General features: G+C 37.2%; 5 protein-coding genes and 1 non-coding gene across 12 annotated transcripts; 2 read left to right on the top strand and 4 right to left on the bottom strand.

Moving 5' to 3' along the window:
- The first annotated feature begins 5,783 nt into the window (after window positions 1–5,783).
- On the top strand, window positions 5,784–7,033 carry LOC141899956 (cytochrome c oxidase subunit 6A, mitochondrial-like). Of its 2 annotated transcripts, none has more exons than XM_074786600.1 (3): window positions 5,784–5,940; window positions 6,090–6,244; window positions 6,789–7,033. In XM_074786600.1, the coding sequence occupies exons 1-3, from the start codon at window positions 5,841–5,843 to the stop codon at window positions 6,867–6,869; spliced, it is 336 nt and encodes a 111-aa protein (XP_074642701.1). In that variant the 5' UTR covers window positions 5,784–5,840; the 3' UTR covers window positions 6,870–7,033. The 2 variants fall into 2 exon arrangements, with proteins under 2 accessions (XP_074642701.1, XP_074642702.1); XM_074786601.1 differs by having other exon boundaries at window positions 5,826–5,931.
- A 172-nt stretch (window positions 7,034–7,205) lies between these two features.
- LOC141899296 (D-beta-hydroxybutyrate dehydrogenase, mitochondrial-like) lies at window positions 7,206–14,576 on the bottom strand. 3 transcript variants are annotated; one of them, XM_074785509.1, is made up of 7 exons: window positions 14,490–14,576; window positions 12,867–13,062; window positions 11,029–11,226; window positions 10,505–10,657; window positions 9,222–9,406; window positions 8,578–8,817; window positions 7,206–8,052 (listed from the first exon to the last, which is right to left on the bottom strand). In XM_074785509.1, the coding sequence occupies exons 2-7, from the start codon at window positions 13,060–13,062 to the stop codon at window positions 7,945–7,947; spliced, it is 1,080 nt and encodes a 359-aa protein (XP_074641610.1). In that variant the 5' UTR covers window positions 14,490–14,576; the 3' UTR covers window positions 7,206–7,944. The 3 variants fall into 3 exon arrangements, with proteins under 3 accessions (XP_074641610.1, XP_074641611.1, XP_074641612.1); XM_074785510.1 differs by lacking the exon at window positions 14,490–14,576 and adding an exon at window positions 14,367–14,480; XM_074785511.1 differs by lacking the exon at window positions 14,490–14,576 and adding an exon at window positions 14,040–14,070.
- Window positions 14,577–14,813: 237 nt separating this feature from the next.
- On the bottom strand, window positions 14,814–26,940 carry LOC141899321 (tyrosine-protein kinase JAK2-like). Its single transcript, XM_074785564.1, has 17 exons — window positions 26,780–26,940; window positions 25,286–26,162; window positions 24,693–24,785; window positions 24,219–24,388; window positions 23,381–23,604; window positions 22,285–22,440; window positions 21,754–21,890; window positions 20,887–21,096; window positions 20,400–20,542; window positions 19,904–20,027; window positions 19,409–19,559; window positions 18,446–18,964; window positions 18,092–18,180; window positions 17,820–17,988; window positions 17,618–17,739; window positions 16,699–16,868; window positions 14,814–16,443 (listed from the first exon to the last, which is right to left on the bottom strand). The coding sequence occupies exons 2-17, from the start codon at window positions 26,138–26,140 to the stop codon at window positions 16,113–16,115; spliced, it is 3,663 nt and encodes a 1,220-aa protein (XP_074641665.1). The 5' UTR covers window positions 26,141–26,162; window positions 26,780–26,940; the 3' UTR covers window positions 14,814–16,112.
- Window positions 26,881–72,755, top strand: LOC141899320 (dynactin subunit 1-like). 4 transcript variants are annotated; one of them, XM_074785560.1, is made up of 30 exons: window positions 26,881–26,938; window positions 27,906–28,012; window positions 28,132–28,247; window positions 28,739–28,898; window positions 29,617–29,649; window positions 52,822–53,045; window positions 54,522–54,713; window positions 55,400–55,579; window positions 56,055–56,151; window positions 56,225–56,303; window positions 57,336–57,600; window positions 58,253–58,354; window positions 58,455–58,544; window positions 58,763–58,879; window positions 59,368–59,681; window positions 60,283–60,451; window positions 60,966–61,247; window positions 61,684–61,786; window positions 62,164–62,184; window positions 63,731–63,830; window positions 64,154–64,247; window positions 64,527–64,655; window positions 65,329–65,471; window positions 65,869–66,020; window positions 66,450–66,532; window positions 66,881–66,952; window positions 67,038–67,193; window positions 67,495–67,644; window positions 68,194–68,289; window positions 68,638–72,755. In XM_074785560.1, exons 2-30 carry the CDS (start codon window positions 27,913–27,915, stop codon window positions 68,770–68,772), a joined length of 3,954 nt encoding a protein of 1,317 aa, XP_074641661.1. In that variant the 5' UTR covers window positions 26,881–26,938; window positions 27,906–27,912; the 3' UTR covers window positions 68,773–72,755. The 4 variants fall into 4 exon arrangements, with proteins under 4 accessions (XP_074641661.1, XP_074641660.1, XP_074641662.1 ...); XM_074785559.1 differs by lacking the exon at window positions 26,881–26,938 and adding an exon at window positions 27,002–27,089; XM_074785561.1 differs by lacking the exons at window positions 26,881–26,938; window positions 62,164–62,184 and adding an exon at window positions 27,002–27,089.
- On the bottom strand, window positions 35,091–44,818 carry LOC141899322 (perlucin-like). Its single transcript, XM_074785565.1, has 3 exons — window positions 44,703–44,818; window positions 37,560–37,751; window positions 35,091–36,618 (listed from the first exon to the last, which is right to left on the bottom strand). The coding sequence occupies exons 1-3, from the start codon at window positions 44,794–44,796 to the stop codon at window positions 36,368–36,370; spliced, it is 537 nt and encodes a 178-aa protein (XP_074641666.1). The 5' UTR covers window positions 44,797–44,818; the 3' UTR covers window positions 35,091–36,367.
- A 25,270-nt stretch (window positions 72,756–98,025) lies between the features above and the next one.
- Window positions 98,026–98,097, bottom strand: Trnaq-uug (transfer RNA glutamine (anticodon UUG)). The gene has a single exon. It is a non-coding gene; the product is annotated as a tRNA-Gln (tRNA).
- Between the last annotated feature and the right edge of the window lie 10,549 nt (window positions 98,098–108,646).

Raw genomic sequence — 108,646 nt, forward strand, 5'->3', positions numbered from 1 at the left:
TATAGATTTCTTGAAAAAATAATTCAATATACAAAAATCGCAATAATAAACTTTGTATTGAGTGGATCTTTTCAGCTGAATAAATTCTAAAGTTGAAAAATAATTAAATCAAGTCTCTTACAACTGATACTGTCGTCTGATTGGTCAATATTCATGTGGTTAGTACAGTTTGTGAGGCAGATTACGCTTAATTTCTATCATTTCAATTTCTGTGGCCGAACTGATGTGAGATTTTGCTCACTACCCGATAGGAGACCTTTGAATTTCAGCCTCATGTAAATATTTTATCAACAACTCGACTGTGACTGCAACTTCTTCAGACCCCGTCGTCAATCATGGCACAAAATTTGAGCAAAGCCGACAGGGATTATTATCTATCCGTTTTTTATGCAACTTATACCATTAACAATGATCTGGAACACGTTGTGAACTTTTTGGATCCTATATTTGCCGGCTTGAATTTCACTACTATTGTCACGCTAATTCGGTGTCGTAAATCTCGTTCAGTTCGCGCTACGTTCATTTATCTGATTTCTCTAGCGATATCTGATCAGATATACATTCTTGATAAACTAGGTGGTTTTGCTCATTCAGTCCATTACGTTGTATCGCGTTTAAAGAATCTTCTTTCAGCACAGAAATGTAGGATGTCCTCATTGTGTTCAGGTCTTGCACTATTCACGTCATATTTTAACAGGTTAAACTCATGGCGATATGTGCATTCTTGTATGAAAATACTCACAGGTCTAATAAATGATTTGCCGATGTCTTTTTCTAATTGGATTGTTGTTACGATGGCAGCTGAAAGGTTATTAGCGATAAAAAACCCGTTTTTTCACAAACAATACGTCACAAACCGCAAGAGGATGCTAGCAACGTTATTTACTTTGCCGCTATCTTTATTTCACAACAAAGGTTTTTATACCGTTATTAAAACTTGTGGAAATGGAACTTGTTGTTATGGGTTAGACAAAGAAATAGCCAAACGAAGTGGTGATTACTATGGTGTTATGGGTGGATTGTCTGCACTAAGCGTTGCATTAAAAGGTACAATTCCATGTATAATAATTTTATGTTTATCAGTGTTAACTGCTAAAATAAGCTGCCTCTCAAACAAACACGTGACTAACAGGGGTAACAAAACCATGCTTTATATAACAATGTCCTATGTATTCTTAGTTTCCCCCTATGAGATTGGTTATTTTCTCGATAGAGCTTTGAGAACATTGGCTTTACGTGTACCTATTGGTTTCTATATGTCCTATTATTTAACATATCAGATATTTATCAATCCACGTCAATTAGTTTATCGCACTAATTTTTTCATATATTTACACACAATTTTCAGAGAAAAAATTTTCATAAAGAATCGATGTAAACGTCACCGAAATTAGAATTATAGTCTTTTATAGCAAGAAACACCAACATTGATTTCACTGCACACCAAAATCGTGGGATTTAACTACTGGAGAAATTATGATTAAAACATTCTTTCATTGATCAAGAATTAGGTATTAATTCTAAAATAGTGCAAATAAAATCATCATCAATGTCGCAGTCATTTCTTCAAAATTATAAAGAATGCGATTCTCACTTCATTTTTTTATTTGAATGCAGAATGAACTGTCAATAGAATGCCAAAATTATTATTAGGTGCGCAGGGGCGGATCCAGGGGCATGTTGTGACCATGTCGACCAATAAAAAGGGCATATATTCTTAATGTAGGGTGGAAAGCATATCAGCAAAATTTTTGAAATTTAACTATCATTTTAGAGCTTTCTGAGCATCTCTGAGAGGCTTTTAGTCAAGAAACAAAGGTTATATATATTTAGAAAAAATATCTATTGTGTATCTCAGGTGGTTCCAACGGCAAATTTTGATACAGAGAAAAAATAAAAAGGCACTTTAAAATTCCGACCGTGTCGGGCGACACGGTCTATAAATCCGCCCCTGTTGCGTACCGTACGCAGAGCCACGTACCCCCTCCCTCCCTTGTACGCATTTGTATGCATTTCACAGACCCCTCCTCTTATCGTGCGTACGTACTAAATGGATGGTCCCTGACGAGGATCTCTAGCAGAGGAGTTCGAAATGTAGTTTATTTTGTTTCTTGATACGATTGTAATGAAGTTCTCCTAGGGGTTTAAACGTATTATCTTTTGTCCATCAGAGTGTACCGGGCCTATTCTGCCATGTACTTCAAAAACTATCCAAATGGCAAATCATGCCATGGAATGAGTTTTTAATCAAAGACATTGCGATCTGAGTTTAGAATCATGGAAATGATCCTGCACTGGCACCACCACTGGAGAATGAGCTACACGGACGTGAAATGAACAACGCTTATCTCATCAGAACTATCCCAACGTATGCAAATTAATTGACATCACATTCTGGAAACTATCTCTATATAGTTTTCCACGGTCGCTTTTAACTGTCCAGAAATATATAAGAAATTCCAACACTTTTTTATCGTTTTGCCGTGCCCTAGCCCGGGCTGTCAGCCGCGTTTTCAGTCTGGTCCATTAAAAAGACTGGTTGGCGGTTACCTGTCCCGACTAACTCCGATAACTGAAGTTGGTCCTGTTTATTAGTCAACTAAATGAAACCGAATGCCAGGGTGAACTCTAGTTCGTTTATCTATCAGAATATAGAAAAAAATGCGACTGATCCGGATCCATGCCGGACAATTTTGGTGGACGAGTGTGAAATCCTGAAGTTTGTCAGTGATGGACCATTGCTTGGTTATCAAACCAATGTGTCATACGAGTTTAGATATTGGGAATATAACTTATCTAGATTTCCATTATATACATGCACTTTATTTCACACTATTACAGTCTACCGACAAAAGACGTGAAACTGGGGCCCCTGATTTTAAAATGCGATATAGAATAAACTTCCTAATTCTCTACAACTTCTCTCTCGTTTCTGATATATTTGTCTTTATCCAGGGTTATTTCGAAATTCAGGACAAAATTACATAGTTTCTGGTTAGAATTTGGGTTTCAAGGATGGTTTTATCAGTGGTTTTAGTGTTTATTATTTGTGAAGGTTTCGGTTTTTTCGACTGTTTGCGAGATTTAGGTCACATCTGGTTTAATCACTTTGGCATTTTCAATCATTGATTCTCAGCAAATTTCATTGTATATTGTGCGACAAATGACAAATTTAGAAAGACATCCCATCATAAAACGTAAAACTAAATGAGGTTTGTGATAAATTGCTGATTGTTTGAGATTGAGATAATACTTATTTTATTTAGTCATATTTACTCATTAGGTCTATATAGAAATATTTATCATAAACCCTTCATGTTACGTAAACATGTGGTCCTGATGCTGATGAACAGGGCTATCCAGAGACCAGAAAGGATGCACAGTCAATAAACAGTGAATTTCAGTATAAAGCCTCAATCGAAACGTACGCTAGGCGACGTTGAGCAATTCTCGAACAACCGCCCGATTTGCTCGGCGTCGAACACGCTCGTCTGTGGCAACGGGAGACAGCGATGAGCTCAGACCACTATTCCAAAATCTTCTATATCCTATAGTAAAAACAAGAAATTCGAGAGTTTAGTTCATATATAAGCGCGTAAATTCAGGGGAAATCCTGCTTATGGCTCATAGGCCAGCATCTTAGCTACGCATTGAAGTGGTTTTCGCCCCACGTACCCAACCTAACTTTTGAAATAATCAAACCTTTAGAAAGGAGGGGTATCCCAGTACAGGTATGCCAGTACATCCGAGCCAAATATCTAAGGGAATCCCCCACCGTGTTTGGTACCCTTACTCCAAGCAAAAAAAGTCCAGGGAATCCCTTATTTCATCATCGATCTGTCTCTCAGGATCAATGGATTTCATACATATAACCGAAATTCGTTACCTATCCCATTTGCAGAAATTATGGCAACATTTATGGGGGACCTCTTCTTCACTCTAGGTACTATTTTTGGGGTCTGGCCCTACGCATCTTCGAGCTACTAACCTAATTGTGGTCTGATGCCCGATTGCTCGTTGTAGAAAGACTGAAAATATCTCGGCTTCCGTCGCCGAGAAATTGTTTACCGATCACTCGGAGTTGCCCGTTGGCGAGAGACGCCAACGAGCAACTCATCAACTCTAGCCAATGAGTAAGCGAATAATTACCATGCGGTACTTCAAATACGGCATCACCCGAGGTACGTAGGAGGGTGGCCATCTTGACGGCGTCAGGCACATGATACAAGTGGCGGGAAAGATCAATCCGCTCAGCCAGTCTCTCCGTCGCACGTTGCATCCTCGCTTGAGGGATCCGAACTCGCTTCCAGTTCGTGTACGAATCCCTTGACGGGTGAAGATGTGTGCGTTATTTTTTCCCTTACTCACTGAACGTCGGTGCACATCGACACTGCGATTGGAGACAACTAGTTGCAAGGCAGTTTTCGGCGCATGAGAGGAACTGGCTGGATACGATCAGTTGCTTGAATGTGTCGATGTGAGCGAGCTTACGATTGGTAAGCGTCGATCTATCTCCAGTTCCAGCCAGTTGCCCATGTTCTACTTTTGAGCAACTGGTTGTACTCAATCGCAGTGATATCCGTCGATGTGCGCGCTCTGGATCTCGACGATCGACACGCGCCATGCAGTTGCTGCAACTGACCGGTTTTAACTAAAGTCTATCCCAGTGGTTATGATCGCGGTGCATCAAACAGTTCATATCATCGCAGATCTGGAACCCTGTGGTTTCTATGTGCTCAACCCTGCAAGTAACTGAGGTCAGGCAACTACTACATTCAAGAGTGAATAATACTAAAGTTTTCACATCCTGGTCATTCACTTCTCTTTATTCCTCTAGATTTGGTTTCTTCTTGTATATTCTCAAAGAACACCGATTACTTAAAATGTATTTAAGCATGGAATTTCGAGGATTAATTTCTTATTTTGTGCACTTAACAAAGCTAGACATGCGCAAATATGTTAACAAATGACTATTTGTGGATTTGATTATCATCTCATGAGTCGTACGTTCTGTGTTGCTATTTTGCTTACACACCGTCCAAATATAATGTTTCAACTTGAAAATTAGTTCTGACACTTTCTAATGTAAACATTGACTTTGGTATCCTCGGAAAATATTCACTCTTGAATGCAACAAGACTTCAAACTAATTTTTCCTTGCTAATTTCTCCATTTTCTTAGTGTAAGCTTCGAAAAGTTTTGCTCTTTATTCACTCTTGCCTGTAACTATAGTAACAAGCAGCTGGGGTCCGGCGAGTCAGCGATGCTCATGGTGAGTTTGACCACTTACAGCTGTCAGTATCAATTAAATTGTTGTTGATACTGGCTCTTTGAGAGTGGAAATGCCGCGATCATAACCACTGGGATAGACTGCGCGGGGAAATCGTTCGGTAGCAACTAGTTGTCTCCAATCGCAGTGTCGATGTGCGCTAGGCTTTACGGCCATCATGCGGCACATAATTGAACAGGCAACCAGTCTAGGTAGAGGCCAGTCTACATTCGTAGACTGGTTACCTGTCCAATTCAATATCTAATTGAACACGATGTTGTAACACGATGATAATTTTCATCTACACTTCGATAATAATTCGGCCAAGTTCCCACTTAACATTACATAAGTTACAGAGATTTTGCAAGGAGACCCTATGGTGCTGCCATCAAAGCAAGACTCAATCAATTCAATACGATTTCTTTACGTTGTATCAATTTTTTTTTTCAAATCTAAAATAAATCTTTGAGAATATTTGACTGAAATGTCAATTATCTCAGAAATCTCAGTTTCCGGAGGCCGAGAGGGGAGGTCAACGGTGAAGGTCGTTGTGAGGGATTGTGAATCCAAGATGGCGTCTCAATTCTTACGGCTCGCTGGAACTCGTACTAATAGCGCAGTTAGAAATTACGCATCCGCACATGGCCCCTCAGCTACTGCTGGTCATGATGGTATTTATCTCTTTAATCTGCTGTCGCTTTATTTAAACGGTTTAAATCCCTGAGGTCATAGCTAAATTAATGCAATCTGATCAATACAATCAAAATTAAGCTGTTTTATTGATTTGACTGGTTTTGCACTTCACTTTTTTCTCTACTAGGTGGTGGTAAACGATGGAAGATGTTATCACTTCTCGTAGCCATTCCCGGCGTTGTTTTATGTTGGATTAATTCCTATCAGAAAGAGAAGGAACACCATGAACATCACGTTCGACCCGAGTTTGTAGCATATTCTCATCTCCGCTTACGATCGAAGGTAAGCATACGAGAAAACAAGGCATCTAAGACTCAGTTCTGGAGATTTTTCAATGACTGAATATTTAGACTGATATTGAACATGAACTAATTTCAACTGTAGTTTCGACTTTGCTGATTGATAGGCCTAAATTACTAATTGTATCTAGTAATTTTGCTGCAGGGTTTCAGATCTGATTAGGGCAGTTGCTCTAAGTTAGTTTCTTTAGTAATGTTATTTTCTTAGCTGTCCACTGGCTTTTAACTTAAACCAACTGGCTTTTCCCAATCATAGTTTTTTGGTGAAATTTACCTCAGCGATTATAAAACAATCTGATTGGTGCCGCAAGTTTTCATGCGGCAAAGCTGCGCATGTACCTGCGCACACGGTCTAGTGTGGCCAGGTTTCGTGTCGTGGTTTAGTGTAGTGATGCCATCAGGTTCGAATCCCTGTTGAGGGAAGCTGGGCCGACAGCAGTCCATTGCCGTCTGTCAGCAGTATCCCATCAGTCTGTCCACCAGCATTATGTCATTTTCGCCATGTAACTGTGTGATTATATTTTCAGGCGTTCCCGTGGGGTGATGGTAATCATACTCTGTTCCACAATAAAGCCGTTAATGCACTCCCTGAAGGATATGAAGACTAACTCTAGTGAGGGGAACCGTGTGTTCATTTAGTTTATCGCGTGATTTATAGATAAGATCAGATCAGATTCAGTTTCAATGTTTGTGATTTATATATTAAATAGAGGTTCAGTCCAAAAGGTCGTGTTGTTTAACTAATAAATTAACTACAAATCATTTCCATTTATTCTTATTTCTTGTTTCCTTATTTTTTAAAGAAAAGTTGAAGCTTCATTGGTTTCGATTGGTAGAAAAGTGCTGAACTAGAGGATTCAGAGAGACAGCCGAGGAGAGAGAGACTCCTCTGACTGTGATAAAAACATTAAAACTTTCGAATGCACATTTTAAGGAAGACTCATTTTATTACCATAATTAAATTCAGCATTGTATAATCAATATGAGACAGATCATTGTGACTCGTAGGGGACAAGGGGAATGGCTACTAATTCAAACAACTGGACCTAGGTCGATGAGAGTTACATCTGGATCCAGTATGATGAGATGTACCAGAATCCAGTTTATGATTTCTTTAGACCAGGATCCGGCTTATGAGACTATTCGTTGAATGCAGTTCTATGTGACCTAGGTTAAATCTAGACCTGTTCAACAGTTGTGAGTTATAAGTGTATACAGTGGAACCTCATTATTGGAACTTCATGGGAGCAGAAAATTTGTTTGTTATATCCATCCTCGCATGCCAGGGTTTGGTTGCCGCACGTCAAAGCACATGTTTGAATAAACCCTGGCCGCAAACCCTTCATTGGTCTAATACAGGCAGCAGTAGCCATCAGTCTATGTATTATCGGTAAGCCAATCAGATGCGTTGTTTTTCACCAACAGTTTCGCTCAATCAATACAACGCATCTGATTGGCTTAATACATAGATTGATGGCTGTAGCGGCAATCTGTCCGCCAAATCTTGGGTAATGTAATAGACAAATGAAGGGTTAGTGGCCAGGGTTTATGTTTGCATGTGCTTCGGCGGGTGTCAACCAAACCCTGGCAAGCGTGGATGGTTAGGCCTATATCCGGTATGAAATCATTGAAACTTTCCTATTCTTGAGGTTCCACTGTGTCTTGATAATCAGCAGTCGGTTTTTATTGCGTAGGACGTAATGCTTGAGGTAATGGAATGCCCATAAACCATCTAGCAGCTAACCAATCATTCATCCATACCGGTAAATACAGAGAACCATACACGGACGCCTACAAAATACAGAGAAGCATAAACTTAAACCTACAAAATACTGAGAACCATAAACTGAAACCTACAAAATACTGAGAACCATAAACTGAAACCTACAAAATATAGAAAACCATAAACTGAAACCTACAAAACATACAATATATATATGCTTTACTGTATGTACTCAGTACATACAGTAAAGCATAAGGATTGATTAAGGCCAGGTTAACTACGATATATCATAATACTCTTGGCCAAGTTCCACAGTTGTGAGTTAAAGTTAACTCTGAGTTAAAATCAATTTATTTCCAATGAGAGAATCAAATTTAACCCACAAGTTCTGTGGAACCGGATCCTAAAAATTATGAGACTAAAAATATGACATGACTTAAAAGTACCTTGTTGGATGATGACTGACTAACTACATCTAACGAGTTAACTGTTTAATGTAGCATTTATTATGTTATTTATCCTTCAATTAAACGAAAATTAGGATGAAGGCATCAGAGTGAGTATCGCATTGACAGGTACAGGTATAATCTTACCTTACAGAAATCATAGATAGGATGATTGCCACCTCCGATTAGATAATGATGTTCAGGTTCCTCACTGAATAAACCCTCGATGTAAGCATCTATGACGGGTTGAGTCGTTGGAGCTTTGATTTTTAGAAATGGTTCCGATCCTTTAATTTGACTATCGATATAGCCTCGTCCGTATACAAGCTTCTGTTCTTGGGACATACTCTCCCAAATTGTATTCATGCATTTATTCACGTTTTCCATCTGTGAAAATAGACAACATTGAAAACTTCAATATTTTGCATGTTTATGTGCAAGGAGGCTCAAGCAGTAGAGCTCTAGTCTACAGCAGACTCCACTTGTCTTAAATCTTCTGTTTCGCCTCTTATCTCGCAGGACTGCAAGTGAATTCCAGGGAGCGTAAAATTTTGAATATTTTGTCACGCAAGGCAAATTAATCAGAGGCAATCAGCTCTGTAGCAGTCTAGGAGTCTTCTGTACAGCGGTAGCTTCTTTATACAGGTAAACTTTAAATTACAGACAACATCTTGAAATTACAGTCGAATTTATAAAGTCATATTTTCATTAGAATTCGTTAGAATTATAAAAGGGGCAACCATGAAAAAATGTGGATAATAGATACGGTAGTAGATTGCATGTAGTCATACGTTATGAATTCCGGTTGTCGCTCCATAGTTTCCCGGTTCAACGATAACGACTTCGATTCCCCATCGTTTCATTTCAATACGTAAACAAGTTGAATAAGCTTCTAAACCCCATTTACTGACGCAGTACGCGCTCTGTAGAGGCCACGCACTTCTTCCTTTTACGCTAGTTACATTCACTATACGCCCTACAACACAACAATTATATCACCGTTAATTCATCTGTACAGTTTCCCCTCTTTCATGCTCTCGCACACGAGCGAATTTTGCGTACGCATTTAGCCCTGCGCAAAATGATGCGTACTCATTTAGCGCAGAATATAGGGCCGCGCAGAATGTAGGGCCGCGCAGAATATAGGGCCCCACACACGAGCCGAACACTGCGCTCAGCAAAGGGAGCTATGGCAAGCACGTATGCATTATACAACCATATTTACTGCATATCTGCACCATTTACTCGCGACTTTTGATTGCCCTTGTCAAATCTATTTGAATATGAAGAAATTTTTCTGTTCTTATCATATCTACATCGGGATTAAAAGTCTTGCCCGGGGAAAATTATGATTTTGATAATTTAAGTAATCCCATATCAACATTAAGTTATATTCATGTCATAAATCAGTGTTTTTCTAATCTAAAGTCAATATACTAGCCGCTATCATCAGTTTTTAGTAATGACACATGCACATTGATGATGAATGAAACGCAAATAGCCCTGAGTTGCCCGCACACGAGAGCGCAGTTGGCGCTGCGTCAAAAAATATCAAACATGGTAGATATTTGGCGAACGACAAAATGCGCCCGCACATGAGCCGAAAACAGCGCTGCGCCATTTGCGTACGCAGTTTTCGGCTTGTGTGCGGGGGCCTTTACAATGCCTATATACCTCACACCTCGAGTAATAGGCCTAATAGATTTTTCTACTCAAGATAAACTAAAGAGCATCACAAAATATCACAGTTATTACTGGTAGTTGAATCTAATGACAACCTATACACAAGCGAAGCTTTCATAACAGAACACCTAAAGCTTCCCGTTCTTTTTTAGGTAACTTCAAAATATGACCATAACATGAATCACATTTACTATTCGTACTGTTCGTGTGCTTCTCGTTGTACATTATTTTCAACAAGAAAAAAACTTTCAGCTTTTCTCGAATGAGAAAGCTTCGGTTCTTAACAATTATTCTTCACATACTGTAGTACCCTCCCTCTCCGTCTCCATCTCCTTCTCCCCATACCTATCCCTCTCTCTATCATATTTCCTCTCTCTTTTTAATTTCTCACCTTGCTGTTTTCGTATTAGTGGTATAGCCGCGTTTGTCACTCGAATGGCTCCGAATAAATTCACATCACTTACTTTCTGATATTCACTGATAGAAGTGAGTTCGGCATCTCCAGAATAATTCACACCGGCATTGTTTAATACTGCCCACAAACCTACAACAAATCATCATACAGAATAGAGAAATAGAGACTTCAACCCACAACAGCAAGCGGTTAATCATCAGGGCGGCCACTTTTATTTGACTTGCTTTTCCCCCAACTTTAACTTAACTCAAATTTCCTTGACTTTTCCCTGATCTTTAGCTTTTGCAAAATTCCCTCACTATTCCCCGTCTTTTTTTAAGAAAAGAAATTCCCTGATTTCCCGATCATGAATATTGACAATTTCATTAACACAACGCCTTATCCAAATGACGACTTATACTTAGTAAATTGAATTAGAACAAATTGTGACTAAAAAATAGAGACAACTTCAGTAATGTGTAGACTCATCAGATGATGACTTCAAATGTATTCGTACTCACCATCAGGTTCATTCAGTTTGATACACTCAATAGCCGATTTAACGCTTTCATCGCTAGTGACATCTAATGGCATAACACGTAAACGTTTTGAGCAGGTCGAGCTCAGCTCCGTGGCACCCTTTCCTTCAGGGAATAAGCACCCCGCGTAGACTATACAACCGAGTTTATCTAACTCTATAGCGATATCGTGTCCAAATCCTAAAAATACCAGCAGAAAATCCTAGATTTTTTATGCCAGCAGAATCTATACAATTACAGCCTCATCAAACGTTGTATTGATTTTGAAATATTTTTCGTGTACAAACTATTTTCACTGATTCAAGTTTGTCGAATAATAATAATCTAATAATAATAATAATAATTTATTGAGCCTAAAATCCATATAAAATATGCTCATTGGCTTTACAATATAAAAACACAATTTAAACATAAAGATAGAAAAAACAATTTACATCATCAGTTAAAAGCTTCAGTGAACAAATGGGTTTTAAGTTGCGATTTAAAAACATCAGTAGAAGGACTGGATTTAATTGCATCTGGTAAGGAGTTCCAAAGTAGTGGGGCGGAGTAAGAAAAGGCCCTGTGACCCGCAGAGACTAGATTGACACGAGGGATGACTAGAAGTGATTGACTGTTTGATCTTAACACTCTAGAGGATGCCTTGTATTGCACTAATGATTTCAAATATTGTGGGGCCTGACAGTTCAAGGATTTATAAGTAAGAATCAAGATTTTAAATTGGATGCGGTATTTGATTGGAAGCCAATGCAGATCGTATAGAATTGGTGTTATGTGACAAAATTTTGAGTTTCGAGTCAGGATCCGGGCAGAATTTTGAACACGTTGTAATTTATCTAAAATGTTGTCAGGGAGGCCAAAGAGTAAAGAGTTGCAATAGTCAAGAGTTGTCACAAAAGCGTGAATAAGGCGTACAGCAATTCCTTGATTCAAAAACTGTCTGATCTTAATAATGTTTCTAAGGTGATAGAAAGCTACAGAGCATAAGTGGTTTACATGTTTTACCATGGACATGTTCTGATCAAAAATGACGCCGAGATTACGTAAGGAGTGAGATGAAGTAATTACAGCATCATCAAGATTGAGATCAAATGTGCGAAGCTTAGTAAGCTGTGATGGAGAGCCAATAAGGGAGAACTCAGTTTTGTCACCGTTTGCCTGAAGAAAGTTTAAATCCATCCAATATTTAAGTTCAGTTCGAATCTTCATTTGAAATGATTACTCCAAGGTCGAATTCAGTATGTCCCTAAACCTGGACCCAGTTTATAGGATTCATTTCAACCTCTATAGGAATGAATCTATCTTGGATCTGTATCACAGCTGTGATTTACGTCCAAAAAAAAATCATTGGTCTTTAATTTGAAGACTGGTCATAGATTGTTAGATTGACGTGAGAAATGATTTCAACTAAGCTCAGAGGTGGACCCAGCCTACCGCTACAAACTTGGTAGTAGAGCTCTTCTATTTAAAAATTTCTAGTTCTGGTAGATGTAATTTAAAATGGCCAATTAATTGGTAAACTTCTTTTTTTATTAATGATTTTTCTTAAACATGTCAAAATGTCATATATTGTGGATGCAGAGAAGGATTTGATGCCCCAATTTGACTCGTTGCATCTCAGAGCCCTGAAATTTTCTATAATATAGGTGCCCTTGCATAGCTGAGCAGTACTCAAAAACCTAGGCTAGATCCGTCCCTAAAGCGCGCAACAGGACCCAGGTTTTACATGAAAGTTATCCTCTTTCTGGCCAGGCTTGAATTTGTGGGTATTCCAGGAAGAGTGATGCTCACTAGAGGAGTCCGGTCCTAGGCTAGCTCACCTGTATCGCAGCCTGTTATTAAAACAGTTTTATCAGTTTTAGGTAAATGTTCTGGTTGATATTTGACCATGCACGAAACGCCGAGTAGAAATAGCATACTCCCGATAAACATCATCATCTTGTCATCATCATTCAACACGTAAATTATACCAGATATCATCAATAAAACAACCCCTAAAATCCTCGCTGACGCCATCTGCAAATAGATACAAAAATTACATCAGCGGATGAGGTAGGGGTAAGGGCCAACCCTCAAATTCTTCTAAAGCACTCAGGCCAGGCCATGGTGACCTGTCTGTGGTTTAGTTTCACAATCGAATATCTTCACAAACCACATTAGTATAGGGAGTGATTTTGAATCCGTAGACCCTGATAATTAGTAAGCAGATTCGGGGGGGGGGGGCGGATCTAGGATTTTTCAAAGGGGGGTGGCTGACAAAATGTAATGAAGACACTGCGACTAGCGAGCCGCTCCACATTTAGAAAATTTTGAAAAATCCTCGGGAAAATGGTGCAATTTGACAGCATTTGTGCGGTGGTTTCAGTGAAAATCATGACATCCTGTTCCGTGGCCAGGATGAGGTGTTGATAATTTTAATGAGATGATTGGGGGAAGCTTAGCAGGTCATTTTTCAAACATTTGTCATCATAATTTACAATTTGTCATGGTACTGGTTTTGGAAATTTTTTGACACAGATTGGGAAAAAGTCAAATAGTTTTGGTTGGGAAAATGACCGTTTAGCGGATACATATACGGCCTAGCAGAATGGCTGGAGATACACTAACTTATCTACAAGCAATCATCTCGATGATTGCTCGTAGCATAGGGCGTCATACAATAGGTATATAATACGAAGTCACAACGCTACTGTTCAAGCCCCTTATAAAATTCTTTGGAAGGCATTTGAGGGGGTGGCTAGCCACCCTATTCACCCCCCCTAGATCCGCCCCTGGCCAGTACGAAAGTGCAATTTAGTGGCTAGGGTAAATAGATCTTAATTTTTGCCTTTGATGAAAGAGACGAAAATGCCACAGCAAGGGCTCGTACCGAAAGAGACGAAAATGCCACAGCAAGGGCCCGTACCGAAAGAGACGAAAATGCCACAGCAAGGGCAACTAACTAACTAACTAACTAACTAACTAACTAACTAACTAACTAACTAACTAACTACCTGGGCGGGGTCAAAAACTTTTATTTGTGTGTCACTCTCAGCAGGCCCCTGTGTAGTCAGTAACCTGTCTGTGGTTTAGTTTCACGATCGGATATTTTCACAAACCACATGTTGGTATAAGCCCATCCGATTATAAAAAGCTTACCACCAACGATTAGGTAACTAACTAGCCCCTGTGTAGTCAGTAACCTGACTGTGGTTTAGTTTCACGATCCGATCGGATATTTTCACAAACCACATGTTGGTATAAGCCCATCTGATTATAAAAAGCTTACCACCAACGATTAGGTAACTAACTAACTAACGACTAACTAACTAACTAACTACCTGGGGCGGGCGGGGTCAAAAACTTTTATTTGCGTGTCACTCTCAGGTCCCTGTGGTGTTATCCAAAGATTGACAGCTCACAATAAATCAATCAATTCAAACGTTAACTATAGTTTATCTCACCTTAATCGTTCTTTTTGTTATGGTGACCTTAGTACTTTCACAATACGACTTTTTAAAGACGAATTTAAATTTCGCATGTGTAGTGTGACATGCGCCTGTAGAATTGCTACATGCGCCTGTGAACTGTTACATGTCCGGTTAGCGGTGGCAGCCACGTACGGTTTAATACTCGGGAACCCTGGGCATTTCGGGATTAACCCACCAAGATCCGTATCCACGCTGCATTTCCCAGTTAATCCGCCAATCCTCCCTGGTCCAAGTTCATCCATCTTCACTGCTCCAGTAAACAAGAAGTCAAATAAATAGCAAAAATCTAAGCTCCAGTTAATATTTTTATTGACAATTAAACATGATCACATATAATCATAAACCATCCAACATCTTCCTCTTTCATAAATATTCTTGTCTTAAATACTATTTAATTCTTAACAAGTGTCTTAAAATCTTTTTTCTAAATCTATTCTAAAACAACATCACTCATTTCTTGGGTAGATGGACTATCGGTAGCTATTTAGAGCTGGCTCTGAAGTGTGGGGTCACTACCATTAGACCGGTAGGCTATCCTAATTACCCCCCCCCCCAGATCTCTGGGCCACTATACCCCTCTAATATGACTTCTAGTTCTAAAATCAGTTTTCAAACTTAAACCGGAGTCAATTTCTGTCATTGATACCGTACGACTGGTGGATAGCAAATTACGACACCACGCATATTGTGACCTATCTGTAAAACTTTTACAAGAAAAAATATCCTTTCATAAACTTAAGGCTATAAATAAAATACGCTTAGCCAAAATATTTTACATTCAATTCAATTCAATTCAAATGCTTTAAAGCTAAAAAATCGGCAACTTATAAAATAATTCATATGTTTTAACATAATTTTTTTTTCACATTTACACAACATTTAGAACTACACAAAACATACATCAATAAATTAATTTGCTGCATTATTTTTATACCCAATCCAAGGGGAATCTAGAAACTGCTAACTCCATGAATTGAGTTTAAGACTCAGCTAGGGCCTAGTTGCATGGACCTGGTCTTCAATTTTAATGGTTAGATTGATTTGAGAACCGGAACTATAAATGGGCTTAGAATGGCTAGAACAAAGATGACTACAAAATGAGTTAATGCCGGTCTTTACTAAGCCTTTAAACAATGCAACCAGGTCCTGGATCCAGCTGCACAGTTCTGGACCTAAATGTGTGGAAATGGGTCCAGAACTGTAAAACAGGATCCCGAGTTAGATTTTATTCTAAAGTATCTAAATAATTAGAATAATTGTACCCGGTTTTTACCATCTTCTATACTTTGTATGACACATAGCTCGACAATACAAACAAACATTGTATAAATATCTACAATACTGATAGAGAGAACGAGGCCATGAACATCGAATGAGGCCATGAACCTCAAAGAAAAATGAATAGTTCGTAGAAAAATCACCGGGGGGCGCAACACGCGTTGTATATTAGAATATGAAATAAATCATTTACAGAATCGGTTAACAACAATACACCCAGGGACTGTATATACCAGTACTTCAAACAACAAGGCACTTAATCCAATCAGATCATCCGTCACTTGAATCCACTGAGTTTATCCAATATAATCCACTGAGTTAATGCACTGAGTTAATCTCACAGCCATTGTTATCCTGATTTTCAACAATAGTGTTTAAAATGTCGACGATTTCACTAAAACACGGCCGCTTTTGATATTCGTATTCCCAACAACGTTTAATCAGCGGCTCCACCTGGCGAGGAACATTATCCGGTATTTTCAATCTGATTCCTGCTTTAAGCGTAGACGTCACCTCTTCGGGGACATGTTTTGGAGTCAGTTCATTCGGGTGTTTACCTTTAGTGAATATCTCCCAGGCAACGATTCCATAACTCCAAACATCACCTTCGGACGTGAATTTATGATTCAGTAAACCTTCAGGAGCCGTCCTTAAAATAGAAACATTTAAAACCTTCAGGAGCCGTCCTTAAAATAAATGCATTCAAAACCTTCAGGAGCACTCCTTAAAATAGAAACATTTAAACATTCAGGAGCATTCTTTAGAAAAGATACACTTAAAACCTTCAGGAGCAGTCCTTTCAATACGAAGAAACATTCCTTGAAATAGAAACATTTAAAGCAATGACCCTGAGTCGCATAAACTATTTTTCATCTTTGATATTGAACCGTGTCTTATCACTTACCAGAAAGCTGGTATTTCTGATTTTTCACTGCGGTAATAATCCCGTTCCGGGTCGAGGAATCGGGCCAGTCCAAAGTCTGATATTTTAGCGCAGAGTTTTTCATCAATGAGAACATTACGAGCGGCTAAATCACGATGTATGATCTTCTGTGAGTTCAAATACAACATTCCCTGTATCAATACAAACCATAAACTGTATGAGTTCAAATACAACATTCCCTGTATAAATACAAACCATAAACTGTATGAGTTCCCATACACTGTATGAGTTCAAATACAACACTCCTTGTATCAAAACAATCAATACACTGTATGAGTAGTTCAAATTTAACATTCTCTGTATCGATACAAACCATAAACTGTATGAGTTCAAATACAACACTCCTTGTATCAAAACAATCAATACACTGTATGAGTAGTTCAAATTTAACATTCTCTGTATCGATACAAACCTTAAACTGTATGAGTTCAAATACAACACTCCTTGTATCAAAACAATCAATACACTGTATGAGTAGTTCAAATTTAACATTCTCTGTATCGATACAAACCATAAACTGTATGAGTTCAAATACAACACTCCTTGTATCAAAACAATCAATACACTGTATGAGTAGTACAAATTTAACATTCTCTGTATCGATACAAATCATACACTGTATGAGTCCAAATACAACATTCACTGTATCGATACAAACAATACACTGTATGAGTTCAAATTCAACATTTCCTGTATCAATACAAATGATACATTGTATCAGTTCAAAATCAATATTCCCTTAAATACAATACATCACAGGTGTACAGGAAAATGACATAGTGACAATAGAATTTGCATCATTACTATGGTAATTTGTCCATTGGGTAACCAACTATTGAGCAACTGCAGCCTCTGAACTGTATATTTGCTGCATACGTACCTGCGCTATTTCATAACACCATCTTAACTGTGATTCACTAGTGATTGTGTCCTTATTCTTTTTGAGGTAGGTTTCTAAACTTCCATTAGCCACATATTCCATCACTAAGGCAGTCGTTTTATCTGTCAACAACAATAAGTTTATTTATTAGAAACCAAAACAGCTCCCTTGTTGCCATATTTGATTCCATCCATGTACATACCTTTCACCGACATTCCCAGAAATCTGACGATGTTTTTATGAACTAATTGTGCCATTAATTCAATCTCTTTTATCAAATCTTTCTCCAATATTTTTCTTCTTTGTCGGAGAGTTTTAATCGCTACATCCTTTCCTTCGTATTTGCCTTTATAAACTACACCGTAATGACCCTAAAATATACATTTTATCCTTATAACTGCCCTCTATATTTGCCATTATAAACTAACCCATAGCGACCTAGAAATATACATCAAATTCCCCAGAAGTACGTACTTGTCCCAGTAGGAGGCAAGTCTCGTCAAACTGTACATTATTCAAGATATTTGGATGTTTTTCTCCAGATGGTTTCCTCACTTTATAAGCTGAAATCATAGACAAGTTCTGCAGTTAAATCTAATTGTACAGCTAAGATTAATTCGATCATTTTCAATGTTTTCACTCGAACAGTCAAACAGCGGTAACTAGAACAGCGGAACCAGGTCCAGAGATTTATCAAGGTGTATCTAAAGTCAAGGTGAATCTCAAAACATACAAACTACAAAATTTAACTAGATAAACCATATGTCTCGGTTAAAAGATTCAAGAGCACTTTTAAAACATTTTAAATTTGTAAAAAATGATACATACATTGAGGTGTTTTAGTAGTCAGTAAAGGTTGGCCGCTATGAGTGCCAGTGGCAAAACTCTCCTCCGAGTCCGGAGACGAGACACCCGTCTGCTGATCCGACCCTCTCCTCGTCGGCGAGGATATTACTCCGTGATTCACTCTACTCCACGATGACAACGCCCCCGATTGTTTCAATAGGGGGCGCTGACTGTCCGTACTATCGGTAACCGTACTGAAACTATCCGACGGTTGAATATTCGCGTGAGCTCGAATCCAGTCTTGCACGTGATCGAACCCTACGCCTCCGCTCGGCGGGATACAACCAGCGATATCGCGCGACATCGTTGTCGCCGGTAGAAACGGTTGTATTGTCGGATGTATTTTAACGTTATTCGGTCGTTTAATTGTTGTCTGAGACGATGTGGCTTCCTTAACGATGAAATCTCCAGAACTTGGTGATAATAAACCCATGTTAATCGGGTAATAGTATTCGTGTTCATCAGATGCCGGTGAATTGATATTCGTGTGATACTGATACACTGCAAATATACAGAGATACATCTTTGATTGATACAGTAAACTCTCTCAGCCTTAGACACTATTATCCCCTGAAAACTGCTTAGTCTGGCTCCTGTCACCGAAAGCCTTAACCCTGCACCTTCAAAGTGCCAGGCTTCAGATTGATAATATAAGAATGCAGAATATCTGAAGGAGTGGGGTGGTTCCAGCATGCAGGCTACAGATTGTCTCAGGGATGGGTGGTTCCAGGCTACAGATTGTCTCAGGAATGGGTGGTTCCAGATTGCAGATTATCTAAGGGATAGGTGGTTCCAGGCTACAGATTGTCTAAGGGATGGGCGGTTCCAGGCTACAGATTGTCTAAGGGATCGGCTACAGATGTTTATTATAAGGGTGGCTCCAGGCTTGATACATGTTTTTAACACAATCCCTGAGGTCATATGGAACGTGTTTCAAGTGTTTACCTCTAAGAATCTCCTGCCATATGTCCCTCATTACGACCTGCGTGGATGTCCTCTCTTGCCACGGTTTCCAACACCCTAACATTATATCAAACATACGCGTTTGTTTCTCTTCGTTACAGCATAAATCAGGCTTCGTCAGCGGAGGTACGTGCTGCAAATATACATACATCAACATGTACGTGAAACATTGCAACTGGACTGCATGTAATGTACTACCACCATTATTTTTTTTAGTCACAATCTTCGTACGATTACTTTACTGAATAAAGGCGGGCGTAGGTCGGCCTCGCGACGACTTGCGCCTCACTGCGGCGATTGCGTCGCAACGACCCTCTGACCTACGCTACCTTGCGACTGCCAGCGACGCGCACCGTCGCTGACAATCGCGTCGCCACCAACTTACTCGACCTACACCTGTCTTAATTTTGAATTGAATTTTAACCTAGCTGTTGATAGTGGGGTCTCTAATCATGGATTGGGAGGGGGTATATTTACCGGTGGTGTCTGTGCTAATGAAAACAGCTCCCATAGAAACGTCCCGTACGAAAAGATATCGACAGCTGTCGTGTAAACCGGTATTACACCCGGAGATTGAACTTCAGGTGATAACCACGGTAACCTGCAACAACAATACATACAGTTACACATCGATCCAGTTTCAAACTGTTTACAGTAATGTTTGGTTATCAATACCAGGCTTAATAGACTACAGAATCATCATCTAGTCAGTTGCTCCTAAATTGGTGGAAACATATACTCAACCAACTCAATTTTTAGCCACTGGTTTCAGTAGAATCTGTCAAGCATTTTAACGCAGTTAGAGACTCAAGAAAAAGTCAGGGGCCAGTTGCTCAAAGGTTGGTTAAAGACAACCGGCGGATAAATACCATAGTAATAATGATCTTCTAATTGTCACTATGTCGACTATTCACTGGTTAATTCTTTCCAACTTTAGAGCAACTGGGCCCAGCACCATGAATAAAACGGATACCTTTCTTTATAGAGATCATGCTGATGCGGTAGAGTACTATAAACCGATGCTAGTCCGGGGTCTGCTAGTTTACAATACATCTTCTCTTCCATCACTAACACGTTACGACATCGAACATTGCCATGAACTATACGCAACTTCTCCTACACAGACAGAAAATATCGTTTTGAATCTACTTTTTAAGAAATTTGAAAACTTAAAAGCGACCAAACCCCAGGATCCAGTTCTACAGTTTCCAGTTAAGTTTTGTTCATAGCGTTAAAACATCGGAACTCAACTAATTTTACTCTCATAGAGTCCAACTTAACAGAGAACTGCAGAACTGAGTCCCAGGGGCCAGTTGCATAGTCATGGCTTAGACTTAAGACCAACTCAGCCATTCTATAGCCAATCTAACAACTTAAGACCAGTCTTAAGAATTAAGACCACTTTTAGACTTAAGTCATGACTGTGCAACTGGCCCCAGAAGGTTTAAGTACGTACTTACCAAATGTTCAATAGCACTGATAATGTTATACGAAGCCCAGAATAAATGACTAAACATAATATCAAAACGGTTTTCGACTAGATATTCGGACAGTAACCCGAGAGGTGCGAATTCTATCAACGCTTGAAAGGGCACCAGACAAACGCCGAATACTTTCTGTATGTGATTGTGTTTGACGTGCATCAATTGTTGAATCCCTCGTTGTAAACCCTGACAGAAAACAAAACCACAGATTATTATAACGCGCAAGAAGAAATATTGACTGCTTTCTCTCAATGTAAGAAATTGTCTAGTGACTTTTATAACCAGTAATAAAAACTAGAATTAATGAAATATCCAGAAAACAACAGCAGTCACCCTCATGAACAGCTCAATTTTAACATGAGTAGCTCAGTTCTAACATAAACAGCTCAGTTCTAACATGAGCAGCTCAGTTCTAACATATACAGCTCAGTTAACATGAGCAGCTCAGTTCTAACATAAACAGCTCAGGTCTAACATGAGCAACTCAGTTCTAACACAAACAGCTCAGTTCTAACAGCTCAGTTTTATGATAATTGATAATTGTCATTTTATCTAGTGTAGGTATCTTGACCAGAGTCTGTTCAAATGCGCTCCAAATTTGGTATTATTCTCCCCAGCCTCCCCCAGTCTATAACTCTATTCCATGTATCAGTCATCTATCCCTGGGAAGAAGTAACATCCGAGCAGCTACTAGGTGCTCAGGAGTCATCTATGTTTAAGCCTAAAAAGCTCAGTTTAAACTAAACCAACTTAATATAAACTAGCTCAATTCAAGTTAGAATTAAAGTTAAAGAACTCCACCCCTCAAACAGATCAGACGTTCCCGCACTATGCTTAACTCACCTCTAATAAATCAATTTCACGGAGGTATTGTTTTTTAAGCCGTTTGACGACCATTCCAGCCGGACAGAGATTGCTTAACGATGTATTCACAGCATCTTTAAAATCAGCTCTGTAAACATCAGTAGCCGCACCAGTACCTACATACGATATACATATACCGGTCGAAATCAGCTCTGTACCAGACTTTTTCATATGCTGGGATTTTACAGGGGTTGCATTCATTGTTAAGTGTATAAGATCATGGCTGCTGAAGTAGCAAGGCTTTTGATGTCAGAAAATAGAGCTTAATTTTGGTGCAATCTTCTATTTTTCATTGCATCAGCTCATAGTTTACTAAACACTTATCAGTATTGATAGAACTTTGACGTCAACTCATGATGAGGAGCAGCAGATATATACCATGTACAGCAGGTAGGCTGATTTTTAGATGGGCGGATGTAAAATTGAAAGGTGTGCCAGTCCATCCCTCGAAATCCTCTACTGGAGAACACTGATGTACACATCAATAAGTCTAACAATGAAGTAACTAACCTAGAAGTTGGTTTTCATGAACATCGATATAATTGTTTGGAATGCAGTTTACTGTCGCTTCAATCAGCGTAAAATAATTCTCACTCTCCTCACTTTCAGCTTCATCCTCCTCTAGAATTCTCTTCTTCAATTTACACAATAACAAACTTTCCTCATCTACAATTACGAAACAAACACTCCCTCTGCAGTGGGTTAAATATAAATACCGTAAAATACAAAATACCAGACTATCTTCTGACAAACACCAAACACTGCCCAAAATTAAATTCAATCCCCTAGAACGCCTCCCCCCAGACCTGACACATTGAACAGTCTTTCAACCAAAGCAGGAAGAACAAACTTGTACTTTAAATCTGAATATGAAAATCAAATTAATGTCATGCCAGATGTAACAAGCTGTTGGTTTTAAGGTACAGATTTTTCGGTGTTCAGTGGTTCAAAAGTCTTCAAAAGTCGTCAAAGTTCAAAACCTTTAAGCAGAAGAAATGATCCGGTGGAGTTTGTTGTAAACCAGATATTAATTCAGGTCCGTGATCCGGTGCAAATTTATGAACATTATTTTAGGTTATCATTTGTTGTAAAATGTTAACAAAAATAAATCTACAAACTGTATTTTGAATCGTTCTTTTTCTTTTATTTCTAGGAGATGCCTGTCATGGACTAGTTTTACGAAAAATTTAACTCAAAATGTTTGATATAATTGCTACCATCGGTTACTACTTTTCAATAAGACAACAATTCAAATTAACCCTTTCAGTGCGTCTACACCGCAGTGCGGTGTATAAATCAGTGATAGATTTTGCAAGTACATCGCACTGCGGTGTATTGATGTAATTAGTAATTATCTCTCTTGAAAGATGGCAGCACGTGTCAAACATAGTGAAATACTAGTAACTAAAGATACACCGCGCCGCAGTGTAGACGCACTAATAGTGGTATTCCCGTTGTTCGACACACTATGGTGGAATTTTTTAGAATTTTCAAATTATCTCCAGCACTATAGGGTATTAATTAGTCAGCACTGAAAGGGTTAACAGTTTTGAGCTTTAAATTATTCGTGAAACCGCACTCTCGATCTGTAGGCGCTATGATTTACCTTGCGAAGGGCTGATCCTTGAAACCAACTCGAACCTCTCGCTCTCCTGATATTCCTTCAATAGTTTATCCAAATCTAAATTCGGCATCATTTCGAATTTATGTTTGTGAAGTTTTCCGCGGTTCATCGCCATGACGACTAGAAATCGATATAGTTTGATATCGGTTTGAATTAGATACGACCCGACCGCTGCTGGCAGTAACTTAGACTTCACCGTTAGTTCACTGTAAAAAATACAAGAAATATATACACTCAACGCTGAATTCATACACAGAATCATCATTTTTCAAAAATAATTTCAAGTGACAGTTATAAAACAGGGGCTGCAGTTGCTCAAAAGTTCGTTTGAGTTAACCCATGGATAGTTGACATAATGTCAATCAAAAGTTCATTGTTACTATGGTGTTTTCTGCCGTTATCGTTACCCAACTTCTGAGCAACTGCAGCACCTGTTTTTTTCAGTAATTTTATTCTTTCAATCAGTTCCTGGATTTCGACCCTAAATCTCATCCTTCAATAAATTTGACTACACCGGTGAAACAAAGTCTAAATTATAACTCGTCACTGGATGCAGAACTGTGGAAATGGGTTCAGAAGTGTGGAACTGGATGCAAAACTGTGGAACTGGATTCAAAGCTGTAGAAACAAGTTCAGGAGTGTGGAACTGGATGCAGATGGAACTGGATGGGATTTAGGCAAAATCCAGAATCCGTTGGAAGATGATTCAGACAAAATCCAGAATCGGTTGGAAGATGAACAAGATATCTCCTCAGATTGTGGTACCGGTTAATGTTTTTTCATCTAGTACATTTGGGTTTTTAGCATGCGCTGTACGTACGTTATGGGACCATGACATCGCAGTCTCTTCAACCGCGACAGCGACGGTGGTCCGATGATGCCGTGTCTAGTAGAACACGGTTGTGTATAGTAATCACTTATCAACCGGTAATACCCGTCCAGACACGACAGAAACGTCTCAGCTTGTTCAACTTTAAGGAATTTAAACAGCTGAAATTTACGAAAAAGAAACTCGTCAATTTTTTCAAGTCACGCGTCAGCATGGATACTTATATATGTTATAAATCAGTTATTGGCCCACAGAATTGGGCCCTAATGTCATATGTCATTTAGTTTTTCTTAATTGTGGCTTTCATATTTCGAACATTTTTTTAGATGCTAGAATGCCCAGTTGAAATGCGACTGAAGAGTTTTGGTTCATTTGGAATCAACTAATTTCAACTCTCTCAAATTGGTCAAAATGAACCATTAGAACCGTTAGCAACAGGTCGACATTTTAAGATGAATGAATTACCTTTGGAGGTCGAGGTGTTTTAGTGTTTATCAATACGGTCATTTCATCTTCCATCGAGTTACAGTTCATTAAATCATCTATTGTACAAACCATCTACAAACCAAAAAAAAAACAATCAATCAAGTAGGCCTATGTTTCAATGCAGTGAGTTAATTCAACAGTTGTCAGGGTTTAATTTGACAGTGAAACTGATTTCATAGCATCTTAAGTATTATCACAGGCCTGGTAATCTTCACAACAGCCAAAGTCCGTTATAACGCCTCATCCATTTTAATGCCACTGCTCAATTAAAATAAAAAATTCTGTCAGTGAAAAAATTTTCTCGATTGAACTCAAATTCAATGAAAACTTCATTCTTTATAACGCTGCCAATTTCATTATAACCCTACGTTTTTCACTGGTTCTAACAGTGACATTATAAACGACTTTTACTGTAGCTTGGATTTGTCGATGTTAGTAGTTCAGGATCCAGTTTTACAGTCGGATTTGACGACCGATAATCTTTAGTAGCATCAAATTGAACCGATAACCAGTGGCGCTACCTAGTGACTCGTTTCTGAACCGCGAGTCGAGCAGATACTTAAAATACAAACCTGAGTTTGGCCGTTCTGATATTCGAATACGCCTTCGTACGAAACTCTCAAAATTTTCTCATCGGACAAAACGAATTCCTCGGTCAAATAATCCGACGCGTCTTTCAAAAATCCTTTCATGAACCGGCGTCTGGTGACGGACGTCGTCTGCCCGAAATTCTGCTTCAAAATCTCGTAATAATTCGCTTTCATTTTAATCAACGAAATGTGCTCGAAATTCTTGCGCGTTTTCAGCGGTATGAACGTCAATGATTTTTTCTTCAATTGTTCGTATGTTTTATTTTCGGACGACGCGTAACAAACGGCGCAGAGAACCGACAGACCTAACGCTTTCTCGACCTCGATCTGTTGATTGTACAAATCGATCAGGCGATCGCTTATGAAGTCGTCCTGCATCTGATAGAATATGTAACTCAACGCCGCCTGATCCGTTCGTTCGATCTTATCCTGTAGATTATCCGTCGGAAAACGATAGCGCCACCTATATATAAACTTGATATCCGTAGCGTCGTTCTCGTCGTTGCTCGCGGTGACGGCCGACGGTATCGTTATGCGTTTGTTCGACGGGATCCACGTTTTCATGTCTAGATTCACGAGGCCGAACAGATTAACGACCGCTGGACTGATATTGATAAACTCGGCAGCTCGCACGATCAGTTCCTCGATCGTGAACTCTTTTTTCTCCGGGTCGGTTTGTTCGTTTATCACGAGGTAATCGGGTTCTTTATTCGGTTCGCTCGCGTGATAAAATATGACTATAGAGGGCGCTGTTAGGTCTAGTTTACGCTGGATGAATTTTTGAGCCAACGGCTTTTTGGTTTGACCCATTTTCAAACCAGATTTCGACGTCGACATTTCGATAACTACGATTTTCCTTCTGAAAAAAAATTAATAACTCAAATTTGAATTCATGACTAAATCTGTTTGTTTTTGCTTTACTTGCTTCTGATCTTGGATTCTCAAGTTTAAACGTATTGGAGGATTTTTTGTGTGAAGATCAAATCTTTCTCATCCTTCAGATCTTTTCCTTCTTACGCTAGCAAAAGTTTAAGATCTTTATCTATCTTTAACGCTAGGCCTAGGAGGGATATGGATAAACCCTAGATAAACCCAGGCTGGATGCTTCTCTGTCTTGCCCTTTTTGGCGTCATGTAGGCTACTGATTGGATCGTTTAGGGGCAGGACCCAATGAGAGAGGAGATTGTTAATCAGTTTTGGGGTAGACTAAGGGTGCGAGGGGAGCTGTGTTGGATCTATTGGCCTGAGGCCACTTGACGAGCTGATGATGAGGATGATGGAGGGTGATTTGATTGATGCACGGTAATGTAAACCACAGGGGCTTGTCACAATTTGATGGAGGATGGATGACACCAGTATCCCTACTATATAAAAATATATAGGGATACTGGTGTCATCCATCCTCCATCAATTTAAAATAGTGACAAGCCCGTGAGTGATGCAAACAACATAACATTTCAAAAACAGAAATCTTACCAACAATAAATAATGATTTGATGACACTGATAGTTTGTTGCATGTTGTGGGTTAGGTGTACAGCTCTGAGTCAGTTAGCTTTAGGAGTGTTTCAGTATTTACATCGTCGGCCCCGGTACAGCAGCAGCAGCAGCACACCTGTAGATGTGTCAATACTAGGTGAGTGTCGGGGTGAGCTACGTGTGAAACGCTTCTCTTCTGTTTAACCCTTTTACCTTTACTGAGAATAAACTGAACTGATTGATATTTGTGTAGTGGACGAACGAGGTATATTTAGCCAGATTTAAAGGCATGTCAGCTAGCTGAACGGGTAAATATGAACATTTATTACAACTAGGCAAACACAGCGTGAAATACAACACAGAAATCGTGAATAAAACAGCGAGAAAAATAAGAAAATAGACATTTAATTTATTATCAATACAATTCAATTATGAGTTTATTGAGACAAATCTGTCAAATTGACGCGTTATTGTTGTAATTAGTTATGTGTGAGCAGTAATATGTTATGATAGACACACACATCATTATCCATTCGTCCTTGGACCTTGTAATAGTAAGAAGTTGGTTGGTGAGGAGGCAGAGGATGGATATCAAGAACGGTTGACTGAATCATCATCCACTCCTCGAGCCTCCACCCTTCCCTGTCTGTGTCGTGAAAAGGAACCCACTCCATTGGTGAGGAGAAAATGGATATGAAGGGAGCAGAGGAGAGAGTTCTGCTGGGGAGGATGCGAGACATCCACTACAGTAGTATGGGCCTACTTGATAGGGCCTAGGAGATACCCGGTACCAAACATTGGCTCCCTTGGCCTTGCGAATTTTTTCCCGTGTGCTTACCACCTGGTTATCAACTGCTCAATACCAATAGACCTTTAAGCTCAATACCAATAGACCTTTAAGCCCAGTAGCCCTGCAGACCAGCATCACTACAGCACTATTTTTACAAATGAATAAGTAATCAAGGGTTGACTCCATCATCCACTCCCTTCTCCATTCCTTCCTTCCCCGCTGCCACTCCCTCCTCCCTTCCCTCCCCCACTCCTCTGAATTAAAGATTATCCTAAAGGCCTAGGCCTAATTAGATCTAACTGCTTTTGTGAACGTTTTATGGTTATTTTTTCAGGTTAAAAATGAGTGAGAAACCATTGAAGACTGGAACTCGAGTTGAGGTTGCTGGGAAAGGTGTTGTCGGTACAGTAGCATACGTCGGTACTACGCAGTTCTCTAGCGGTAAATATTACATCCTTCCAGCTTTCCCTCTCCCCCTTCTCTTCCTCTCTAGCTCCCTGTCCCAATCATTTCCCCTCCATGATCTCCCTGTCACTTCTCTTATCATTTTGTTTTTTCAGGTAAATGGATCGGTGTTGTTTTGGATGAAGCCAAAGGCAAAAATAACGGTACCGTTCAAAGCAAGAAATATTTCAATTGTGACGACAATCATGGAATATTTGTCAGACAGTCGCAGGTCAGTGTGAAAAACTAGCTTAATCCAGATTGTTTATTGGCCTACCCGGCTATGAACTTCAGAAATCAGAATCAGAAATCAAATCTTTATACATTCAATATGCGCAGTTCACTGTTGATAACAGATCACATCGCTTTTCTCTTTTGAGGGACCTGTTTTATATAAACTATTTCTTATTTTCTACTGACCCCTCCAAGTCTAATAAAGGCCTACTGTATTTTGTATTATGCTTATTGTACACTATGCTGTTAATTTTATTTGAAAATAAAGCGTTAATTCACATTCAAACGCGGTTCTGCAGCTGTGAGTTTACTGTCAGTTACAATCCGATGATTTTGAATCAGTTCATAACTCGTGTCAACTCCTAACTCATATCTGTGAAACTGGGTCCAGAAATTTTTCTCCACTATGAAAAGAAATTGGAAGAAAATTTAGTTTTTGAGTTGTCAAAATCAATGTAGCAGCCTAAAGGCCATTTCAATCTTTTACAGTTGATAATTCTATCGGAGCCATCCTCCGATGCTGGAGCTACCCCGGCAAGGACTAACCTACCGGTGCTGCGCACACCGGCCCCAGTTAGCGGTGATCCGGAACAACAACGTAAAAAACAAAACCGTCTATCAGGAATACGACCGCCATCTGGTGTTAAGAGTGAGTACTAATTCATTGCATTGATTGTTAATGTGTGTCAGTGAACTAACAACACTCACTCACCAGTGCCTGCTACTGTCTCTTCAATGTATGAATGGTGTGTTATGTGCAGGGTCCTCGATCCCTTATTGACCATTACCCTAAAAACAATCTCCCCTCTACAAATCCAAATGTACGCACTGTACATATTGACGCCATTTTAGTTAATATGGAATCTCTTATTTTGGTTGGTCAATTTCTGGGGGAGGGGGGCTGGTTCATTACAGAACATCAAATTAAACCACTGTAGACTCCGTCCGCTCAAGTCGGATTTTTGGGACTGTAGTAAAAATGTGTCTGACTTCAGTGATAGTTGGAGGTTATGTATTTCGTAAATAGTTTCACAAAAAATATTCCTACAAATATTCAAGTTGATTGGATCTGACTCGAGCGGAGTCTACTGTAGGCCTAACATAAAGCCTGGTTTTAAGAGTAAAACCTGTTATTAGCCTCTACCACAGGATCCAGTTCCAACCACAGTTGTAAGTTTAGAGTTTAAATAGGCCTATCATAGTTCATTCTATGAGATTAAGTCAAATCCTAACTCCTAACTCAAAACTGTGGAACTGGATTCTAAACTGTCTCTGTATCTGTCCACTGTGTTGATGTTGTTTTTGTATGTGGGATTTTTCGTTCATCAATAATTATTTCTATTGATGAAAAAATCGAATGTTTGTAGAGAAGGAATCGAAATGGGATCGAAAATTCAGAAGTAAGTTTTTACAAGCACCGAACATTTTAGCTTCGCACTATGTCTCTTACAGTCCCGTCAAGCTGTGGTTCTTATTGAACAGTGTCACTGCTTGTAAACAAGTGACATCTACTGGTTCAATAATGAACTACTCTGTTCAGTAAAAACCACGTTGCGCGTTGTGTTTACACAGCAGCAAATGATTAGAAAAAAAAACGAATCAATTTTTTCACTCGATTTTTTATCAGCATTAATCAATTGTTTATGATTAAATTTGCACATTTTGATTTTAAACGATTTTTAAATCTGCTTCATCCATAGCAAATTTATACTCAATCTTATTGATTTATTATACGTAAAAAGCTATATCAAAAATATTGTATGCAAAAATAAGTTACGTTTTATATATAAGATATTTATAGGTATTTTTAAAGCTATTAAAGCATGTAATTGCTGACTAGTCAGTATTGTCATTGAGGTCTTGAGTTACAAATTTGGAATTCAAAGGTTATAAATTTTCCTCATATTACCTATATGAAGTTATGACCAGTGAGTGTAGTACTCTGATTGACCCGTCCCTGCCCTGCCCTGTATTATAGCATGGATTCCAGCTGCTGCACGGCATGCGATGTGTGATATTGAAACTGCTCCAGGGCTCCTCACACCGGTCTGTGTTCCATGTTTAAACAATGCCACAGCACGAAATTTACTGATGATATTGAAACTGAGATGAGACTTTTATTTCTTCCACTGATATCTGAAAATGTGGAATTTGATTGAAGTAATGTTTGATGATATGAGGCGCTGGGGAGTGGGAGGGGAAGGGGGGTTGAAGGGGGGTCATGTTTACTGTGATAGTGTTATATACTAACATCAATACCTCAGTGTTTATCGTACCCTGAAGTGAGATAAACCATGTCACCTCACCTTCCACAGGTCACTTCTATCTGAACTTCTAGCTGAATTCTTCAATCATTGATGCTTATATTTGATATCATTTAATGTTTTTGATATAAGTCGCCCTAGTCAAAGTAGGATCTAGGATTACTTTACTTTTATTTTACAAAATTTTGATCGTGAATCATGAAACAGAATAAGCGTGATTTCCAAAAAGTTTTGACGGGGTATCCTAGATATTCTAGGTTGGGAGGTCGAACGCGCCCTTGCCAATAAACCAGCTAACTGAGGACCTGGTTTCACAGTTCAAAGTGAAATCTTAGCAAACATTTGAAGAAACCTTATTTCAGAAAAGAAAAATTCCATAAAACTTTTGTTGTCATAAGTATGTTTTCGATAAATGAGATATATTTCTAGGAAACTGCTATGAGTTAAACACGTGTTTCATAATGCGAGCATCCATTGATGTATAGTTTTATAGTTTTTATGAGTTCATGTTAAGATATTAGCTACATGTTAATACTGTTTGTTAACTGTCTGTATTTGATGTTGTGACTTGGTGATGTTCAGTAGGGAGTTAGTAGGTTGAGACACGCTTTTCCCTTTCATTTGTATTCTCAGAATCTTTCCGATTTTATGCTAAACAGTGCTCCAGTATAGGCCTATGTTTTTCAGGTATAGCGATACAAGACAAGTCGCGATCAAAGAGTTGATTCGCAAAGTATAAAATTTGGAAATGTTGCACTTTTGAACGATTTAAGACTGAAAATCAGGGTGGCTGTTTGCCTGGAAATCTGGGAAAAGTCAGGGAATTTGTTTTTATTTCAAATAATCAGGGAATAGTTAGGGAATTTTGTAATTATGGAAAAAATCAGTGAAAAATCAAGAAATTTGTCGAGATTGCTAGATCGCGCGTTGAGACTCAAACAGTTTCCGTCTATGTTGTGCGTATTTGACTGGGTTTTATTGATTGGATTCTTAGCAGATCAAGTCAGGGAAAACGACGTACGTACATGTCAGGGAATAGTCAGGGAAATGCCAGGGGTGAAGCAGGTCGAATGAAAGTGGCCACCCCGAAAATATCTTTGTCAGGACTTAGATTTAAGACTGATTTGCAGGACAGGGTTGGTTGATTATTTGTGTATATTCCTCTCCAAATTCTGGTTTTGTCTATAATTCAGTATGGTTGGGGCTCTTCATTGGGGCGAACTCTGAATGAAAAGTTTACACTAAGTTTCAATTAGATGAGGATCCAGTTCCACAGTTCTGAGTTAAGATTTGACTCTTAGAGTCAACTCATTGAAAATTTACTGATTTTCATTCTAGAGTTAACTCTTACTCACAACTGTGGAACCGGGTCCATGTTGATCGATCGCTTATCGATATCAGGATATATTCGGGCTTCTTGTCTTGTCAGGATTACTTTTTACAATATGGCTATGTAAAACTAGAAAGGCAAATTCAGTCAAAAATTTAAACTTATTTGATATTCAAGCTGCCCGCATTTTACACTTGCTCAGGGTTACTTACACTATTAGAAAAAATCTTGTAAATTTACTAAAAAATCCTGGCAGCAAAGTTGACTAGCAAAAGTTGTAAAATTACATGCACTTGTAACCAGTACAATAACTTGTAATACTACAAGATTCAATTGTAGAAATACAACTTTTCCCAGTCAACTTTGCTGCCAGGAATTTTCAGTAAATTTACAAGATTTCATTTCATTTCACAAGACAAATATGTAAAAACAATAACAACAGATTTTACATGTAACAATATAACATAGATGATTTATTCTTAGAAAATACTCCTAAAGTTTAAATTTGAATTAATTCTTCTACGAAACCAAAAAAGCTGTCATACATACTCAATGTATAAACAAACAAGTAACATTTCATGGTAGAACTTCAAATATTTACATGTCCGTATTTCAGATTCTTGTTAGACATCAATGTCCCAAATTGGTTACTTTTAACACATGTACAGTGTAACCACGTCACAACCTTGTATGATTACCCAATGTTTTAAGAAACACTGGTATAATGAACACTAGAAAATCCTGACAATCCTGCCTGACCAAAGAGAAAATTCACAAACCGCATATGAACTATTAAATTCATTGTTCTGGGAGGTTTCGTTGCAACAAGATTTTCATTTAACAAGTTCTCATTACATTCAAAGATATTAAAAATCTTTGTCATGATTTTAAAAAAATAATTGTTTTGCCACTCTCTCAAATTATTTTAGCTTGCACAAAGGAAAGACAAATTGAAAAACAGTTAACAAGTTCACTGCTGCCCAAAACGACTTAGTTAGACCAGCTTTCATCTATGTGACACAACTTAGTTTAGATTACTTGTACATGAACTTAATCTATATGTCCTTACATGTAATCATAGTTATAATCAATCGAAAATGATACGAATTAAGATCTACTTCACATGAATTAATGAAAAACGAGTGACTAAATTTAAGTCAAAACTTTTGACGCACTCATATCCACATTTTCAAAGAAAATTGTCAAAAATTTGAGCAGATGAATGTTTTGAACAATGATGTCAAAACATAATACAATCAAAAGAGATTTTATGAGAAAATAAAACTCTTTAACAGAGAAGAACAAGTTCAAAATTATCTAATACACATCATAGAATTTTAACCTGACTTAACTTAAAGCTCCTCTGGCATGGTTCTCACACTTACAAGAATTAAAAATTCCCAAGTTTTTCCCTGTACTGTGGGAACCATGCTCTAGTGGAGTGTCAAGCGTCAGACGCGACGAAATCTAATATAAGAAATGAAAATCACATTCCACATAAAACATTTCATAAACTTTTGAAACTCTTAACACCATATATAATAAAAGTTAATATTTGATATTAAAACAAAAATCTTTAAACTTTAAAATCAAAAGATTATGAATTCACTTGAATTCCGACCATACAAGTGCATCAATTAATGGATGAGACCAGTTTCCTGCCATATTTTATATGCTTATATAAATGTACTATTAATTAATTATGCAAGGTTTACAAGTGGTTACTCTAAATGCCCCAATCTGAATCCATTTCCTTCAAGTCGTTCACGAGTCTAATTATCCTTGGGTCCACTGAATACTTGCGTTTCTTCAACGATTTTGAACCTTTGTCAGGGTTTATATTCATGACACACCTGTAAGAAAAAAAGGGTAAGTATCAACCTTTAATCTTTCTAAAAAATTGTCTCACCTAGGAGATTACAAGTCTGCAACTAATGCATAATAGCTTCATCGGGATAATGAGTCTCATAACTAAAGTGCTTGTAATCATATGAAATCAATTTACTTATAAATATTTAGTACTTCTCATCTTAACACTTTTGACTTGAATTTTGGTCCTTTATAGTTCTGATATCGCATGGGAAAACTGAAAAAATTAATCAAAACTTAGTAAGATTCTCCACTAAGGCACTAGATAAAATATGATCGTCTTCATAAGCTAGGGGTCCAGGGACACCATGTCCACTCGGGAAGTGGTTTGAAATGCCGAACAAACAGAAAATTTCAATATTCAACGCCCCATGATGGTTGGACCATGACATATGCCTACAAGTTCTAAAAGGACTAATGACCTTGAAACTCAACATATACAACATGTCATAAGCTACAACTTTGTAATTGATTGTGGTTAGAAAATATTCATAGGTACCAATATAAATAGGCAAATTGTATATAATTCAATATTCAACGCCCCCTGGTGTGGTGGCGAGAGAGTAGAGTTGGTGGTAGCCACGGCAATTTTTTGGGCCTCATTCTTTAACAAGAACTGTTTTATCAAATATATAGAGAATTCAACTAAACTTGTTATCACAACATAGGCCTACATCATATACTTACACTGAGGTTGCTCGATCTATCCTTATTTAATCCAAACGAATGCTAATTCGATCCACTTCACGTTTCCACTTCCACGCTTACCACGCTTTCCAACAGGTGTTTATTCAACGACAGTAGCGAGAGTAAGGTTACTCACTGTGATGTTCGAGTCCCGTAAATAGACGTTCAATATCATTACGTTCGAATCCCAAAATTCATTCAGTATCGTTGTGAGGTTCGAATCCCATGATTAATTCACAGATGTATATTAATCAATTACACTACAATCTTTTTTAAAAACCCTCTGTGGCTTTGTATCAAACCATTAAAAATTATTTCTTAAGTAATGGCTCATGGTACCTTAGCCAACACTTGGCCAGTAATCAGTAATGTAACATAACAAGGATTTCTTGTAGATTTACAGAGAATAACAGCATAAACTGTAATTGTCAAATACTATTTTGTAAATTGACAGCGTGATTGTAAATTTTACATAAATTATGTACATTACAAGATATCTTGTTACAATTTTGCTGTAAAATTGCAGTTATTTTTAACAGTGTACGCCATAAACTAGCTAGTAGGGATTCATCTCTGGCGAGTGAGTAAACAATCAAAACCATAATAATTAAGAGTAAATAAGACAAACACTTCAATTTTATTTGCTCCAAAAATGAATATATATATATATATATATGTATTTTTTCAGTTAGATAATATTATTGTGTTGCTATAGTTTTGTATCGGTGAGGTGTAAATGAGGAGTTTGAGGTGCTCAGTTCACTTACAAAGAATTCATTTAACATCATAAACTATTCGTTAACTATTTGTTAATCAACTACATATTTCTAATTAATACAATAATTCACAGCACTCGTTATCATGATAATCAATTAACATGTTATTCATTTGTTACATTTCAAAACTTGTTGCCTGTTTTTTCATTCCAACATTTTTTCCAATTTAGTTAAAATTTTATTCTTGATTTTTCCGCTTGATTCATAATTGAATTTGGAAATGAGAAAAATAATTTTGAACATATAATTAATTAGATTTCAATCACAGTCTCTAAATCAGCTATTTACATTAATCTATTTTAGCCCTACCCCCTCGAGGAGAGCAGCACTATCCCCTCTCTCCCCTCCCCCTAAACTACCTGAGAGAAAACATATCTGTCTTCTATATCTATTTACAATTTTGTGAATTCTTCTGAATATCTTTTGGAAACTTTCTACTTTCTAACAACAAAATTATGACTATTTGAAGAAACTTTTCTGATTCATTACGTATGTTGTAAATGTGGTTCTAATTATTGTTATTACATCGTCATAAAAATGCCCGATATTTTGGGGGATTTTTATTATATATATATGTTTTGCATAAAGGGCCATTCAAAAAGTACCTAATAGCGGCGGACCAGTTGAACAGTCTGGACTTATATAACTTCGAAAGTGGTTTTTAAACTCAAAACTGGTCTTTTGTTCATAGAATGAAATAAGCTGAGTTTTGTCATTGGTTATAGAACCAAGATTAGCCTTGACTGGTCTAAAGTTGTTAGATTGGTTGTATAACCAAAATGAGCTTAGGATGGTCTGAAGTTGTTACATTGGCTATAGAACCAAAATGAGCTTATAGACTGGTCTTAAGTTGTTACATTGGCTATAGAACCAAAATGAGCTTAGGATGGTCTGAAGTTGTTACATTGGCTATAGAACCAAAATGAGCTTATAATAGACTGGTCTTAAGTTGTTAGATTGGTTATAGAACCAAAATGAGCTGAAGACAGGTCTTAAATCTGAGTCATGACTGTGTAACTGGCCCTTGTGCTTAACACAGAAATTCAACCCCTCATGTCCGCAATTAGAAGCAATATATGCAGAGGGAGTAACCACCAATTTCATACCCCCCTCTCCCCCTCTCTTTCCCTCTTCCCATAGATACGTATGTACTTTACGAATGGCCGATATAATTTCCTCTCTAGTTTAGATTTTAGAAGAATATTTCCTCGGTTGGAATTTCACAGATGAAATGATTATCGATATGACACGGTTGATCGTTCCAACGATAGCCGTATTTTTTCTCCAACTCTAAACAGTGTTCTTGTCCTTTCATGTTGTCCGGTTGGCCGTGGTACCAGTTCCAGTATCTGATCGGCTCTCCGGTCTGCACCCAGCGCCATTCGCCTTCCTTCGCGAAATCGTTCCCTCCGATCCAAAAACCGCGATTGAACTTATTCGCGCCTGAAATATAGATATTTTTATCGATATTTTATCAAACTTGTCTGAAGAAGAATATTCTCAATACTTTTACCTGATTGAGATAATTTCGATTTGCGATTGATAGAACACTATATCCGTGTTGACGCGATGTAGAGAGAATCCCACAATGATATGAAAAAGTCAGAAAATGTACAATTATTCCTGAAGATGATTATTAGGATATAGTCGAAACGTTGAAATAAAAGTACTATCTCTTGTTACATTTTCGGACTTTTTGTTATCATTGTGGGATTCTCTCTACAATTTCGATTGGATTTGTTTTCGAGTAAAGGTGATAAGAATTTTTTTTTAAACTTAAATTTTCAGTAAACAGGAGTTTTTTAGATCGACTACACAGCTACTGGGTACAATTTAACAACTGTTCTCATCGGTGCCAAATGGGCCCATGCTTGTTTGGCCCAACCCAAAAAGTCAGCGTTCAGCACAAAACAAATGATTGCATTTGAATTGCGACTGGCTCCGGAATAGAGCGAGTGGTTTACATGTGAACGCACTCTCTAATTAGGCACGGGCCAAATTTGACTCGGGCCTGATCGGTGCCAATTTGGCCCGGTCCAAAATTTCTCGATCGCGGCTTCCATAGAACGTGGAGAAAAGCAAAAGAAAAAAATAAATGACACACAGAATGAACTGTAAAATAAGTGCCTAAAAAGAAAGAAACTAAACTAATATATTAGTGAAGATAAGTGAAGATACATTCCTAGGTGAACCATAATATAGTAATGTCGAGGAAGGTTATTATCATAAAGTTTGAATTGTATACTGATTAATTTAGCAAGATCCTGAAATTATGATGATGATATTTGTCATCAATAAGATTTAGGTTGATATGGATGATGGTGGGCGACTCGGAGACCGACAGAAAGACAGACGGACAGACAGACAGACAGATTGAAACTTACGCTTATTTTTGCGAATATACCCGACGATGAATCTGTTCTCCTGCCAGTATTCGATGCTGATTAGATTCGCCCTCATCACCTGACAATACGCCTGAGCTTCTAACCACGACGCTTTATAATTACTGAATTTATAACACGACCGCTGCCATTTCATAAATCCGTCCGGACATTTCAACTCCTGTCCGCTGTATTCTACAAATATATAAATTACATTATCAATTACTAATCGAGCTTGCGGTCTCGTGACTCTTTGATTACTTCATTAATTCATTTTTAGGAGTTGATCATTTTTGCGAAATTGGGTCGGAGTTCGTTAACGCACAAAAATATTAAATCTTAGATCGATTCAATTTCGTCATTAATTCATTATGAATAAATATAAACTTTATTGTCAAAGTAAAATACTTTTATGACAAGTACATAATTAACAAAATTTAGTATATTAATTCATTATAACCTATATTGAATTAATTTATGAGTTAATTCGTTTCGTAAAACTGGATCCAGTTCCGCCGTGGTTCTCAGTTAGGTTTGAGACTGTGGTTGAAATTAATTAATTAGCAATATTTCAGTAAATTCTCATATGTGGAACTATGGAACTGGGTCCAAAACTCCTGTGTTACAGTGAAACTCGCTTGAAGTTGTTGTAGTGGTTGGTTATATTGATGACATATATACAAATGACGACTTTAAATTAGAAATACAATATCTAAAAAAAAATAGAGACAACTTAATGTAGTAATTGATGTGATGACTTAAAATGTTTGTCGGGTTCAGTTACTGTAGATGGGACAACTTTTAATTTAGTTATAGCATTTTAATGTGATGACTATGTGCTTATCTTATGGGCTTGACCAAATTCGTATTTAATACCCAATGTTTTGAATTAAAACTGTTGGACCAGGTCCTGGTTTTACAAAGAAAAACTAAAAACAAATTTTGTTTCCTGTGAAATACGTGCATAGTCCCGACAATTCATAACACAAAGAGAACTCTTTGCGTTCCTAAAACAAATGTTTTCTTTTTAAAGAATATTTGTTGAATTGTAGACTTATTAACCCTCTTGCTTTATTTACAGTTAAACATTTTTTTGTTACTGTGTAGGAATTCTTCATAACATAAAGGATAAATTAACATTAACAGTTTTGCCGCTTTTGTCATCAATCAAAATACAGTGCAACTTACTCAACACTAACTAACACAGAGAGAGAGAGGAACAACGTATTAAAAGCTTTTGAAAGAAAAGCACTCAAAACTGAGCTGTAAAAATGGTTTCGAATGTTTGATTTTAGCGTTCGTTAGTGAGACCTGTTACAACAGCGCGCGTGGGGGGTAATATAACGAGACGCATACGAACAGCTGACCCCCCTCTCTCCCCCCCGCCCTCCCCCACCCCCTTTTCTAATGGATCGTTTTTATACATCACTTAAACACTCGGTATTTATGGATTAGAGACTGATTAGTAAAAGTTATGTTTTGACTTTCGGCTTCGGATTCCTAACGGGAAACCTTTTTACCGAGCCAAATATTGGTATTAAAATGCGGAATCGCCGAGTTTTGTTTTACCAACCAGCCCAGTACATCGACCGGGTACGGATAAGTCACAGTTCGTGGCCGACATTTCGATTTTTTGTCGAAATCTGAAAATTGTTGTGAAATATTTTCGTGAGATTCGTGAGAAGATTGAGATCTCGAGATCTCTTATAACGATTCGAATCGCGGAATTGAAATCTAAGACAAGTGTCAATTGACTTTGTTTGTTTGTGAAATCGATGAATCATATTTCGTGCGCGTTCGTTGAGCTTCAGTGTCGTCACTGTCTCATACTTAACTCCCCATGTTTTTATATGTTTTAAAACGCTTGAAAATCTACGCTTCATTTTTACCTACAAAAAAACCGTGCGACTCTCGCTTAAGTTGTCATTGTAATGAATATCATTATGCTGAAGACTTATCCAAATGAAGACTTACAGTGCACTTAGGAAATTGAATTAGAAATTCAAGTTAGACTCAAAATGATGATTTTAGAAATGTGACCAATAACTGAATGACAACTTTTTACCAAAAGTTTTGATCATATTTGATTTCGCAATATTTTTTGACTAATCTTCAGCTGGAACTGAATATATTTCAGCTTCACCTATCCCCAATATCTGACTGACCAAAACACTGACTGACAGACCAATACTGCTCCACTGACTGACTGACCAATACTGCTGCACTGACTGACTGACCAATACTGCTCCACTGACTGACCGACTGATTAGGACGCCCTTACTGATCAACTGATCAACACAGCCTTATTATTTGACTAATTGTAGTTATAGTCACAGCAGAACTCAAACGTTTGTTTCTAGTGATGCTGAACAGCTGATGACTTAGTGTTTGTTCTGATTGTGAATCAATTGATGATCAATCAATTTACCTGTTTGATTGACCGGTTTTTACCTGGATGATGACGCTGCTGCTGCTGCTGCTGTTGCTGCTGCTGTTGCTGCTCCAGAGTAAATCACAGTTTGTATTGCTGACACTGATTGCCAATCATAGATCAATCACAAATCAATCAATATTATTGATTTGATTACTGTTTATACGATTATTAACCAGTTACATCTCTCGTATGAGTTGTTTCTTTAGACAGGGACACAATGTGTCAGAGCAGATACACTGAATATCTACTGCGAAACTCGCTTTACAAACTCGCTCAAAATGTTGACGTTTTATTACATGAAATAAATTAGATAAATGATAAATGAATTTTGAGATCTCAAATATCTCGGGAATAGTTCAGGCAATTCTGACTTCTAGAAAGGTATTTATAAATCTAGGCAAAATTAACAACAAAAAGCCCCAACCACAGCTCTTCCAACCCTAACCCACTGCCCTAACCCCCTAACCCCTTGGGCCGTGTGTCTAACCAGCGGACCACCAAGTTCTGGCGACTGACTGAGTTTGTAAGTTAGTCTGGTCAGTTCTGGTGGCCATTTATCTGTGGAGACCAGTCAGTGTAGTAACTGATATGACCAGTCAGCTGTGTGGTGACTGGAGACCAGTCAGGTTTGGTCATTCTTTTCATTAACAATACCCTCCATCATTCTCTGGTAACAACCATTTCTTATCATTTCAGTTAAAGCATTGTTTTTATCAGTCCCCATTGAATAAATGATCACAGCATTAGACGAATAAAAACTTGTAGAAATTTTTAGAAATACGTTTTATTTTAATAGTATTTTATAGAAAATATAGAATTGAGAACGATTTCGTTTGAAGTTGTCGGCCGCGACCTGTAGTCTGTGTGTGGCCTCACGTTTATTTTATTGTTCATTTTAATATCCGATATTTTTGCGCCGACCAAAGAAAGAGACAAGCGCGTCTTTTATTTGTTTAATTGAGCGTGGCGCCCGCGGATCTGCCTGTTAGTCTACCGGCGGGCGGGCGCGACAGGGCGCCCTCGTAAAGTGTCGTATTTTAAGGCTAATTATTTCGACGGACACACGTGAACCCCCGCCGAGCGTAAGACGCTCGCCGTCTTTAAGACTGATTGACGTCTTCCCCGCGTAAAGTGTCAACACTTCACGTCCTAGTCGTCGCTTTAAGAAAGTTCAAGTCTTATTTGTGAATCTAAGTAAGGAATCGAGTAACATAGGCCGAATCGTGGTTATCGTAATTCGGTTATAAGTAACGGAACCTCTTTAAGTCTGACCCTATAGTCCGTAGGAGGATTAGAGCGCGGCTCTCTTATAAATTAGGCAGGTGCGCTGAATGGCTTCTTTCACCAACTCAATTATCGTTCAAATAGAACGTGAATAGAATAAATAAACAATGAATTTATGTTGTTGAGAATCTTTTATATTCGTCATGAACGGGGACCGTGTTATATTCGAAAGTCACATTTAACTCTTTGATGGTTTTTAGAAGCCACAATTTTCTATTTAATGGCGAAACGTTTTGTTTAATACGCGGTTTTTATTTGAGGCTCGCCCTGAGTGTAATTCGATATAAAGTCGATGATTTGGGGCAGTGTTTGATTTATCGTGTTACTTCTTCGTAAACTTCTAGCGACGAATTGTCATAATTGTCATTATTGCCCATATTTCCATAGAAAAGTAACATCTTTGAATAGAAGTAACTGTCTATCCTTGGAGTAATCATTGAATTACTCCAAGGACTATCTGTCTATGATAAGTAGCTGTCTATCTGTCTATGACAAGTAACTGTATATCTGTCTATGATAGGTAACTGTCTATCTGTCTATGACAATTAACTGTCTATCTGTCAATGACAGGTAACTGTCTATCTGTCTATGACAAGTAACTGTCTATCTGTCTATGACAAGTAACTGTCTATCTGTCTATGGCAGGTAACTGTCTATCTGTCCATGACAGGTAACTGTCTATTGGTCTATGATAAGTAACTGTCTATCTGTCTATGATAAGTAACTGTCTATCTGGCTATGACAAGAAATAACTGTCTAACTGTCTATGACAAGAAGTAACTGTCTAACTGTCTATGACAAGAAGTAACTGTCTATCTGTTAATGACAAGAAGTAACTGTCCATCTTTTTATGACATGAAGTAACTGTCTATCTGTATGACAAGTAACTGTATATCTGTCTGTGACAGGTGACTGTCTATCTGTATATGACAATTAACTGTCTAACTGTCTATGGCAAGTAACTGTCTTAACTGTCTATGGCAAGAAATAACTGTCTATCTGTTTATGACTAGAGTAACTGTCTATCTGTCTATGACAGGTGACTGTCTATCTGTATATTACAATTAACTGTCTAACTGTCTATGGCAAGTAACTGTCTTAACTGTCTATGGCAAGAAATAACTGTCTATCTGTTTATGACTAGAGTAACTGTCTATCTGTCTATGACAGGTGACTGTCTATCTGTATATTACAATTAACTGTCTAACTGTCTATGGCAAGTAACTGTCTTAACTGTCTATGGCAAGAAATAACTGTCTATCTGTTTATGACTAGAGTAACTGTCTATCTGTCTATGGCAAATAAATGTATATCGGTCTATTATGAGTATCTGTCTATGACAAGTAACTGTTTATCTTGGGTCTGTTTTATAGACTGTTGTTATGTTCACATGGGGATTCAATTAATTGGCAACAAATTCTCAAAGTTTCTTTCAATTGTTGGTTTGTCTAGAATATAATTATCGTCGTTAGCTACGTACTTCAAACATTGGTGGAAATTATGATTTTTCTTTCTGGCTCAATGAAAATGAATCACGTCAGTAGAGACTAGGAAGGAAAGAGACAGGGACGGTTCAGTAAATCTGGCGCCGAACTTTCAATATTATTGTTCATCAAACAATAAACATTTCTGAGAATGATCAGGGATGTTTTCTGCGTGGACGGATGACGGAGACGCGTTCGCGTATTTATTATCTTCGCATTCGATGTATTTAAGACGATCGTCTCGAAAGTGAGGAAATGATTTAACTCTGTCTCTGAGTTAACCACATTTGATAGTCTCAAAACCGACAATTTCACGCGTAATTTCACACGGAACTAATTGACATTCTGAGGTAAGAAATTCATCGGAAAAAAAACCAAATTTTTTTTTCTCATTCAAATGAAATGAAATGAAATGACGCGAATTGTAAATCGAATGTGGGTATGATTTGACGATTGTCGCTCTTAATGATAATGGATTGTTGAGATATAGTTTGAGGAGCGCACGGTGCCTGTCCTCTTGACCCTGAGTAGTCACTGTCTTTCTCTCCCTCTCTTTCTCTTCTCTCTCCCTCTCTCTCTGTAAGAGGTGAACAAAGTATATCTAACTGTGTCTATTTGCAGAAAACTTCACTTAGTTATCATTAAATAAAGACTCACATGAAAAACGTGCCCAGAATTCATAATGAATCATAATATAGAGGGATATAGGTATTTAAACTAGGAGAGGTTGGCCATGTAATGTAATATACTAGGTGGTCGACCCTATACAGACAAAAAATTTTCCAACTCGTGGTGGCAGGTGTGAGCTCTTCATCTGATTGAAGAAATGTAGCGAAAATTATTTTGATATTCACGATTTTATTTCCTATAAAGGGACAAGGAGTTGAACTTGTGGGCGAAGTTTCACATTGCAAGTTCACCGAATTAGTGGAATTCTAATAATTCATTTTCACTGTCATATTTGAACTAGTTTCGTCACAAAAAAGTAACCTTTTAAATCGATTTAGTTTCTTTATCAATTCAGTTTATCTTTAATAGATTAAGGAGTTAATCATTTATGTTAAACCAAACCCAAGCCCGGGGAACCAGTACCTGAACTGGGTTCTGTAGAAATAGAAAAACTTCTAAGTGAATATTATTGCATCAAATGATTGGTTTGTGAAAGCGTCCGATCTATTTATCGGTAAATTTAAAATAAGAATTTTCACTCGTGTCGATCCTACATAAAACATTGATTATTTTTAATATGAAAAGAACCAATTAAATTTACCATAAATTGATTGAATATTCATTTATTTCGAGTTTGTTTATGAAATGATTTTATTCCTCGTTTCAGAAAAATATCCAAAAAGTAAATTTTAACTTTTTCATTTTCTCCGAATATTTCTGCTTCGCGCCGTTGCATCAAACATTGTTTTGTCATTACTTTGAAGATAATTTCATTTCTAATCGATTATCATTCAAAGTTCATTTTTAGATATTTAATTTTGTTATCTAAGAATAAACTTTGATTCATAATTTCAATTTAATGTTTTCATTTTATTCTAACTGCGCAGTACTTTCTTCTCCCATGGGGCTTATAACAAAAACTATGACCTAACCGACACCCATCTGATGCCTTTTCGTGAAATGTTAAAAAGTTAAAGACTTTCTAAAATCGATACCGTATCTCAAATTTGTACGAGCAGATTTAAAGCGAAGATGATAAAAAAGATTTTGTAACAGATTTTAAGAAAGTTTTGGTGAATGTTATTTGTGTTGATGAGGTGAAACTAAGAAGAGTAGAATGGATAACATGACTGTCAATGAATTGTTTTTAGTTTGAAACCGAAAATTCGGATTCTTGACAAATTTTAGCATTTCAATATTTTAAGTTTTTCCACTTAGTGATTGTGGGACTTTACTTTAATACGTGTTGTTGAATGCGACCTACGGAATTCTTACCTGCCGTTGTGGAAATGGCGAATAATAAAACGACTATTAATCCGGGGATTATAATCCGCTGGTTAATCCGTATAATCTGTAATGTTAATCTCATGTTGATGCTGCTGGTAGTGTTTGTTGCGTGAGTGTTGAGTTTCCGAAGGGGAGGTCTCGTATTATACGAGATACTCTGTTACTATTGGATTAGACAACTAACCGGGTATTGTGGGTAAATGTTGATATACAACCAATTATTGACTTCCTCACGTCAGTGTAGTCCCTAATTTCCACGCTTTACAATACGATCCCTATCTTCCATTCTTTACTGTCTCTATAACCCCCATTCTTCGGAATGGTATCTTTCAACAATCAAAGGTTATCTGCTCGCTATTTTCAAATCTGACTTCTATTGTTTACAATGCAATCAGATTTATCTATCCGGCTTCCATTCCCTTTATTCAATTTATTTAAATTCAAATTTTATTTCCGGGTTTTGTTTCTCGCATTTTAGTCCCGAATTCATTTATTCATCTGATTTTATTTATTAGTTTTTATTCTTTTCATTTTCGCATAGTTTTCTTATGAATTGAATTCCATATTTTCTCTCACAACTTGTTATTTCAATGTACAGTATGAATATATGATTCCATTACGCGCTTTCAGCTAAATTTGCTGTTTTTCTCACTTCTACAGCAGCTCAGTACAGTTACATTTCGGTAGTTTGTGTTCTAATTAAATCAGTCTCTCGTACAAACAAATATCTTACATATGAATATCAATTGTTTTTTCATTGATTGTATGTTAAAGTGTTGATGATGTAACAAAATGTAACGATAAGATTCAACAATTTGTATTTCCATTATTCATAACTACTGAATGTAACAAATAAATATTCTATGAAATCTAACAATTTTATGTTACATGTGTAAACTCTTGTGTCATTGTGAACTCTTGTTACATCGTAAACTCTCGTCGCATCTGAACTCTTCAATTTTAGGTGATGATTTATTGTTATTCAGTATTTTGAGTTTTGAATTGTGTAAACAGCTTGAACTGATTAATAATATCAGTCAATAGTTTTACACTGTTCTCTCACTGCTCTCACTCTCTTCTTCCTATTGTCTCTCACTGCTCTCACTGGTCTCTTCCTATTGTCTCACGAAAATCCGTCCTCAATTTCTAACAGTTCTCAGGTGATCTTTCAATCACTTGAACATTCTCAAACACGAATTCAAAGCGCTATGAAAAACTCCTAGCCCCAATAAAACTGATCACAACTATTTCTTATACGCGTATATTTAGTAAGACTAGTCTTATATATCCAGGTACCCTCAGCCAGTCGGCTAGCAGGAACTCTCCCCCAAGGACCCTCAGCCAGTCGGCTAGCAGGAACTCTCCCCAAGGACCCTCAGCTGGTCGGCTAGCAGGAAGACTCCTCCAGGGCTCCTCAGCCGGTCGGCTAGCAGGAACTCTCCCCCAAGGAGCCTCAGCTAGTCGGATAGCAGGAACACTCCTCCAGGGCCCCTCAGCCGGTCGGCTAGCAGGAACTCTCCCCCAAAGACCCTTAGCCAGTCGGCTAGCAGGAACTCTCCCCCAAGGACCCTCAGCTAGTCGGCTAGCAGGAACACTCCTCCAGGGACCCTAAGCCGGTCGGTTAGCAGGACTCTCCTCCGTCGCCTGGTACAAACTGTTCTATTGTTCTCTATGTGAAAACACAATTAGTATTTATTTCGCTCATAAACTGTTTTTAATGATATTTTATAGTTCAGATAATTCTCTAAACACTCGTGTCACTAATAACTCTCTCTCTCTTCTCTCCAGTCCTCCCTCTCTCTTCTCTCTCTTTCTATCTGTCTTTTCTCTACTGTGTTATTTGGTGCAATATTGACTTGAATATTTGCCCAAGTTCAACTTGACTTCACAGATATTACATACATAAGTATGTTTTATAGAGATATTAAAAAACGTATAGCAACAAAATTTTATAACGCGTGAAATCAGTTTAAAGGTAAAAGATGAGAAGTGGTTTGTAGTAAACGGGTGTTTTAAAGGCCCACCCAGATACCTACCCCTAACCCCTCAAATCTTCAAATCAGTTGTAACTCTATTATTTTCTAGTACGTGTGAGATTTGAATAGATAATTCACGGACGAGGCACCTGTGTTCCGATTATTGTATTACGACGACTCCGTGACTCCGGCAACACGACTCCAAACGACCCGTCGACTTTACTCGCGAGACAAAGACTCAATCGTCGATCGTTCCCAGAATTAAGCACGGACTATAGCGTCACGTTTATTGTGTCTCCGTTGATTAAATACCCATTTATTTGCGATGACGACCAATTTCATACAGCTACACGGAAAACGAGATTGACTGTAACTGGTTATAAACTCGTGCAGTTAATTAACTAATGATGATTAGTTGTTGATATTCGTTAGTGTTTAAGCATGTTTATATGTAGTTAGATATTAAGAGGTCTGCGCGATCTGGAGCCATACGCTACAATTATACATAGAACTATAAGCGAAAGGGAAAGCCAAACTCCGCGATGTCACAATATATTTGCCTTTGCTATCTTCGAAATTGATCAGCGCCCTCACCGGTGGTGATAAACAATGGGTTCTCGGAAATATTTTCGATTATGTTAATCTCTGCGAGCATTAAACATTACTGTTTTTCAAGATTTGCTATTAAGACTTAAACAAATCAATGAAAAACGTTAAATAAAGAATAGACACCGGCAACCAGTCTACAACATCTATTGTTTATCGCCACCGGTGAGGTCGCTGGACAAAATACAAGATTACCAGCGGTGCCAAGCGGATTTTTGAGGAGTCGGCCTTCCCTTTTGCTCATAGTTCTATGAATTATATATACGAGAATACCATAGTTATAGAGTAGCCACCTGGTGTGGAATCAGTAAAACATGAAAGACTAATAGCAACTTTATAGGTTACTCAGACAGGTACTAATTTACCTGATGAGGCTACTATACATAAGTAGCGAAAGCCAATAAACGATAACGTATCAAACTTGAAATCATTGGTTATTTGTCTGACCTTCTACAGCGCATTTTCATACAGAAATATTCACGAATTTCTCGTCCCAGTAAAAGATACGTGTAGAAATTGAGCGCATAGTTACAAACGTGAATTTGATGAAAAATGTCATGTAGAAATTCTTTCCGATCCGGCGAGATCGGTAACATTGAAGTGAAAGCGGACGGAAGTATGAATGTCGCAAATGCGAGTGAAACTGTCACGAGCATTATTGTCGTACGTTTTGATTTCGTAGTTTTCTGATCAGACGAAACCATTTTTGAACCTCTGAATAACTGAATTATTATAACACAATTCGATGTTAGAATCAAAGTTAAAGGCAGCACGTAAACATGGATGACAAATACCACAAAATATGTTATTTGGTCAAATAATTCATAGTAACATCCGAAAAACTGGTTGGTAAAATGAATCGACAAAATAGGGCTGAAATATAGAAACAATGCATTCACTGCAGTGATTATCAATATAACGAATCTAGCGAATCTTGGTGTACATATCAAACGAGATGTGAACGGGAAGAGCACAACTGCCGCGCGTTCTAGAGTAATCGCTACTATCAACCACGAACTATTGCTGCACGCAAAGTCCATTATGAATTCATAGATTTTACAACTGATCATCGAATTCATGATGAATATAGGACCATCTTTGACGTGGAAGAGAACGAACTGTAAAACAGGCATCAGCGTAAAATTGATACAGTACGTGAAATCACAGAGAGACAAAGCGATAAGATAGTTAGCGTAAGATAAACTGCGGAATCTGCGACTTATCATTATCAGGAAAGTAGCTGGATTTCCGAAGGCTCCAAATAGGAACACGACAGGTAGAATGACAAGTGACACAGTGACAATGTAGATTCCAGACTTGTTCACCACAGACATGATGACCATGTAACTGTTATAAGTTCGACCAATCTGCATCTGAGTTGAATTCATGATTCATGAGGATCAAATGAGAGAGTACTGACTGTCTGAGAGTGTACTGCCTTCCCGAGAGTTGACTGCCTGTCTGAGAATACACTGGAACTGATGGTGTCTTCTCGAGTATTGGAAGATTAATTTAAGTTAGGTATAGAAATATCATTTCGGTCTATTGCAGCTATAATTCATTTAAAAAGGATTCATCGTTAACAGCAAAAAGAAAATCAATCCTTAGAGAGCGAAAGAAAGAGAAGAAATCTAATACAATTGACTCGGTTTTGGTGAAAGTTTGTTATTGTGTAAAATATAAATGTAACTAGATTGAATATCGATATTAATTGTATGAAAATTCATTGTAAATGGTGAAATATGTTATCGTAAAAGATTTGAACAGGTTGGAAAATATCAATCAGTTCAATACGAGGAAAAACACAGGTAAAAAATATCAATTGTTTATTGAACCATATAAATACACAGGACAGTAGCCAGGAGTTCTGGTAAAAATCCCCTAGGTAAAAATCCCCTGGGCAAAAATCCCCAAATATTCAAAGTAGGTAAAAATCCCCCAAATATTCAAGGTACCTTATGATGTTCCACAATGATAAATTGGATATATGTATCAATATTATGAATTAATTGACCTTAAGATTGTATCTACTTACACTACATTCAGAAGGAAGGGGATTTTTACCTACTTTGAGGAATTTGGGATTTTTACCGAGGGGATTTTTACCGCTAACAGGAGTTATCGATGCAGTTGTTTTTGTAATGTAATTCTTAGGATATTTTGAAGGGTCCAACAGGTCCTGCATTGTTGGACAATATTTACACTAAAACCTGCAGCACGATTTATTGTTGTTGATCCCCATTCTAGCCAAACTAATTTAAGTTATGTATCGTTAAAAAAATGACAATCGATGACAACAGATGACAAAAGGTAACTGGTGACCAGTCAGATGTAGTGACCGGTGACTAGTCATGTGTAGTGACTAATGATGATTGTTGTCGATATTCGTCAGTGTTTAAGCATGTTTATGTGTAGTTAAATATGAAGAGGTCTGCGCAATCTGGAGCCATACATGTAATGATGATTATATGAATGAGAATAAGAGTTTTAGAGGAGCCACTGGTATCAAATCAGTAAAACGTAAAATACAAATAGTCACTTTATGGAGCTACTTTCGGATCATTCATTTGCTACGTTCGCATGAAACTTGACTTTTTCACCGCATAACGGCACTGCCCCTCCCCAAATGCGTACGTAATAAATGAATGATCCCTTTACAATACCAGCGAAGGTTTGTATCTTAAAAAGACTAGTTCATTTACGTATTTACTGCTCTCTGCTGTTGCACCAAACCAAACTTGAAATCACTGGTTATTTGACTGAATTTCTACAGCGGATTTTCATACAGAAATATTCACGAATTTCTCGTCCCAGTAAAAGATATATGTAGAAATTTACCACATAGTTACACATTTCAAACTGAGTGAACATATCATATAGAAAATCAGTCTTTTCCGGTGAGATTGGTAAAAATGTAATGATAGTGGATGGGAGTGTGAATATTGCAAATGCGAGTGAAACTGTTACAAGCATAATTGTTGTACGTTTTGATTTTGTAGTTTTCTGATCAGACGAAACCATTTTTGAACCTCTGAATAATTGAACTATTATAACAGTATTTGATGTTAGAATCAGAGATAAAGGCAGAACGAAAACGTGGATGACAAATACCGCAAACAATGTTATTTGGTCTGACAATTTATAATAACATCCGAAAAACTGGTCGGTAAAATTCATGACCAAAGCTTGTAGAAGATTTACAACCAGGATATTCATTGTAGTAATCATCAAAATAACAAATCTGGCGAATCTCGGTGTACATATCAAACGAGATGTGAACGGGAAGAGCACAACTGCCGCACGTTCTAGAGATATTGCAACCAGTAGCCACGTACTATTGCTGCATGCAAGCACCATTACAAATCCATTGATTTGACAACTGATCAGTGAATTCATCATGAATATAGGACCATTTTTAACGTGCAAGAGAACAAACTGTAAAACAGGCATCAGTGTAATATTGATACAGAACGTGAAATCACTGAGAGACAAAACGATAAGATAGTTAGCGTAAGATAAACTGCGGAATCTGCGACTTATCATTAATAGGAAAGTAGCTGAATTTCCGAAGGCTCCTAAGAAGAACAAAGTTGGCAGAATGACCAGTGACACTGTGCGGTAGATTCCAGACTTGTTCACCAGAGACATGATGACAATGTTACTGGTATAAGCGCGGGCAATTTGCATCTGAGTAGAATTCATGATTATGCAGATCAAAAGAGCACTGACTGTGTGAGAATGTACTGACTGCCTGAGAGCGTACTTACTGTCTGAGATTGTTCTGGCACTGACCATCTCTTCTCACACATCGGAAAACTTAACTTTAATATAAAGACATCATTAAGTCCTTATTACAGCTATTATAATTCATTTGTATGCTTTATTGTTAACTGCGAATAGAGAATTACTTCTCAGAAATCTAACATAATTTAATCAGATTTTGTGAAAGTTTATTACTGTGTGAGATATAAATGTAACTAAATTAAATATCAATATTCGTTGTACGAGAATTCATTGTAATGAGTGAAATATCTTATAGCGAAACATCTGAACAGGTTGGAAAATATCCATCTATACAGGGAAAATACAGATCACAAAATAGCATCAGTTCATTAATTGAACCATTTGCATACACAGATCTGAAGCCAGGAAGGAGTTCACTTGGGCGTTTTATTCATTTATCCCTTGTATGTGAATTTTTGTTGTCTGGCTTCCGTGAGACCCTTATTCTAGTACCGCCTGGCTATGTGCGTGTATGTATGTGTCTGTCTTTAGCTACTTAGCTTTATTAATAGTTGGTTTCAATCTTGATGAAACTTGGGAACAATGTTAGTATGGGGGGTCTGCATCGAAAGAATCCACCCTGTGCGCCACCTAGTGGCAGAACTAGGCACTAAAAACTGTTTTTCACTGAAATTACCTTGAAGTGACTGAGGAACAAGGTTGAAATTCAAAAAGTTGTATTGACAAAATTGGCAAAACTAGCAATTTGGTGATTTCAGAGTTCGAGTTCGAATCTGAGCCCGAGAACCATTGTGGTTATTGCTTGTTACATTTTCTATTAAAAACACAATTGGGATTTGAAACCGGGCCTCTCGCCTGCCTGCCTAGTACCTAACCAACTAGACAACCCTGTTCTCGTAACTGAAAGTATGAGTTATTCTGGTTCGCTGTGGTGACCCAATTAGCTGTGGTGACCAGCCCGGTGTGGTTACTGGTGACCAGTTAGTTGTAGTGACACTGCTGTCATTCTCCGTTTCGATCAGGCTCGTTAAGGGCATTGTCTGGCGCTTTCATGACGTGTAATTTTCCATCAAATCTAAAATCAATTTCCTGTGTCTCCGTCTGCCTGTTGTATAGTTATAAAACTAATTACTATTTGAGATATAAAACGTTATCAATAAAAACTAATTATGAATTTTTCTGCAGAATCTAAATTATTTCCCCAATAAAATCAATAACAATAAATACAGAATCCGCCTTATTGATAATAGATACTGCAGTTATATCAATTAATGGGAGGAAATCTTAGAATGTCTCAACTTCATTGAATAAAGGGAAACTTGCTGCCTAAGATGTTGCAGTTGTGGTGATCATTATGACCGAAAATACATATTTTTGGTATTACTTAAAAGGATATATCAAAATTGAATTAAAAATTGAGATTCAAAACCAGAGACTACTTCAGTAACGTGACAACTTATCAGATGACGATTTAAGCAAGAAAATTTTTTATGTAATTTATGAATATAAAGCTTATTTAAGTCATTTTGACTCTGTATTTAATTTCAATTTTCATTAAGTCATGATTTATTCATTACCATTCCTGAATTTTTTAGTCGGGTCTGTTGCCAGAATAGCACAATTCTTTCACTCAACTGCCCGATTATCTGTAGAATTAAACTGCCCAACTTTCTGTAGAAATTAAACTTTATTTTGTGATATTTATTTTTGGGTTTCCAGCATCAGCAACACATTTATATTTCACTCACTGATTTATTTGATGATATTTTTTTTGGATAAAGGTACCGAGAGTTTGAGCAGTAACAGCAGCAAAGATGTCAGCCCGAGCCCGCGCAGTCACAGCCCGAGCCCGGCAACTGCCGATACCAATAAATCGGAACCAATCGAAGAGAAACCGCCGGAAAAACGAGAAATACTGAAATCGGAAAAACGCCAATCGGCGGAAATTAAAGAAAGACGACTTTCTGTCGATGTTTCTAAAGAGAAGCGAATGTCTTTAGCTCAGGTACATTAGTTCAACAGTATATTTAGCAGATCCTATGTTACTGGGATATACGACCTAATCAATCAAGATTTCACTCCTTATACTTGGACAAAAGATCAGACTTGAGCAACGGGTATTTACTATAACTGTAACTGAGATTGATTGATCATTGATTCTGTTGACCAGTGCTTAACCCTTTCGGTGCTGACTAATTAATACCATAAAATGCTGGAGATAATTTGAAAATGTTTGAAAAATTCCAGCCCAGTGCATCAAATAACAAGCATCAGCTATAATGCATCTACACCACAGTGCGGTGTATCGTTAGTTACTTATATATATCTGTGTTTGATGCTGCAATCTTTCATTAGAGATAAAAACGTTTACGAAATACATCAATACACCGCACTGCGGTGTACTAGCAAGGTCCATCACTGATTTGTATACCACAATGCGAAGTAGACAACGCACTGAAAGGGTTGAAGATCAAACTTGAACAAGGCATTTACTTACTATAACTATATAGATATCGGTACTTAACCCTTTCGCTACGTACACGCTTGCACCGCCGCGTACGTAAGGTATTTTCCGAAAAATTCGATTTTTTTCAAATTGTTTTTAACCCCGATTTTTCGCGTTTTTATCGAAGATTATGATGTTATTTAGTGAAAATCAGTAAAAAATCATACCAACAGCCTTTTCTGTAGGGGGGGGGGGTCGTGTTGGGGGGGGGGGTCAGGATGGGTTAGAAATTTTTTTTTTTCAGTTCGTCCCAAGAGTCGTCTCCGCCCAGTCCGAAATCACCCCCGTCATCTAAATCGTCATCTTCATTGTCGCCGTCGGCGTAAATCTTGCCTAAAACTTGATTAGCACTGAAAACTTTCTTTCGAGCAGCCATCTCAATCCCGCGCAAATTACCATGTGCTCAACAGGCTGACAGCACCAACTACTGACGCATTTTCGCCATCTGTTGTTTAGAAAGCTAACTATCTTGTCTTACATGCGTTTCCACACTGTTTGCTGTGTACGCGTTCGAGTTATAAATCAATAGGTGCATGACGTTTCTACAACGTCATACGCACAGCACGTGTCACTCATATGACGTTTCCAAAACGTCACACGTAGCAAAAGGGTTAAGGACAATATTTGTCCAAGTTAAAAGAGTGAAATCATTATTTCATTAATGAAATAATGAAGCGTTTAAAAGTTAATGTATATGATAAGTCTGTATTCAATTAAATGATATTGCCTGAAAAAGAAATTTTTAGATATTTCTGAATTGATGTATATCTATCTCATTGTCGATCCATCAGTGAAAATATTGTGAGGACGGTGTTTGAAAATTGATCCTTTGAGCGAGATGAATATAAAAAATGCTATTGCATCTGGAAAACAACATCATTTAAATGAAACGGAAACTAAAACTGCATGTATTGATAATTGTGTGGCATTGAAAGTAAAAGAAGATGATTTGAATGATATGTTTATGTGTTACAGGCTGCTGCAGCTGATGTCAGTGTTATGAATATCGCCGATCAATCTCAAACATTACAACATATACAAGAGATTGACAATCTGAGATCTGAAGTGAAAGATTTAGAGGAAAAATTAGAGACGATTAAAGTGAAACGAGCTGAAGATAAAACGAAAATTAAAGAGTATGAGAAAACGAAGATACAGTTACAACAGGTGAATATAGGGGTATGACTGGATGTCTTTACCGGGGAGGAGGGTCTATACCAGGCTAGAGGTGTCTATACTAGGGGAGGGTGTCTATACCAGGGTAGAGGTCCGTGCCAGGGTAGAGGTGTCTATACTAGGGTAGAGAATGGTGTGTATACCAGGGTAGTGGTATCTATACCAGGGATAACCGAGGGGTGCCTATATGTAGGGATGTAAGTGTTGTAGACTCACTCAGGTCTAGAGGGGTCTATCTAAAAGTCTTAGTGAAAGTGGAGGTCTTATCTAATGCTCTAAAGGATGGGTGTGTTTATATAGAGGTATATAAGTATAGAGCGTTTTAGTGACTTTACATGGTACTTTAATCGTCTACAGGTTCTATAGGGTGCCTATTTAGGTCTGTCTAGCTGGTCAGAATAGCTGTAGCGTTCTTTAATAGTTTAGATTTCTCGATACCGATCTATAGGAAGAGATGTGCTGTGGTTTTATAGACTGAGCATCAAAGTTATCTGTGATATACCAGATATAACTTACTGTTAAAGCATCCATGAAAATAATTCACGTAGTAGCATGCAATTATTGTAGTAGCACCCAATCTATGAAACTCAGGATCAAGAAAGCCATGTTTAATGTACAAATGTTACATTACAATTTGTCAATGAGATTTTTCTATTACATGTACGTTTGATTAAAAGTTACAAGAATACAAGCAGAAAATGCAGGAATCGCAGAGAGAAATACAACATCAGTTACAACTAGCTAAGAAAGAGACTAAAGATGTGACGGATGCGTTTGATCGATACAAAGAAGACATGTCTGATTTATCGGAAACCGTAGAAATGGCGACACTTGATAAAGAAATGGCTGAAGAAAAGGTAATAACATATAAATTATTTCTTTAAGTTCAAATATTAATCTACGCAGGTCCCAGTTCCACAGTTGTGAAAGAATGCATCCTCCCCCAGCAAGGATTCGAACTTGATGGCATCGCTAGATTCAGCCACAGCACAAAACCCTGCCACCCTAGATCTTGATGCCATCAAGTGAGAATCCCTGCCCGGGAGGATGGAAAAATTGGGACTCATAAGTTGGAAAACATTGAAAATGAACTTTTTAAATTCTAGAATCTTATCAGAGGACTGTAGAACTGGATCCAGTCCAACAGATCTCGGTTAAGATTTGACTTTAGAGTTAAAACATTTGAAATAGACTTGTCTTATCTCAATAGTGTCAAACCTTAACTGAACCAGGTTCTGATGTAAAACCCTAATCCTCAACTTGTGGAATTGAATCCAGAATTAAATCATTATGATGCTGATATAAATGAGCTATTGTTTTGTTTTCTCGTAGTGTGAAACTTTACAAATGGAACTGGAAACTTTAAAAGAGAAAAACGAAGAACTAACTTTAGATCTTGAGATCATCAAACAAGAAATTTCTGATGCAGGTAAAACTTGTTTTTCTAAAGTCAGGGGTAGATATTGATTGGTGCTTGATGTTTACGATCTATTTCACTGTAGGTTCTGATGGCGCTGCTACTAATTACCAAGTGAAACAACTTGAACAACAAAATGAAAGATTGAAAGATGCTTTAGTCAAGTAAGTTATAGAAACTCATAGAAATCTAGTCTCACCACTGGCGATAAGTGAGGGACAAGTTGTTTTAAGCTACCTTCAGTAAGAATTTGAAATTCTGTTGCGATCAATAAGGGATGAGGGGTGAGGAATACTTAAAGTTTCAAGGTCAAGGTCAAGGTGAAACTGAATTCGAAGGTTTCATTAGTACCATTTCAATGATGACATTGAAATAGAGAGTTACATTTTGAGTTAAGGAAACAACCCGGTCTTATTTAATACCATTACCAGTAACATTTAGTGTAAAAAGTAGCCGTGTTAACCTGAAATAATTAAAAGGAGATGGATAGTACTTTATAGGTGTGACTTCTTTATTTGAAGTACAAGTTTTCCAGCTAATGTATTTAGTAGCTTCATCAGGTGAATGAGATATGATGATCAACTCTTTCCTGGGGTTATTTTCACTCATTCACCTGATGAAGCTGGAATCGTACGTAAATTTATGAGAAGTCTGTCACAATCTGCCTTTATTTTAACAGGTAGCATCTAATTTCACCTCATCTCCTGATTCCACTCTGGATTATTTTAAATTCTGTCCATGTATTTCAAAATAAATTCCGTTCATAGATACAGAAACGTCCAAATCTTTCGCAATTCACATCCGTACAGTGACACATTATATGAATGATAAAAATCAAACATAATCTTTCTCAGTTCAGAAACTGCACGCGAGCACTTAACACTGACCAATCAGATGACAGTATCAGTTGTACGAGAGAGAAAGCTGATTTAATAATGCTTCAACAATAGAATTCAAATCGTTCGTTCACAAACGGACTTATTCATGACAGTGCAAATAATGATAATCAATTTCCTCAATTTCATGTTTTGTATCGACGAGTTTTTATCAAATTGTAGATGAATTAAGATGATTAGTAGAGGAGCTGAGTTAACCTGGTGTAGAATAAGTAAAATGAGACATGTAGTACTTTATAGGTGTGACTTGTTTATTTGAATTGATTACTATTTAAATGGGTTTTTTTCTTTTTACGTCAGAATGAGAGATCTGTCGAATCAAGAGAAACAAGAAGCTTTAAGAATGAATAAACTGATTGAGAAAAGCGCAGCGGATATCAGTAGTCTGACTAAAGATAAAGAGAAATCCGCGGGAGAGATCAAAGAGTTACAGAATCAGATGGTCGAATTGAAGGAGCAAGTAGACGCGGCTTTAGGTGCCGAGGAGATGGTCGAGCAGTTATCGGATAAAATATTCAAATTTGAAGAGAGAATCGCTGAGTTGGAAGAGGAGAAATCTGATCTGGTAAGACCAGAAAGAACTGTCTGTAGTTTCATACAGTAAAGTTTTCTATTATACTAAAAGTCAATGTCATATTGTAGGAACCAGTCTCACAGTCGATAGTTAAGAAATAAACTAATTCTAATTCTAAACAACTGTTGAACTGGATCCAGATCTTTATCAGGGTTATGGGGTTAACATGAGGTTACTAGGCTCTGAGTTAAGCTCTGTATGAACCAATTGTAAAGTGAAGGCCTAGATTTAGGACCAGAATAAGCTCATCTTGGTTCCTCCAGCTTACGTAGTTCAATGTTACTTGAAATTGAAGGTCATAGATCAGGACCCTGTTTAAACATTGGAAATGAATAGATTTAGCAGTAGCGTCAATTCTAAGCGACAACTTCAGAACTGGATCCAAAACAATATTGTAATAGGGATAACACGAAGGTACTTGGTTCTGGGTTAAGCAAAGTGAATCAAGACTTAGATTTTAAGGCCAGTATAAAACCATTTTATGTTCTAGGGTCAATCTAACAAGACTAATCTTATGATTTTAGACCATCTTTGGACTTTTGTCTTGACTGTGTGACTGGGCCTGGAGTTTTAAAACTATGTTTTATGTTTGAAATTGTTTCCGGAGTTAACCCTCGTGGCGTGATGTGTTTTGTGTTTGTAGGAAGCGCTGTGTGATATGAATGAAGAGCTACAAGAGAACACGCATGAAACTGAACTAGAACTGAGAGAAGAGTTGGATCTCGCTTCAATGAAAGTTTCTGAGGTAACTTACTCATCGTCGAAATCTCCGTCAGCTGGCGTCCCAGGACAGACAGCATTCTGTACGCACGATCTTAAATGGATGTTGAATGTTTTTATTGTAGTCTCATCGTAAAGTTGAAGGGATGCAGGAAACACTCGCCGATTACGAGAATACGATCACTAAATTCAGAGATCTCGTCGCTAAGTTACAGGTGAGAGAAATCAATCTGGGATTGGAGTCGTTTAAAAGTTGTTTTAAGTTGAACAGTAAATAGTAGACTCAGTGTGACGATTAATATTGCATTTTAACCATGATAACCATAATTGTACTCGACTTTTGTGCAACTGACCCCTGTTTTAACTGACACCAGTAGATTTAATTTGAACCTGCGTATGTTTGAAACTGTATATTTGTGATGATGTATTCCAGGATGATAACCGTGTATTGAGAGCCAATTCACAAGTTGATATCCCTAAAGGCGAAACTCCTACCATTGAAATATTTGATTTCAAAGCGAAATTTGCCGAAACTAAAGCTTCTGCGAAGGTAAGTTATACTAAACCATTATCTAAGTAGATATAGCTGGAATATCACTGATGTATCCAGTTTTGCAAATGTTCAGTGATAGTGTAACCCTGAACCCAGTTCCACAGTTATGAGACTTAAAATCTGATTGAAAATTATTTCATTTTCGTTTACTCCAAAATTAATTCAGATGAACTGTGGAACCGGTAATTTGTGCACAGTGGCTTAGTAGGTTAAACTATTAGACACTGGTCCTTTAGAGATCCAGGGTTTGAAATCTTATGGTGGCAGAGTTTCTTGGGTCTTAGGAGATTCCTATTTGTGCTCTCCCTCCGCCTGTGAGATGGACAAAGAAACCTCAAACGAGTTAATCATGCCCTCTCTGCGTGGTGCTCAGCAGTTTGAGGGGAACCTGATAATAATGCCCTCCCCCTGACTGGTGGTGCTCAGCAGGTTGAAGGATAAGATAGACAAGTTTGATAAACGAACTGTTTGTTACTGTTTTCTAGGCAATAGATATGGAATTACGGAAATTAGACGTGGACCAAGCGAATCAACACGTTCAATTCCTCAGTAGTTTCATGCCTGATTCATTTATGAGACGAGGCAGTGACCACGACGCTATTCTACTACTGTTACTCATACCAAGGCTTATCTGTAAGGCTGAAGTGTTAGCCAATCAGCTGAGAGAGAAGTTTGAAATCCCCGACGAGTTAACGAGAGATGATGTAGTTAAAAGTAACAGAGCGGAACAATTCTGCTTCAGCAGAAATCTCATTTATATGCTGCGTATTTTACAGAGTATTTTACATCAGTATGAAAGGTGAGTCGCACTTGAAACTAAAACTTGTCAACTAACAATCTCCATTCCTGCTGTCATTACAATTACAGTGTTTCTGATAGTGTCAGTTGTGTTTTTAGATAGATTTCCAGTTTAAAAGCGGATTATTGTTTGAAATCTTATGACATATCATTGATTTGAGAATTCTCTAGATAGCAGGACCCATTTCCACAGTTGTGAGTTAAAACATGAACTGATTTTAACCCTTTCAGTGCTGACTAATTAATACCCTATAGTGCTGGAGAAAATTTGAAAATTCTAAAAAAATTCCACCCTAGTGTGTTGAACAATGGGAATACCACTATAGTGCGTCTACACCGCAGTGCAGTGTATCGTTAGTTACTAGTATTTCACTATGTTTGACACTTGCTGCCATTTTTCAATAGAGATAATTACAAATTACTAATTACATCAATACACCGCAGTGCGGTGTACTAGCAAAATCCATCACTGATTTATACACTGCACTGCGGTGTAGACGCACTGAAAGGGTTAAGTTTAGATTCAAATTCAACTACAAACTGTGGAACTGACTCTCAGAATTCACGTTTGATAAAGATGCAATGATGATTTGTATTTGTAGTGCTCTGAATTCGTGTAGCGTCGAACAGTTTCTGAAGATTGGTACTCTGTTGCCGGAGTTGGCGATTCATGAGAAACCTCTTGATTTCCTGATTGATTTACTGCGTAAAGATCAACTCGATGAGACTCAATCTCTTGATCAACTTGACAAATCTATTCAATATTTCCAGGTGAGTTTTACATTCTATCCACTGATCTATTGAGGGGGCAATGCTGTGTCATTGCGATATCTCATGAGATATTACGGTATCTTGTCGGATGTTTAGATATCTCATGGGATATTGCGATATCTTATTGCATATTGAGATATCTTGCCGGATATTGTGATATCTCATGGGATATGTTGATATCTTATTGGGTATTGAGATACCTGGTGATATATGGCGATATATCATGGAATAGCAAGATCTTGTGTGATATCTCATGAGATCTAGTGATATCTCACGAGACATTTTGATATCTCATGTGATAAAGTGATATGTTATGGGATATTGTGATATGCTATGGGATATTGTAATATCCTGTATGATATTGAGATATCTCAAGTGATATTGCGATATCTTTTGGGATAGTGTGATATCTCGTGGCATATTCTGATATCTCGAGGAATATTGAGTTATCTGGTGGGTGGGATATTGTGATGAATTAGAATAATGAAGATAGTGATTATTATGTATATTTCAGCACTTGTATAGTGTGCACCTGGTGAATGAGCGAGTTGACTGTACATCGATGATGTCTGATCATGTTAAAGTCACTCAAGCAGCTTGTGACTCTATACACCTGGATATTACCCGATTGAAGCTGTTACTGACCGAGGGTCAGGAGATGACGGATATGGCGATTCTGCTGAAAGATCTCGATAAAATGAATGGCGAAATAAGAACCAGCGTTCGTAAAATAAAGCGTAGACTTCCGTCATCGGCTCAAGATCAATCAACACAACCGCTTTCATTCAGTAAAGATGTACGTATCATAGCAACACACTCATAGCATCCAGTATTACAATTCAGGACCTACTTCAACAGTCCAGTTATCAGTTTGATAGTTCTGGACCCAGTTCCTATCGAACTGGATCTCGTTTCTTTCTATTGAGGGTATTTCTTTGAAATTGTTTGCCACAAAAACTTAAGGGGTCGGGGGTCGTTTTAGCTGCTGACATGATGTTTAATTTGAGTTCAGTTTTGGAGCTGTATAGAGAAAGCCTCGACTGACAGTAGATTTCAAAGTAGAAGTCAAATTTGACTGATATTTGTAGAACAGGATCCAAGGTTCCACAATAAACCTTCTAAAATTCCTCAGGATATAACGACTGAGGTTTGTTACAATTTGTATGAAGATAAGTTCATTTGTTTATTCATAAATGAAATCGTTATATGAATTGTTTTATGTCATGTTGTAGGTACGTAATACATTAGAACAGTGTATGAAGAACGTCAGTCGAGTCGTACAAACTCTACAGTTTATCGGTGATGGATCGATGCAGTTAGCCGTGACATTGCAAGGTAAAATCTCTCCCCTTCACCTCTTTACTGTAAACCCCCCTTATAGCCCCTCTCCCCGCGCAGTATCTGTTGTAATCCCCACGTTGTAAACCAGTGTTTGTGAGAAGCAATATTTTCAGTTTTATTAAGTAAAATTCATTCATTCATTCATTGCTGCAGCACTTTATAATTTAGCCTCAGTGCATCTTTAAACTACTAGCACACAGCAACCCTTCAGTCATGAGGGTCTCATCTCAGTTCAGGGTTTGAGGTGGGGGTAGAGGATTTCAAAGAGGGTTTGTTAGTTCAGATTTCTATCTCATTGTTTTGAGTTATGATTTTATGTATATTTTATTATCATTATTGACATGTAGTTTAATGTCTGATTTTGCCCACAGAGGGAGCTCACTCTAGTAAAGGTACCATCATGTTTTTGACGCATGTTGAAAATTAACCCTGATTAAATCACCACGAGCTACTACTATAATCATATATCGTTCCTGATTCTGTCTAATTCTGTCCAAATCTGTCTAATTCTATCCAGCCGATGTTTTTAGTAGAATGTTATATCTGCGCTTTAATTGAATTTGATTGAAACTGTTGCGTTCTGCTGCTGCGTTGCTATGCAATAATCTCTCATTCGTAACTATGCAATTGCTTCCATGGTAACATATATTTGCATGTTGCTTGACTCGGCACAAACTACAGACCTCGTTCAGTAAATAGGTTTTCATTTTACTCAAGTCGAATTCAAAGTCAGTTATTTTAAGATACGTGTAGATCATAAAGATGTTTATATCGATAAACTGTAAAAATAAAGTGAATAAGAAGTGAGCTGCATATGTTGTCATAACAAGAGTAAATGGATTTACCTCAAACTCTCATCAAGTGCAGATGAATTAATGCATGCTTGCTTTTGATATTCTGATTTTAGCGACATCCTTTGATGGTAGGATTTTATGATGATTGCTTATTTTTACAAGATTTTATTTAGAAGCTTTTGTCTTGAAATATTATTCCAATATCTCTAGATATGAGTGCGATGTCTTGTGGGCTATTGCGATAAATCATTGGATATTGCAATATCTCACGGAATATTGCGATATTTTCAGGGTTATTGCAATAACTCATTGGATGTGGCGATATCTAACGGAATATTGCAATATTTTCAGGGGTATTGTGATGTTTTCATGGGATATGTTGGTATCTCAAGGATATTACAATATCTGGACGAATATTGCAATATCATGTGAGATTTCGTGATATCCTGAGGGATATTGAGATACCTCGTGCGATGTAGCGATAACTCAATGGATATTGTAATATCTCATTCTGATATCTTGAGGAATATTGCAATATCTTGTGGGATAAATGAAGAAATCCCACACTTCGAATTAAATCATACGATAGAATTTATTGTTATGGTTTCAAAATAATAAATTCTATCGTATGATTTAATTTGAAGTGTGGGATTTCTTCATTTATCTACCGTGTACATGGATTATAGCGTTTATTCTTGTGATGTCTCAAGAGATATTGAGATATTTGGGACATCTTTTGAGATATTTGAGATATCTCATGAGTCTATCTGCTGCTAGTGAACTGTGCTTTCAATTGTTTCTGTACTTAATAAATACAGGGTTTTATCTTGTTTGTGTCTGCACAAAAAAAAACTGTAAAACGTTTATTGAAACAAAAAGAGAAATTGAGCTTTCATTGTTTGAAAGGTTTCTATTTGTATCAGTTGTGCGTAGTGAAATATCTTCGAGATTTTTGAAATTCATATTTTATCTGTGTAGTATAGTTAGATCAGAGGCTTTTTTAGTTGAAATATTAACTAATCAGTCCTGGTGGTATTTTACGAAATAGTAGCTGTGTGTATATATGAAATTTTTCTATGCGCTATAGTCTATAGTGTCGGTATTCGGGTTGAGATATTGATTATTTTGTTGTTTCATGTTTCAGATGGTGAAGGGTTAATGGCTAATAAACTAGAATCGATGGCTTTCGTCGCGACGAATAAAATCTACGAAAGAGAAAACACCGGACCTTACGAGTGTGTCAGGTATATACAAACTCTTAATACGGCTTATTCAGTGCACTCGAAAAACTGCGGCACTGGATTTCAAATCTAAATCCCCTGTTCTGCTCCTGGCAGGTGTGGGTGTGACAGAACTCTCTGCCCCTTCCCCTTATTAAACAATGCGTAATTCGAGAGAAAAATATCTATATGGTATTTCATATGGTATATTGTAGGATTCTTTATTTCAATCTTCAGGATCTAGTTATGGACTGGGGTGGATAACACCCTCCTTTCCGCTATCCCCTCTCCGATATCCCCTCATCTCCCCCTGGATATATATGAAATTGCTGTGTTTCTATTTCTAGGAATTCTTACAAACAAACCGTTGATATATTTTTGAATATTGCCGCTGCTATGGAGAATGGTGAATATGATTTCGATGGAACCAGAGACAAAAAGGTTTGTGTCCTTAAAAATCCTGGACCCAGATTTATAGACTGGTGTTAACTTTAACCCAGGGGCTAACTCAATTCATTTTCAATCGAGTTAGCCCCAGGGTTAAAGATAATACTAGTGTTTAAAACCAGCCCCTGAGGTTTGGTAATGACTCGAACACTGCAAGTTTACTAACAAAGAAAGGTGCCACCGTAATGAAAGCTGAAAGCAATAGAACTGCGTAAATATTCCTGATTGTGACACGAGTAGTTTGATATGTTTGAGTGTTTACGTATTTTGTAGCCGGCTGCTCCTGTGATGTCACGAGCGATGACCATTAAATCGGAAATGTCTGAAGCTGAAAACGTTCGTTTCAAATTCGAATCGAAAGAAGACGATTTGAAAGAATTACGAAAACAACTTAAAATGAAAGTAAGAAGAAATCGGCGCCTGAATCAAATAACACCTCAGTTCTCTGGATTCAGTTCCACAGTTGTGAGGTAGAGTTAACTCTGCTCAGTTAAAATCAATTCATTTTCTTTGAGTTAACTCTGGTGTCTAATCTTAACCATGGAACTGGATCCTGAATTTCATCCCCAAATGTTTGCAATAATAGTTGTCTGGGTGAAAATTGTACTTAAAGTCTATCAGTTGATGATAGTTATTTAACCCTTTCAGTGCTGACTAATCAATACCCTATAGTAATTCCACCCTAGTGTGTTGAATAATGGGAATATCACTATAGTGCGTCTAGCAGTGTATTGTTAGTTACTAATATTTCACTATGTTTGAAAGGTGCTGCCATCTTTCAATAGAGATAAAAACTAATTATTGATTACATCAATACACCGCAGTGCGGTGTACTAGCAAAATCCATCACCGATTCGTACACCGCACTGCGGTATAGACGCACTGAAAGGGTTGATTTACTATTTTGAAGGAAATACACAAATTCAAAATGGAGGGACGCATGAAGATAAGATTTTCATGCCACCCTCATTGTACACCCGATTACGCTCTCTTTCTCACCACATTACCATTTCTTCATGTTGTTTGAATGTTCTTCCTGTTGACTCATGAAATGCTTTTTAATAATGTTCTGTAGCAAGAGGAATTGAGTGAAATGCAGGTTAGACTCGGACTGACGGAGAAAAAATTGGAGAATTCCACACGAGATGCGGATGAAAGAGTCGATAAAGTTCAGCGTAGACTCGACGAGGCTTTACAACAACTGAAGAAGAAAGAAAAGTAAGTAACATTTCTAAATTCAGACTCAGTTCCACAGTTGTCAGTTTGACAGTTATAAGCAACGAGGATGTAGAACTATGGAAACTGGGTCCCGGTTAAGTTTCTTAACCCAAGAGATAGAAATAGAAGGATATTTCATGCTTTATCCTATCTATAAGGTATCCCTTAAATCAGATTTCACCAGTCTTAGAGATACATTTCTCAGACTTCCATAGTGTTGCTACCATACTGCTATGAGATACATGTATCTCAATACTTCAGCATCTTCTCAGCATGTTGTTTACGGTTTCATATCTAGCACTCTGGCAATGAGGATTACACAGTTCCTGATTGGCTGAGACGGTGGACGCCTTCAAAGGTGATGGGTCAATTCTAAATTGTTTTGTTTGTATTGTAGGGAATTTGAAGAGACTATGGATGCTCTACAGGCCGATATCGATGCTTTAGAACATGAGAAATCCGAATTAAAAGATCGTCTAAAAACGTTATCAAAGAAGTCATTATTGGAAGGATTAAGTCGTCAAGGAGGAATCACTACGGCAGTATCAGGTCAGTTCAATATCAATCAGGACTTGTGTTCCACAAATCAGGATCCATTTCTACAGTTCTGGATCCAGTTCCATAGTTCAGGATCCAGATCCACAGTTCAGTATCCAGTTCCACAATTCAGGATCCAGTTCTACAGTTCTGGTTCCAGTTCTACAGTTCAGGATCCAGCTCAACAGTTCGTGGTTAAGTTAGACTCAATGGATAAAATGAGTTCATTCAAGTGTAATGTCTCGCTCATTTACCCCATGAAGCTGCTCATCAACTATTAGGGAAAACTTGTACTTCAAATAAAGGAATTTACCTTTAAAGTACCATTGTCTTTAGGCTAACCGTCTCAAGTGCGAAATTGTTGATCAGTTACTGGAGCGAGAAAATAAGAAATTGTGGAGTATTTTAATAGTATGTTGATTTTATTTGTATTTTTAACAGGAAGTGGATCGCCATCTAGTCCGGGTTCATCTTATCCTCCGAGTTTATCAGTTCGGGGAGAGTCTCCAGTTCTTATACAACAGGTAATCCGACAGATTCCACCGATCCTGGGTCATGCAATAGTTTACTGTTTTACAGTTATACAATTGACCAGTTGTTGTACAGGGTCCAGTTTCATGAAAAACTTTAAACTCTTAAATTGATTTCATTAATTCAGTTTATCTTATTTCGATTAAGCAGGTTAAACATTATTGCGAAATCAGACCCAGGATCATTTCTTACATAATCATTGGTTAAAAACTCTCTAACAGTTTTAAGATGATATCGAACCTAATATCTCAAATCTAAACTTAATTTCAGCCTCGTTTGTCCTTTAACGCTATAATGTGCTCTTCTGTGGCTGCAGTGTGTGAATTTGTATTTGATTTCAGATCGAGTCTTTACGCCAAGCTTTGAAACACGTCAAAAATGAAAACTTGCGATTCCAAGCAAAACAAATCAAGGTATTAAGACTAAATCGTTTCTGGTTGAAATTTATTCTAAAAAGCGAGAAAAATCATAAACTTAATGTTTAACGATGGTTTTTAGTGTGAGATGGAGAAGTTACCGAAACTGAACGTTCCCAAGAAACCGACTGGAATGCAACATACAACTGGACTAGTGAAAATAGGAGAAGGAATTGAAGACGAAAACTTGAAAACAGAAATTAATAAACTTACACACAAGTCATCAGCTTTACTGACAGTAGGTTACTCCCCCTCCCCTTCCCTCTCTTTTCTGTATGTGAGAGAAGAGAATCCATTGACGGTCTCGCGGTAATCGAAGGCATTCTTCAATTGAACCCGACCAATTCTGGACTTCTCTTCTGGTGTGTTCGTTTCGACAAGAATAGACTGGCATTGCCCATTCTGAAATAGTACAATCTGTAAACCTGGTAGAGAGTTTGTAATCTGGAATTGCTTTTTCCTAAACAGCCTATACATTCAGTCAAAACCTGTCTAAAAAAAGAACAATTTAAAAACGTGTTAGATGTTTGTATTTGTAGCAATTACATACAATGAGTTGTTGTCCTATGGTTGTCGATATCACTAAACGTAAACCAGCTGAGCATCCTGTTATTGAGAAAGTCAATCCAGCCAATCAGCTCATAGAACACACAGCTAAACTACGTGATATGCAGAAACAAGCTACTGAGGTAATTCTATTTCTCCTTCTTCTCTCCCATTTCCATCCTCCCTCTCCCTCATATTTTTGCATTTTTCCCCACTTACCTAGAATTCAGGGAATTTTCTTTTCTTTAAAAAAGTCAGGGAATTGTCAGGGAATTTTGTGGAAAAGCTAAAAATCAGGGAAAATCCTGTGGGAATCCTATCTCCTCTAGCTGCTCTGCCCTTCATCTTTCCTTTCTCTTACTCTCCCTGCCTTTCTGTCAATCTCTCTTTCCTCTACTCAATTTCATGATTCCCTCTTCACAATCTCTCCCCTCCTCTCTTTCTATTTTGTCTTCACCTATGGGGTAATTCATTTAATACGTACACATTAGGGGAGGGGAGGGGTCAGTGCAATTGCGTACTGTAATGCTTAATGTATATGAAAAAATGGCCGATTTTGCGTACAGAGGGGAGGGGGGTTGAAAAATTCAAATTTTATGCGTACGTAATAAATGAATGATCCCTATATGATATTTCTAGCTGTATTTCGATGATAGGTTGGTCATTTCATACACTGTTTATGTCTTTTATAGTTACAAGTACAAGTGACGTGTTTAATGGCTGCTAATAGAACTGGAGGTCGAGTTAAAACTGATTTCTCTCTCTTCCCAACTCCTGCATTCGCTAAGGTTTGTTTTGTAGTATACCGTAATTTATATCTTATAGTTTTGTCATAACATTTTGCAGATGACTATTAGAATTAAGTCGAAAGTTGAATTATCTACTTGCCCAAGGAAATGTTACGGACTTTATAACATAAGTATTCCTGAAGATGACTATTAGAATAAGTCAAAACATTGAAAAAAGTTTTAGCTCAGGGAAACATTTTGGACTTTATGACGATATTATTTCTGAAGATCACTATTAGGATGGATATGATCGAAATGTCGAATAGACTACTAGCTCAAGGAAACATTTCGGACTTAGTTTTTCATTCTTACCATGAGCGTGGTTATAATTGTTTTATTTGATTGTAGGTGTTACATGAAAGGAGTGGTGAAATGAGACGAGTTGGTAGAATACAGATACCCAGTAAACAGCACAGTGAAACGATACCAGTTCATATTCACCCCGATCAACTTAAACATATTCACGCTAGGTTTATCAGATAGATATATCCGAATGAAGCCTAGTAGGTGTTTGTAATGGATGCTTGAATTATCACACAGTAGACTGCGTTTACCGCTGATTGCCTCGGATCTCAGCTTGCCCCAGAATCCATCTACTCCGGAGTCGATTGCTTCGGATTAGCCTCCCACTGCCTCCGAATTTGCATACCTCAGAGAGAATTGATTGGTCTGTACGAAATCTGAGGCGAACGCAGAGTCTACTGTACAAAGCAGTTCTTGTAAAACTGACAACTTTCATCAGCATAAAATCTTCGATTTTTGTCAGCTAGAAGAAATCATTAGACGGGAACCAGTTCTAGAAGTTTGGCGTTTGAGGTTGTATAATTACCGGTTAAAATGAACTCATTGCGAATGAAAATGGAATCCGCAGTGGAATTTGTGTCCAGAAAACTATATTCCAATTCTGTGTGAAAGTTGTTTGCTTTTTACAAGTGCCGACATTATCTTGTGGATTTATGAATTATTTCTGTGCATGGTTTAAAATCGAGTACGATTATGTCGTATTATTATTTATATATATATTATAATTTATCTTTTCGAGGTTAAAAATCCTCTTCATGGTTTCATTTGAGTGAAATGGCTCTCCGTCAAACTGGTCTATAAGTCTATTCTACATATTGTATAACGTGTGTGTAAGACTTTCGCTGGTAACAATAGAGGAAGAAACTATAACTTTAGAAACGCGTGATTCTTCGAGGAAAATTTGACCTTTAGGTATTACACATATAGAGCTTAGTGTTCAGTGGTGAAAATCAGAGAGAAATTTAGGAAAATATTAGAATATTTTACTATTGGTTTTGAAGCTTATCTTCAACGGTGAAATGTGTACTTAAAGAAACTAAGACTTCGAAATAAAGCGTTTACGAGTTTATAAAATGTAAGATAATGGTATTTAGTTTAAGCTTCGGGGGTTTGAAATCTGCAGATCTCTCATATATACATTTTCCTTTAAGAAAGTATAGAGGACACGGGGAGGGGGTTTCGCTATTGTGTAGAAGAGGGGAGAATATGATATACTGTTGTAGCTATATGAACGTACGATGTAAATCTGTATTCTGCCGATTGTTTGTCAAATTTGTTTTTGAGGGAGACCTGAAAATAAGTTAGGGCATGTTTCGGTATGTGTATCACAGTAGATGGCTCTGCAGGTCGGTTAACAATGTCTGACCTTCATAGATGAGTACAGTCCCTGCGAACAATCCCTCTCAACCCCCGGGATCAATCCCCACGTGTTGTATCTATATACTGCAGACAGTTTATGAATAATAAATGAAGATGTGTCAGGTTTTCGCCGTTAAACACATTGCTCTAAAACTCTCCCGGGTAATAGGGGTCTACAGTAAATATTGTCTGATGACCTATAAACATTACACCTAGCTCATCATCGCTTTCCATCTCCTGATATCACTTTTACAATAACACGAAAAAATGTAGAACATGAGAAATTTATTCGAAATATCTCGGATCCTTACATAGGTGGAACAATCTTTAAATTGTGGGCTTATCCGAGTACAATATATAATGACTGAAAACGATTGGGTGAATTGAAAATACAAATTGGGACTCAGAAATAGAGATGACTTCAGTAATGTGGTGATTTATCAAAGTGATGATTTAGATGGATTTGGCTGAGTTTACATATAGAAATGGTCTACGGTTCTAGTTCAATGAGACCTTTCTCGTAATTTCACTCTCTGATGAATACACGAGTGTTTCCTGTTTTAGTAAGGCCAAAAAAAATTGATACCTTGTTTCTCCGCTCTGCTGAGCTTAAATGTTGACCCGGCCGGCCGCCTATCTACCCTATACATTACTTTTTTTAAAATCGTGATCAATTTCACCATAACGGACCCGGCCGCTATAGAAATGAACTGTTTATAAATTTTATCATATTTTACAAAAATGACCCGGCCGCTGCGGAGAAACAAGGTATCATTTTTGTTCAGCCTAATATCTGATTTATATCAATTATGTGGCTATTACTGATATTTGAAACCGAAATCTATGACCGCATTGACGCGTATTAGTGACGTAGGCTTATTGTTTGAACGTACACGTAATGTAGTAGTATCACCTTTGAGTAATCAATGATTAGATCTTAGGCAGAGAGTTCAAGTATCCGAATAGCCATATAAGCGATAACACTAAAAACCTCATTTTCTAATGAGTAAATACAGTTTATTAACACGAACGTTTTCGGGATCATATCCCCTCATCAGGTGAAATACAAGTGAATCGAATGATTAAACTACAGGTTTATATACAACATAAGTTACAAAATTACAAGTGCTAAATTCTAAGCTAATTACAAACCCTCTTATTACCTCCCTCTAATCAATGATTACTCCAGATCCTTGGAGTAATGAATTATTACTCCAAGGAATTACTCTGTAGCGGTGAAGCGTGAATATTTCACTAGCAGTTCTTCGATTCCGGATTCAGGAGAAAATATTTTCAAAAGGGTTTAGTCTGCAGTGTCTAAACACACTCTAATCTTTTCATCGGATGTTGTATGTTGTATGTACATGTACCATATTTAAACTACATGTGTTATCGATTTCAAACGTGAACATTTTTGAAGAATAGTTCCTTCTCCGAGCGTGCCATCTCTAGGGAATATATGGGGAACTAATTTCGTATTCTGAAGGTTGATATCGTATTTTCTCGGGTGTCAATTCGTTGAAATCACAAGAGGGGATTTTTATACGAAGAATAGGCTTCAATCATGTATGGTGCGGTAAGAGAGGGATGGAGAGACCAGTGTATATCCGGGTAGATCGAATACCATACAGAGCCGATTCTGAAAATTGATTCCTTTTCATCAACGATAGCAGATCCGCGCAACAGATTCTGCTGAAATGAAATTAGAAAAAAACCTCGTCGTAATATCATCGTCCTCTTTGGAATTAGACGCAAGTCGTCGGAAATTCAATCTAGTTTCTTTTTTTAACTGAATCCAATCGAATTTCGCTGCTCAATTTTGGCTGAAACTGCTTAACTTGTTACTAATGCCGACTTTCAACTTGAAATTAATCTCTGTTGAATAGACTATCTATAGTCAACGATTAAACCGGTTCTGTGATTGGCTATCTATCTATTCTCGCTGGTATCAGCTCTCCTGTCTCTCTTACAGTGTAATCCATTGACCTTGATATTAAGAGTCTCCTTATGATCTGGGGCCTCATTCTTACTACAGCACGATTTCAATGTTTCGATTTACAACATCGTGTTTTAAAAACTCCTGCAGATTAATTTATTTTCTTGTCATAAAAAGCCGAGATTGTATAGTTACAACGAGAGGAATGCGAGTTCATCAATTTGACCCCTGTTTGATTCACAATTACTTGTACATCTTAAAAACAGACAACACTGCATTGAATTCCTGAAGATATTCATTTTTACCTCAGAGACACTTTTACCTCAGTGGCACCGAACCCAGGGGCCGGTCGCTTAGTCATGGCTTAGACTTAAGACCAGTCTAAGACCAACTTAGTTCAATAGCCAATTCAACAACTTAAGATCAGTCTTAAGATTTAAGACCACTTTTGGACTTAAGTCACGACTGTGCAACTGGGGCCGGTTCCATAGTCGAGACTTAAGTACAAAAGTCGTCTTTAAACCTTAAGACTGGTCTTAAGCTTTTAGATTAGCTATAGAACTAGGATAGTCTTAGACTGGTCTTTCGTCTAAGCGATGATTATGGAACCGGCCCCAGGAGCCAGGGTAGTTAACTGAGCCCACATTATTCATTATCGATTGTGGCGTGTTGCTATGGTAGTGGTTTACAGATCCTTTCTGTTTTAAAATGCAGTCATTATTTGATTAATTTCTACAATGTAATTAGAGGTGATTAACTATTGATATTTGAAATTAGGCTTTATGTGTGTAAAGTTTAGGTGCATCAATGAGTCGACTAAAAAGCTAATAAAATATATCTTTCGTTGCAAATCATTTGTAGTTTTCTTGTGGTATATTTTTTACGAAGAAAAAGAATTCTAGTGATTAAAGTCCATTTTGGAGTTTTTGAGTCATCTCTGTGCAACTCGGGCTGGGATCGGTGTTTACATGACTGTCTGAGCTTGGAGTAATTCAAGGTCTGAGCTCGTTTTAGCTCTATAACAATAAAGACCAGTATCAGTTGATTATCTCTCATTGTATGGCTAATCTGGAAAGTTAAGACCAGTCTTTAGATTTAGGACCATTTCAGAAGAAGTAAGTCAGAAATGTATACAACCGCTCCCCGATTGGGACACTAGTCAGAGAGTCAGTCAGTCGGGAGATGTGAAGATTGGAGTTTATCAAAATGAAATGATGTGGGCACAGGGACTTGTCACGATTGATAGTAAATTAATAAAACCAGTATCATTGACCAACTCCAGTATCCCTGTATAATAAATTTTTTTGTTATACTGGAGTTGGTCTCTGCTACTGGTTGGGGGGGGGGGGGGGGGTTGGCAAGTAAACCTCAGCTGGCAGCAGCGACGGTGGCGGCTGGGTTCTGATGACAACAATTCACTTCGTGATTCGTATTTTGTGGCTTCATGAATATTGTATTTCTCGGGATCCTGCTGAATATCAATACAGTTCGAAAATAAGTTGTAGAGCATTTACATTTTATTGGATAATCGCGAATGCTGTAAACTTGAGATCAATAGTTATTTGTCCGAATTTATACAGCGAATATTCACGAACTTCTCGCCCCAGTAAAAGATTTGTGTAGAAATTAACCACAAAGTTGCATACATGGAATTGTGCGAAAATATCGTATAGAAAATCTCTGTTCCGGTGGGATTGGTAAAAATACTGCAAGACTGTCTGAGAATGCACTGACTGTCAAACCTTGGAGTAATCATTTGAAATGATTACTCCAAGGTTTGACAGTGTGACTGCGTGAGAGTGTACTGACTGTCTGATCTGATAGTGTACTGACCGTTGGAGGTACCGTACATCACTGAATGTCGCTGTAACCAGGTCGGGTTCAAGTTGTATGAAGTGAACCAAACTTGAGATCATTAGTTATTTATTTGTCTGAATTTCTACAGCGGATTTTCATACAGAAATATTCACGAATTTCTCGTCCCAGTAAAATATATATGTAGAAATTAACCACAAAGTTGCATACATGGAATTGTGCGAAAATATCGTATAGAAAATGTCTGTCAGTTGCGGTGACATTGGTAAAAATACTGTAATAGTGGATGGAAGTGTGAACATTGTAAATGCAAGTGAAACAGTAACAAGCATTATTGTTGTACGCTTGGATTTTGTAGTTTTCTGATCAGATGAAACCATTTTTGAACCCCTGAACAACTGCATTGTTATAACAGAATTTGATGTAATGATTAAAGTAAAAGGTAGAATATTAACGTTGATGACAAATATGGAGAACACTTTTATTTGATCAATCAACAGATAAAAACATCCATAAAACTGGTCAGCAAAATGTACCGACAAAGTAGGTGTGAGATAGAGAACCAGTACATTTACTGCAGTAATTATCAAAATAGTAACTCTAGCGAATCTCGGTGTACATATCAAACGAGATTTGAACGGGAAAAGCACAACTGCCGCACGTTCTAGAGATACTGCTACTATTAGCCACGAACTGTTGACGACTGCAACCGCAAATACAAATTCATAGATTTGACAACTGATCAATGAATTCATGATGAAGATAGGACCACCTTTAACGTTGAAGAGAATAAACTGTATAACAGGATTCAGTGTAAAACTGATGCAGTACCAAAAGTCACTGATAGACAAAACGATCAGATAGTTAGCGTAAGATAAACTGCAGAATCTATGACTTATCATTATCAGGAAAGTAGCTGAATTTCCTATGCCTAAGGCTCCGAACAGAAACAAGACAGGCAGATTGCCCAATGACACGATACGGTAGATTTTGGACTTGCTCACCACATACATCAGAACAATGTAACTGTTGTATGTTCGACCAATCTGCATCTGAGTAGAATTCATGATTCATGGAGATCAAATGAGAGTGAACGGACTGTCCGAGAGAGCACTGCCTGTTCTGTTCTGTTCTGTTCTGTTCTGTTCTGTTCTGTGCTGTTCTGTTCTGTTCTGTTCTGTTCTGTTCTGTTCTGTTCTGTTCTGTTCTGTTCTGTTCTGTTCTGTTCTGTTCTGTTCTGTTCTGTTCTGTTCTGTTCTGTTCTGTTCTGTTCTGTTCTGTTCTGTTCTGTTCTGTTCTGTTCTGTTCTGTTCTGTTCTGTTCTGTTCTGTTCTGTTCTGTTCTGTTCTGTTCTGTTCTGTTCTGTTCTGTTCTGTTCTGTTCTGTTCTGTTCTGTTCTGTTCTGTTCTGTTCTGTTCTGTTCTGTTCTGTTCTGTTCTGTTCTGTTCTGTTCTGTTCTGTTCTGTTCTGTTCTGTTCTGTTCTGTTCTGTTCTGTTCTGTTCTGTTCTGTTCTGTTCTGTTCTGTTCTGTTCTGTTCTGTTCTGTTCTGTTCTGTTCTGTTCTGTTCTGTTCTGTTCTGTTCTGTTCTGTTCTGTTCTGTTCTGTTCTGTTCTGTTCTGTTCTGTTCTGTTCTGTTCTGTTCTGTTCTGTTCTGTTCTGTTCTGTTCTGTTCTGTTCTGTTCTGTTCTGTTCTGTTCTGTTCTGTTCTGTTCTGTTCTGTTCTGTTCTGTTCTGTTCTGTTCTGTTCTGTTCTGTTCTGTTCTGTTCTGTTCTGTTCTGTTCTGTTCTGTTCTGTTCTGTTCTGTTCTGTTCTGTTCTGTTCTGTTCTGTTCTGTTCTGTTCTGTTCTGTTCTGTTCTGTTCTGTTCTGTTCTGTTCTGTTCTGTTCTGTTCTGTTCTGTTCTGTTCTGTTCTGTTCTGTTCTGTTCTGTTCTGTTCTGTTCTGTTCTGTTCTGTTCTGTTCTGTTATCGGATAATTAATTCAACCTACCTTAAAGAAATTATTTAAGTCTTTATACTTCAGCTCCAATTCATTTGTCAGATGTATCAAATTCGTAAAATCTAACACAATTTACTCAGATTGAAACTTGACGTTTTATCATGTGAAACATGAATGTTACCAAGATATATATATGAACACTCATTGAACGAGAATTCATCGTAAATAATGGAATATATATATGTTACAGTAAAACAGAACAGGCTGGAAAATATCTAACGGTTCTATAGAGAGAAAACACGGGTCAAAATAGCATCAGTTCATTATTCAACCACATGAATACACAGACCAACAGTACCCACAGGAGTTCGCGGGGCTAAGTTCTTAATGGAATTATAACCTTGGATGGATTTGAACCCGGGCTTCTCACCTGCCAGCCTTGTATCTTAACACTTGACAAACAAGTTCAGGCCATTGTCGATGACTTATCTAAACGACGGCATACACTTAGTCACAAAATCACAGACGATTTCGACCGTAATGTGACGACTTATTATCTGATGGAGACTTACGTACACCTAGAAAATTGAGTTGGATATACAAATTGAGACTATGGGATAGAGATGACTTTAGTAATGAGACAACTTACGCAAATGACGAGTTATATTTTGAAAACTGAATTTGAACCGTCGTTTTACTCTAGTTGTTATGGTGGGTGATTCGGGCCATGCTAGAAAATTTTTCTGTACGGCTAGAGCAACGATAAAAAAAATCACATTGGCCCGTTTTGTGGTTTTTCTCGCGCGATGACTCAAAATACGTTTTGTTTTCTCGGGCGATAATTCAAAACTTTTGTTGATTTTCTCGCGCGAGAAAACCAAAAGTTTTGAATTCTCGCCCGAGGAAATCAACCTTTTTCTACTGACTGTCTGAGAATGTTCTGGAACTGACCGTGTCTTCTTGAGTATTGGAAAATTCATTCAACTTTAATATAAAGATATCATTAAAGCCTTTATTGCAGCTACAATTCGTTTATAAAATGTCTATAGTTAGTAGCGAATAGAAAATAGATTCTCTGAAATCTAACACAATAAACTCAGATTTGTGAAAGTTTATTATTGTGTACGTAAAATGTTACTGCAATTTAAATTTCAAATATTCGTCGTTAAATGGTGAAATATCGTATACATAGTACAACATCTGAACAGGTTGAAAAATATGTATCAGTTCTATACAGGGAAAACACAAAATAGCATTTCATTATTCAACCACGAACAGGATAGTAGGCAGGACCCAGTTCCAAAGTTGTGAGTTAGAGTTAACTCTGAGTTAAAGTTAGTTCATTTTCAGTGATTTAACTGGATGGAACTGTGGAACTGGACCCAGGACTCCTCGTGGGCTCAAATTCTCAAGACTTCCTAAAATGTCATTTTTCCATTTTGTATTTGAACCTGGGCCTCTCGCAAGCCAGCCTTGTATCTAACGAATCGCGGATTCCACGTATGGCATGCGAAGATCCGGCCAGATTTGAGTCCGAATACGTTCTTCGATGTCGGGTAAGGTATGTTGCGAATGGACATCTCCCCCGGCAGATTGCCACGGTTCGCGCCGTGGCTGAGTGTAGCGATGCCATCAGGTTCGAATCCCTGCCGAGGGAGGATGCGAATCTACACGTATACACGGGACAGTTGTTTTGGTTTTCATTGAACTCGGTTCCAGTTCCAGTTGTACAGCTGTGATGGTTTGAACTCAGTTCCACAGTTGTGTGGGTTCAATTCTATCCTGAACCCAGTTCTACAGTTTTATGAATTAGATTTGACTCATAGTGGACGCAGTTCCACAGTTGTGTTGGCATATTTAACTCTGAACCCAGTATGGGTTTTATTGGACTCCTGCTCCAGTTCCAATTGTGGCTTCTTTCATTGGACTTGATCCTGTTTGACAGTTGTGGGTTCATTTTGACTGTTAACCCAGTTCACACATCTACTTGCTAAACCATGTTCACTGGTTTTTATGGGTTTAAGTCATTCAGATTTTAATTAGACTGCTGTCTGAACAGTGCTGTGTGTATTGCTGGCAAACACGCGCTTTGATTAATTGAATATTTACTGTGAATTCAATAGAACAACAGTTAATGTAATGAATGGATGGAGAATGTTAATTGTCCGAGGTTTTACATGTTCAAGAGTTGCACAAATCAAAAATGAAATGCAATTATTTACTGAATGTCACTGTAACCAGTCCGCAGTGGATCGAAGTGAGACGAATACTTTTTGCCCGCACCATCAACACATCCACACGTGAAAGCGCTGCCCGTAGCGTTATAGGTTGTCAGGCTAATAATTCCATTATCGAAGAAAACCTTTTCGGAATGGTTTTTTTTCGTTCTAAAGAAACGAAAAAATTGATTCTTTACCCCTTTGTACGAGTCTGTGAGTTGTGTGGACAATTAGAATACAAACAATGATTTGTGGAAAAGGAATTTTAATCCGAAGAATCATACTTGAAATCAATGGTCTGAATTTCTACAGCGGATTTTCTTACAGAAATATTCACGAATTTCTCGCCCCAGTAACAGATATATGTAAAAATTTACGACATAGTTGCACATTTGAAACTGTCCAAATATGTCATAGAGAAAATCTTTCTGTTTCTGTGAGTTTGGTAACAATACTGCAAAAGTAATTGGAAGTGTAAATACTGCAAATGCGAGTGAAACTGTTACAAGCATTATTGTTGTACGTTTTGATTTTGTAGTTTTCTGATCAGACGAAACCATTTTTGAACCTCTGAATAACTGAACTATTATGACAGAATTTGATGTTAGAATCAAAAATAAAGGCAGTACATAATTCTGGATGACAAATACCGTAAAATATGTTATTTGGTCAGAAAATTCATAGTAACATCCAAAAGACTGGTCGAAAAAATGTATCGAAAAAGTAGGAAGAAAATTGATAACCAGGACATTGACCGCAGTTAATGTTAATATAACAAATCTAGCGAACCTCGGTGTACATATCAAACGAGACGTGAACGGGAAGAGCACAACTGCTGCACGTTCTAGAGATATTGCTATTATAAGCCATGAACTGTTGCATTGAACAAGCGCCATTACAAATTCATAATATTGACAAATGATCAGTGAATTCATGATGAATTTAGGACCTTCTTTAACGTGCAAGAGAACAAACTGTAAAACAGGCATCAGTGTAAAATTGATGCAGAATGTGAAATCGCTGAGAGACAAAACGATTAGATAGTTAGCGTAAGATAAACTGCGGAATCTGCGGCTTATCATTATCAGGAAAGTAGCTGAATTTCCGAAGGCTCCTAACAAGAACACTAAAGGCAGAATGACCAGTGACACAGTACGGTAGATTCCAGATCTCTTCGCAACAGACATCAGAACGGTATTACTAAGATAAGCAAGACCAATCTGAGTTGAATTCATGATTCTTGAGGATCAAATGAGAACTGATTGTCTGAAAGTGTTCTGACTGCCTTAGAGTGTAATGACTGTCTGAGAGTGTAACGATCTGAGAGTGTAACGGTCTGAGAATGTTCTGGAACTGACCGTGTCTTCTCGCGTATCGGAAAACTAATTTAACTTTGACATAAAAAAATCATTAAGTCTTTATTCCAGCTATAATTCATTTGTGAAATTTATTGTTAACAGCGAATAGAAAAAATCAATTTTCAGAAATCTAACACAATGCACTCAGATTTTGTGAAAGTTTACATCGTGTAAAATATAATATGTATAAAATATTTAATATCAATTTTCATTGTACAAGAATGTATTAAAATGGTGAAATATTTAATATCAAAAATTCTGAACATTTTGGAAAATATTTATCAGGACGGGACAGTAGCCAGGAGTTGTTTAGGGCTCAAGTTCTCAAGTTCTTATTTCCTTAAGGGTAATTTTTTCCATTTTCTTCAAAAAGACAAAACGTGGAATGATAACCAGGTATGTGAATGTGGGTCCCTCGTCCTCCGGCCCTATATCTAACAACCAGACCGCCAGATTATGGCTGTGAGTCCGCTCAGTGTGGTGATCCAGTTAGCTCTGGTGAAAGGACTGATGGCCAGTCAGGTGTAGTGACTCGATTCATTTACATTAACTGCTATATAATTCTTTGATTTTTTTTGGTGAAAATGTGGTTACATTGCATTCACTTAATCAATTAGATCCGTTGACTCAATCCGTTCACTTTATCAATTAGATCCGTTGTACTGACCGTCTGAGAGTGTTCTGACTGTCTGAGAGTGTACTGACTGTCTGACAGTGTACTGACTGTCTGAAAGTGTACTGACTGTCTGATCTGACAGTGTACTGACCGTCTGACAGTGTGTTGACCGTTGGAGGTACCGTACATTACTGAATGTCGCTGTAACCAGTCGGGTTCAAGTTGTATGAAGTGAACCAAACTTGAGATCAATAGTTATTTGTCTGGATTTCTACAGCGGATTTTCATACAGAAATATTCACGAATTTCTCGCCCCAGTAAAAGATATATGTAGAAATTAACCACACTGACGGCCAGTCAGGTGTAGTGACTCGATTCATTTACATTAACTGCTATATAATTCTTTAATTTTTTCTGGTGAAAATGTGGTTACATTGCATTCACTTAATCAATTAGATCCGTTGACTCAATCCGTTCACTTAATCAATTAGATCCGTTGTACTGACCGTCTGAGAGCGTTCTGACTGTCTGAGAGTGTACTGACTGTCTGAAAGTGTACTGACTGTCTGAGAGTGTACTGACTGTCTGAAAGTGTCCTGACTGTGTGAGAGTGTACTGACTGTCTGAAAGTGTACTGACTGTCTGACAGTGTACTGACTGTCTGAAAGTGTACTGACTGTCTGATCTGACAGTGTACTGACCGTTGGAGGTACCGTACATTACTGAATGTCGCTGTCCAGTCGGGTTCAAGTTGAATGAAGTGAACCAAACTTGAGATCAATAGTTATTTGTCTGAATTTCTACAGCGGATTTTCATACAGAAATATTCACGAATTTCTCGCCCCAGTAAAAGATATGTGTAGAAATTAACCACAAAGTTGCAAACATGGAATTGTGCGAAAATATCGTATAGAAACTCTGTCAGTTGCGGTGACATTGGTAAAAATACTGTAATAGTGGATGGAAGTGTGAACATTGCAAATGCGAGTGAAACAGTAACAAGCATTATTGTTGTACGTGTTGGGAGAGTTCTCGGTCCAACACCACGGGGTTTCGGGCTCACTCCACTGACAGGCGATGGGAGTGAGGAAGCGAGCGAGGAGGACTGTATAGGTTCTCGGACAGAAGCAAAGCAAAGGCCGGGCAGAAACAGAAGCCAGGCGGGTCGACAAGGCAGAAGCAAAGCCAGGCGGGTCACCAGACAGAAGCAAAATTAGCGAGTCGGCCAGAGTCACGTTCCCTGGTTGAAGCAGCAAGGCAGAGTCGTCGTCCTGTCCCTTGAAGCAGCCGTTCCTTTCGTCATGAAATGACTAACTTTAAGACTTTCTTCAGACTATAGCGATTTATTTAGCGGAGAGATGTGTACAGTCAGGCTTGGATAGATGAACTGATTTTACAGGATATTTGTTGCGGCTTTTATACAAAATCAGGCTGGGAACTAATTATGATTACAATCTGGTGAGAATGTTACAAACTGTCAAAATGTTACTATAAAAAGGATTAAAATATACAAACGAGAGAACAGGCACAGTCTTAAACTAGTTAGAAACAAGAAAATTAACTTTAATAAATTATTTGACGCCTGCGAAAAAATGTAGAATTTCTGGTATAAGCTAATGTGGAATTGCAAATTTGAAATCGAAGTTTTAAGAAATTTCGGGAATTATGAGATTTGGCGATTGGGTAGATGATACAGTCTTCGACTGGTCTAATAAAAAAAAATTGTCAACTTGTGACTTCGATTCACTTTTGCCTCTAAGCTGGTCTGCAACTTCATTACCTCCATGGTTGAAGAAAGAGCTCTTCTGATGTCTGCTTCATCATGACTTTGAGCATATCGTGTAGCCAGCCAGCCCAGTCCTGGGGCCCGGTCTGGCTGTCACTTGATATCCTAGACTTGAGTCTGGGTTGAAGTAGACATTGTCATATAATTAACTTATTCATGTTATTCTGTATGAAATTACCCGTGTGTCTTGTATTTTCTTATTTTAAAATTTGTAAATGTATTGATTTTTGGAATTTTATCCCGGAATTTCAATGTAATAAGGATCAATAAAGTATTGAATTTAATTGTCACCTTATACACATGCCATCAGTGGACGCGGAGCCGTATATGACAGCTATGCTATAATAAATTGCTAATCTCATGAAACCTGCATACGTCTAATATCGAACATATTTTCTAAAACATTTGAATATTGAAATTATTTTACACGTTTTTATATAGACCGCTTGTAGCCGCCGATGAAATTCACGCCGGCCCTACTCAGATCGTAGATAGCTTCGTCATTCCACTAGCAGCCCAATGTCAGGGTCTGACTTTTATATCAGACTTCCAAATCGTGTATACATCCGCCATTTAACCGAATGATCCGATTTACTTATCATTTCTATTTATCCCTGCCGCTCCTGATATAATCATACATCCTTTACTATTACAATACGTCTTCTCATGATATTCAATGCGATATAACATTTCGACGTTCAAATAGAGGTCATTATATAATCCCAGGGAGCCATTCTACATCTTTATCAATAATATTTTGCCATATAGCTTGTATGTGTACACATAAACCTGTGACGTTTTGCACATCGATTTACGGTTGTCGTTTGTAAAATGACGCTGAATGGTTATCATTGTTTAGGTTTCATAATGGTAACGTTTTATAAGGCGTCAAACAAAATAATACACGTGTTATTGATTATGAAACGCGAGTTCACACGGGATCTCGGTGGTAACCAGGTCCACGCGCACTATAGCCATCTGGCTTCGATAAACTGTTGTAACGGTTACAACGGTACGTTTGGATTTTGTAGTTTTCTGATCAGATGAAACCATTTTTGAACCCCTGAACAACTGAATTGTTATAACAGAATTTGATGTAATGATTAAAGTAAAAGGTAGAATATTAACGTGGATGACAAATATGGAGAACACTTTTATTTGATCAATCAACAGATAAAAACATCCATAAAACTGGTCAGCAAAATGTACCGACAAAGTAGGTGTGAGATAGAGAACCAGTACATTTTACTGCAGTAATTATCAAAATAGTAACTCTAGCGAATCTCGGTGTACATATCAAACGAGATTTGAACGGGAAAAGCTCAACTGTCGCACGTTCTAGAGATACTGCTACTATTAGCCACGAACTGTTGCCGACTGCAACCGCAAATACAAATTCATAGATTTGACAACTGATCAATGAATTCATGATGAAGATAGGACCACCTTTAACGTTGAAGAGAATAAACTGTATAACAGGATTTAGTGTAAAACTGATGCAGTACACAAAGTCACTGATAGACAAAACGATCAGATAGTTAGCGTAAGATAAACTGCAGAATCTATGACTTATCATTATCAGGAAAGTAGCTGAATTTCCTAAGGCTCCGAACAGAAACAAGACAGGCAGAATCCCCAGTGACGCGATACGGTAGATTCTGGACTTGCTCACCACAGACCTCAGAACAATGTAACTGTTGTATGTTCGACCAATCTGCATCTGAGTAGAATTCGTGATTCATGGAGATCAAATGAGAGTGAACGGACTGTCCGAGAGAGCACTGCCTGTTCTGTTCTGTTCTGTTCTGTTCTGTTCTGCAGCAGAGTGTTCTAGATCTGACCGGTCTTCTCACGTATCGGATAATTAATTCAACCTACCATAAAGAAATTATTTAAGTCTTTATACTTCAGCTCCAATTCATTTGTCAGATGTATCTAATTCGTAAAATCTAACACAATTTACTCAGATTGAAACTTGACGTTTTATCATGTGAAACATGAATGTTACCAAGATATTTATATAAACACTCATTGAACGAGAATTCATCGTAAATAATGAAATATATATATGTTACAGTAAAACAGAACAGGCTGGAAAATATCTAACGGTTCTATAGAGAGAAAACACGGGTCAAAATAGCATCAGTTCATTATTCAACCACATGAATACACAGAACAGTACCCACAGGAGTTCACGGGGCTAAGTTCTTAATGGAATTATAACCTAGGATGGATTTGAACCCGAGCTTCTCGCCTGCCAGCCTTGTATCTTAACACTTGACAAACAAGTTCAGGCCATTGTTGATGACTTATCTAAATGACGGCATACACTTAGTCACAAAATCACAGACGATTTCGGCCGTAATGTGACGACTTATTATCTGATGGAGACTTACGTACACCTAGAAAATTGAGTTGGATATACAAATTGAGACTATGGGATAGAGATGACTTCAGTAATGAGACAACTTATGCAAATGACGAGTTATATTTTGAAAACTGAATTTGAACCGTCGTTTTACTCTGGTTGTTATGGTGGCTGATTCGGGCCATGCTAGAAAATTTTTCTGTACGGCTAGAGCAACGATAAAAAAAATCACATTGGCCCGTTTTGTGGTTTTTCTCGTGCGATGACTCAAAATACGTTTTGTTTTCTCGGGCGATAATTCAAAAATCGCGCGAGAAAACCAAAAGTTTTGAATTCTCGCCCGAGGAAATCAATCTTTTTCTACTGACTGTCTGAGAATGTTCTGGAACTGACCGTGTCTTCTTGACTATTGGAAAATTCATTCAACTTTAATATAAAGATATCATTAAAGCCTTTATTGCAGCTACAATTCGTTTGTAAAATGTCTATAGTTAGTAGCGAATAGAAAATAGATTCTCTGAAATCTAACACAATAATATTCAGATTTGTGAAAGTTTATTAGTGTGTACGTAAAATGTTACTGCAAATTTAATATCAAATATTCGTCGTACAATAATTTATTGCTAGATAGACCTTGTTAACAACTGGTTTTAGGGGTTTTTACGCCATTCGGATTTAAATTAGACTGCTGTTTGAACAGTGTTGTGCGTATTGCTGGCAAACACGCGTTTTGTTTAATTGAACATTTGCTGTGAATTCAATAGAACAAAAGTTTATGTAATGAATGGATGGAGAATTTTAAAGGTTTTACATGTTTAAGAGTTGTACAAATCAAACATGAAATGCTATCATTTATTGAATGTCACTGTAGCCAGTCCGCAGTGGATCGAAGTGAGACGAGTACGTTTTGCCGGCACCATCAACACACCCACACGTGAAAGCGCCGCCCGTAGCGTTATAGGTTGTCAGGCTAATAATATCACTATCGAGGTAAACCTTTTCGGAATGGTTTTTTTTTCGTTCTAAAGAAACGAAAAAATTGATTCTTTACCCCGAGTCTGTGTGTTGTGTGGACAATTAGAATATAAACAATGATTTGTGGAAAAGGAATTTTAATCCGAAGAATCATACTTGATATCAATGGTCTGAATTTCTACAGCGGATTTTCTTACAGAAATAATCACGAATTTCTCGCCCCATTAACAGATATATGTAGAAATTTACCACAAAGTTACACATTTGAAACTGTGCAAATATGTCAAAAAGAAATTCTCTCTGTTCTGCTGAGATTGGTAAAAATGTAGCAATAGTGGATGGAAGTGTAAATATTGCAAATGCGAGTGAAACTGTTACAAGCATTATTGTTGTACGTTTTGATTTTGTAGATTTCTGATCGGACGAAACCATTTTTGGACCTCTGAATAACTGAATTATTATTACAGAATTTGATGCAATGATCAAGATTAATGGTAACAGATAAACGTGGACAACAAATAAGGAGAAAAATTTTATTTGGTCGAATGATTCATAATAACATCCAAAGAACTTGTCAGTAAAATGTATCGAAACTGTTGGTAGAAGAATGGGAACCAGTACATTTACTGCAGTTATTATCAATATAACGAATCTAGCGAATCTCGGTGTACATATCAAACGAGATGTGAACGGGAAGAGCACAACTGCCACACGTTCTAGAGATATTGCTACTATTAACCACGTACTATTGCTGCATGCAACCGCAAATACACATTCGTAGAGTTGACAACTGATCAGTGAATTCACGATGTATATTGGACCTGTTTTCAAATGCAAGAGAACAAACTGTAAAACAGGATTCAGTGTGAAGTTGATACAGAACGTGAAATCACTGAGAGACAAAACGATGAGGTAGTTAGCGTAGGACAAACTGCGGAATCTGTGACTTATCATTATCAGGAAAGTAGCTGAATTTCCAAACGCCCCAAACAGGAACAAAATAGGCAAAGTGACCAGTGACACAGTTCGGTAGATTGCTGACCTGTTCACTAGAGACATGAGAACAATGTAACTGTTATAAGTTCGGCCGATTTGCATCTGAGTTGAATTCATGATTCTCGCAAATCAAATGAGAGTGAACTGACTGTCTAAGAGTCTACTGACTATCTGCGAGTTTACTGGCTGTCCGAGAGTATGCTGACTGCCAGTGAGAGCAATGACTATCTGAAAATGTACTGGAACTCGACCGCGTCTTCTCACGGCTTGCAAAATTAATTCAAAGATATCATTTAGGTCTTTATATACAGTTACATTCATTTCTAAGATTTATTGTAAACAGCGAATAGAAAATCAATGCACTGAAATCTAACACACATTTTCAAATTTTGTGAAAGTTTATTATTGTGTAAAATATAAATGTAACTATATCAAATATTATTATACGTTGTACGAGAATTCATTGTAAATTGTAAAATATATTATACTAAAACATCTGAACAGGTTGGAAAATGTACACACAGATCAAAACAACATCAGTTCATTATTAAACTACACACAGGACAGTAGCCAGCAATACTCAAGGGCTCATAGTTGTGACGGGCATCTATGATTTATTGAAATGACTACTTATACTTAGTAAATTGAACTGCAAAAACATTTTGAGACTCAAACCGGGAGATGACTCTAGTAATGTGAGAACTTAGATGGTGACTTAAGCAAGAAAATCTAAAATGTCATTTATGTAATTTATGAATATAAAATTCTTTTGTATTTAAGATTTTCATATCTTATTTTCAATTTTCAGTTAGTCAGTGTCTACCATTCCTGAGTTAGTTTTTAATTTTGATGCTCGTGGTCAAAAGAGCACATTTTTTCTCCAAAGTTTCCATTTTATTTTCCGAGTTTGTAACTCGGAATAAACCTTCAAAGATCGCATTTAACAGAGAAAACTAGTTTATTCCGAGTTGCAAACTCTGAATAAACCTCCAAAATCGCATTTAACTGAGAAAACTAGTTTATTCCGAGTCACAAACTCGGAATTAACCTCGAAATATTTTTTTGATAGATATGTCGCCAGGACGCTTCCGTAGGTACCAATGCAGTAATGGTGATTAGAAATTACTGAATGTCACTGTAACCTACGAGCAATTATCTAACAATTATCTTAGATAATCGCTCGTAGCTGTAACAGGTCCACAGAAAAGTTAAAAGTTGTATGCAGTAACTCAAACTTGAAATGAATGGTTATTTGTCTGAATTGCTACAGCGGATTTTCATACAGAAATATTCACGAATTTCTCGTCCCAATAAAATATATATGTAGAAATTTACCACGTAGTTACAAACATGGAATTGTGTGAATATATTGTATAGAAAATTTCTCCGTTCCAATGGGATTGGTACCAATGCAGTAATAGTGACTGGAAATGTGAATATTGCAAATGCTAGTGAAACTGTTACAAGCATTATTGTTGTACGTTTTGATTTTGAAGAATTCCGATCAGACGAAACCATTTTTGACCCTCTGAATAACTGAACTATTATAACAGAATTTGATAGAATGATTATTATAAACGGTAAAAGATAGATATGGGTGATACCTACGATACGATAGGTTATTTGGTGAAGCGATTGAAAGTAACACCCAAAAAAAGACTGTTCAGTAAAATGTATCGAAAAAGTAGGTAGAAGATTTATAACAAGTACATTCACTCCAGTCATTATCAATATAACAAATCTAGCGAATCTCGGGGTACATATCAAACGAGATTTGAACGGGAAGAGCACAACTGCTGCACGTTCTAGAGATATTGCTACTATAGACCACGAACTATTGAAGACTGCAAGGTACATTATAAATTCATAGGTTTGGCAACTGATCAGTGAATTCATCATGAATATAGGACCATTTTCAGCGTGGAAGAGAACAAACTGCAAAACAGGCATCAGTGTAAAACTGGTGCAGAACGTGAAATCACAGAGAGACAAAATGATAAGATAGTTAGCGTAAGATAAACTGCGGAATCTGCGACTTATCATTATCAGGAAAGTAGCTGAATTTCCAAACGCTCCAAACATGAACACGACAGGCAGAATGACCAGTGACAAAGTGCGGTAGATTCCAGACTTGTTCACTACAGACATTAGAACGATGTTACTGTTATAAGTTCGATCTATTTGAATCTGAGTTGAATTCATGATTCATGCATATCAAATAAGAATGTACTGACAGTTTAAGAATACACTGAGAGTGTATAAGACTGTCTGAGCGCGTACTGGCTGTCTGAGAGAGCACTGAGAGTAGTGACTGACTGAGAATTTATCGGAAAATTAATTTGACTTCAATATTAAGATATCATAAGTCCTAAATTTATTGTTGACAGCTAATGAAAAAATCTATTCTCAGAAATCTAACAGAATTTGTGAAAGTTTATTATTGTGTAAAATATATACGTAACTGAATTAAAGGTCATTGGCGCATTAAAAAGATTTATTTCAGAATTCAAGAATTACACTCTTAATAGATAGATTGAAGTGAATGAAATGCTTGAGTACTGCTTTGATATATCATAATAAAAGAAGGCATGACGGTTTGCGATCAGTATATATATATTCAACTGTAAGCAACAATCATTTCTATATACTGTATAAAGTGAGTAAAAATCATTGACAAAACTCCCAATGTAGCTTACAGCTAGCTAGCATTCTAGCTAGCTAACCGTTTCGGAATGTTTTTTCTTTTAAATCTGAGCGTTGGATTTTTTTTTGTATGACCTGCAAGCAATCGAGAATAAGAGCTTCACATGCTCACGATTCAACGAGACTGTAACTGAATTTCTCAATTAAAAGGTTAATTTTTTTCCTCTCCAAACCCTTTGTGACTATAGAATTTGAACAGTGTAGGTAATATAATATCTCCTTGTTTGTCTCCGTGGGTTGTGACAAATCCATTGATATAGCGACCATTTATTCGAATACCTGTAACATAGCGTCTGCGTACGTTGAAGAAATACTTCTAATTCCCTGATGGCAAAGCCTAACCTTATTGATGTTTACCTAGTTGAAAGCCTTTGTTAAATCATCCAAAGTATATTCTTTGAAATTTAGGATTTCTATGATACAAGTGATAGAAATAGGTATTCAAGGCGAAAAATCATTTTTTAGATTTCATTTCACAAACTGCAAATAACCCTCTTTAACCTCTGTGAATAAAGGAAATATAGCTTCAAGAGATACTTAGATATTTCAAAATTCATAAATATTGCAATTTCACATTTTTTGGTTTCACATCGTCACTGTTCTCAATTATTGCGTTCAAAGATTCCAAGAATCGCCAGCAAATATCTGCATTTCATTTCCTTTAAAAGGGTGTATGAATTATATTCGTAGAGCAAGAGGCTTCAGAACTATATGATATTCAATCTAAACTTATGTTTTAAAAATGAGCGCAAATCATCGCAACAATAGGGACCTCGAGGGACCGCCACAAAATGGCGCCTAGAAACTGGAAACTTCTTTTATTGAATACCGTATACCGAAATTAAGTACGTTTCCATAACATCACTGCAGCAATTCACGTCGTGATTCACAATCTATGGCTTCAAGACGTTTTTGAAGCACGATTCTAAAGATCGATGCAGTTCGAGATCGAAAACAGTCGCCGAGGATTTCATTGGTTTCGCCTGTGAAGGAATCATTCTATTATGCATTAGTAGCGAAAGCTCGTATACAAATAAGACTAGTTAATTTTTACAGAACTATCTTTCTTTCCTTTTTTACTTATTAATGAGTGTTGTGTCAACTTCAATCATTAGACAAGTTATTTGACTGGAATTCTACAGTGAATGTTCATGCAAAAATATTCACGAATTTCTCGTCCCAGTAAAAGATATATGTAAAAATTTACCACATAGTTACACATTTCAAACTGTCCAAATATGTCACAGAGAAAATCTTTCTGTTCCTGTGAGTTTGGTAAAAATACAGTAATAGTAGTTGGAAGTGTGAATATTGCAAATGCGAGTGAAACTGTTACAAGCAATATTGTTGTACGTTTTGATTTTGTAGTTTTCTGATCAGACGAAACCATTTTTGAACCCCTGAATAACTGAACCATTATGACAGAATTTGATATTAGAATCAAAAATAAAGGCAGTACATAATTCTGGAAGACAAATATCGTAAAATATGTTATTTGGTCAGACAATTCGTAGTAACATCCAAAAGACTGGTCGGAAAAATGTATCGAAAAAGTAGGAAGGAAATTAATAACCAGGACATTGACCGCAGTTAATGTAAATATAACACATCTAGCGAATCTTGGTGTACATATCAAACGAGATTTGAACGGGAAGAGCACAACTGCTGCACGTTCTAGAGATATTGCTACTATCAGCCATGAACTATTGCAATGAAAAAGCACCATTACAAATTCATATGTTTGACAACTGATCACCGAATTCATGATGAATATAGGACCATCTTCAACGTGGAAGAGAACAAACTGTAAAACAGGCATCAGTGTGAAATTGATGCAGAATGTGAAATCACAGACTGACAAGATGATAAGATAGTTAGCGTAAGATAAACTGCGGAATCTGCGACTTATCATTATCAGGAAAGTAGCTGAATTCCCAAACGCCCCAAACAAGAATACGACTGGCAGAATGACAAGTGACGCAGTACGATATATTCCAGATCTCTTCACAACAGACACGAGAACGGTATTACTAAGATAAGCAAGACCAATCTGAGTTGAATTCATGATTCTTGAGGATCAAATGAGAACTGATTGTCCGAGAGTATACTTACTGTCTTAGAGTGTAATGACTGTCTGAAAGTGTTCTGACTGTCTAAGAGTGTACTGACCGTCTGAGAGTGTAACGGTCTGAGAGTGTAACGGTCTGAGAGTGTAACGGTCTGAGAATGTTCTGGAACTGACCGTGTCTTCTCGCCTATCGGAAAACTAATTTAACTTTGACATAAAAAAATCATTAAGTCTTTATTCCAGCTATAATTCATTTGTGAAATTTATTGTTAACAGCGAATAGAAAAAATCAATTTTCAGAAATCTAACACAATGCACTCAGATTTTGTGAAAGTTTACATCGTGTAAAATATGATATGTATAAAATATTTAATATCAATTTTCATTGTACAAGAATGTATTAAAATGGTGAAATATTTAATATCAAAAATTCTGAAAATTTTGGAAAATATTTATCAGGACGGGACAGTAGCCAGGAGTTGTTTAGGGCTCAAGTTCTCAAGTTCTTATTTCCTTATGGGTAATTTTTTCCATTTTCTTCAAAAAGACAAAACGTGGAATGATAACCTGGGATGTGAATGTGGGTCCCTCGTCCTCCGGCCCTATATCTAACAACCAGACCGCCAGATTATGGCTGTGAGTCTGCTCAGTGTGGTGATCCAGTTAGCTCTGGTGAAAGGACTGACGGCCAGTCAGGTGTAGTGACTCGATTCATTTACATTAACTGCTATATAATTCTTTGATTTTTTTTTTGTGAAAATGTGGTTACATTGCATTCACTTAATCAATTAGATCCGTTGACTCAATCCGTTCACTTTATCAATTAGATCCGTTGTACTGACCGTCAGAGAGTGTTCTGACTGTCTGAGAGTGTACTGACTGTCTGAGAGTGTTCTGACTGTCTGAGAGTGTACTGTCTGATCTGACAGTGTACTGACCGTTGGAGGTACCGTACATTACTGAATGTCGCTGTCCAGTCGGGTTCAAGTTGAATGAAGTGAACCAAACTTGAGATCAATAGTTATTTGTCTGAATTTCTACAGCGGATTTTCATACAGAAATATTCACGAATTTCTCGCCCCAGTAAAAGATATGTGTAGAAATTAACCACAAAGTTGCACACATGGAATTGTGCGAAAATATCGTATAGAAACTCTGTCTGTTGCGGTGACATTGGTAAAAATACTGTGATAGTGGATGGAAGTGTGAACATTGCAAATGCGAGTGAAACAGTTACAAGCATTATTGTTGTACGTTTGGATTTTGTAGTTTTCTGATCAGATGAAACCATTTTTGACCCTCTGAACAACTGAATTGTTATAACAGAATTTGATGTAATGATCAAAGTAAAAGGTAGAATATTAACGTGGATAACAAATATGGAGAACACTTTTATTTGATCAATCAACAGATAAAAACATCCATAAAACTGGTCAGCAAAATGTACCGACAAGTGTGAGATAGAGAACCAGTACATTTACTGCAGTAATTATCAAAATAGTAACTCTAGCGAATCTCGGTGTACATATCAAACGAGATTTGAACGGGAAAAGCACAACTGCCGCACGTTCTAGAGATACTGCTACTATTAGCCACGAACTGTTGCAGACTGCAACCGCAAATACAAATTCATAGATTTGACAACTGATCAATGAATTCATGATGAAGATAGGACCACCTTTAACGTTGAAGAGAATAAACTGTATAAGAGGATTCAGTGTAAAACTGATGCAGTACACAAAGTCACTGATAGACAAAACGATCAGATAGTTAGCATAAGATAAACTGCGGAATATATGACTTATCATTATCAGGAAAGTGGCTGAATTTCCTAAGGCTCCGAACAGGAACAAGACAGGCAGAATGCCCAGTGACACAGTGCGGTAGATTCTGGACTTGCTCACCACAGACATCAGAACAATGTAACTGTTGTATGTTCGACCAAACTGCATCTGAGTAGAATTCATGATTCATGGAGATCAAATGAGAGTGAACGGACTGTCCGAGAGAGCACTGCCTGTTCTGTTCTGCAGCAGAATGTTCTAGATCTGACCGGTCTTCTCACGTATCGGATAATTAATTCAACCTACCATAAAGAAATTATTTAAGTCTTTATACTTCAGCTCCAATTCATTTGTCAGATGTATCAAATTCGTAAAATCTAACACAATTTACTCAGATTGAAACTTGATGTTTTATCATGTGAAACATGAATGTTACCAAGATATATATATAAACACTCATTGAACGAGAATTCATCGTAAATAATGAAATATATATATGTTACACTAAAACAGAACAGGCTGGAAAATATCTAACGGTTCTATAGAGAGAAAACACGGGTCAAAATAGCATCAGTTCATTATTCAACCACATGAATACACAGAACAGTACCCACAGGAGTTCACGGGGCTAAGTTCTTAATGGAATTATAACCTAGGATGGATTTGAACCCGGGCTTCTCGCCTGCCAGCCTTGTATCTTAACACTTGACAAACAAGTTCAGGCCATTGTTGATGACTTATCTAAATGACGGCATACACTTAGTCACAAAATCACAGACGATTTCGGCCGTAATGTGACGACTTATTATCTGATGGAGACTTACGTACACCTAGAAAATTGAGTTGGATATACAAATTGAGACTATGGGATAGAGATGACTTCAGTAATGAGACAACTTATGCAAATGACGAGTTATATTTTGAAAACTGAATTTGAACCGTCGTTTTACTCTGGTTGTTATGGTGGCTGATTCGGGCCATGCTAGAAAGTTTTTCTGTACGGCTAGAGCAACGATAAAAAAAATCACATTGGCCCGTTTTTTGGTTTTTCTCGTGCGATGACTCAAAATACGTTTTGTTTTCTCGGGCGATAATTCAAAAATCGCGCGAGAAAACCAAAAGTTTTGAATTCTCGCCCGAGGAAATCAATCTTTTTCTACTGACTGTCTGAGAATGTTCTGGAACTGACCGTGTCTTCTTGACTATTGGAAAATTCATTCAACTTTAATATAAAGATATCATTAAAGCCTTTATTGCAGCTACAATTCGTTTGTAAAATGTCTATAGTTAGTAGCGAATAGAAAATAGATTCTCTGAAATCTAACACAATAATATTCAGATTTGTGAAAGTTTATTAGTGTGTACGTAAAATGTTACTGCAAATTGAATATGAAATATTCGTCGTACAATAATTTATTGTAAATGGTGAAATACCGTATACGTAGTACAACATCTGAACAGGTTGAAAAATATTGTTAGAGGTACGAATAGCTCATAGTGAGCCTCATCACGAGTTACGTGTAACAACGAAATCTAGGATGAGAACTTAAGTAGATACAACGAGCGACACGTCGATTCTTTTTTAGAGATTAGATTTCATGCAATCAAATGAGTATTTAGGAGAATATATTGGTCAAAAACATGTAAGTTTAACCAGTTGATTTGTATTCTATCATATTTGATAATGAATGTTTTAAATAGGAAATTAATCACAGATCAGTGTTCAAATTTATTTAAGATCAGAGTTTAAATTCTATATGTTATTAATTTCAGATCAGCATTTCATCATATCATGTTCGTTATGTCTCGATATTAAAATCCAATATAAATCCTAAAGAAAGGTCTTCTTCATATTAATGGAGCCAACTACAAATATGTATCAGTTCTATACAGGGAAAACACAAAATAGCACTTCATTATTCAACCACGAACAGGATAGTAGGCGGGACCCAGTTCCACAGTTGTGAGTTAGAGTTAACTCTGCGTTAAATTAGTTAGTTCATTTTCAGTGATTTAACTGGATGGAACTGTGGAACTGGACCCAGGAGTCCTCATGGGCTCAAATTCTCAAGTTCTATTTCCTGAAATGACATTTTTCCATTTTGTATTTGAACCTGGGCCTCTCGCAAGCCAGCCTTGTATCTCACCAATAGTTCTGGCGACTGAAAGAGTTTGAAAGTTTTTCCGATCAGTGTGACCACCCAGTTAGCTGTGGTTGCCAGTTAAGTGCGGTAAGTGGTCACCAGTTAGATCGGTTTACGCAAAAACTGTCTGTATGTTTAAAAGTCAAAGTCAATTTGACATGCAAGCTATGTAGATACTAGAGGCCTACGAATTACCAGTTCTAGAATGACCAGTTTTAAACAAAGTGATAAATGTATTGCAAATTTTACTTCGATGGGTACCGGCACCGATGTGGCAATCGCGGATTCCACGTATGGCATGCGAAGATCAGGCTTACCGGTTTACCGCGCTTCAATCTTATTCTACATTTCAATTAAATTCGAATAACCTTTTCCAATTAGTAAATCTTTCTAAAACTATACATTTCACTAACCGGGAAACGTCAATCTTATATATATATTTGATAACTTGTTTGACACCATTTCCATTTGGGAGCCTTTTCAAAGTCCAGTTCGAAGTTCATTGAAAATGAACTAATTTTCAGGTGTTACGCCCATCTGTCGTGAGCCGGTACCCCATTCGTCGTGATATTGATCCATCCTTGCCGCGGACTCTCCTGGAATGAATGTAACTCAGAAAGAATCCACTTTCATTGGTTTCGCTAGCTAGATCCAGAACTAGATACGCGGAAGTAAACAACTTGAATCGCAATAGTTTCAGATTTATTTGATATGCAGCCCCCACATACATCAATATGGTTGATCGATTGACTCTACACCTATGTTAATGTTGCCGATCTGCAAACAACTGAAATTGTTTGAAATGCATACAAATGCCGATAAATCTTGCGGTTTTGCGTGGATGCGTTAAGTTAAAATGACGTATCCGTACAGGCGTTCCGGATTTGAGTCCGAATACGTTCTTCGATGTCGGGTAAGGTATGTTGCGAATGGACATCTCCCCCGGCAGGGATTCGAACCTGATGGCATCACGAGATTGTCATCGCGCCATGACTGAGTGTAGCGATGCCATCGGGTTCGAATCCCTGCCGAGGGAGGATGCTAATTCCTCTATTCTAGTCAGCGCTATCGGTTTTTGTGGCATGATTGATTCGAAGTTTTATACATTTCGAAGAGTTCTAACCTACGTATGCTTTCAGACCGTCATAATTCTCACCACATTGATTAGAGCGTTTATTACCGATTGGTCGTCGAATCCGAGAGAGGATGACTTTTTTGTTCGAAAGTGGATGAATAACAATATCATGAGGAATACAGACTACAATAGGGTGTCTGACCGGAATCAGAAAACCCTAATAATAACCAGGGGCCAGTTGCACAGTCGTGACTTAAGTCAAAAAGTGGTCTTAAATCTTAAGACTGGTAAGTTGTTAGATTGGCTATAGAACTAAGTTGGTCTTAGACTGGTCTTAAGTCGAAGCCATGACTACGCAACCGGCCCCAGGAGATAATCAATAGGGTTTTCCGTGAAGTAACAGAAAACCCTAATTAGTATAGTTACTTTATACGTACAACTGTAAATCGATGGTTATTTGTCTGGATTTCTACAGTGGATTTTCATACAGAAATACTCACGAATTTCTCGTCCCAGTAAAAGATATATGTAGAAATTAACCATATAGTTACACATTTGAAACTGTGTGAAAATATCATATAAAAAATCTCTCCGTTGCGGTGAGATTGGCAAAAACGTAGTAATAGTGGATGGAAGTATAAATATTGCAAATGCGAATGAAACTGTTACAAGCATTATTGTTGTACGTTTTGATTTTGTAGTTTTCTGATCAGACGAAACCATTTTTGAACCTCTGAATAACTGAACTATTATAACAGTATTTGATGTAATAATCAAAGACAACGGAAGTATATAAACGTGGGTGACGAATATGGTAAAGACTATTATTTGGTCAAACAATTTAAAGTAGCATCCGAAAAACTGGTCAGTAAAATGTATCGACAAAGTTTGTAGAAGATTTATAACCAGGACATTTACTGTAGTGATTGTCATTATAGCAAATCTAGCGAATTTCGGTGTACATATCAAACGAGATGCGAACGGGAAGCGCACAACTGCCGCACGTTCTAGAGATATGGCTACTATTAACCAAGAACTATTGCTGCTTGCAAGTAGCATTACAAATTCATAGATTTGACAACTCAGCAGAGAATTCATCATGAATATAGGACGATCTAGAACGTGAAGGAGAACAAACTGTAAGACAGGCATCAGTGTTAAACTAATGCAGTACATAGAATCACTGAGAGACAAAACGATAAGATAGTTAGCGTAAGATAGACTGCGGAATCTGCGACTAATCATAATCAGAAAAGTAGCTGAATTTCCGAAGGCTCCTAAGAAGAACAAAGTCGGCAGAATGACCAGTGACACAGTATAGTAGATTCCAGACCTATTCACCACAGACATGAGAACGATGTAACTGCTGTAAGTTCGACCAATCGCAATCTGAGTAGAATTCATGAGGCTCAAATGAGAGGTTACTGACTGAGTGACAGCGTACTCACTGCGTGAGAGTGTGCGGACCGTGTGAGAGTGTGCGTACCGTGTGAGGGTGTACTGATTGTGTGAGAGTGTACTGATTGTGTGAAAGTGTACTGACTGTGTGAGAGTGTACTGACTGTCTGAGAATGTACCGACGACTGTCTGAGAGTGTGCTGACTGTCTGAGAATGTTCTGGAACTGACCGTGTCTTCTGGCATATTGGAAAACAAATCTTGCGTTGTTATGAATACATTATCAACCTCTTTATTAAAGCTACAATTCATTTGTAAGATTTATTATTATCTGTAAATAGAAAATCAATTCTCAGAAATCTGACGCAATTTACTCAGATTTTGTGAAAGTTTATTATTGTGTAAGATATATATGTAACTGAATTAAATACTAATATTCGTCGTACAAGAATTCATTGTAAATGGTAATAAATGTTATAGTAAAACATCTGAACAGGTTGGAAAATATTTCATCTGTTCGTTGATCCTACGAGCAATTATCCAACGGAAGTTACGGTAGATCGTCTGCTGCGTCTGTTTTGTTACGATCGTCTGTGGTTGGTCTAGAACTAGTTCCGGTTCCGTTGCGGGTAACGGGTACTCTCAATAGTTTCTATCGTTCCATCCTCACTATCCACAGTCGGTTCCTCATGGCAGTTAGTATTCACGTGATTTCAGCCCTTTTGATTCAGGAAAAAAGCAATTGAATTGATATCAATGACTGAGTGGCTGCTTTGCGGCCATCTTGTGAGGAGTTAAAAAACCAACTGCAATCGATAACATAAAATTACGAAACGATGAATTACCAGATTTTTAGTTTTTGATCAGCACTTAACCCGAGAATAAAATATAATGCAGGTTCTACCGAGATTCGAACTCGGGCTACTGGATTCAAAGTCCAATGTGCTAACCACTACACCATAGAACCATATGTTATCAGACACAGTTCTGAGCCTAGTTTATCGCTTCTTTGAGCTGGTCAGCGTGGGAGTCAAGGTCCCTTTGAATAAACTTGTTTGGTAATATTTCGTATTGTATTTCTAGTTTTATGTCTAGGGGAGGAGGGGGCTGCTCTGGATGACTATCGGGATAAAATCTTGAACGTCGAAACCTTGAATCGATAAATCATTAGCAAAGAAACTCCTCGTTTTATTAGTCTGGGATTCTCTATCGTTACAACACGTTAAAGTGTTTCACCAATGGTTGTATGCAGTGAATCTAACATGAAACCAATGATATTCACGAATTTCTCGTCCCAGTAAAAGATATAAGTAAAAATTTACCACATAGTTACACACATTTGAAACTGTCCACAAATGCCGTAGGAAAAAATTTCAAAATTATTCATGGATGGAGAGCATTTCTTCGTAATAGATCCTTGACTCAAAAATATGATAATTCCTATGGTGTACGCATTTTTCATAGCTGTTTTATTTTTTTTAAATTTTTTTGTATGGCCAAAACACTCAATCACTTAACGATCTCAAACTGAATGCCTATGAGATGTATGAATATAATAATTATGAATGTATCTATGCACGAGAATTGTTTTCGGATCTTAAAATGCGTTTATTTTTCTGAAATATTCTGAAATGTCTGCTAGTTCATATAAACTGTTTATTAACAGCTAGCAGACATTTCAGAATAATACTAGATCTTGGTTTTCAAATCAGGACGGTATGGAAAGTCAAAGTGAGGATCTAACTCTACTACGGTTTCATCAGTAGTTGGAGTTTTGTCGTCAACTTTACCGAGGACTTGAAACTGGAAGTCACAGATCACCAACGGAATCTACGATACGTATTATTCACGCTGAAAATCGAGCTTTTTCCCAACTGACAAGCGGAAATTCTAAGTTACTTAGTTTTACTGAATGAATTACAATATTGTATCAAACTTGAATACAATGGTTATTTGACTGAATTTCTACAGCGAATTTTCGTACAGAAATATTCACGAATTTCTCGTCCCAGTAGAAGATATATGTAAAAATTAACTACATAGTTAAACATAAAGAATTGTGTAAATATATCATAAAGAAAATCTCTCTGTTCCACTGAGATTGGTAAAAATGTAGCTATAGTGGATGGAAGTGTAAATATTGCAAATGCGAGTGAAACTGTTACAAGCATTATTGTTGTACGTTTTGCTTTTGTAGTTTTCTGATCAGACGAAATCATTTTTGAACCTCTGAATAACTGAACTATTATAACAGAATTTGACGCTAGAATCAGAATTAACGGTAACAGGTAAATATAAATGACTATTATGACGAAAAATTTTATCTGGTCAAACAATTTGTAGTAACATCCAAAAAACCGGTCGGTAAAATGTATGGACAATGCCGGTGTAAGATTCATAACCAGTACATTCACTGCAGTAATTATCAACATAGTAAATCTAGCGAATCTCGGTGTACATATCAAACGAGATGTGAACGGGAAGAGCACAACTGCCGCACGTTCCATAGATATTGCTACTATTAACCACGAACTATTGCAGGCTGCAAGGTTCATTGTAAATTCATATGTTTGACAACTGATCAGTGAATTCATGATGAATATTGGACCATCTTTAACGTGCAAGAGAACAAACTGTAAAACAGGCAACAGTGTATAATTGAAACAGTACGTGAAATCACAGAGAGACAAAACGATAAGATAGTTAGCGTAAGATAAACTGCGGAATCTGCGACTTATCATTATCAGGAAAGTAGCTGAATTTCCGAAGGCTCCTAACAGGAACACGATAGGCAGAATGACCAGTGGCACAGTGCGGTAGATTCCTGACCTGTTCACCACAGACATGATGACTATGTAACTGTTATAAGTTCGGCCGATTTGCATCTGAGTTGAATTCATGATTCATGAGTATCAAATATTCTGCCTGAGAGTGTACTGACTGTGTGAGAGTGTATACTGACTCTCTGAGAGTACTGAATGTACAGGCTGACCGTGTCTTCCCGCGTATCGGAAAATATATTTATTACAGTAATATAAAGAAATCATTAAAGTCTTTATTAAAGCTACAATTCATTTGTGAGATTTATTGTTAATAGCGATTAGAAAATCAATTCTTAGAAACCTAACTCAATTTACTTTGATATCGTGAAAGTTTATTATTCGGTAAAATATTGATTTCTAAATCAAATATAAATATACGTTGTACAAGGATTTATTGTAAGTGGTGAACTATCTTATAGTAAATCGTCTGAACTGGTTGCATAATGTCTCTCGTCAGTTCTATACAGAGAAATCACAGGTATAATTGCATCGGTTCATTATTCAACTACATAGATACACAGGACAGTTGTTTGGGTTTCATTGGTTCCAGTTGTACAGCTGTGACGGCTTGAACCCATTTCCACAGTTGTGTGGGTTTAATTCGACTGTGATCCCAGTTCCAGTTCCAGAGTTGTGTGGGTTCAATTTGACTGTTAACCCAGTTCACATAGTCTACGTATATTTTGATCAACTTGCTAGAAGTCTAAATTTTGATCAACTTGCTAGATAGACCATGTTAACAACTGGTTTTAGGGGTTTTTACGCCATTCGGATTTAAATTAGACTGCTGTTTGAACAGTGTTGTGCGTATTGCTGGCAAACACGCGCTTTGATTAATTGAACATTTACTGTGAATTCAATAGAACAACAGTTAATGTAATGAATGGATGGAGAATTTTAAAGGTTTTACATGTTTAAGAGTTGTACAAATCAAACATGAAATGCTATCATTTATTGAATGTCACTGTAGCCAGTCCGCAGTGGATCGAAGTGAGACGAGTACGTTTTGCCGGCACCATCAACACACCCACACGTGAAAGCGCCGCCCGTAGCGTTATAGGTTGTCAGGCTAATAATATCACTATCGAGGAAACCTTTTCGGAATGGTTTTTTTTTCGTTCTAAAGAAACGAAAAAATTGATTCTTTACCCCGAGTCTGTGTGTTGTGTGGACAATTAGAATATAAACAATGATTTGTGGAAAAGGAATTTTAATCCGAAGAATCATACTTGATATCAATGGTCTGAATTTCTACAGCGGATTTTCTTACAGAAATAATCACGAATTTCTCGGCCCATTAACAGATATATGTAGAAATTTATCACAAAGTTACACATTTGAAACTGTGCAAATATGTCAAAAAGAAATTCTCTCTGTTCTGCTGAGATTGGTAAAAATGTAGCAATAGTGGATGGAAGTGTAAATATTGCAAATGCGAGTGAAACTGTTACAAGTATTATTGTTGTACGTTTTGATTTTGTAGATTTCTGATCGGACGAAACCATTTTTGGACCTCTGAATAACTGAATTATTATTACAGAATTTAATGCAATGATCAAGATTAATGGTAACAGATAAACGTGGACAACAAATAAGGAGAAAAATTTTATTTGGTCGAATGATTCATAATAACATCCAAAGAACTTGTCAGTAAAATGTATCGAAACTGTTGGTAGAAGAATGGGAACCAGTACATTTACTGCAGTTATTATCAATATAGTAAATCTAGCGAATCTCGGTGTACATATCAAACGAGATGTGAACGGGAAGAGCACAACTGCCGCACGTTCTAGAGATATTGCTACTATTAACCACGTACTATTGCTGCATGCAACCGCAAATACACATTCGTAGAGTTGACAACTGATCAGTGAATTCACGATGTATATTGGACCTGTTTTCAAATGCAAGAGAACAAACTGTAAAACAGGATTCAGTGTGAAGTTGATACAGAACGTGAAATCACTGAGAGACAAAACGATGAGGTAGTTAGCGTAGGACAAACTGCGGAATCTGTGACTTATCATTATCAGGAAAGTAGCTGAATTTCCAAACGCCCCAAACAGGAACAAAATAGGCAAAGTGACCAGTGACACAGTTCGGTAGATTGCTGACCTGTTCACTAGAGACATGAGAACAATGTAACTGTTATAAGTTCGGCCGATTTGCATCTGAGTTGAATTCATGATTCTCGCAAATCAAATGAGAGTGAACTGACTGTCTGAGAGTCTACTGACTATCTGCGAGTTTACTGGCTGTCCGAGAGTATGCTGACTGCCAGTGAGAGCAATGACTATCTGAAAATGTACTGGAACTCGACCGCGTCTTCTCACGGCTTGCAAAATTAATTCAAAGATATCATTTAGGTCTTTATATACAGTTACATTCATTTCTAAGATTTATTGTAAACAGCGAATAGAAAATCAATGCACTGAAATCTAACACACATTTTCAAATTTTGTGAAAGTTTATTATTGTGTAAAATATAAATGTAACTATATCAAATATCATTATACGTTGTACGAGAATTCATTGTAAATTGTAAAATATATTATACTAAAACATCTGAACAGGTTGGAAAATGTACACACAGATCAAAACAACATCAGTTCATTATTAAACTACACACAGGACAGTAGCCAGCAATACTCAAGGGCTCATAGTTGTGACGGGCATCTATGATTTATCGAAATGACTACTTATACTTAGTAAATTGAATTGCAAAAACATTTTGAGACTCAAACCGGGAGATGACTCTAGTAATGTGAGAACTTAGATGGTGACTTAAGCAAGAAAATCTAAAATGTCATTTATGTAATTTATGAATATAAAATTCTTTTGTATTTAAGATTTTCATATCTTATTTTCAATTTTCAGTTAGTCAGTGTCTACCATTCCTGAGTTAGTTTTTAATTTTGATGCTCATGGCCAAAAGAGCACATTTTTTCTCCAAAGTTTCCATTTTATTTTCCGAGTTTGTAACTCGGAATAAACCTCCAAAGATCGCATTTAACAGAGAAAACTAGTTTATTCCGAGTTGCAAACTCTGAATAAACCTCCAAAATCGCATTTAACTGAGAAAACTAGTTTATTCCGAGTCACAAACTCGGAATTAACCTCGAAATATTTTTTTGATAGATATGTCGCCAGGACGCTTCCGTAGGTACCAATGCAGTAATGGTGATTAGAAATTACTGAATGTCACTGTAACCTACGAGCAATTATCTAACAATTATCTTAGATAATCGCTCGTAGCTGTAACAGGTCCACAGAAGAGTTAAAAGTTGTATGCAGTAACTCAAACTTGAAATGAATGGTTATTTGTCTGAATTGCTTCAGCGGATTTTCATACAGAAATATTCACGAATTTCTCGTCCCAATAAAATATATATGTAGAAATTTACCACGTAGTTACAAACATGGAATTGTGTGAATATATTGTATAGAAAATTTCTCCGTTCCAATGGGATTGGTACCAATGCAGTAATAGTGACTGGAAATGTGAATATTGCAAATGCTAGTGAAACTGTTACAAGCATTATTGTTGTACGTTTTGATTTTGAAGAATTCCGATCAGACGAAACCATTTTTGACCCTCTGAATAACTGAACTATTATAACAGAATTTGATAGAATGATTATTATAAACGGTAAAAGATAGATATGGGTGATACCTACGATACGATAGGTTATTTGGTGAAGCGATTGAAAGTAACACCCAAAAAAAGACTGTTCAGTAAAATGTATCGAAAAAGTAGGTAGAAGATTTATAACAAGTACATTCACTCCAGTCATTATCAATATAACAAATCTAGCGAATCTCGGGGTACATATCAAACGAGATTTGAACGGGAAGAGCACAACTGCTGCACGTTCTAGAGATATTGCTACTATAGACCACGAACTATTGAAGACTGCAAGGTACATTATAAATTCATAGGTTTGGCAACTGATCAGTGAATTCATCATGAATATAGGACCATTTTCAGCGTGGAAGAGAACAAACTGCAAAACAGGCATCAGTGTAAAACTGGTGCAGAACGTGAAATCACAGAGAGACAAAATGATAAGATAGTTAGCGTAAGATAAACTGCGGAATCTGCGACTTATCATTATCAGGAAAGTAGCTGAATTTCCAAACGCTCCAAACATGAACACGATAGGCAGAATGACCAGTGACAAAGTGCGGTAGATTCCAGACTTGTTCACTACAGACATTAGAACGATGTTACTGTTATAAGTTCGATCTATTTGAATCTGAGTTGAATTCATGATTCATGCATATCAAATAAGAATGTACTAGCAGTTTAAGAATACACTGAGAGTGTATAAGACTGTCTGAGCGCGTACTGACTGTCTGAGAGAGCACTGAGAGTAGTGACTGACTGAGAATTTATCGGAAAATTAATTTGACTTCAATATTAAGATATCATAAGTCCTAAATTTATTGTTGACAGCTAATGAAAAATCTATTCTCAGAAATCTAACAGAATTTGTGAAAGTTTATTATTGGTGTAAAATATATACGTAACTGAATTAAAGGTCATTGGCGCATTAAAGAGATTTATTTCAGAATTCAAGAATTACACTCTTAATAGATAGATTGAAGTGAATGAAATGCTTGAGTACTGCTTTGATATATCATAATAAAAAAAGGCATGACGGTTTGCGATCAGTATATATATATATTCAACTGTAAGCAACAATCATTTCTATATACTGTATAAAGTGAGTAAAAATCATTGACAAAACTCCCAATGTAGCTTACAGCTAGCTAGCATTCTAGCTAGCTAACCGTTTCGGAATGTTTTTTCTTTTAAATCTGAGCGTTGGATTTTTTTTGTATGACCTGCAAGCAATCGAGAATAAGAGCTTCACATGCTCACGATTCAACGAGACTGTAACTGAATTTCTCAATTAAAAGGTTAATTTTTTTCCTCTCCAAACCCTTTGTGACTATAGAATTTGAACAGTGTAGGTAATATATCATCTCCTTGTTTGTCTCCGTGGGTTGTGACAAATCCATTGATATAGCGACCATTTATTCGAGTACCTGTAACATAGCGTCTGCGTACGTTGAAGAAATACTTCTAATTCCCTGATGGCAAAGCCTAACCTTATTGATGTTTACCTAGTTGAAAGCCTTTGTTAAATCATCCAAAGTATATTCTTTGAAATTTAGGATTTCTATGATACAAGTGATAGAAATAGGTATTCAAGGCGAAAAATCATTTTTTAGATTTCATTTCACAAACTGCAAATAACCCTCTTTAACCTCTGTGAATAAAGGAAATATAGCTTCAAGAGATACTTAGATATTTCAAAATTCATAAATATTGCAATTTCACATTTTTTGGTTTCACATCGTCACTGTTCTCAATTGTTGCGTTCAAAGATTCCAAGAATCGCCAGCAAATATCTGCATTTCATTTCCTTTAAAAGGGTGTATGAATTATATTCGTAGAGCAAGAGGCTTCAGAACTATATGATATTCAATCTAAACTTATGTTTTAAGAATGAGCGCAAATCATCGCAACAGTAGGGACCTCGAGGGACCGCCACAAAATGGCGCCTAGAAACTGGAAACTTCTTTTATTGAATACCGTATACCGAAATTAAGTACGTTTCCATAACATCACTGCAGCAATTCACGTCGTGATTCACAATCTATGGCTTCAAGACGTTTTTAAAGCACGATTCTAAAGATCGATGCAGTTCGAGATCGAAAACAGTCGCCGAGGATTTCATTGGTTTCGCCTGTGAAGGAATCATTCTATTATGCATTAGTAGCGAAAGCTCGTATACAAATAAGACTAGTTAATTTTTACAGAACTATCTTTCTTTCCTTTTTTACTTATTAATGAGTGTTGTGTCAACTTCAATCATTAGACAAGTTATTTGACTGGAATTCCACAGTGAATGTTCATGCAGAAATATTCACGAATTTCTCGTCCCAGTAAAAGATATATGTAAAAATTTACCACATAGTTACACATTTCAAACTGTCCAAATATGTCATAGAGAAATTCTTTCTGTTCCTGTGAGTTTGGTAAAAATACAGTAATAGTAGTTGGAAGTGTGAATATTGCAAATGCGAGTGAAACTGTTACAAGCAATATTGTTGTACGTTTTGATTTTGTAGTTTTCTGATCAGACGAAACCATTTTTGAACCCCTGAATAACTGAACCATTATGACAGAATTTGATATTAGAATCAAAAATAAAGGCAGTACATAATTCTGGATGACAAATATCGTAAAGTATGTTATTTGGTCAGACAATTCGTAGTAACATCCAAAAGACTGGTCGGAAAAATGTATCGAAAAAGTAGGAAGGAAATTAATAACCAGGACATTGACCGCAGTTAATGTAAATATAACACATCTAGCGAATCTTGGTGTACATATCAAACGAGATTTGAACGGGAAGAGCACAACTGCTGCACGTTCTAGAGATATTGCTACTATCAGCCATGAACTATTGCATTGAAAAAGCACCATTACAAATTCATATGTTTTACAACTGATCACCGAATTCATGATGAATATAGGACCATCTTCAACGTGGAAGAGAACAAACTGTAAAACAGGCATCAGTGTGAAATTGATGCAGAATGTGAAATCACAGACTGACAAGATGATAAGATAGTTAGCGTAAGATAAACTGCGGAACCTGCGACTTATCATTATCAGGAAAGTAGCTGAATTCCCAAACGCCCCAAACAAGAATACGACTGGCAGAATGACAAGTGACACAGTACGATATATTCCAGATCTCTTCACAACAGACACGAGAACGGTATTACTAAGATAAGCAAGACCAATCTGAGTTGAATTCATGATTCTTGAGGATCAAATGAGAACTGATTGTCCGAGAGTATACTTACTGTCTTAGAGTGTAATGACTGTCTGAAAGTGTTCTGACTGTCTAAGAGTGTACTGACCGTCTGAGAGTGTAACGGTCTGAGAGTGTAACGGTCTGAGAGTGTAACGGTCTGAGAATGTTCTGGAACTGACCGTGTCTTCTCGCCTATCGGAAAACTAATTTAACTTTGACATAAAAAAATCATTAAGTCTTTATTCCAGCTATAATTCATTTGTGAAATTTATTGTTAACAGCGAATAGAAAAAATCAATTTTCAGAAATCTAACACAATGCACTCAGATTTTGTGAAAGTTTACATCGTGTAAAATATAATATGTATAAAATATTTAATATCAATTTTCATTGTACAAGAATGTATTAAAATGGTGAAATATTTAATATAAAAAATTCTGAACATTTTGGAAAATATTTATCACGACGGGACAGTAGCCAGGAGTTGTTTAGGGCTCAAGTTCTCAAGTTCTTATTTCCTTAAGGGTAATTTTTTCCATTTTCTTCAAAAAGACAAAACGTGGAATGATAACCTGGTATGTGAATGTGGGTCCCTCGTCCTCCGGCCCTATATCTAACAACCAGACCGCCAGATTATGGCTGTGAGTCTGCTCAGTGTGGTGATCCAGTTAGCTCTGGTGAAAGGACTGACGGCCAGTCTGGTGTAGTGACTCGATTCATTTACATTAACTGCTATATAATTCTTTCATTTTTTTTTGGTGAAAATGTGGTTACATTGCATTCACTTAATCAATTAGATCCGTTGACTCAATCCGTTCACTTTATCAATTAGATCCGTTGTACTGACCGTCTGAGAGTGTTCTGACTGTCTGAGAGTGTACTGACTGTCTGAGAGTGTTCTGACTGTCTGAGAGTGTTCTGACTGTCTGAGAGTGTACTGTCTGATCTGACAGTGTACTGACTGTTGGAGGTACCGTACATTACTGAATGTCGCTGTCCAGTCGGGTTCAAGTTGAATGAAGTGAACCAAACTTGAGATCAATAGTTATTTGTCTGAATTTCTACAGCGGATTTTCATACAGAAATATTCACGAATTTCTCGCCCCAGTAAAAGATATGTGTAGAAATTAACCACAAAGTTGCACACATGGAATTGTGCGAAAATATCGTATAGAAACTCTGTCAGTTGCGGTGACATTGGTAAAAATACTGTGATAGTGGATGGAAGTGTGAACATTGCAAATGCGAGTGAAACAGTTACAAGCATTATTGTTGTACGTTTGGATTTTGTAGTTTTCTGATCAGATGAAACCATTTTTGACCCTCTGAACAACTGAATTGTTATAACAGAATTTGATGTAATGATCAAAGTAAAAGGTAGAATATTAACGTGGATAACAAATATGGAGAACACTTTTATTTGATCAATCAACAGATAAAAACATCCATAAAACTGGTCAGCAAAATGTACCGACAAGTGTGAGATAGAGAACCAGTACATTTACTGCAGTAATTATCAAAATAGTAACTCTAGCGAATCTCGGTGTACATATCAAACGAGATTTGAACGGGAAAAGCACAACTGCCGCACGTTCTAGAGATACTGCTACTATTAGCCACGAACTGTTGCAGACTGCAACCGCAAATACAAATTCATAGATTTGACAACTGATCAATGAATTCATGATGAAGATAGGACCACCTTTAACGTTGAAGAGAATAAACTGTATAAGAGGATTCAGTGTAAAACTGATGCAGTACACAAAGTCACTGATAGACAAAACGATCAGATAGTTAGCATAAGATAAACTGCGGAATATATGACTTATCATTATCAGGAAAGTGGCTGAATTTCCTA

The sequence above is a fragment of the Tubulanus polymorphus genome, chromosome 2 (genome assembly GCF_964204645.1).
Source record: "Tubulanus polymorphus chromosome 2, tnTubPoly1.2, whole genome shotgun sequence".
NCBI lineage: Eukaryota > Metazoa > Nemertea > Palaeonemertea > Tubulaniformes > Tubulanidae > Tubulanus > Tubulanus polymorphus.

Bases quoted from the DNA above. Each gene is read 5' to 3' on its own strand.
- LOC141899956 (XM_074786600.1), top strand. From the start codon at position 5,841: ATGGCGTCTCAATTCTTACGGCTCGCTGGAACTCGTACTAATAGCGCA. The intron at 5,941-6,089 runs GTATTTATCTCT...TTTCTCTACTAG, and splicing joins AGCTACTGCTGGTCATGATG to GTGGTGGTAAACGATGGAAG. The intron at 6,245-6,788 runs GTAAGCATACGA...TTATATTTTCAG, and splicing joins ATCTCCGCTTACGATCGAAG to GCGTTCCCGTGGGGTGATGG.
- LOC141899296 (XM_074785509.1), bottom strand. From the start codon at position 13,062: ATGGCGTCAGCGAGGATTTTAGGGGTTGTTTTATTGATGATATCTGGT. The intron at 9,407-10,504 runs GTGAGAAATTAA...GTTGTGTTGTAG, and splicing joins ACTAATACGAAAACAGCAAG to GGCGTATAGTGAATGTAACT. The intron at 8,818-9,221 runs GTATGACTACAT...CTATTTTCACAG, and splicing joins CGACAACCGGAATTCATAAC to ATGGAAAACGTGAATAAATG.
- LOC141899321 (XM_074785564.1), bottom strand. From the start codon at position 26,140: ATGTCGACGTCGAAATCTGGTTTGAAAATGGGTCAAACCAAAAAGCCG. The intron at 18,181-18,445 runs GTATGTATCATT...CTATGATTTCAG, and splicing joins GACTACTAAAACACCTCAAT to CTTATAAAGTGAGGAAACCA. The intron at 17,740-17,819 runs GTATGTACATGG...TGTTGTTGACAG, and splicing joins TCTGGGAATGTCGGTGAAAG to ATAAAACGACTGCCTTAGTG.
- LOC141899320 (XM_074785560.1), top strand. From the start codon at position 27,913: ATGAGTGAGAAACCATTGAAGACTGGAACTCGAGTTGAGGTTGCTGGG. The intron at 64,248-64,526 runs GTTTGTGTCCTT...CGTATTTTGTAG, and splicing joins ATGGAACCAGAGACAAAAAG to CCGGCTGCTCCTGTGATGTC. The intron at 64,656-65,328 runs GTAAGAAGAAAT...AATGTTCTGTAG, and splicing joins GAAAACAACTTAAAATGAAA to CAAGAGGAATTGAGTGAAAT.
- LOC141899322 (XM_074785565.1), bottom strand. From the start codon at position 44,796: ATGAGATTAACATTACAGATTATACGGATTAACCAGCGGATTATAATC. The intron at 37,752-44,702 runs GTAAGAATTCCG...ATATATTTGTAG, and splicing joins CGCCATTTCCACAACGGCAG to AATACAGCGGACAGGAGTTG. The intron at 36,619-37,559 runs GTAAGTTTCAAT...TCTATATTTCAG, and splicing joins GTATATTCGCAAAAATAAGC to GCGCGAATAAGTTCAATCGC.